This window comes from Eptesicus fuscus, chromosome 4 (assembly GCF_027574615.1).
Source record: "Eptesicus fuscus isolate TK198812 chromosome 4, DD_ASM_mEF_20220401, whole genome shotgun sequence".
In the NCBI taxonomy this organism is placed as follows: Eukaryota; Metazoa; Chordata; class Mammalia; order Chiroptera; family Vespertilionidae; genus Eptesicus; species Eptesicus fuscus.
Window position 1 is genome coordinate 8,126,829 of NC_072476.1, and position 144,179 is coordinate 8,271,007.

General features: G+C 44.5%; 2 protein-coding genes and 1 pseudogene across 7 annotated transcripts; 2 read left to right on the forward strand and 1 right to left on the reverse strand.

The window, feature by feature from the left end:
* Positions 1 to 17,371: 17,371 nt before the first annotated feature.
* Positions 17,372 to 27,692, reverse strand: LOC103296342 (elongation factor 1-alpha 1-like; annotated as a pseudogene).
* A 5,288-nt stretch (positions 27,693 to 32,980) lies between these two features.
* Positions 32,981 to 87,980, forward strand: LOC114229714 (acyl-coenzyme A synthetase ACSM1, mitochondrial-like). Of its 6 annotated transcripts, none has more exons than XM_054714201.1 (14): positions 32,981 to 33,067; positions 44,398 to 44,638; positions 53,254 to 53,464; positions 56,484 to 56,691; positions 59,338 to 59,478; positions 62,710 to 62,869; positions 63,852 to 63,931; positions 67,199 to 67,322; positions 69,467 to 69,547; positions 70,041 to 70,142; positions 72,913 to 73,040; positions 74,021 to 74,120; positions 75,881 to 76,000; positions 87,637 to 87,980. In XM_054714201.1, exons 2-14 carry the CDS (start codon positions 44,447 to 44,449, stop codon positions 87,730 to 87,732), a joined length of 1,743 nt encoding a protein of 580 aa, XP_054570176.1. In that variant the 5' UTR covers positions 32,981 to 33,067; positions 44,398 to 44,446; the 3' UTR covers positions 87,733 to 87,980. The 6 variants fall into 6 exon arrangements, with proteins under 6 accessions (XP_054570176.1, XP_054570180.1, XP_054570177.1 ...); XM_054714205.1 differs by having other exon boundaries at positions 62,713 to 62,869; XM_054714202.1 differs by having other exon boundaries at positions 44,401 to 44,638.
* A 32,758-nt stretch (positions 87,981 to 120,738) lies between these two features.
* LOC129148666 (acyl-coenzyme A synthetase ACSM1, mitochondrial-like) lies at positions 120,739 to 136,526 on the forward strand. Its single transcript, XM_054714142.1, has 8 exons — positions 120,739 to 120,970; positions 124,659 to 124,866; positions 128,310 to 128,450; positions 130,320 to 130,479; positions 131,163 to 131,242; positions 133,565 to 133,688; positions 135,810 to 135,890; positions 136,380 to 136,526. Exons 1-8 carry the CDS (start codon positions 120,739 to 120,741, stop codon positions 136,524 to 136,526), a joined length of 1,173 nt encoding a protein of 390 aa, XP_054570117.1.
* Positions 136,527 to 144,179: the final 7,653 nt, after the last annotated feature.

The window sequence follows — 144,179 nt, forward strand, 5'->3', positions numbered from 1 at the left end:
AATTTGAAAACAAGCAAGTCTGTAGACACAGACATCGAGCTTTTAGGGAAGCTTCGCAGAAACATATTAAGGATGTGAGCAAACATTTAACTATAATGGTTTACATGCTAGTAGTTTATAATTTCTTACATAACCCCTACCAAAGTTTATATATATATATCTATATATATATATATATATATATATATATATATATATATATATATATATATATATATATATCTGTTTGAATATTTAGTACTCTGGCCAACTCAGTGAGGTTAGGGTCATCTGTTTTGTTCACCTATGTATTGCCAGCACAATTGAGGGCCTATTATGCACCAGACACTGTACTGGTGGAGATGAAAAGTGGACTGACTATGTTATACCAATGAATACATGTAAAGCATTTCCACAGTGCCTGATACATAGTAAGTGCCCAACAAATACCACTTAGGGTCATCTGTTTTGTTCACCTATGTATTGAGGGAGAGTTGTGGGTATATGAGAACTCTGTTTTCTGCCTCAATTTTGGGGAGAACAAAAAAGTGTCTGGTGCATAATAGGCCCTCAATATTTTTGTATTCATTAGAAGAATCCCAGACTTCATTCAACACAAACTGTTTCTGCCCAAAACTTCATGCATCATTTTCACCCACCAAGCTTTCTTTTTTTACAGTGGTGTCTATCTCAATGGATGACTTGACCTTTTAGCCACTCTCAGCCCTATATCCTGTATTTTAGAGATTTATGCTAGCAGGGATTTCACAAAGTTTGCATTTGTAAAGATCTTAGGAGCCATTTCTCCTGCACCTCAAATATAGACCTTAGTTCCTCCACAGGAGATATTTGGGACTCAATAATGTGTTTTAATTTATCTCTTATGATGTTTCTACAACAAACCTGTTTTACTTGATTACTTTTTAAAAATATAGAATGTCTTTTATTTTATTTATAAAAATATGATTAAAAATTGATTTTAGAGAGATAGAGGCAGGGAGAGGGATAGATAGAAACATCGATGAGAGAGAAACATCGATTGGCTGCCTCCCACATGCCCCACACTGGGGATTGAGCCTGAAACCCAGGCATGTGCCCTGATCAGGAATCAAACCCGGGACCTCTTGGTTCATGGGTCAACACTCAACCACTGAGCCTTACTGGCCAGGCTTGATTAATTTTTAAAAAGTGTTTGGTTTTTCTTAGAATGTTGTCCACATGTCAGGGATAACTCTGTCTTCCCTTTCCCATCCAAATTCCTCAAAAAGAATTGTGGGTCCTCACTTCATTATTTCACCTCCCTCTTGGCAACAATGGCCTGATCCAGCACCTGGAAGTTATCCTTGACACCACCCTTCCCCTTTCCTGACATACTCAATCCATCACTAAGTGTCTGCAATATAAGAATAAGAGCAGTTCGCATTTGTTGGGCACTTACTATGTATCAGGCACTGTGGAAATGCTTTACATGTATTCATTGGTATAACATAGTCAGTCCACTTTTCATCTCCACCACATCCACCCTAGTCCAAGGTGCCTCCACTCTTGCCTGAACAACTGGAAAAGCTTCTTATTTTTAAAAATCCTGGATGCAGACTTGGAATTACTCATTTCTCACTATAGCACACTATCATCAGGGCTCTGCATGGCTTCTTTCCTCTTTTATGGCCTTTTATCTCTTTTCTCCACTCCTGCCACCTTTCCCAATGGTGTATGGGAGTGTCTTTGGAAAACAGGTGTGTAGTGTGAGTTTAGTGTGAGTATATTTTTAACTTACCTAAATGGTATTGTGCTATAAACCTCACTCTACTTCTTACTCTTTCCACTCAACACTATGCTTTTAAGACCTGTCCTTATTGCTATGTATATACTTAGTCTGTTACTTAGAGAACAACTGTGCAATATTTCATAGTGGACATCCACATTTTAGTTATTCAGACCCCAGGGTGAAGGACCTGCCACAGTGAACACCTCATGCATGCCCCTTGTGGCCTGTGTGGGTATTTGGGGGGATGTATATCCAGTAATAGGTCTGAATAATAGCCTCTTCAATTTTCTCTCCTCATCCATTCTGGCTAGGGAAATCTTAAAATGCGAGTGCGTTCATGTTCTGGCACCCTGTCTCCTGCTCCAACTCCTCCTCTTCCAATCCGTTTCAGCCTTCTCAGTCTTCTTCGGGTCTCACACCTGCCATGTGCCCCCTACATGGTCTCTGCAAAGGCTGCCTGGAGCACATTTCCCTCCCCTTTCCCTCCATATTTCCTTCTCATCTTCAGATCTCCCTGACTAGGCCAAACTCCTCTCTTATAGTCCCTCAGAGCAAGTGTGGATTTCCTGTAATTGTGATAATTATTTTACATTTGTGACATAATTTGATTCATGTCTGTTCAACCCCTCATCCCCTACATTACAAACTGCGTGAAGGCTAGGCTCATATCTGTCTATGCGCATCATTGTATCTTTAGTACTTAGCCTAGTGCCTGGCGAATAATATAAATATTTGTTAGATGGAAGAGTAAATGAGGAAGTAATCTCTGCCCAAGGAGGTCTATTGAGGGGGCAGCATCTTGGTCAGGTGACTGCCATAGAATTTGGTTTGCAGTTTGGCAGGACCAGAAATTCCATTTTGTCAGCAGTCTCTCAGGATGCAACTCACAAGAGACCAAGGTATAAACCAGGAGTCTGCTGCTGAGTCTTATGTGGAGAGTTTGAACTGTGGAGCTGACCAGAACTCCCTTCGCCTGGGCAGCACAGTTCCTTCCTGTGAGAGAGCCACAGCATAGCAAAGACATCTGGGACTTCCTGGTCTATTCTTTTCTTTTAAATCCTCATCAGAGTGGGAGGGGGAGAGACAGAGAGAGAGAAACATCGATGTGAGAGAGACACATCTATTGGTTGCCTCCTGCACATGCCCTGATCCGGGTGGGGGAGGAGCCTACAACCAAGGTACATGCCCTTGACCGGAATCCAACCTGGGACCCTTCAGTTTGCAGGCTGACACTCTATCCACTGATTCAAACCGGCCAGGGCTTCCTTGTTTATTCTTAAGTCTCATTGCTTCAGATCATCACATCTGAAATTCTTTTCCAAAGAGCCTTGAAAAATCACAGGGAGCATCACTGAAGGTCTCTTGAGGATAGGAGGAGGGGGTTACATTGCACAACTTCCTAATTATTCCTTTACAAGTCCCTCCCTTCACAGAGTTCCATTGCGGAGGGCAACCCTCACATCACTCCCTCCTCTTTGCTTTCTAGGCCTTCAGAATTGGCTTTTTGCATGGGGGCTTCATACACCTTACACGTAAAGCCAGCTAGCTATCTCTCAGCTTATCCCTGTTCATGCCCATCCATCATCCACTTGGGGAAAACAAAGACGGCTCTCTTTTAGGATCTGACCTCCCATGGAAGGCAGGTGGGGGAAATTGTAGCTATTTACATTTAATGGTATTTGTCCCCAACACATACAACAGAAGCCACATCAGAAGGTGGTATAGTATGCTTGGAATCCAGTGGCGGAAGGGGATGAAATAAATTAACTCTTAAAAATTGCCTTTCCCCACCATTTCTAAAATAGGTATACACTGCAAAAAAGTCAAACACCACAGAGATCTCAAATCTATAATGGAGAAAGTACAAGTTCTCTACAACCCCAGTCTAGGATATAACCAGTATTCTCCACTCTACAGATGTTTAGGGAGAGTTTAGTACACACCCCATTGCTCTCCCCTCCAGCTGTGTCCCACTCTCTCCCACCACCTACTCAACCCTCAAGGAGCTGGTCATCCCTGGCAAGAGATTAGTTGAATAGATTTTCCTCTTAGGAATGGAGTGATGTTTCAGACTGAATAAGCCACCAAGCATTACTCAAAGATCACCCTGATGGATCCCACGATCCTCCTGACATTCCGCAGGGTGCCACCTTTGAAGACCAGTCCTTCATAGGGGCCCCCAAGAGCAATTCACCACCCAGGTGTGGTCTACTGAAAGTCAACTAGAAGCCCTGACCGGTTTGGCTCAGTGGATAGAGCGTCGGCCTGCGGACTGAAGGGTCCCAGGTTCGATTCCGGTCAAGGGCATGTACCTTGGTTGCGGGCATATCCCCAGTGCGGGGTGTGCAGGAGGCAGCTGATCGATGTTTCTCTCTCATCGATGTTTCTAGCTCTCTATCTCTCTCTCCCTTCTTCTCTGTAAAAATTCAATAAAAAAAAAAAAAAGAAATAAAAGAAAGTAGAACACATGAAACCTTGGCATTTATATGGTCCAGGGTTGTCCAGGAAACCTTCATCAAAAATTAGTGAGAGAAAAGTGAAGGGATTAAGCAGAAAATAACACACACACACACACACACACACACACACACACACACACACACAAAACAGTTCATAGACACAGACAACAGTATGGTGATTACCAGAAGGAAGGAGGGGTGGGGACAGGTAGAAGAAGGTAAAGGGGGGATAAATGGTGTTGGAAGGAGACTTGACTTGGGGGTGGTGAACACACAATACAGTAAAAAAAAAAAAAAGATGTATTATAGAACTGTACACCTGAAACCTATGCTATTTTATCAACCAATATCACCCAATAAATTCAATAAAAATTAAAAAAAATTAGTGAGATATTGCCCACCCATTTTTTTTCCCCATACAGCAGAACATTAACAACCACTCTGTGTTTACTCCACTGAGCACATGCCAGACTGCCCAGCAGAGAAGGTGAGCGAGGCTGCTCCTGGTGAGCCTGCAAACACAGAAGTGACAGCATCGGCCATCACATGCCAGTAGCACGAGCTGGAGACAGATTTGAGACTTGAGGACATGAGACTCTTAATTGGTATGTGTGCTGAGCCATCTTGTACTGATCTATAGACCTAGAGAGACAGGTAATCCTATATAATAAAATCCTAATATGCAAATTGACCAAACAGCAGAATGACCAGTCGGCAGGGGCCAGGGCCTGCAAGCAGGCGGCGCCAGGCCAGCCAACGTGGGTGCCAGCGGGCAGAGGGAGGGGATGGCCATTGGGGGGCGGCGGTGACCTGCGGTGGCAGAGGGGCGATGGGGAGTGGGTCCAGCTGCTTATTGGCTGGCGCCATCCCCTGATTGGCCCACTAGTCACCTCCCGCAGAGGGAGGCCATCAGCGGTGGTAGCAGTGGGGTGATGGAGGCAGGGCTGGCCACTCACCGACCAGTGTCATCCCCCAATCAGCCCTCCAGTCACCTCCTTCAGAAGGAGGCCACTGGTGGCGGCTGGGCGATGGGTTGGGCTGGAGCTGCCCCCTGGTGGTCAGTGTGCTCCCACAGGGATGTCCACAGGGAGCAGGCCTAATCTGTCAGTTGGACATCCTCTAAGGGCTCCCAGACTACAAGAGGGCACAGGCTGGGCTGAGGGATCCCCCTGAGTGCACCAGGCCTCTAGTCTGCACTAATAAAAGAGAAACATGCAAATTGACCTTACCTTCACGACACCCACAGCCAATCAGGAGTGACTATGCAAATTAACCCAACAAAAATGGCAGGTTAATTTGCATATGCAGGCGCCGAGTGATGAAGCAGGCATTCTGCACTGCTCCAGCCGCTCTGGGCCTCTGGGCAGTGTGGGAAGGCAGAAAGGCGGCTCCTGGCTGAAGCAAAGGCGGTGCCGGCAGCCAGGGGAAGGAAGGCCCGTTCTTGCACAAATCTTCATGCATCAGGCCTTTAGTATTTTAATAATAGCACTGACCAGGGGGACAGGAGACTATGGCCCGAAATCTAGGACAAGAATTCCCTTGTCCTCCAACTATTTTGGTTAACTAAACGCATGATTCTTCCCCCCACTGTGGCCTTCCTGGAACACTGTTCTGTGACCTCCTGGTCTATCTGACTTCTGCTCATCCTTCCTAGGTCAGGTCACACATGACCTTTTCTGGGAGTTGCTCACAAGCCTGGATTAGGTGCACCTTGCAACTTAAAGATGCACTATCATCCACTAGCCTGTCAATGAGCCCTTGAGTACATGTACCATGTTCTGCTAACTTTTATATCCTAGCATCAAGCAAATGTCTGCCTTATGATTAGTGCCGTAAACATCAGTGGAGTGGAGACTGCTATCCTCTCTGGCCCTTATTTAATGGTCTGTGAAATGGGGTTGGGTTTGCTGATCTCTAGGGAGACTTCCAATAATAACATTTAGTATTCCAGATTCTTCTATTGTTTTATCTGGCCATCTATCTTCTTTAGCAACCGGGAGCAAGGTGTGCCACCTATATTATGCTGAAAACAATATATTGCTCGCAATGTATATTAGCTTAATAATTTTAGTATATGTGCTGCCGAAGCGAGCACAATATTAGCTTAATAATTTTAATGCAAAAATTAGTGTACATAATGTTCTGCAACTTGCTTTTTTTAATTCAACAATGTATCATGGACAACTTTCTCATCAGAGCTAGAGACATAGCTTATTCTTTATAATGGCTACAGAGAACTTCACAGAGGCTGCTTGACCAGTCACCTACGATGGACATGTAGGTTGTTTCATTTTTCTCAGTTACAACCGGTGGGGAGCATTTTGGTAGGATATTCCTGCAAGTAGAACCACAATATCAAGAGGTTATGTGCATTGAACCTTCTCATCAGTACTGCCAACTTGCCCATTGAGTGACCGCATTCATTTATGTTTAAGGTGATGATATCACACCGCCAAGAATAATTGCAAGTGCCCCTGCCAGCTTTGAGGACTTCCCTGGACTGGGGCTATAAGGTCATACAGACACATCTTGCTTTACCTCATTTAGGCTTCTTGAGTCCCCTAGTTCTACAGTCAACAATCCACCTTGATTACATATCCTGCCTTTGTGAAGGAAGCTCCTGATCCTTTGAACCAAAGACTTCCTCCCATCCCTCAGGCTATCCAGGTTTTTCGGACTTGGATGGTTTAACTCCTGGAGTTGGGCATATTTTGCTGTCTTTCTCACAGTTGTACTTGTTCAAGTTCCACCACTTCTAGGAAGTCTGCCCTGATGCTCCCCCCAACCCCCTCCACCCTTCCAACCTTTTGCTCCCTGCTGGGTTAGTTGCCCTCCTGTGTTTACTCCAGGCTAATCATACATAGTAGTAGATAGCATGGTTTTACCGCTCTTTATGCCGTTTCTCGGTCAATAGATGATTTCTAAAAATTTCATTGGTAAAAACAACACTATAAAGTTTTGCTCCCTTCCTTTATTATTACTTTGGGCTAAATTCCAATGAACAGAATTTGTGTATGTGTATCTATTGTTCTGTGTATAGTTATACAGATCTAAAGTATAACAATTTAGACTCTATTCAGTGTTACGTGTAATTGCCTGCTCCAACTGTAGTAACCAACTGTGATAACCAGTGATGGAGCTTTTTTTCTCAGTATCTTGTTTCACTCTGATGACAGTCCTGTGAAATAAGCAGTTGTCATCTTTGTTTTGCAGACGAAGGCACTGAGCTTAAGTAGCTCAATGACAATGAGTAAGGTAGCAGAGTCATAATTTGTGTTTTGATCTGTCTGCTGTCCAAGTACATGGGAGGCTGCTATATTTCCTGAGCTCCTAAAGCCAGAAGTTTCCCAAGCTCATCTGGTCCAAGGCTCAATATGGGGATTTACCTAAACTATGCCAGGCAGACGGATTAGATAGCTGGGTTTCAAACTCTGGGCTTCCCTTGGTTTCTAGTTCTTATTTTCACTCATCACTAGAGCAAGAGGGTCTCCACTTGACCAGCTCAGCTCTTCCATGCTGCTACTCAAGGCATCTCCTGTTGTGCAGCTCATTCTTCCTCTAGGTCATGGATGACAAAGGCCATGTCCTGCCCCCTGAGGCAGAAGGAGACTTGGGCATTAGGATCAAACCCATCAGTCCCATAGGCATCTTTTCTGGCTACATGGTAATGAATTTGTGCTCTTCCACCTCTGCCCCCTAGTGGGAATATGGGGCTCTGAGAGTGAGGAGGGAGGGTTCAAAAGTTATGAACTTCCCAAGAGGCATCAACAAGGAGTAATCAGTGTCTAAGAATGGGTGCTTTGCCAAGAAAAGAGTTGCCATTCACCCCTGCCATCCTTAGCCTATCACTAAGATCTCATCTGAAGAATTATCTTTATTTGGATAACCCTTTCCACCCATAAGAACTGTTTCATGGCAGAAAGCTTATTGCCCTGAACTATATGTGGTAACGTTCTCCCAAGGGTAGCCCTGGATCCAAGTATCATCTCCCTACTCTGTATAATTGATCCTCAGTAGAGCCATGTTAGACCCATCACACTGAGACTCCACCATATAGTCTCAGATGGACTCAACACCCACAGAGATATGCCAGCAGGGGCTGAATGGTGACCAGGAGAAAGAGTCAAGCTGGGGGTCAGGAGATCTCACTTCAGGTCTTGCATTCCTACCTTCTGACCTTAGAATGTTAGAAATAGATGATCCTTGAGTCCAACTGCCTTGCTTTAGAGGTGAGGATGTGAAACCAGAGATTACAAGACTCATGCAAGCCCACCACGATTGAAAAGGGCATGAACTTCCTCAAATATTAAATCAAATAATAAATTCAGTAGTAATAGTTGCTGTTATTTATTGTGTACTCACTACATGATATGAACTGTCCTAAAGCACTTTGCAGACATTAAAACTCACTTAATCTTCCCAATGACCTTATGAAATCCTTGGTGTCAAATTGCTTGAGTTCAAAACCCCACTCCACTATTTACTGTGTGAGCAAGTGACTCATCTTTCATGCCTCGGTTTCCTAACCAGTAAAATGTGTATTATAATATCTCACAGTATTACTATGGCTATCAAAAGGCATTAATATTTGTGGAACACTTAGAACAGTGCTATAAAAGTATAAGTATTTCTCTCTTTACCGCGACCAGCATGGCTAGAGAGTGGACAGGAGTTCTGAGTAGGGGCGACGGGGGATTGAGAAAATGAAAGAGACAGACACAAAGACAGTAGGAAAAGCTGGGACCAGGTGGGACAGCTGGCCCTCTGATGGAGAGACAGTGACCCAGAGCTGGTGCAGCACGTTTATTTTATACAGTATAATTCCAGGAAGTTTTACTAGAGTTTAAGACAAAGGAAATTATGTGAAATCATGGTTAAAGATCAAGCTGCAATTCTTCATTTTTGTGGCTTCTTTGTAGCTGTCACTCCTGGCTGAGCCCAGATAATTGCGTCCATTCCTTGCACCTGGCTGAACTTAAATAATGAAACCCACCCCCTGGCACCTGAGCTAAGGGTCAGGCTGACAACATACCTGCCTCTGGCATGGTATGTTTCCAGGACATGGCTCTGCCAACGCCACTGGACTCAGCTGACAATAATCAAAGAAATGCTCATGTGCCTTCCCAGGTGCTCTCTACATATAAGAGTGTGTAAAATAAAAGAATTGCCAGAGATCCAAATTATCACTCCCATTATACAGATGAGGAAAAGTGAGTCTCAAAGATGAGAGCATAGCCACTGTGCACTTCTCCAGGCATTTCTTGGGTGCTGTTCCACTCCATTTCACATTCCAGTGAGAACTAAGGCATGGAGTTCTCCCCATTTGACAGTCCAGGAAACAGATGGACTCAATGCCCACAGAGATATGCCAGCAGGGGCTGAAGGGTGACCAGGAGAAAGAGTCAAGCTAGGGGTCAGGAGATTTCACTTCAGGTCTTGTCTTTGCCATCTGTAATGGCTATTGGGCTTTGGACACGCCTCTTGATCTCTCTGATCTTCAATACCCTTATTTTTTAAATGAAGACGCTAGCCTATGAACTCCCTATGTTGCCTTCCAACCCAGTGACTGAATGTCCAATCCAGAGCCCACAATCCTACACTTGAACAAGATACAAAGATGCACTAACAAAGGGTGAACCCCAAGACTTCTCACTGTTCAAGAGCAAGTGCCTCAGCTGAACAGAGGGGTCCAGGTGGTATATTTCTAGAACTTTCAACTCTAACAAAGGGGGAAAATGTACCATAAACCTTGGTACCCTTAAATGGTGTCATGAAATGGAGCAGGAATTAGTTAGGCTGACACCTAAAGGGAAAGTGGGATCAGTCAGGGAAAATGCCCTAGAGCATGGGTACATGAGTGCATTGATATCACCTTTAGACTGGATCAGGGGAGTAGGGGAGAAACCCTGGGAGGAATAACTGAAACGAAAGGGACACCAGCTCCACTGGGGCTGGGGTTGACAGGTTTAGGGCATGCCTGCCATGCGTTGTTGTTTAAGTTGTAAAATGCACAACCTGCACGTCTGTTCATGGCAGCCCAGCCTGGGACAGAGGATTTAGGCATTGCAGGCACAACAACTGTCTTTCTGTGGTCACCAGGACAATCTTGAGAAGACAACAGCCAACATTTGAGAGGATTTTTGGCTCATGGGAGACCAGACAATCCAGGGTCAAGAAGGATATTTCCAGTTCATGGGGCGGCAGATGATATCATGAACTCCAGTGAGTGAGCTTGATTTCTGGGCTGAGAAGAGTAATCTGCATCTTTATTCTGACAGATTCTAGACTTTGGGGTTGGCCTAGAGGTTGTGTCCAGTCTTCTCTGACAGGTAGGTTCTTCTCCAAGTACCAGATTGGACCCATAGAGGTGGAGACTGCACTAATGGAGCACCCTGCTGTGGAGGAGATGGCTGTGCCAGCAGCCCAGACCCTATCCGAGGAGAGGTGATAAGGGAGCAGCAGCCTGGGGGTGTGCAGATTTGGGAAACGAGGGCATATAGTATGATGGTTAAGAGCATGGACAGCCTGGGTCAAAATATTGGCCATACTGCTTACTATCTGTGTGACTTTGGGCAAGTTACTTCGCCTCCCTCAGCCTCAGTTTCCCATCTGTGAGATGAGGGGTTGTTTGATGATTAAACGTGTTACTATTTATAAAGTGCTTGGAATAATATCTGTCACATAGCAAGTACCTCACAAGGTCTACTGTTATTGGCACTTGAATAAGAACTGATCCCTGACCAGGAGAACCTAGGAGGAATTTGAACCAAGAGATTAGAGCCCTTGAATCATGGGATTTACAGTGAGAATATGGGCAGAATATGGGCAAGATGAAAGACCCTTATAATAATGCCATGGTTATAGAAAAAGATCCAGATGGAGTCTATGGGAGCTTGGTGTATGTGTGGGGAAAGTTAAAGTGCAGAGGTGTGGGTCAATGTCCCGGTACATTTCTGCAGGTGCAAGTTGACACTGTCATATCTCTGGCAAGTATGAGACATATCACCATAGAAATCATAGCAGCCACTAGGCATGTGCCCCAAGAGATAGGGCTGGGATTGGACCCGAAACCCAGGTGGGTGCTCTTGACCAGAATCAAGCCCACAACCCTTTAGTCCGTGGGCCAATGCTCTAACCACGAAGCAAACTGGCTAGGGCTGCTCTCTCTCTCTCTCTCTCTCTCTCTCTCTCTCTCTCTCTCTCTCTCTCTCTCTTTTCAATCCTCACCTGAGGACATGCTTCTCATTGATTCTAGAGAGAGAGAAAGGAAGAGGGGGAGAGAAACATTGATCAGTTGCCTCCCTCACTCACCTTGACCAGGGGATAAACCTAGGTGTGTGCCCTGATTGGGACTTGAACCCTCTGCAATCCTTCGGTGCACAGGACGCCACCACAACCAACTGAGCCACACTGGCTAGGGCTTGCTTACTCTTTTTAATGAGCATTAATGGAAAGAAGGAACCAAAGAAAAGGTACAGAATCAAGGCAGCAACTTTTGATAGAGGGAGGGACTTGAACACATGTGGCAAACATTGTTTTTCTCCTACTGTTATGCACTGAATTGTACCACCCAAATTCAATATCCTGAAGCCCTAAGCCTAAGACCTCAAAATGTTTGGAGACAGGGCCTTAAAGAGGTGATTAAGTTAAAACGAGGCTATTACTGTAGGCTCTGAACCAATCTGACCAGTGTGTCCTTCCAAGAAGAGATTAGGTCATACAGAGAGAGAGAGACACCAGGGGTGCATGCACAGAGAGACGGACACGTGAAGAGGCAAGCAAAGAGGAAACTAGCCCTGCCAGCACCTTGACCTTGGACTTCCAGCTTTCAGAACTGTGAGAAAATAAGTTTGTGTTGTTTAAGCTGCCCAGTCATGGTGTTACGTTATAACGACCCTAGTAGACAAACACACCCACCCACTGATTTTGTTCAGAATCAGAGTGAGCTCATCACTAGGACATGAATCATGATGTGATTAAGCCAATCCTTTTCCATTTCTCTTCAATTAAGTCAATTAGAAAGTTTCAGTTTGTTACTTCTACATCTTCTATTCTTATCCTGGTAGAGAACATTTGTTACTCAGCAAATTTTCACACTCTACTCACCCGCCCGCCCCCTACCCTTCTCAAGGTAGGAACATAGTTCTTCACTCCATGAGGTCGAGCTTGGTCCTTTAATTTGCTTTGGCCAGTAGAATGTTAATAAGAATGGCACAAACAGGTTTTACAGGTGCCTATTTGTTTTGGCTTGATTTTTGGTGCTTCTGCCATTCATCACGAGAAGAATATGCTGTGGAGAATTGCTGGCCCCAGAATGAAAGGCTCAAAGAGTAAACATAACCTCAACCCATATCCTGAAGCTGAGCCTCCCAAACACCCTGCAGATGTGTGAGGAAGAAGTATGTGTTGGTTTAAGCCACTGAGGGGTGAAAATTGTTTGTTATGCAACATCATTATAACAAAAAGGAACTTACAAAAGCTCAATTCTCCTTTTTAACAAAAAGACCAAGACTAGCCTCAAATACTTGTCAGGCAACCATATCCAAATGAGATTTAAAAACGATGACAATTAGTGCTTTCATTGTATGCATTTTTAGTTTAGTTTTTTTTTTTCGGTTGTGGCAATTAAAATTAATTTTTAAATTATAGTAGTGGTGCAGTTTCATTTGGATGATTAATATTTTTTGTTTTTTAATTTAATATTTCAGGGAATCAATGTAAAGACAAATACTGAGTAAATAAGACTATAGGTAACAGTTAGTTATAGAAAAAAGAAAAGAAAAGAAAATGAAGGTGAGGCATAGATTACTGAAATTTGAGAAACACTGGAGTCAGAATGGGACAAAATTACAGAAGAGAAGGGAAGGGATGAGGCCAAAATGAAAACCCAAAGAAAAGGCAAGGAGTGTCATTTTTACCTAAAAGGAAATAGTCAAGGATGGAAGAGAAAGGAAGCTGACTTTTGGAGTTGAAGGCTATGAGTTTGAGTTCTAGTTCTGTTACTCCAGAAGAGTGCCCTTGTAATAGTGAGGAATTGTAATCCCACCACCATAATGTTGGCATTGTTTCTGTGCTGATTCTGACTGATATGGAGCTTGTAGATAGATGGCATGTTTGTATAAGAATCCTAGGAACTAACTTCAGAAGGTGCAGACTCCAACCCCTAGTCTTCCCAGTTCCAGGAGATTCACTGACCTTCCACCATAGAACCAGGATGATGTAGAACCAGGATGACAAAGACCAGGATGATACAGCAGACCATCACTTGACCAGTTTCAAGGTCCTTATCAGAATAGACTGTGCTGGCTAGAACATGGAGACCTTTTCAACCTTCTCCCCTTGATTTCTTTGTTCTGCTTTCCCTCTCCCTCCTTATAAAAACCTCTGCCTGCACTGAGGTAGGAAGATGGGCTTTGGATAAGAGTCCCCCACCTTCTCAGGTAGCCGACATTTGAATAAACCTCTTTCCTTTTTCACCAGCAGCTGTCTTAAGAGTTTGCTTTCATGGTGGCAGGCAGCCCAACCTTGGTTTTGGTTACACCCTGCTCACTCTGAGCCTGTTTCCTCATCTGGGAAATGAGTGTGATCCCACATCATCATTACTGAGACTTTGGGTTCTTGTCTCCTGATAGAAAAGAATTTAGACCAGAGACACTGATAAAAGCAAAGGCAGATTTATTGGGGCTTTGCAGAGGGCAAAACCACTCAGGTTATACACCCCAAATGTGGGGCTTAAGAGTTTTTATTCCTTGGGAATACAGAAGTTTCTGGAGTTAACCAGTCAGGGTGTAGGTTGGCTGGTTCCTTTTTTAGGAACACTTGGGTCCCACTGAAGTCCTGGTACCAGTTAGTAAAGCAAAACATTCTGAGATTGTGCAAGGCTTATTATGGGATGCAGAAAGGGACTTTCCCAACAGGTATTGAGTTTGTCTCTGGAGTTTTGGCTTGGCTTTTTTAAAAAAAATTTCTTTATTGATTAAGGTGTCACATATTTGTCCTCATCACCCCCATTCCCATCCCACACCCCTCCCCATGGATACCCCCACTGCCCTGTTGTCCTTAACCATTGGTTAGGCTCGTATGCATGCACACAAGTCCTTTGGTTGATCTCTCCCCCCTACCCCCACCCTCTCTTACCCTCCCTCTGAGGCCCGACAGTCCGATCGATGCCTCCTTGTTTCTGGGTCTGTTCTTGTTCATCAGTCTATGTTGTTCATCATTTCCCCTAGATGAGTGAGATCACGTGTTACTAGAAATATACTTTGTGTAGTTAAGTCTTGATTTTTGTTGGTGTCACTGGGAGGAATTGACCTCCAGGCCAATTGGCTGTGAGGACCCGCTGTATCCATAAAGGAAGAATTGCTGTGCAGGAGACACGTTTATGGGCTGGGACTTGTTCCAGTAGGGCTTTGGCGCTCACTGAGTCTGCCTCTTGAATGTGTCCCTTATGCGAGTGGTTGAAATCTGGTGTCATCTCACAATGACCACTAGATGCCCTCGTTTCTGGGTCTCCAATGGGGTGTAGGTCAGCTACTGTCTGAGGCCACTCAGCAGGAGTTACAGCAAAAACTGCAGTTTTCTCCTCTTTGCTTGAGTGGTTTTGGAGCAGTCTGACTGGAACTGCAGTTTATTTGGTTAAGCTGACACAGGGCAGGCCATTTATATGCAAAAGCTGCTGTTTGGAGTCTGGGCGGGTTTGTAGAATGTGTGGGGCGGGTCTCAGGGCGGGGCAGGGTCTCAGGGCGTCACTAGGCTAGGGCATGGCAAACAGCAATGGCTGCAAGCCTGCCTTTTCTGCCTTTCTGCGTTTCCAAGCTCCCCGCATCCCGTGCTCCAGCGCAGTAAACACTGATTGCTGGGCGCACCTCTGCAAGAAAGTCACTCTCACTTTCCGACATGATGGCCGAGAGTCCAGCTTCTCCCCGTAGGTGTCTGGGTCTCCCACGCATCCCCAGAAACTGGATTTCAGAGTGATCGGGAGCTTATCTCCCTTCAGGTTGGAAAAAAAGCCACGTGTCCCGTCGCCCGCCACCAGCCCGATTCAAGCGCCTCCGTACCTCAGCCCTTCCGCGTTTGTTCTTTCTTTTTCCTTCTTAGCTGTAAATCTACCACTCAGCCAGCTTTCCCGTGGTTCTGGGTGGTAGACGCTTTGTCTTTTAGTTGTATTTTTGAAATTGCTGTGTGTGGCACAGTTTATTTGTTTAACTTTGCTGCCATCTTGGTTCTCTCCTCATTTACAGTTTTCTTATCTCCTCTGGTTGATAGAGGAGGAAGGGCAAAAAGAGAGGAAGGACTTGCTAAACTTGGTAGGGTGGAGAAATTTACAGGGCCCTGCTCATGCCTGTGACACCATAGTCCCACACGGGTCAGCTGAGGCGGAACTAAGGCTTATGGGGTTAAGATTAGTATATTTTCTCATGGCTTGTGTAAGGTGAAAGAGAAAGCCTGCCAGATTTTTATGACTTTCCTGGGTGATCTCTGCTAACTTCTCATAATTAACTGCTTTGTGGGCTGCCTTTTTCACCCCTTCTAGCCAGCAGAAAATCATGTGGACCCGAGACCTGCAACCTGCCTGCCCTTCCGTATAAATTTATAGTGGGTCTCTGCCAGGGACAGCACCCGCTCTGACTAGAGGGGGTGGGGGGAGGTGCCAGTGGAGGGTATCTGCATGGCCCTGGGCATGAAGCCAGATTTGGCACCAGCAATCTCCCGAAGGGGACACTTTGGGGCTGGTGCCGAAGTAGGGGAGGAAGAGAGCCAAAAACTGTTCGAAAGTAGGTGTGAAATAGGGTAGTAGCAGTGGGATTCACTGGGTTGGGTGGTAGGCTCTCAGCCTGCTGAGATAGAGGAGCCCTGGGCTGGGGGACAGGGGGATGGTTAGAGAGATCAAAAATAGTAAAGAAGGAGGAGGATTTGGGATCCTCTGAGGGCTTAGAGTAAAGAAGGAAAAAGCTAAAAGGAAAAGCAGCTGTTACAGAGAGAAGAATACACCCTTAAGTGTAAAAAGCCTGGATATACAGGATCCCAGACCACTTGCCTTGCTTCCCCTACTAAGGACAGAGTAAATGGTTAATGCAGAAAGTTGGGGGGCATTGGCGGGGAGAGCAGGGAGAGATAAGTTTTTGTTGATGTTTGCTGGCTGGTTTCTTCAAGGCCACAAGCATTCTGCAAAGCACTATAAATCTTTCTCTGCCCCGTTTTATTCCCTTTAACCCTTCCAATACACATAGAGAAAATCTCATTGTCCAGCCAGATTAAAAGGTTCCTATCTCCGAGCCTGGCAGGGCGGGGTTACTGGGTGGGTGCTTCTTGGGCTGCGTGGGAATGTTCAGCAAAGAAACTTTAAAATATAATATTTTATTGGCCTTACTAGAAAAGAATTAATTCTATAGCCAAGACCAAATCTCAAGGTTATTAAGGTACATTTTCTTGAAAGCAAAGGTCTATTTGAAGTGTATTCATGAATATTAATGTAAGAAATGCTGACTGTTTACTTTTTGGTAATCATTGAAGAATTTAGGTTTCTAAGAATAAGGAATTCTAATACATTTTAAAGGAAAAAGAAAAATATTAAAATAAAGATACTTAATAGAAGACCTAAGGCATAGTTATGCATTTATGAAAAACATAGAAAGAGGGTTGGAAGGCTAATTTGAAAGTGTGAAGTTTATAAAGGTTATGTATGTAATAAGAAGGGACAAAGTAAGGTTTTAGTAGCAAGAAAAAAAAAAAAAGCAGTCAGGACAGGGGCAGGTGTGACTTGAAAAACAAAACAAAAATACACAACACTAAACTCCCAGGTGCCAAGTTGGGGAGAGACGGAGCTGAAGTCCGAAGCCGCCCTGGTGATTTAAAGCTGGTTGCTAGGCAGACCAAACTCAGCCACCGAGAGCCAGGTGGGAGAAGGTGGAGGGGCTAGATGCCTGAGTCACGATGGAAGCAGCAGGACAGCAGCAGGAGCAGCAGCGAGAAAGTGGGGGATGCCAGGCTGTGACCTGACACCCGAGCTGATGCCCAATGAATTATGAGTATTTTACAACACACAATAAAAAACTTAAACATTTGACTTACTGGTTAAAAATAAAAATGACACACAATGAGCCCTGTGAAAGTAGCCAGCAATAGAGCTAGGAAAAGTTTCCTGGTTGCAAATGTACTGAAAGGGTTAAGACTTCAGCAGCAGTTTCTGATACTGCAAGTAGTCGGGAGAAAAGACACTCCTTTGAGCTGGAGGACTCAGGACTTTAAGCTCTCCTGGGGAAGTGGAGAAAGTTAACCCCTTAGACCAAGGGGTGGGCAAGACACCTGGTTGGGGTGGGGGCTAGATGCCACATTCCTACAAGAGATCGCAGGAGAGGCCACAGTCGCTGCCAGGAAGAAGGACAGGCGGCATAGTAGGGCCTGAAGCCCAAGCCACCACGGCAGGGGCGCTTTGCAATGTACAAACTTGTCTCTCCCTGCAGCCCAGGCTGTTTTTAGCTTGCTGCTTGGAGCCAAGGGGATGGCAAGGCAGGAGAGGGTAAAGGAAAGGCACTCTCCATAGACCAGAGAGCCTTCAGGACTTTCAGACTCTCCTGGAGAGGAAAAGTGTGACTGAGGGACTGGCCGAAACCCCTCTGGGTTAGGAGGACCTGAGGCTACATGTTGAACTACCTAGACTGCAGTTTGCTGGGCAGAAGTGCAAGCCTGGAGGTAAGGGATTAAGGAAATTTGAGTTCACTTTTCTGTTTGTTCACAGTCAGGGCTTGTGTGCAGCAAACAACTTCCTCCCATGCCGGAATACATTTTAGGGAAATTGGACAGACTGTGTTTGCAGCTAGAGAGAAGAACTGACCGCCGCACACAATCCCTGACTGTGGCTTACAGAGAACTGTGCAAGGTGACTCCCCTGCTACACTCCCAGGTGCCGGTTGTAGCCAAGAGCATAGATCACCCTGCATGGCATTAGAGCAATGTCCTACATGATGGACTTGGCTGATGCCTTCTTCTCATGAACATGGCTCCATAGAGACAAGGACAATTTTGCTTTGTGTAAAAAGGTAAAAAATGGACTTTAGTCACCTCCCTGAAATGTTTATATAGCCCTGCCATGTGTCATGTTTGGTAGCAGAAAATTTGGCTGCCTAGAGAGGACACAGTGCCAATACTGTACTTCATTATGTCAACATGTTATATTAACCTTTGATTCTCTTACAGATCTGAATACAGCTGCCACCAATTACTATAGACCTATGTAGGTCTACAGGCTTTAGTAGTCTTTGGGAGTGGCTGGTAAATGTCCAGTTTCCCACACTAAGCGTCATTGTTATGGCCCTATGTTAGCTGTCCTGGAAGAGAGGTATATAGGATTGAATCTCAAAAGAAGCAAAGGGTACCTCGCTGCTAAAAGAGCAGGTGCCCAAATGGGCAAGGAAAATAAAAAGATCTTAAAGCAGGTCAGTATATTTTTCTCCTTATATAATTCCTCCAAAATTTAGCTATCCTACCTAATAAAAGAGTAATATGCAAATTGACCATACCTTCACTACACCCACAAGCCACACCCACCAGCCATGCCCACCAGCCTATCAGAGCAAGTATGCAAATAAACCCAACCAAGATGGCTACAGCCACAGAGAGCAAGGTTTCCCAGGCAACGGAGGAAACCAAGCTTTCCGCCTGCCCTTGCTGGCCTAAGCCTCCACTCAAGCTATAAAGTTTCGATTATAGAAGGTAAACAAATCCAAACAGAAATGACGGCAGCCACGGAGCTGGAGAGAGCAGGCCAGGGTTGCTCCCGGCAACGGAGGAAGCCAAGCTTTCCACCTGCCCTGGCCAGCCTAGGCCTCCACTCCAGGCTACAAAGTTTCAATTATAGAAGGTGAATTAACCCCAACAGAAATGGCTGCTGGCCATGGAGCAAGCAGGAGGCTTGGCTCTGCTCCAGGCTACAAAGTTTCAATTGTAGAAGGTAAATAAATTCCAGATACCAGGGCCTCTGCTTGGGTCACCAGGGGGCGTGGCTGGCCTGCATACCACCACAGGCCCCTCGCTCAGGCCGCCCCATGCCCCAAGGGAACCCCCATCCTGATCTGGGACACCCTTCAGGGCAAACCAGCTGGCCCCCACCCATGCACCAGGCCTCTATCCTATCTAATAAAAGAGAAATATGCAGATTGACCATCACTCCAACACACAATATGGTTGCCCCCACGTGGCCAAAGATCCTGCCCCCATGTGGACACAAGATGGCCACCACAAGATGGCCAGCAGGGGAGGGCAGTTGGGAGGCACCAGGCCTGCAAGGGAGGGCAGTTGAGAGGGACCAGGCCTGCAAAGGAGGGCAGTTGGAGGCGATCAACCCTGCAGGGGAGGGCAGTTAGGGGTGATCAGGCTGGCAGAGGAGGGAAGTTGGGGGCAAACAGGCTGGCAGGGGAGCAGTTAGGCATTAATCAGGTTGGCAGCAGAGTGGTTAGAGGGTGATCAGGCTGGCAGGCAGAAGCGGTTAGGGGCAATCAGGAAGGCAGGCAGGCGAGCATTTGGGAGCCAGCAGTCCTGGATTGTGAGAGGGATGTCCGACTGCCCGTTTAGGCCCGATCCTGGGCAGTCGGACATCCCTTGAGGGGTCCCAGATTGGAGAGGGTGCAGGCTGGGCTGAGGGACAGCCCCCCTCCGTGCACGAATTTTGTGCACCGGGCCTCTAGTACTTAATAAATAAATCATGGCAATACAGTTCTTTGCATAAATTAAATAAGACCGGTTTCGAATAGTGGTTTTATTGATTGAAAACTTTGACTGGAGTATCATGTTTTAAAGAGCCCTGTTTGAACTCTAAAGACTTGAAACCAATAAGAGTGCTACAGAAAAGGCATGGTATCCTGCTTGATAGCCTGCTGGGGTTCTTGTTCCAGCATTAAGAAGGGTTCAGCAATCTGGAGAAATGTTGTGTGTAGATTAAGTAAGAGTCCAAAGGTGGAGATATTTTGAAAGGCATTGGGGGTCAGAGGAGCTTTAGCTAAAGGAGCTAAGTTCTCCTTGTCTCAGGACCCCTTGCTTTTTATTAACACAAGTTGTCCTAAGGCAAGGTGGATATATACACTTCAAAGGCCAGGATTTCCTACAGAAGCATTATCAGATTGGGGAATAGCCTATGGCTGTTCAGGTGTTTGGCCAACAGGAAGCAATAACATGTAGATTAAGATGCCCAGAGCTGTCTGGCAGCAAACAATCATCTATTCCAATCTTTTTCAGGTTTGGGAAAATGCCTTTAGCCATTCCCAATAGGTGATAACATATGTGACTCAGCCCTTGTTGAGTCCCCAAGTTCCATCAACCTTTTGATGAAACTTGCAATTATGACATGCTGGAATTGGCTTCCAGCAATAGCCCTGAAAATAAGTGGTGCTGGAATGTCAGGCCCATACCCTACCATCACTGGCAGTTGGTCAGAGTAGAAGGGAAGCAATAAGGGCACCTCTGCATCTCTGTGGGACCCACACACACTCTAGACCGCAAGGAGTAGGAGGGCTACTGAAATGGGCCTTAAAGCCTAGGGCATGGGCCCTGGTAGAGCCACTGCAGGTGAGGAATTCACCTAACTCAGCAGATACTGCAGGCAGGCCTGATGGCAACTGGATGGCTTGGCTTCCTGGCCCTCCGGGGCACATTAAAATTCAATCATTTAATTCCGGCAAAAGTAGTCAGTTACCATTCTTATTGTGTTTATGAAAACAATCAGGCCAAATTAAATACAATAGATAAATCAGTCTTGATTTGGCCTTTTAAATAACAGAGGGATAATTTTAAGGAAAAAAATTATATTTCAATAAAAGTTATTAAAACTAAAATGTTTTCTTTCCCTCCTACCAGACCATTTGTTACAGTTTGTCTCCACCAGATCACAAGCCCACCTCCTTAGGTGCCCAGGCCTCATTGTCCCTCTGACAGACAGCAAGGATCTCTTGGCTCTGAAAGAAAACTCCGCCCCTCTTCAGCATTTAAGTAGCCAGAGGAACCCACCGATGTCCATTTTCCCTGAAAGAATTCAGAGCCAGGATCCTTAAGGTAATATATTAGGCAGTAAGACAGACATGAGCAGAGCAAGGCTGATGGGCCAACTGGCACTACCAAATGTAACCAAGTCTTTCCACCTCTACATATATGAGATAAGGGGCTTAGACTGAACCATCTGGTCTCAGGCACTCACCCTCGGGATGTCAGCACAAAAGGCCAAATTAATTGCCCTTACTCAGGCTCTCAGGTGGGCAAAAGACAAATCAGTAACAATTTACACTGATAGCAGGTACATGTTTGCAACAGCTCACGTACACAATGCTATTTACAAGGAACAGGGATTTTTTACTTCAGCTGGGAAGGACATTAAAAATAAAAAAGAGCCAAAACCGGTTTGGCTCAGTGGATGGAGCGTCGGCCTGTGGACTGGGGGGTCCCGGGTTCGATTCCGGTCAAGGGTATGTACATTAGTTGCGGGCACATCCCCGGTGGGGGGTGTGCAGGAGGCAGCTGGTCGATGTTTCTCTCTCATCGATGTTTCTAGCTCTCTATCCCTCTCCCTTCCTCTCTGTAAAAAAATCAATAATATATATATATATTTAAAAAAGAGATTTGGCTCTACTAGAAGCCATCTAGTTACCCAAAGTAGTGGCATTGGTCCACTGTAAGGGACACCAGAAAGGGGACTCCCCAGAAGCAAGAGGGAACCAAGCCATGAATAAAGTGGCCTGGGAGGCTGCCCTAAAAACCGGTAGGGCCTCTACAGATTCTAGTGACTCTTCCAGACCCTGACCTACCCAACTAAGACAGAAACAGCCACCATAGTATCTAAAAAGTTACTCCAGGAAATAGTCCCCAGATTAAAAAAAAAAAATCTAAAATCTATAATCAATCTTTACTCAAGTCCTTACAGGCTTTACAGTACACCCAAAGAGCAGTCCAGAAGCATGTCTGAGATGCTCTGCCTGTACTAGCTTCTGATCCGGTTCATCCCTTCCACCCTGGTGACTCTGGGTAAAAAAATTTACCACTCAAGGACTGACTCCTACCTGGAAGGGACCACACACTGTCATCCTGACCACTCCTACAGCAGTCAAGGTCAAAGGGATCCCAACATGGCTTCATCACAACCAGCTCAAGGCAGTACAGGCAAAATGGACAATCCTGGACCCTTTGGGTCCTCTAAAGATAAAACTTCCATGTGCTCGATGTTATTAATTATCTTTATAGGACTTGGTAAAGGAAACCTCAAAGCTGAATGGGTTAACAATGTTAACAACCCCCTCTCCCACAATAACCCACAAGAGTCAATGATTTGACTCATTTACATAAAACCAGTGGGGAATGAAGCATAGTAATGATCCCTTCTTTGGGAAAACGGCTGTTTGAAACTGCTGTTTTGAAGTTCTCTGCTATTTCTTGCTAGTCCCTTGTTCCATAAGTCAACTATGTTACTTTTAGATGGTCTCTTATTCTGTAAAAATAACTTTTTTTAAAACTTAAATAATAAAAAAGATAAACTTAACTGCCTGACCTTGCAAGTTAGCCATCTAAAGGGGCTGATATGCTGATTCTGATAATAATTCCCATATTCTCATGCCAAGTGTCTGTTCATTATGTATCCAAGGTTACAGGTGTCTGTATAGATCTGATATGTACTCAAGGTTACAAGTTGTCTGTATAGATATGACAAATGTTTGTTAGATATGATATATACTCAAGGTTACAAGCTGTCTACAAAAATAACTTACACAAAGACCTAGAAGGATATAAAAAGGGAATACTCCTTCCTGTGTTTGTTCAGAATTTGACATAGATATTCTGCTCTGACCCTGCATGCAGTAAACGACTCCTAATTAATTGGCTGGTTAAGGCATCTGGTATCTAGCTCACTGATTGATAATACAACACCTTCAGGGTCTCAGTACTCTAAAAAAAAAAAAAAAAAAAAAGAGGGTCCCGGCCAGACAGTGTGGCTCGGTGGTTGAGCTACCTATGAGCCATGAGGTCACGGTTCAATTCCCAGTTGGGGCACATGCCTGGGTTGAGGGCTCAATTCCTAGTATGGGTGTGCAGGAGGCAGCCAATCAATGATTCTCTCTCATCGTTGATGTTTATATCTCTTTTTCCCTCTCCCTTCCTCTACAAAATCAATAAAAATAATTTTTTTTAAAAAGAAAAAGAGGGTCCTAGGATAAGAGAAACAGAGACCCTCGGACTTGGAGCTGAATAAAGAGCCCACCCTGCAATTGGTTTTGGAGGTTCAGATTCCCCAGCAAGCTGCACAGATAATATGCAAGAATGTGATATCTGAAACCTGTAATGAAGAAAGGACCCTACAGAGGCCCTGAAACAACCTTTGTTTTTTCCTTTTATCATTTACATGTTATTTAGAGTTGCAAATGGATAATACCAAAGATGTCCCGAAAACTGTTAAAGGATATTCTCTAAACCCCCACCTCCCTGCAATCACAGTTCTCCTCCCTAGAGGTAAATAATGCCAACCCCCCCATCCTTTCAAAGAGACCTGGAGGGTATTTGAAGAGAGCCAATGGTAGAGAGCTTAGTTGGTTTTCTCCCTCCTTACCCAGGTTGTGTTAAAATTTGCACCCCATTGGAGCTCCCTCTGGCCGCCCCCTATATATAAAAGAACTCACTGTCCCTCAGGTCCTTTCTTCATCTTCCCAGTAGTGTGGGTGGAACAGGAAAAGCCTCGGGAAGCTCCATCACTGTGGTCCTGGCTTGGGCTAATAGGTCAGTACTTCAGTCAACATTATCCTGGACGCCAGGTACTATCCTGGTGTTCAGCATCTGGTCCTCGCACCTGGTCCCAGTCACTGGGGAGGTAAAAGCCCAGGGACACCAAGGTCCTGGACAGCAGGCTGGCTCTAGAACCAACCGAGGAATAGTGGAGGTACATGGCATGAAGCCAAATCTCAACTTGAACAATCTCAGAATTTTCTGAAAATGACATTTCCCCCAATGTTCTGGGTTGTGTAAGAAGTAGTGAGTTCCCTGTCTTGTTTGCATCAGATTATCTGATTTCCAAGTTCTCTCTTTCCTTCTAGAGATGGCACCAGCCAAAGAGCTTCTTGGGCCCAGCAAGATCTGATAAGTGATCCTCCCACCTCCCCCAAGATTCTGAGGCACAAGGAACCAAAAGGGATGCAAAGCTCAATTGCCTGTGGATAATAGCTGGTCTGTCTACCAGGTGGTGCCAAATTCTTGCATTCATTTATTCAACAACTAGAGGCCCGGTGCATGAAATTCGTATACAGGTAGGGTACCTAGGCCTGGCCAGGGATCAGGGCCGATCATGTTCCCCACCTCCCTGCCTTCCTGCCTCCTCCTTTCCTCTCTCCCTCAGCACCCTGCCACCACTGCTGGTCGCCTGCCATGTTCCGCGCCACCCCCAGTAGTCAGTGAACATCATAGCGAGCAATTGAACTCCCATTCTACTGGTCGAACTCCCGAGGGGACAATTAGTATATATATATATATATATATGCTAAGTGATGGAATATCACATTCCATCACATACCAGTGATGGAATCACCTAACTACTAATATATATATATATATATATATATATATATATATATATATATATATATATATATATATTAGTAGTTAGGTGATTCCTAGGACTGGTATTGTCTCATCCAATAACTTTGTTATTTTAATGGGTCTCAAAATTCTGTGACAGATTTTTGGTCATGTTGTTTCCATTGAAGAGTACTGATTAAAACTAATAACTTAAAAACTGCCACATACACACAAAAGAACCAAATGATCCATAAAACATTCTCCTTTCCTTCTGAAGGTTTTCCGATGCATTGTAATCATTAACCAGTCTTTTACTATTAAACTTAAATGGCCAATTGAGACAAACAGTTCTGAGACCGTTCTCCCACCACTGAGTAAGACAGGGTGGCAGGTGTTGGAAATAATATTCATTTAGCTTCTGAGCTTCCTGGGCAGACTTGGTGACTTTGCCAGCTCCAGCTGCCTTCTTGTCCACTGCTTTGATGACACCCACAGCAACTGTCTGTCTCATGTCACAAACACTGAAACGGCCCAGAGGAGGGTAGTTAGAGAAGCGCTAAACACACATGGGCTTGCCAGGAATCATATCAATGATGGAAGCATCACCAGATTTCAAAAATTTAGGGCCATCTTCCAGCTTTTTCCTAGAAGGACAATCAATCTTCTCCTTCAGCTCAGCAATTTTGCAAGCAACATGAGCTGTGTGACCATCCAGTACCGGTGCATAGCCAGCACTGATCTGGCCCTGTGAAGCCAGCTTGCTTCCATTGGTGTGTCACCAGCCACATTGCCTCGGCGAACATCGTTCTTGACGTTGAAGCCCACCTTGTCCCCAGGAAGAGCTTCACTCAAAGCTTCATGGTTCATTTCAACAGGCTTCACTTCACTTGTAACGTTGACTGGAGCAAAGGTGACTACCAGGCCGGGTTTGAGAACACCAGTCTCCACTCTGCCCACAGGGACAGTACCAATACCATCAGTTTTGTAGACATCCTGGAGGGGCAGACGCAGGGGCTTGTCAGTTGGACGAGTTGGTGGCAGGATGCCATCCCGAGCTCCAAGCAGCGTGGATCCACTGGCATTGCCATCTTTACGGGTGACCTTCCATCCCTTGAACCGAGGCATGTTAGCACTTGGCTCCAGCATGTGGTCACCATTACAACCAGAAATTGGCACAAATGCTATTGTGTCAGGGTTGTAGCCAATTTTCTTAATGTAGGTGCTGACTTCTTTAACAATTTCCTCATATATTTTCTGGCTGTAGGCTGGCTCAGTGGAATCCATTTTGTTAACACCAACAACCAGCTGTTTCACACCCAGTGTGTAGGCGAGGAGTACATGCTCACAGGTGTGTCATCAAAGCAGTGGACAAGAAGGCAGCTGGAGCTGGCAAAGTCACCAAGTCTGCCCAGAAAGCTCAGAAGCTAAATGAATATTATTTCCAACACCTGCCACCCCATCTTACTCAATGGTGGGAGAATGGTCTCAGAACTGTTTGTCCCAATTGGCCATTTAAGTTTAATAGTAAAAGATGCCTGCTTCAAATTTACCATCATCACCAGCAATAATCAGGACAACACAGTCAGCCTGCGATGTGCTTGTAATCATGTTTTGTTTTGTTTTTTTTAAATTTCTTTATTGAGCCGAAACCGGTTTGGCTCAGTGGATAGAGCGTCGGCCTGCGGACTCAAGGGTCCCGGGTTCGATTCCGGTCAAGGCATGTACCTTGGTTGCGGGCACATCCCCAGTAGGGGGTGTGCAAGAGGCAGCTGATTGATGTTTCTCTCTCATCGATGTTTCTGGCTCTCTATCCCTCTCTCTTCCTCTCTGTAAAAAAAATCAATAAAAAATATAAAAATAAAATAAAATTTCTTTATTGATTAAGGTGTCACATATTTGTCCTCATCCCCCCATTCCCATCCCACACCCCTCCCCACAGATGCCCCCATCCCCCTGTTGTCCTTAACCATTGGTTAGGCTCGTATGCATGTACACAAGTCCTTTGGTTGATCTCTCCCCCCTACTCCCACCCTCCCCTACCCTCCCTCTGAGGCCCGACAGTCCGATCTATGCCTCCTTGTTTCTGGGTCTGTTCTTGTTCATCAGTCTATGTTGTTCATCATTTCCCCTAGATGAGTGAGATCATGTGTTACTAGAAATATACTTATAAGAACTGAATGTGAGATGAACAATAATAGTTATGCTGACAGGCAAATGAATCAGTATGTAGTGAGTTTCTTTCTGGACCAACAGTTCTTTTAGACCCAATTTCAATGTCCACCAGTTCCTTATGTGTACATGTCAGCACTGACTTTTCAGCTCTGGATGGTGGACAAATGGTGGTAATGCAGGTTCGACTCCCTCTGGTTTGGTCTCGCCCGGACCCAGGGGCGTGGCCTCACCCGGACTCAGGGGCGCGCGGCCTCACCTGGACCTGGGACCCAGCATCACCTGGGTCCCGGGGTGCGTGGCCTCACCCGGACCCAGGGGCGCGTGGCCTCACCTGGACCCAGGGGCGCGCGGCCTCACCTGGATCTGGGGGCGTGCGGCCTCACCCGGGCCCGGGTCCCAGCCTCACCCGGACCCAGGGGCGCGTGGCCTCTCCCGGACCCAGGGGTGCGGCCTCACCCAGACCCAGGATAATCATGTTTTTGATGAAGTCTCTGTGTCCTGGGGCATCAATGATGGTCACATAATACTTGCTGGTCTCCAATTTCCACAGGGAGATATCAATGGTGACACCACGCTCACAGTCAGCTTTCAGTTTATCCAAGATCCAGGCATACTTGAAGGAGCCCTTCCCCATCTCAGCAGCCTCCTTCTCAAATTTGCTCGCTGGTTCTTTTGTCGATCCCACCACATTTGTAGATCAGACGGCCAGTAGTGGTAGACTTGCTGGAATCTACGTGTCCAATGACAACGATGTTGATGTGAGCTTCCTTTCCCATTTTGGGTTTGATTTAGTAGTGGTTTTCAGGACACCTGTGTTTTGGCAGCAAACCCATTGCAGAAAAGGGGAGAATACAACTTTAACAAAGAAAGTTTCCTCCCTCATGGGACTCACATTTTAGTTTCTTGTGGGAGGAGAAAGGGAGAAGCAGACAATAATTAATAAAAATATAGAATAGGATAGGTTGTGGCAAGTGGTATGGAAAATTCGGTAGGTAAGAATCAAAATGATTGCAATTCTTTCTATTTTTAGGAATAGAAAATATAGGGGGTGGAATAAGAACCATCTGCTTTTTTTGTTGTTGTTGTTAATCCTCACTTGGGGAAATTTTCCCATGGATTTTAGAGACTGTAGAAGGGAGAAATATGGATGTGAGAGAGACATATAGATTGGTTGCCTCTTGCACACACCCTGACTGTGGCTGGGATCGAGCCCGCAACCTAGGTATGTGCCCTTGCCCCGAATTGAACCCGAGACCTTACAGTCTTTGGACTGATGCTCTAACCACTGAGCAACTGGCTAGGGCAGAACCATATACTTTTTTAAAAAAAAATATTTTATTGATTTTTTACAGAGAGGAAGAGAGAGGGATAGAGAGTTAGAAACACCGATGAGAGAGAAACATCGATCAGCTGCCTCTTGCACACCCCCTACTGGGGATGTGCCTGCAACCAAGGTACATGCCCTTGACCGGAATCGAACCTGGGACCCTTCAGTCCGCAGGCCGATGCTCTATCCACTGAGCCAAACCGGTTTCAGCAGAACCATATACTTTTGATAGACTTTTTTGTTTCCAAAAGATATACAGTAAAATACCACCACCTTGGAGATTACCTCCTTGGAGACTGTTCAATAGGCCACTGGAATGTCATGTTGGATCATTGAGAGGCTCAGAAAAACACCAACTCCTTGTCCTGCCCACACTGATTTATGAAAAGGGGTGCTTTTGCTAGGCTTGCTATCTGGTTTCCTAGATTTAAAATAATTTTAAATTCTTTATTGTTTAAAGTATTACATATGTCGCCTTTTCCCCCCACTGACCTCTCCTCGACTGTTTCCACCCCACAGCACATGCCTTCACCCTCCTACTGTCTGTGTCCATGGGTTATCCTTATATGCATGCATACAAGTCCTTTGGTTACCACTCCCCACTTCCACCCCCCAAACGCCTTCCATCTGAGGTTGGATGGTCTGTTTGATGCTTCTCTGTCTCTGGATCTATTTTTGTTCATCAGTTTATGTTGTTCATTATATTCCACAAATGAGTGAGATCATGTGATATTTATCTTTCTCCAACTGGCTTATTTCGCTTAGTATAATGCTTTCCAGGTCCATCCATGCTGTTGCAAATGGTAAGAGTTCCTTCTTTTTTATAACAGTGTAGTATTCCATTGTGTAGACGTACCACCGTTTTTTAATCCACTCATCTGCTGATGGGCACTTAGGCTGTTTCCAAATCTTAGCTATTGTAATTGTGCTTCTATGAACATAAGGGTGCATACATCCTTTCTGATTTCTTGGGATATATTCCTAGGAGTGGGATTACTGGGTCAAATGGCAGTTCCACTTTTAGTTTTTTGAGGAAACTCCATACTGTTCTCCACAGTGGCTGTACCAGTCTGCATTCCCACCAGCAGTGCACGAGGGTTCATTTTTCTCTGCATCCTCGCCAGCTCTTGTCGTTTGTTGATGATAGATGTTCTGACAGGTGTGAGATGGTATCTCATTGTCATTTTGATTTGCATCTCTTGGATGATCAGTGATGTTGGGCAGGTTTTCATATGTCTGTTGGCCTTCTGTATGTCTTCTTTTGACAAGTGTCTGTTTAGGTCCTTTGCCCATTTTTTGATTGGGTTGTTTATCTTCCTTTTGTTAAGTTGTATGAGTTCCTGTAAATGTTGGAGATTAAACCCTTATTGGATATAACATTGGCAAATGTGTTCTCCCATGCAGTGGGCTCTCTTGTTGTTCTGTGGATGGTTCCTTTTGCTGTGCAGAAGCTTTTTATTTTGATGTAGTCCCATTTGTTTATTTTCTCCTTAGTTTCCATTGCCCTAGGAGCTGTATCGGTAAAGATATTGCTATGACAAATGTTTGATATTTTGCTGCTTATGAATTCTTCTAAGATTTTTTTTAACTTTTTTTCTTCTTCTAAGATTTTTATGGTTTCCCATCTTACATTTAGGTCCTTTATCCATTTTGAGTTTATTTTTGTGTATGGTGTAAGTTGGTGGTCTAGTTTCATTTTCTTGCATGAATTGTTCCAATGATCCCAACACCATTTATTGAAGGGACTATCTTGACTCTATTGTATGCTCTTGCCTCCTTTGGCAATTATTAATTGAGCATAGTGGTTTGGGTCAATTTCTGGGTTCTCTATTCAGTTCCATTGGACTATATGTCTGTTCTTGTGCCAGTACCAGGCAGTTTTAAAAACAGTGGCTTTGTAATACAGCTTGATATTTGGTATTGTGATCCCTCCAACTTTGTTCTTCTTCCTCAGGATTGCTGAGGCTATTTGGGCTCTTTTTTTTTTAAATTTATTCCATATGAATTTTTGGAGAGTTTGTTCAAGGCCTGTGAAATATTCCGTTGATATCTTAATGGGGATTGCATTGACTCTATAGATAGCTTTGGGTAGTATGGACAGTTTAATGATGTTGATTCTACCGATCCATGAAAATGGTATATTCTTCCACTTGTTTATATCTTCCTCTATCTCTCTCTTTTTTTTTTTCAACATCCTGTAGTTTGCCAAGTACAGGTCTTTTGCCTCCTTAGTTAAGTTTATTCCTAGTTATCTTAAATTTTTGTTGCAATGATAAATGGGATTTTTTTTTTAGTTACTCTTTCTGTAAGTTCAGTTTTTATCAGATATAACAATGTCATAGGTTTCTGGATGTTAATTTTGTATCCTGCTACATTGCTGAATTCATTTACTAGGTATAATAGTTTTTTGATGGAGTCTTTAGAGTTTTCTATGTACAATATCATGTCATCTGCTTTTACTTCTTCTTTCCAATTTGGATACCTTTTATTTCTTCTTGTCTGATTGCTATGGCTGGCACTTCCAATACTATGTTGAACAGGAATGTTGAAAGTGGGCATCCCTGTCATGTTCCTGGGAAATGATTTTAGTATTTGTCATTTGAGTTTGATGTTGGCTATAGCCATGGTCGGCAAACTGTGGCTCGCGAGCCACATGCGGCTCTTTGGCCCCTTGAGTGTGGCTGTTCCACAAAATACCACAGCCTGGGTGAGTCTATTTTGAAGAAGTGGCATTAGAAGAAGTTTAAGTTTAAAAAATTTGGCTCTCAAAAGAAATTTCAATCATTGTACTGTTGATATTTGGCTCTGTTGACTAATGAGTTTGCCGACCACTGGCCTATAGGTTTGTCACATAAGGCTTTTATTATGTTGAGGTATGATCCCTCTATTCCCACTTTGCTGAGAGTTTTTATCAATAAAGGGTGTTGTATTTTGTCAAATGCTTTTTCTGCATCAATTGATATGATTATGTGATTTTTGTCTTGCAATTTGTTTATGTGATGTATAATGTTTACTGATTTGCGGATATTGTACCATCCTTGTATCACCAGAATAAATCCCACTTGGTCAGGGTGTCTGATCTTTCTAATGTAATGCTGGATCCAATTTGCTAGAATTTTGTTGAGGATTTTAGCATCTATGTTCATCAGGGATATTAGCCTGTAATTCTCTTTCCTTGTGGTGTCTTTATCTGGTACTGACACGCGTGTCATAGGTTCGCCATCACTGTTCTAGGTGTTTCCAGCAATCTTTGGTGGTGACTTTGAGCAGTGGTATTTCTCTCCTTGTTCAATGGAGGTTGGGAGGTAAAATGTCATAGGAAAGTTGGGCCAGAATAGTGGAGATGCACTACTCCCCAACAACACCCCCAAATGGCTCTAGTAGAAAATTAACAGTTCAAGCCACTACCTGTGACAATACCACCCACATGTGCATGCCTAAGCCAGGTGCTTCCCAGGCATTACTTCATGCAGTCCTTTCAGAGAGCCCAGGGGACACATCTGAGCAGCAACCCCCACACCTCCCTTTTTCAGACCAGAAGACCAAGGTTAGAATAGCAAATGGCCTGCACCTGGGCCATCTTATAAGTGGCTGAGCCAGAATTTCAGCTCAAGAGTTTGAGATTCCAAAGACCCTGCATTTTGCTAGTACAACAACGTTATACTTTAAATCACAAACTAATACAAACAACCAACGTTAATTATGCCAAGCACTGTGCTATATGCTTCCACAAATTATTGCATCTAATCAGAACCACAACAAAACAACCATACCCTGGCTGGGTGGCTCAGTTGGTTACAGTGTCATCCAGATACACCAAGGTTGTGGGTTTGATTCCTGGTCTGGGCACATACAAGAAGCACTCAATAAATGCATAAATAAATGAAACAACAAATCTCTCTCTCTCTTTCTTTCTCATCAATACAAATACACATAGGAGATTAGGTGTCACTGTTGTCACCCCCACTTTATGAATAAGGAAACCAAAGCTTAGAGAAAGGAGATCAGTGAAGGTCAAAGAAATGATAAATGGCAGACCTGAGGCTTCAACTTAAACCTTTCTGCCTCCAGAGCACTGGCTTTAACTACTGAGCAACACTGCCTTTTGCGTCTCATTTAAATGTGAACATTGGCTGAAACCGGTTTGGCGCAATGGATAGAGCGTCGGTCTGCGGACTGAGGGGTCCCAGATTCGATTCCGGTCAAGGGCATGTACATTGGTTGTGGGCACATCCCCGGTGGGGGGTGTGCAGGAGGCAGCTGGTCGATGTTTCTCTCTCATCGATGTTTCTAGCTTTCTATTCCCTCTCCCTTCCTCTCTGTAAAAAATCAATAAAATATAAAAATAAATGTGAACATTGGAGGGACAGGGCTGGGAAAGGGGAGCCAGTGAGCCACAGAGAACAGTGAGAGAGCGGCATTTGACTTTGTTCATTCACGCTGCACGTCATCCCACAAGAATTGGAGGTGACTTCATATGGTTTGTTTTTCTTTTCTCTTTATTGTTGAAAGTATTACAGATGTCCCTCCCTTTCTGCCCATTGACCCCCTCCCCCCCGCTCCCACCTGTACGGTTTGTCTTTCTGACGATGTGTCTCCATGCAGGCCTAAGATTGCCCTCGGCCCTGTCCTACCTGGTAGCTTCATCCTTCTGAATCATCCAATACCTGCCAAGTTTTCCACCCCATGTGTGGCCAGGAGCTATTTGGTTATGTACACACCCCTGGAAACTGCTGACCAGAGAGGACTACATAGTCAAACTTCACTTTTCTGTGACAATCCGAGAGCTGACCCAACTGTCTCCTAGACAATCCCCAGTTCCAGGTAAGACGGAGGCAAATGAGAGGTGAATGGCAGCTTCTCCCTCCCTCCCTCTCTCTCTCTCTCTGTATGTGTGTGTCTGGGCCAGTAAGTATATACAGAGTCTGGAATTGAAAATCTGCAAGTCTGACTGTAGGTTGGCTGGTCTTTGGTAAGTGTCCTAACCTCTCTGATACTTCATTTCCTTAACTGTAAAATGAAGGTGGTGATATTGAGTAGGGGATCCATGGGGATATGCATAGGCTGTGCCTAGCACAGTGGCTGGCACATAGCAGGTGATCAATGTAATGTTAGACAGCTGTGCATGGGGTGGAGGGTGCAGAGTGGAATAAAAAAGACCCAGAAGGCGAATACTTGGAAAAGATTCCACTATGCAGTAGTGGGTTCACATTATATAAAGGGCATGGCTTTCATTTTCTAAAAAATGTTCATACCTAACAGGGGGTTGAGCTTTAGAAATTGCTGGGTGCTACAGGGCACCTCAATATTTATTGAGCCCTTACCCTTATTAGACACAGTGTCTATTGCACTCGGATTGTCACTGGCAAAGAGATTTTTGTAGATTATCTTACTAATCCTGTGGGCAGCTGGGTGGTAGGTATTGGTACTGTGCCTTCAAGTTCAGAGACACAAATAGTGGCCAAAATCACTCAGTTGGTAGGCAGTGGAACCAAACCTGGCTGTGTAACTCTAAGATCCCCTGGGACACACTAAGTCTGTTATCTGATAAAATAAATAGTTTTTTCAGGCTAAAGCCTGGTGAAATCAGAGCTCTGTTGCTGGATCTCAAGGCACTGTGGGCCTGAGCATAGTGCAGTGGGCCGAGCCACCTCTCAAAAGCCAGTGCCAAACTGAACTTAAAGTATTTCAAATGATTGTATTATATATTATATATTATATATTACACATTATATATTATATATTATACTAGAGGCCCGGTGCATGAATTTCATGCACGGAGGGGGGTTGTCCCTCAGCCCAGCCTGTAACCTCTCCAATCTGGGACCCCTCGAGAGATGTCCGACTGCCTGTTTAAACGGGCAGTCGGACATCCCTCTCACAATCCAGGACTGCTGGCTCCCAACTGCTTGCCTGCCTGCCTTCCTGATTGCCCCTAACCGCTTCTGCCTGCCAGCCTGATCACCCCCTAACCACTCTGCTGCCAGCCTGTTTGCCCCCAACTTCCCTCCTCTGCTGGCCTGGTCACCCCTAACTGCCCTCCCCTGCAGGGTTGATCACCTCCAACAGCCCTCCCTTGCAGGCCTGGTCCCTCTCAACTGCCCTCCCTTGCAGGCAGGGTGCCTCCCAACTGCCCTCTCCTGTTGGCCATCTTGTGGTGGCCATCTTGTGTCCACATGGGGGCAGGATTTTTGACCACATGAGGGCAGTTATATTGTGTGTTGCAGTGATGATCAATCTGCATATTACTCTTTTATTAGATAGGATAGAGGCCTGGTACAGGGGTGGGGGCCAGCTGGTTTGCCCTGAAGGGTGTCCCTGATCAGGATGGGGTTCCCTTGGGGCATGGGGCAGCCTGAGTGAGGGGCCTGTGGTGGTTTGCAGGCCAGCCACCCCCCCTGGCAACCCAAGTGGAGGCCCTGGTATCTGGAATTTATTTACCTTCTACAATTGAAACTTTGTAGCCTGGAGCGGAGTCAATCCTGGAGCTCCCTCCGCGGCTGGCAGCCATTTCTGTTGGGGTTATAATTGAAACTTTGTAGCCTTAAGCGGAGGCCTGGGCCTGGCCAGGGTGTGGGGAAAGCTTTGCTTCCCCTGTTGCCGGGGCAACCCTGGCCTGCTCTCTCAAGCTCCATTCTGCCGCCATTTTAAAAAAAATATATTTCTTTATTGATTTCAGAGAGGAAGGGAAAAGGAGAGATAGAAACATCAAGGATGAGAGAGAATCATTGATCGGCTACCTCCTGCATGCCCCTCTGCCGCCATTTCTGTTTGAATTTGTTTACCTTCTATAATTGAAACTTTGTAGCTTGAGTGGAGGCTTAGGCCTGGCAAGGGCAGGCAGAAAGCTTGGCTTCCTCTGTTACCTAGGAAACCTTGCTCTCTGTGGTTGTAGCCATCTTGGTTGGGTTAATTTGCATACTCGCTCTGATTGGATGGCGGGCGTGGCTTGTGGGTGTGTCGGAGGTATGGTCAATTTGCATATTTGTCTATTATTAGGTAGGATGTTATATGCTATATGTTATGTGTTATGTGTTATATATTATATATTATATATTATATATTTATATCATGTATTATGTATTAGGCATCACATATCATGTATCACATGTTACATATTATATATCATATGTTATATATCATATATTGTATATTGTATATCATATATCATATGTTATATATTATACTAGAGGCCCAGTGCATGAGATTCATGCACTGGGGGGAGCGTTCCTCAGCCTGGCCTGTGCCGTCTCGCAGTCCGGGGCTCTCACAAGTCCAGGACCGCTCGCTCCTTACCGCCCACCTGCATCGGAGGCGGTAAGGCTCCCGCCACCGCTGCTGCCCTCACCAGCCTGGCTTCTGACTGAGCACACTTCCCCTCTGGGAGTGCACTGACCACCAGGGGACAGCTGGAGGCCTGGTGCACGGATTCATGCACTGGTGGGGTCCCTCAACCTGGCCTGCAGAGATCTGGCTGAAACCGGCAGTCCAACATCCCCCAAGGGATGTAGTAGGAGATGACCCCTAGTGGTCAGTGAGCATCATAGTGACTGGTTGTTCTGCTGTTCAGTTGATTTGCATATTAGGCTTTTATTATATAGGATTAATTGATTTCAGAGATGAAGGGAGAGGGAGAGAGAGATAGAAACATCAATGATGAGAAAAAATCATTGATCGGCTGCCTACTGCACACCCCACACTGGGGAGCAAGCCCACAACCTGGGCATGTGCTCTGACCAGGAATTGAACCTCAACCTCCTGATCAACACTCAACCACTGAGCCATGTCAGTGGGACTCACACGATTGTTCTTTAAAACTATTTTGTAGGATGTGCTGAGATCAGTAATTTTCAATCATTTTTATCCCATGGCACACATAAACTAATTACTATAACTCTGTTGCCGGGGCTGACCAGCAGACCTTGATGAATGATTTCTCTGACACATGATTTGCTGTGAAAGAGAAGGCTAAGGGGCTGCCTGGCTAAAGGAACCACAGCCCCATTCGCCTGCCTCCTTAGGCTTTTATTGTAACAGCAGCTTGAACTAAAATTAACTATTAGATAGTATCAGCAGGGTAAATATCCTTGAGGAGACACATGCGTGTGTAGTGTCCTTTAAGTAAGGGCATCTAAAGAATAAACATAAAGATTCCAGCAAAACACCCTTGTTTGGAAAAGTCAAGGCAGAGTCTGCCGCCTTTGGCAAGGTCCCCCTAGAGGCCTCCAACCTTTCGGAGAATCCTCCTTACAGACTTTCCAACCAAGTCCTGTGCTTCCCCACACTCTGTGGCACACCAAAAAAATATGTTCTATTTTTTGCCACTCTGACCAAAAATAGATATTATTTTTATTCATCCACACTAGTTGGCTATTATTGTGTTGGCCGTTGTCATTTTTTAAAATTGACATTCTAAGGGAAAAGAGGTCAGTGCTCCTGACTAAATAGTCAGGTATTGCATGTTTTAAAAATTCTTGTGGTACACAGGTTGAAAATCACTGCCTTAGATGATAAAGCCCAGGAGGGTATGAACGCTTGCAGCCTAAATAATATCTGATGGTATCTAAAACCATATGTGGCACAGTAAATATTTGATGAATGAAAAATATATTTATCTGTAATTCAGACATTTTGTAGGCACACTGTATCTTCACTCCCCAATTTTCATCTTTTAGTTTTCCAAATTATGGCAACAGGGAAAATCATTGTTGCATTCCAATGTCAGGCATTGTGAGGAATATCTATATATATAAAAGCCTAAGTGACCGTTCATCCGTTCAACCAGTCGCTATGACATGCACTGACCATCTGGTGGCAGATGCTCAACGCAGGAGCTGCCCCCTATGGGACCACTGCTCCTCTGACTTATGGTCATCAGGCACTGGGCTCACAGCTGGTGAGTGCAGCTGCAGCAGCGCAAGCCTCTCCCATGGACACCCCTGGGTGCCCCTCCCCCATCCAGACCAGGATGGGATTGGGATGGGAACAGCATTGGGACTGACTGGGCGTGAGCCTGCAGCTGCTTCTCGTTCATGGGGCGCTGGTATTACCCTAGGCGGAGGGGGCCTAAGGAGAGGCAGTGGCAGCAGGTGCAGCAGGGCTGGGATGAGCGGGAGCGGGAGCGGCAGCGCCCCGCCGGGGCTCGGGCTCCTCCCCAGCTGCCTGCCACTTCGCGTACTACTACATCCCTTGGAGGATGTTGGACTGCCGGTTTCAGCCAGATCCCTACAGGCCAGGTCAAGGGACCCCACCAGTGCATGAATCTGTGCACCAGGCCTCCAGTGTATACATATACATATACATATACATATACATATACATATACATATACATAGTTATAGACACAGATATACATGTAGTTATAGATATCACTGTGGTAATATATAGTGAGATATATCAATATCAATATGGATATAGACATAAACACAGCTATTGATGTAGTTATAGGTATAGATATGATAAAGTTATAGCTACAGATAGTGACAGCATATGTTGGCATAATTATAGATATAGAAATTGACAGTTATAAAGACAGTTATACATGAAGATAGAGATAGACAGGTAAGTATAGATATCCCCATGTTTAGCCTTCTTAATGTATTAATGCTAAAGCTGGACGCTGTGGTTTCTGCTCAGCAGTGTACCCCTGATCCTTCTCATTAGACGTTAATTCCAAAGCTCAAGCAGCCATCTTTTTTGAAGCCTGATTGTTCAATGAGTTTCCCCAGAGAGAGTGTTTGTTAGCAGAAACCCCCAGACCTGGATTATTCATCTGTGCTGCGTCTGTGCTCACATGCTTCACACGGGATGTCATTCATTCACTACTCCAGGTGTTGCTAATATTTCCATATTTTGGAGGGAGGTTAAGAAAATTGTCCAAAGCTGTGTAGGTGAGGAGTGAGGGGCTGGCATTTGAACCTGTGTCACTTGGCTCCTAAGGTAAGGTGACCAGATTTTAACATTGGTAAAGTGGGACACCATTGACGGTGGTGGTGGTGGGGGGGTTCTTTCTTTCTTTTAAAATATATTTTATTGATTTTTTACAGAGAGGAAGAGAGAGGGATAGAGAGTTAGAAACATAGATGAGAGAGAAACATCGATCAGCTGCCTCTTGCACACACCCTACTGGGGATGTGCCCATAACCAAGGTACATGCCCTTGACCGGAATCGAACCTGGGACCCTTGAGTCCGCAGGCCAACGCTCTATCCACTGAGCCAAACAGGTTTCGGCCCGGGGCGGGGTGGGGTGGGGGGGGTGGTGGGGTGGTTCTTGATTAAAAATTTGGTCTATATTGTAATTGCTTTTGTTTTTTTTAATAAAAGGAAATTCACTTCTTAGATCATTGTTGAGTTTGCATCCTCTTTTCTTACTCATTATTTTAAAAATCTAAAAAAAATAATTTAAAATTATATTATAAATTATTATATACATATTGCTTAAAAACACAGTAAGTAGGTACATAATTACATGAACATATTTTATTGTTAGTTTATAAATTAAATTAATTTGATTGTTATAAAGTAACTATATTTTAAAAATTATTTTAATCCTATATTTCTTTCTAAATAATAACAATATTAACTTGTATTATTTTTCCTCTGAATTTGCCATAACGTAAGTCGTAAGTGTCACTTTCAAGGCTGGCGCTAGACTTTTTGCCGCCACTATAATACGAGTACTGTCTGCTAAATTCAAGAAAATTTATGTATTTATGAAATAAATAAATAAATAAATTACCTAAATTATCTGAATAGCTGGTTTGTAATGACATCACTTGTTTAACTAGCTTACTAGCACGCAGTACGATGTGTATCGTCTGAGAGACAGTTACAAAATGTTTTCATCGTTGCCAATCCCAAAAAATGCCATTGTTCATTAAGTCCAAACAATGGTGGTCGAATTCCAACAACTGATCAACAATGCGAACTTTGATAAGCAGTTCTCGATAATCAGTTCTCAACAATTATTTGTTATTATTAAAGTTTAACATTATAAAATTAACAAAAATAATATAAAACTCATATCCTGGCTAAATAGCCGCATGGCCCCCGAAAACCGTATATTCCCTTCCCGTTCCCTTCCCGTTCTCTGGCCGTTCCCTAGCTTGTCGTGCATTCTTTCCAAAAATCGGGACTTTTTAAAAACGCCGCGGGACTGGGACAAATTGTTAAAAATTGGGACTGTCCCGCCAAAAGCGGGACGTCTGGTCACCTTATCCTAAGAGCACGCTGTCAGCTCCCACAGTCCTCCCAGCTGGGTGCTTGTGACACTTGGCCCTCTCCCATGATGAAGATTAAACAGAATTTCAAACACATTTATAGGATAAGTAATGCCTACGTAAGTTCTTTGTTGTTTGATTAAGAGAGGTGTATTGGATAGCTAGGTCTGCTGTTACAAAGAACCACAGTCTGGGGGCGTAAACCTCAGGAATTTACCTCTCACAGCTCAGGAGGCAAGAAGTCTGAGATCAAGGTGTCAACAGGGGGTCTCTTCTTGGGCTTAGCTCTGGGCTCGAAGTTGTCCGTCTTCATGTTCACACCACATTCTCCCTCTATGTGTCTGAGTCCCGATCTCTTCTTAAAAGGACGTCAGTTATATTGGATTAGGGTCCACCTAGTGACTTCATTTTAACTTAATTATCTCTTTAAAGATTCTTCCTCCAGACCTGGCTGGTGTATTTTCAGTGGTTAGAGCATTGGCCTGCACATGGAAGGGTCCCGGGTTTAATTCCTGGTCAGGGCATGTACCTCGGTTGCAGGTTCCATCCTGTGCCCCAGGTGCATGCGGAAGGCAACCAATCCATGTGTGTCTCTCATATTAGTGTTTCTCTCTCTCTCTCTCTCTCTCTCTCTCTCCCCCCCCTGTCTCTCCCCTCCCCCTCCCCTCTTTCCACTCTCTTTGAAAAGCAATGGAAAAATATCCTCAGGTGAGGATTAACTAACTAAATAAATAACTAAATAGAAAAGGTCTCCTTAGGTGAGGACTAACAACAACAACAAAAGATTCTGCCCTAACCGGTTTGGCTCAGTGGATAAAGCCCCAGCTTGCGGACTGAAGGGTCCCAGGGTCCCTGGTTCGATTCCAGTCAAGGGCGTGTACCTTGGTTGCGGGCACATCTCTAGGAAGGGGTGTGCAGGAGGCAGCTGATCGATGTTTCTAACTATCCCTCTTCTTTCCTCTCTGTAAAAAAATCAATAATATATATATAAAGATTCTTCCTTCGAATATAGTCTGATTCTGAGGATTAATTAATTTCTTTGTTATTTCACTCCCTTTGGTTTAAGAGGTCTTTTTTGAGCTGTCCTTGGATAGTTTAAGGGATCTTCTGAGGTCCTGTGTATGAAAATAACAACGGAGTCTGATATTCTTGCTCTAAACCAGTTGGTGCTGGTGGAGGGAGGTACATGTTGGAAATAACAGCAGGGGAAATGGGCTTCTCGGACCAGCTCTGCTCCTAAACTTGCCTTGCAACCTGGAGAAATTCCTCTTGGGGTGTTGGCTTAGATCAGGGTTTTTAAGCTCAAATGTCCACAGAGGCTGAACAGTAAGTGGAAAAACAGGGGTGTGTGGCAAAATAAGGAGTGGTGGGAACCCTGCAAAGGTGGAGAACATCCCTAATCCATTTTCTCAGTGGTTAGAGCATCAGCTGTCAGACTGAAGGGTTGGTGGGAGCTAGGGGAGGGGGGGAAGGGAGAGGCAACCAATCAAGGTGTCTCTCACATCGATGTTTCTCTTTCCCTGTCTCTCTCCTTCCCTTCCTCTCTCTCTAAAAATCAATGGGAAAAATATCCTCAGGTGAGGATTAACAACAAACAAACAAACAAATGAAAACACCAACAAATGGAGCAGATAATTTTTTCTCCAAAGGAAATGTGTTTGAGGGCCAGGTCTGGATCAGCTGATACCTCAGGGCCTTTCTTCCAAAGGTGCTCCACAAAACAAAAGATGGTGCTGTTAGTTGTCAGGCACTAAAAAGGAAGGGGCTTATTGTAGTTCCTGTGGCCTAAGGACCATGCTGACAAGCAAACTCTAAGGGGTGAACTTCTCATATGTCTGTGCTCTTTTCTGCAGACAGTAATCCAATGACATATTTAGCTATGGTTTTCCTACTGGGAATGCAGAGCAGGGTTCTGGGGGCAGCATCAAAATTAATTGGGGTTAGGTTATTATGGGTCAAAAGGACCTGAGCCCAGCCAGCGTGGCTCAGTGGTTGAGCATCGACCTGTGAAGCAGGAGGTCACAGTTTCATTCCTGGGTTGTGGGCTGGATACCCAGTAGGGGGCGTGCAGGAGGTAGCCGATCAGTGATTCTCTCTCATCATTGATGTTTCTATCCCTCTCTCCCTCTCCCTTCCTCTCAGAAATCAATAAAACATTTTTTTTTTAAAAAGGACCTGAAAGTAAGCTGAGTCAAGTTTTATTGGTCTATTCTGGGGGTCTGTGGTCAAGCAGCAGCATCTAACTGCTGAAACCAGGTGAGGGGGCTTCCCTGTTTGCAGTGATGATGTGCTTGAACCTCCAAGCTATTTGTGAGGCCACCTTCCCTTAGTCAACATTCTCATGGAAAGATAATTCTAGCTTAAGCCACTTTTTACCCTCAAACTTCAAGAAGGAACCTAAGAAAACAGGGTTTTGATTCTGTAACTGGACAAACAATGGGTCCATGCTGCCTGTCACTACTCAAGCCAATTAAGCAGAGACAGGCTTGAATCACATATGAGCATTTATTCCAATACTAAAGGCCCGGTGCACAAAATCTGTGCACGAGTAGAATCCCTAGGCCTGGCTGGGGATGAGGGCCAATCAGGTTCCCTGCCTTCCCACCTCCCCACCTCCCTGCCTCCTCCTCCCCTTGCTCTCTCAGCGCCCTGCCACCTCCGATGCCACTGGTTGCCTGCCATGTTCAGCGCCGCCCCCTTGTAGCCAGCATACCTCATAGCAAGCGATTGAACTCCAGGTCTCCTGGTCAAACTCCCGAGGGAACACTTTGCATATTAGCCTTTTATATATATAGATTTCCGGCAATATGGGAGAGCAGCAGGTTGTCCACAAAAATCTGCTCTGCCCCCCACCATAAGCCAACTGTTTATATCAGTAGAAGTACAAAGGAAAGTAGGCAAAAGGGCAAATGGGCAGTTGACAGATATGCAAAAAGGCTGGGGATCTTCAAAGGGTTTAGTGAGGTGCAAGGGCTGGGATTATGGGGGAAATAGCCAAAGGGTGGGCCAAAAGTTCGTTAACAGGTAAGCAGGCTGGAGATTTGCAAAGGCCTGCAGGTATGCAAAAAGGCTGGCTGGCGCCTCTGGTTTCTGCAGCAAAGTTAATCTTTCCATGATAATAGGCAGCTCCAAATGGGGAGGGCAGGCTGCATTTCCAGGTGAGCTCCCAGGTCCTGAGTGCACTGCCAGCCAGGTCAGAATGTGCCTTCTTTAATCAGAATGAAACAATCACGGTTAACAGAGCAGGATTAATATTTCCTACAATACTAGCTGGTTTCCCAACATTCTATTTCTGCCCCTTTCACTCCCATTTTAAGGGCATTTGTTGGGACCTGGAGTGGCAAAGAAGTTTCATGGGTCAACTCTGATAATAGCTGCCCTGTCACTGTCCTGGGAGGGTCCTGAGGCTAGAACCCAGTCCAGGAGGGAAGGTGCTGTGGTATTAGCCTCATCAGTCCCGAGTATGGTTGTGTATATTTGTCAATATCCTCATAGTCTTGTTAATGTAAAAAACAACAACATTTAAACCTATAAAAAATTTTTGTGAGTTTATTTGAGCCATACTGTCCATATATGCCAGGAAACAGAACCTCAACGAATTGAGATAATGCTCCAGAGAATGGTGGGTTATATTTGTATTTATACATTGCCATCAAAGGAGGGACATAGGTGGGTTACATGAAATTAATTGGTGATAGATTCAGGAGATGGAATAAAGCAAAGTGGGGGAAACCCCTGGGTTTGGATAAAAAGTAAAATGATGGACACATACTTAGGTGGGTACAGGAACAATTAACATGATAATGAAGGAATTTGTGGTATCTGTCCTGGCACCCACCACATTTGGTTGTGCCCCAGGGACTCCAGAAAAAGGGAAGTTACAAGTTACCCAGACATTTCAAGGGTATGTTATCATAGATGCAAAAAGACAGATAAGCTCAGTGAAGATAAAGGTTGACCTTGTCAGTGAAGATACTGGCCTAAGACATAACTGCCCACCATAACTGCTTTTAGTTGAAGTTTAATTTCAGACCATCCTTTGTGGTGACTTTAGGTCTCCGAGTTTGCAAGACTGCCATGCAGGCCTCCCCTGAGCTTGGCAGGTCAGCATGTGGCCCCTTTCGTCCACAGTCTCAAGTGACTGAAACCTGATCTCAGGCAGGAAAACTGCTTGGCTTACAGAATCCAGGACAGGGTATTAACAAGAAAGGAGGGGAGATGCCGAGGGGACTGAGGAGCACTATGGACCAGCAACTGGAAGGTGTTCCAGGTCCTCTCAGCCCCTCAGTCCCGTCTCTGCACATGAGTTTTCTTCTCTCCTGCAGAACAGTCATCTCACATGACAGGAATCATAACCACCGACAGGTTCTCAGAGGCGCACTTTGTGGCCTCCCCCGGAGACAGAGTGCCTTTACACCCTTCGGTAACAAGCACACACACATATTTGAGAAAGGGATTGTGGGCAGCTCAGTCTGGATTAAAAAATCGCAAGGAATGATTGCTCAACCATGGACCAATGAACTTTGGACAGGGAATCATCTAAAAATATAACAGCTCCCATGAGAACAGCACAGTTGGGCTCGGCAGGAAGAGAGGAGTTAGAGCCAGGCTAGCATGGAGAACAGGACTTTCAAGTGGTGAGTTTCCCGCAAAGGGGCTGGTCCCATGGCTGCCAACCTGAGCTGAACTCCCAGGGGGTGAGAGAGAAGGAGAAGACCCTCAGGAAGGTGTACCAATCTCATCCAGTAGCTATAATCCCTCTCTGCCTGTGGTTCCTGAGCTGGGAAGAGAAATCCTAAATCTTAAGTCACTAAGTTGTGCCTCCAAATACTGGTCAGCTGAAACCAAACTCCAGCCATGAACCAGAAATGTGCCTCATCTTGTGGAGGAAAGTCCTGCTCCACGACTGACCTATTAGCCATCTCTTCCCGAAGCAGGTGGTGACTGAGAAGTCCGTGCCTGCTTCCTGAGGACTGCTCCGACATGCAGTGGCTGATGAGGCTCCGGGTCCTTTGGGGCACCCACAAATTCTGCCACGCCTTCCAGCCTGCCCCTTGGCACTTGCGCTCCCAGTCTGTATCAGCAACTGGCGCCCCGCGATGGAATGACCATGATACACCTGAGAAATTTAACTTTGCAAGTGATGTCCTGGACTACTGGACTCAAATGGAGAAGGTGAGGAGGCGCCTGTGATGGGGGTGAGGGTAGGCGTGATCTCTCTGGCTTATCTTGTTCCTCATAGGCTGAGGCACAGACCCGATAAAGCGTCTGCCTCAACTTACCAGTGTCATGGGAAAAGCTTATGTTTTAGGGATTAATTCTCATTTCTCATCATGGCCACTTCCGCACTTCTCTGAGCCTCGGTGGTTTTATCTGTGAAATGGGGACAATCTCCCTTAAGAAACATGACAGCAGGTAAAAGTATCTGGTACAGTCAGATAATAGTGACCAAATGCAAAGTTCTAACTACAAGGTCAGCAACTTGATGTTCATCTGAATTCTGACCTTCCAGTAAGGGGACTGTGAGCCTCACTGGAATTCATCTCATCAAACTTGGGCTCAACTTCAGGCTGCACAGAGGGAAGGGACAGGCCCCCTGCTGGTGCACCTGCGCACCTGACAGGTAGAGCTCAGTCAGCTGTCCTCCTGTGAGGAGAGGAAGGCCAGCTGCAGGCCTCGCTACCAAAGACGACTGGGGTCTGTCCAGAGAAACCAGTCCCTCAGCCTCTAGAGTTTACAGGTCTCTTCAGAAGACACCAAGTGCTGGAAACCGAAAGGGGAGCAGTGATGTGTACCCCAGGGGATGGGGTAGACAATGGGTGGTGTTCCAGCTACTAAGTCCCAGCTGATGATGATCACAGTGTGAAAAGTTACCCAACATTTTCTTTGTAGAAAGAGAGAATTCTCCAGCAATGTAGTCTGACAGTTGATGGAATTTTTAAGTTTCCCATGAATTTAACATATGCGTTCACATGCTAGTGTTCAAGGCCTATATGCCTTTCATGGGACTTCTTCCTCCTTTCTCTGAGTTTTCATAATAACTCCCAGGAAAATAGAGCTTTGGTTAGGAGAGCCCTTTTATGATCCACATTTCCCAGATGAGAAAACTGAGGATCTGAGTTTTTCATAACCTACAGAAATTACATGCCTAAGTGGAGGAGCAGAATTTGGGTCCAGGTTGTCGAGTTCTAAAATACATTTTTTAAACCTGTTCTCATGATCTGATGATGCCAAATCTTTTCCTTCAGACTATAACTTGACTTCCATTACTGCCCAGACCAAACATCTGACGAAGACCTTTGGGACTGTGAGATGGGCCGGAGAGGGTGGACCTAGAGAGGAGGGAAGGAGCCATCACTTTATTCTCGCATTTATCTTCATAAAATTCTTATTCATCAGTTCATGCATCCACCCAGGGAGATAACCACCAAGTAAATAGGGTTCCCCCATGAAATACCTGTTCTTGTTGGGTTTTATATCATTGTTATCAGTCACTGTCAAGTCATCCATATCTCCCAATGTCCCCCAGCACCCTCATTCCATTAATTTTCATCCTTACAACACTTCTGATCTGTTTCACTTTTCCAATTGCCTTAACCATGATCAGTGTCTCTCTAGTGATGTGTGAGGTCTTACACGTAGAAGTTTTTCAACAAACATTTGTGGAGTAAATTAATTTCGAAACCTGCCTTACAATCCATAGATCTAGGTGCTCCTCCTATTAAAGACTGCAGAGGGCACGCCACTGGGTCCACTCTGCTCCCTGAACCTCCCTTAAAACTTAACAGTCTTAAGTTAGAAATCCACCATTTTTATGTGCCCTCTCCTGATTGTGTGTGTGTGTGTGTGTGTGTGTGTGTGTGCTCGCGCGCGTGCAAAGAATTCATTATAAAACAAAAGAAAGTGCTTTGTAGCTGAGTTGGTTAGAGCATCGTCCCAACCCACCAAGGTTGTGGGTTTGATTTCTGCTCAGGGCCCATGCAAGAATCAACCAATGAATGCATAAATAAATGGAACAACAAATAAATGTTTTTCTCTCTCACTTCCTCTCTCTATAAAATGAATCAATAAATAAAAATTTTAAAAGAATATGAGGTAAATCTTTTCTACATGCAATAAACTCACATGTGTGGAGGTTTTGTTTGTTTTATTGAGACTTGAATGTATTTATTTATCCTCACCCAAGGATATTTTTCCTCATTGATATTTTGGAGAGAGGGGAAGGGAGTTAGAGGAAGAGGAGAGTGAGAGAAACATTGATGTGAGCGAGTCACATCCATTGGTTGACCTGACAGGGTCTGGGAATGAACCTACAACTGAGGTACGTGCCCTTGTCTGGAAATCTAACTCTAGACCAGTGATGGGCAACCTTTTGAGCTTGGTGTGTCAAACTTCGCCAAAAAACTGAGCGTAACTCAGGTAGTGTGTCACTTTGAGGAAAAAACATTATTTCGCAAATGTTTCATCCTCAGGAGCAGCAAATGTTTCATCCTCGGCATGCGGCCGCCTCAGTGGCCGCGTGTCATCAGAAATAGCTACGCGTGTCAGTGCTGACACGCGTGTCATAGGTTCGCCATCACTGCTCTAGACCCTTCAGTCCACAGGCCTACGTTCTAACAACTGAGCCAAACCTGTCAGGGCTTTATTTTTATTTTTTTTAAATTAAAAATTGTTTTCAATTGCAATTGACATACAATGTTATATTCATAAGTTAAATAAATGTCTAATCATTAGGTTGCACACCTGAAACTGAGCTCTAGACTATTCCTATCACCCCAAAAGCTTTCTTTTGTCCTTTCTCAGCCAACCCCCTCCCACCCCGACCCTGGGCCTCAGGCAACCACTGACCTGCTCTTGCACCCTTTTGTGTCTGGTTTCTTTTACTCAGCTAATGTTTGTGTGGATTGGTTGTTTGTGTCTTTTTTTCTTTTTTTGTTAATCCTCACCAGAGGATATTTTTCCATTGATTTTTTTTTTTTTTTTTTTTTATAGAGAGAGTGGAAGGGGGAGGGAGAAAGGAGAGGGAGAAAGAGAGAAAGAGAGAACATGGACATGTGAGAGACACAGCCATTAGTTGGTATCTGGCCGTGATCGAACCTGCAACCCTGGTTCTTGCCCTAAACCAGGAATCAAACACAGAACTCTTTGGTGCAAGGGCAGACACTCTAACCACACTGGCCAGGGCTGTTCATTTCTTTCTACTGCTGAGTTACTTACTCAGTGTTTTATCTTTTAAAACGATTTCTCAATATCCCTTGGTTTCAGATCTCACCCCTTAAAATTTTAAATTTCAAATCTAGTTTAAGGGTTGTATTTTATCTTCTCAAAAACAGCTTCATGTCAATATCACATTATCAAATGAATCCTTAGCACAGAAATACATAACTAGTAAAGTGATATCTTCTTCAAGGTGCAGGAGTTAGGAGCTAACACAGTCTGAATTCTGGGTAACAATTGTTTTCTACCTTAATATTGTTGTGGAGCGAAGGCGAGTGAACGACCACTGGAGTCCAGACAAAATTTAGGGAGCCTTTATTAGCTGCCGGCTGGCCAACCGGCAATGGCTCTGCCTTTCTCCGCACAGGGAGTCCAGAGAGCAGCAGTGACCCTTTGTGCAGGACCACTTTTAAGCCCATTAACCACATCCTGTTTTTGCAGAGCAAGCAACCCAAGACAAAACAGTTTTCCCCAAGCAACGTCAGAGTCATGGCATTGATGACCCTGTTATTCACAGGGTCATCCTGTTCTTCAGAAAGCTGACAGTGATCTATGAAAGAAGGCCTACATGCTGGGAAGGGGCCATGAGACCGTATCTCAAGGCCTGGCCTGGTGTCAGCACTGACAACTCTGTCTGGGGCATAGTCCACGGTCTCTCTGGAGTGCTCAAAAATTCCCACTCTCTAACAAATATACCAGCTTTTCCATCATTTTTAAAATCCTGCAGAAATCTTATGTACTGTACCAGGCACCCTATCTATAAGCAGTGCATAACTTGTCATCAATACTTGTTAATATTTTTTAACCTGTAGGGCAAGAATTTTTTTCACAGCACTGAATTTTTTAAAGCTGTATAGACACACATGTATATGCACATATATTAATCTTATTTCAGATGAGATACATTCTTTGGTTCCAATCATCTGAGTCAAAAAATCATGTTGGTGCATCTGTCAGGGGAAAATTGCTGGAAAAATATACACTAAACCATTTCAGTGCTAACATTCAGGGAGTAAGAATGTGATGAGAAATTTGAAGAAATCTTTTTGTTTATGAGAACCTTTTCTGCTCATAAGTTTCTGTATTGCCTGAACTTTTACTATGAACATATTTTGTTTTAAGAATAAAAAATCTTTTTAAAAAATCATGTTCATTATGGAAAACTTGGGGAAAATAAGACGGTTGAGTTAAACAAGAAAATTGGCCATAAATATTTAAACCATTTACATATGGGCACATATGTGTGCCTTGTTTACCGTGGTATCCTTTTGGTCTAAGAACAGAGCCTAAGAAGTAATAAGATCTAACTAATATTGAATGAATAAGTGAATAATTATTCTTAAATTTGAATTATAATGTAAATATGATTTTGCTTATATAAATTGATATATTGTTAGCATTTTATTGCAAAAATGGTTTTATTAATTCTATAATTTTGTAGACAGCATATAGTTAGATCCTGCCACCAATCGTTGTCTTTGGGAAACTTAGTTCTCTTACCTTTAAAGCAATTACTAATAGGGAAGGACTTACTACTGCCATCTTGTTAATTGTTTTCTTGATATCATAGCTTTTATTTTTGTCCATCATTTCCTCTTTTACAACTTTCTTTTGTGTTTGGTTGATTATTTTTGTAGTGATATGTTTTGATTCTCTTCTCATTTCCTTCTGTGTATATTCTGTAAATTGTGTATATTACATATAATGTCTTAAAGTTATAGACATCTATTTTAAACTAATAACAACTTAATTTCAATTGCTTATGAAACCCTATTTCTAGATGAATTTGAATAATAAGAATTATAAAGATATATAAAAAAGAAAAAAGACATATCTAAAATATACAAAGGACTCAAACTCAACAATAAAAAGAAACAACCCACTTAGAAAATTGGCAAAAGATTCAGAACAGCTATATCATTTGAGAGTCACACACACAGCAAACAAGCCTACAAAGATACTCAACATTTTTTTTTTAATAAATCTTTATTGTTCAGATTATTACAATTGTTTCTCCTTTTTTCCCCCCATATCTCCCCATCACCCGGTTCCCTCCCCCCCATTGTTCTTATCCATAGGTGTATGATTTTTGTCCAGTCTCTTCCCATACCCCCCACACAGACACCCCATTCCCCCTGAGAATTATCAATCCAGTCCCATTCTATGCCTCTGATTCTATTATGTTCACCAGTTTATTCTGTTCCTCAGATTTTGAATTCACTTGATTTTTAGAATCACTTGTTGATAGATATTTGTTGTTCATAATTTTTATCTTTACTTTTTTCTTCTTTTCCTCTTTTTAAAGAATACCTTTCAGCATTTCATATAATACTGGTTTGGTGGTGATGAACTCCTTTAGCTTTTTCTTATCTGTGAAGCTCTTTATCTGCCCTTCAATTCTGAATGATAACTTTGCTGGGTAGAGTAGTCTTGGTTGTAGGTTCTTGCTATTCATCACTTTGAATATTTCTTGCCATTCCCGTCTGGCCTGCATAGTTTCTGTTGAGAAATCAGCTGACAATCATATGGGTGCTCCCTTGTAGGTAACTAACTGTTTTTCTCTTGCTGCTTGTAAGATTCTCTCTTTGTCTTTTGCCCTTGGCATTTTAATTATGATGTGTCTTGGTGTGGTCCTCTTTGGATTCCTCTTGTTTGGGGTTCTGTGTGCTTCCTGAACTTGTAAGTCTATTTCTTTCACCAGGTGGGGGAAGTTTTCTGTCATTATTTCTTCAAATAGGTTTTCAGTATCTTGCTCTCTCTCTTCTGGCACCCCCAAAATTCAGATATTGGTACGCTTAAAGCCATCCCGGAGGCTCCTTATGCTATCCTCACACTTTTGGATTCTTCTTTCTTTCCGCCTCTCTGGTTGGGTGTTTTTTTCTTCCTTATATTCCAGATCTTTGGTTTGATTCTTCGGGTGCGGTGGTCTACTCTGTATATTCTTTATTTCAGACAGTGTATGCATAATTTCTGACTGGTCCTTTTCCATTTTTTTGGTATTCTCATTAAGGTCCTTGAAGGTCTCTTCAAGTTTCTCAGAAGTTTTTAGAAGATTCTTGAGTAACCTTATAAATATGGTTCTGAACACTGTGTCGTCCATTAGTTTGCTTTCATTATCTCTCCTACTTGTGACATACTTTGATGTCTCCACATTTTGGCTGCCTCCCTGTGTTGATGGAGTGGCTTTGTGTGGTCGGTGACCTATAGGGGCCGGTAGCTCAGCTTCCCCAATCACCCCAGGTACTCCCCTTTGTGGACTGAGTGGAAAGTCTTGGTGTAGTTAAAGGCCCTGATTGCTGTTGGTACACTGGGAGGAATTGACCTCTGGTCCAATTGGCTGTGGGGACCTGCTGTGTCTATAACGGAAGAATTGCTGTGCTGGAGACACAGTAGGGCTTTGGTGCTCACTGAGTCTGCCTCTTGAATGTGTCCCTTATGAGAGTGTTTGAAATCTGGTGTCCACACCGACAGAAAAGTCACTCTCACTCTCCGACTGGCCGAGAGTAATGTAGGCGTCTGGGTCCCCCACGTGTCCCCAGAAACTGGAGTTCAGAGTGGTTCGGATTGTTGGTATCACTGGCGGGAATTGAACTCCAAGCCAGTTGGCTGTGAGAATCAGCAGTGTCTCTGCTGGGAGAGCTTCTGTGCTCAGCTTGGATGGGGCGGAGTCTCAGGGTGGCGCAGACAAGCTTTGGTTTCTCGTCTGCTCCGCCCTAAGAGGGGCAGTTTCTCCGTGCCCGAATTAATGGCTGCGTGCCTCTGAGAGAAGGCAGCTTTCGAGCCTCTCCCGCTGCCTAACAGACCAGTTTCTCCCCAGCTGGGGCTGGATTTCAGTGCAGACCGGAGGTTTTGTTTTTCTCCCGAACAAGAAATCCAGTCACTGGGAGGGCTGTGCTCAGCTTGGATGGGGCAGAGTCTCAGAATGGCGCAGACAAACTAGGTTTCCGTCCGCGCCGCCCTAAGAGGGCTGGTTTCTCCGTGCCCTAATCAATGGCTGAGCGCCTCTGAGAGAAGGCAGCTTTCGAGGCTCGTCCGCTGCCAAACAGACCAGTTTCTCCCTGACTGCAGCTTGATTTCAGTGCAGTCGGGAGGTTTTGTTTTTCTCCCAAACGAGAAAGCTAGCCATGCAGCGTCTGCTGTCCTCCCTCTCCACGCGCTGGGAGCAAGCCTGCCGCATATTCAGCCGCCACCCTTTCCGCGCTCACAGATCTCCGCACCTCCACAGCTCCTGAGGCTCAGCGTCCCCCTCTCTTTTTTCTCTAGTTGTAGGTTTTCCACTCTGCCAGCTTTCTGGTGGTTCTGGACAGTGTGTGCTCTGTTTTCCAGTTGTAGTTTCAAAATTGTTGTGGTAGGCAACAGTTAGGTGTTTACCTTATGCCGCCATCTTGGTTTCCAAGATACTCAACATTACTTTTTATTAGGGAATTTATAAATAAATGAATAAATAAATAAATTCCTACATCTCACTCGCCACTGAATGTTGCCGACAAGTTTCACTCTTTTCCTTCTGTCCCAGAGAGGGGCTGGGAACCAAGCGACACCTCCTTCCAACCCTGGGACACCACATCAGAGAAGGGGGGTGCAAAAGTGAGCAGAACATCACAACATGCCCTACCGTTCTGAGTGTGGCGTTAGCTGTGTGGCCATTTGCTGGTTGCTGCAGATCCTTGACTGTTTTAAGAGCCCCAACAAAGCCATTTCAGTCTGTTTACTTGATGTTTCTCTGAAGGAATAGGGGCCTGAACCTTCCCAGTCTGCTTCTTACAAATTTCACTATTAGAGGTAACTTAATTTTAAAAATTAATTTCCCCAAATATTCAGAGCCTAAATTAGCCTCTTTTATTGTGTAGCAATTATGATAATAGTCATATTTATTGAGTATCTACTGTTATGTACGCTTTACTCATTAAATAACTCATTTAGACTTTATGACCTTCTAGGTAATATTGTATCCACTTCATAGATAAGAATGCTGGGGCACAAAGAGAATGCACTGTCTACATGAAACTGAGACACGTGGGGATGGAGCTTTAAGTCTTCAATTGGAGACATGAAGCTATTCATGGTTTTATATGACTTGAGAGGAGATGGCTACAGTAGACCAAAAGAAGTTGGCTGGATCACACCCGAACTTTACTTGGCTCTTTAAATGATTTAAAATGAGGTCTCGGGCCCTAACCGGTTTGGCTTAGTGCATAGAGTGTTGGCCTATGGACCAAAGGGTCCCAAGTTTGGGTCCAGTCAAGGGCATGTACCTTGATTGCAGGCTCTTCCCTGGCCTGGGCACTGGTCAGGGCCCATACAGGAGGCAACCAATGGATGTGTTTCTCTCACATCAATATTTTTCTCGGTCTTTCCCTTCCTCTTCCACTCTCTCTAAAAATCAATGGAAAAATATCCTTGAGTTAGGATAAAAATAAATAAATAAATAAATAAATAAATAAATAAATAAAATGGGGTCTTAATTCCTGAGCTATGCTCACACTGGAATGCGCCTATGACAGTGGATTGGGGAAATAAGTGCCCGTTTCCTCTGAAGCAGGGAGTAACACATGGTGTATGATCTTGACCAGGAAGGCAAAAGAGGCCCCAACCCAGCCCTGTGGTGGGTGAACAGCCAAGGAGACGAAGTGAAGTGGAGTTTCAGAGAGCTGACAGACTTCACCTGCCGCGCAGCCAACGTCTTCACGCAGACCTGTGGCCTGCAGCAGGGAGACCGTCTCGCCTTGATTCTGCCTCGAGTGCCTGAGTGGTGGCTGGTGACCATGGGCTGCATCCGAACAGGTCAGTGACTCAGAGAGACCCGTGGAGACCTTAGGGATGTCCTAGAGCCAACTGGTCCAGGAACACCAGGTGCTTTCTCTTCCCCCACATCCTGTCTTCTTCACAGTCTTTCTCTTTCTCAGACTCCATCACATATTTGTACCTCTTATCCCTCACTCTGTCCCTCACCCTCACATACGCTCAAATGCAATGTCACACACACACACACACACACACACACACACACACACACACACACTTTCTCTTGCACAATCTCAGACATTATTATTTTTTTGAAATTCATAAATTGTTAACCTTTTGCCATATTGGAGCCTCCCACTGAGTTACTAAAGAGTCAGTTTCAGACATTGTGACACCCATAAATACCATGTAAATACCCATAAACCCTGGATCCCAGACATTTCCTTCACATCACCACCGCAGGCTTACCAAACAAGAAGTCTGACATTGGTACAATATATGTTACCTGATAGCTATCCACAGTCCACATTCCCCAATTGCCTTAATAATGTCCTTGACAGCCACTTCTTTCTTTAAGTCCAAAATCCAATTGAGGATCATGCATTGCATTTAGTTGTCATGTCTTCTCCGTCTCCTTTAGCCTAGAAGGGTTCTCTAGCCTTTTCCGCGTGGCAATGACATTTTGAAGTGTCTAAGCCAGTTGCATTGCAGGCGGTGCACCCAAATGTGTATTTCTGACTCTTGCTTCATGATGATATTCATCTTAAAACATCTTAGCAGCAGTGCTGGGAGGACAGTGCTGTGTCTTTGTCGGTGCATCACATGAGGGGCCTATGCAGTTGTTTTGTCTTCCATCAGTGACACTGTTTATCTCGTTAGAAGGGTGGTAGTCAACTGTGTCAAGGCACCTTTTCTCTTCCTGACCAGTAAGAAGTCTGTGGGGCAACACTTATGAGTCTAGTGACTATCCTGCTCCCACTGACTTTCACCCCATGGTTTGAGTGTCCACTGGTGATTCTTGACTGAGTTGAATATTATTATGGTGGTTTTACATGAGGATTTTCTGTTTATATCACCCCCTCTACATTCATTAATTAGCATTTTCTGTAGAGATTTTCATTTCCCTTTTAAAAATAATATATTTTATTGATTTTTTACAGAGAGGAAGGGAGAGGGATAGAGAGTTAGAAACATCAATGGGAGAGAAACATCAATCAGCTGCCTCCTGCACACCTACTACTGGGGATGTGCCCACAACCAAGGTACATGCCCTTGACTGGAATTGAACCTGGGACCCTTCAGTTGCAGGCCGATGCTCTATCCACTGAGCCAAACTAGACAGGGCTTCATTTCCCTTTTAATTGCTTATCTATCTATCTATCTATCTATCTATCTATCTATCTATCTACTTACCTACCTACCTACCTACCTACCTATCTAGTTATCTAATTTAGAATCAGAATGGAACTCATAGATTTTTAAAAATCAGTTGAATCACATGTTCACACAACAGTCTGTTCATGCTTTTGCTTATATATTTTCTCTTAAAATAGTTGATCAACCCATCTAGTTCCTATGGAATCAAACGTTAATAGCAACAGCAGAGGGAGCATAAAGAAACCATGTGACCTGTAGAGCTAAGAGATGACCCATGAGAAACCCAAGACGTGAGCTGAGCCCTCTGGGAAAAGCATAACTAAAGAGGAGTAGAAGCAGAGAAAGGGAATTCCAAGAACAGGCTCGGCACATGCAAAGGCTTACAGTCAGGAGTTGCCTATGTGAATGGCCATTTTGAAATAGAGAATAGAGGTGGAAGCGAAAGGTGGAGCATGGGCAGCGACTTCAGTGTCAGAATGAGGAGCGTGGAGTTTTCTGGAGAGAGAACACAGGTGTTAGTGAAGAGAAGTGAAGGTGAACATGGTGGGCAGGCAGGCTAAATGGCCATCTCAGGAGTGATTAAAGAAAATTGAGTTTATTTAAGGAAAACGGGATGGGGGGTGGGATTCCCAAAGGGAAGGGCTGCACAGCGCCGAGCCAAGGGGATGATGGTGCGCCCAGGAGCAGGAGTTTCATCCTTCTATGCTGTCACAGTGGGAATCTATTGTCGTCAGTGGGTTTGGGGGCTGAGCTGCTGGGGATGGAATGGAGATGGAATGCAGGTGTGCCATCGGGTGTCTTCAGGACAATTTCACTCCCTTATGTGGTCTGATTCCTGGTGTCCAGCAAGCATTTCCTGGTCTTTGTTGTCCTGTGGCAGGAAGCTTACAAATGGCTGTCAAGGATTTTATTGCTTTCTAGTCCTAACAAGAGTAAATGTGGGGAGAAAACCAATGCTCTGTGGAATTTACACAGATTATAATATGAAAGTTCCTGGGTAAGGCATCTGGTGGGGAGATTAGAATCCAATAAGTGCACACAAATACTTGAACTAATTGTTGGTGACAGCTGATGGAAGGGAGGGAATTTAGGAAAGTTCCAGGGACAATGTGGTTAATTTGGGAAACAGCTATTCCTGATGTCAGAGACGCTGTCCAGGTCCCATGTAAACTCTTGCAAAGTAGGATCCACCTGTCTGCTGGCTGCACCCATCTAGAGTAGAAAGGTTTAGGGCAAGCCTTTCAAATGTTAATGTGCATGGGAATCACTTGGAGGTCCTGTTAAAAGGTGGGTTCTGGCCCTGCCGCCTTGGCTCAGTGGTTGAACATTGACCTATGAAGCAGGAGGTCATGGTTCAATTCCCAGTTGGGCACATGCCTGGGTTGCAGACTATGTCCCCAGCGTGGAGGTGTGCAGGAGGCAGCCAATCAATGATTCTCTCTCATCACTGATGTTTCTATCTCTCCCTCCCGCTCCCTTCCTCTCTGAAATAAATGAAAATGTATTTTAGACAAAATTTTAAAATGCAGGCTCTGATTCAGTAGGTTTGGGTGAGGCTTGGTGGTGCTGACACTGCGGGTCTTTGTGTAGCAAGAGGTTAAAGGATTTGTATGCAGATCAGCCAGGCCTGAAACTCATGGTTGTGAAAGAGGAAATGAAACAATTTCTTTCTCATCCCCAGGGATTATCTTCATGCCAGGGACAACCCAGATGAAGACCAAGGACATTCTCTACCGACTGAAGGAGTCTAACGCCAAGAGCATCGTGACCACAGATGCCCTTGCCCCGGAGGTGGACTCTGTGGCTTCTAAGTGTCCTGCTCTGAAAACCAAGCTCCTGGTGTCTGACCACAGCCGTGAGGGGTGGCTGGACTTCCGATCTCTGATTAAGTGAGTTTCGGGTGTGATGGAGGTGCTCTCTGAGGAACGGTGGGAGAAGGCCATGCACACCCAAGCGCTGTAGACAGACAGCGGGTGGTAGGAAGCTCACCAGGCCTGGCTCCAGAAATCACTTCTGAGCTATGTCCCTGACCTGCTGTGTGACCCTGGGCTACTTCCTTCCCTCTCTTAGCCAAGGTTGCTTCATCTGTAATATCAGGACATTGCACTTCTATGTTTCTCTCCCTAAAGTGTGATCACCCCTGGGATGTGAATGCAGGTGTACCATCAGAGGATTACTGTGTTTCAAGCTTCTTGTAGGTGGGAGTCTAAAACACTATTCACATATAAATAAATATATATATGTGAATAAGTTGAATGAGAGGTTAAAATGGATTTTTAAGGTGAAAGTTGAGACTGGAAGTAAAAATGAGGCTGTGACTGGCAGAGGGTTTTGGGGGCAAACATCTCCCAGAGTGTGGGTGCCCTTAGAAAGTTAGGGCAATGTCAGAGAGACCCTCCACCTCCAATCCTTTAATTCTGTGAGCCTTCAGGCGTTTTTTACACTGTCCACCTAAGAAACGCCCAGACCTGCAGGAAAGTTTGTTGAGTTTGTTTGAGCCAAACTGACAACATGTGCTGGGGAGCAAGACCTCAAATGCTCCGGAGGAAAAGAGTTTTGTAGCTTCTCTCATGCATTTGAAACTCAGGAGGGGACACAAGAAAGACTAAGGTGGGAGAAAGCCACCAGGTGGGGATGGGATCACAGGATAGTTAAGATTCTCTGCTCTCTTGAGGGGTCACACCCCCTTCAAGGGATATTACTTTCCGTATTTCAAGGGCGTGTTAACCTAGATGCACAAGTGCAATGGACAGGCTTGCTTAAGGCAAAGATAACCCTTTCACCAGAGAAGCTCTGTGTCAGGGGCCTGCCTCCCGCCATGCCCTGCCCAGGCAGGGATTTATGATCAGATCAGCTGGGAGCTTAGTTCACAGAGCCCCTGTTCCACCCGCAGCTCAAACCTTGCTGGGTGTCTTTTCTTTGTCTCTTTTATTTTTCTGAGGTAACACTGGTTTATAATCTATAAGTTGCACTGGGTTAGTTTTCTTGAAATAACCCCTCTGTTTTAAAAGTAAAATGTTATTCAACCCCCAAAGGCAAACACAGTGACATCACACCTTGTGGAGGACTCTAAAGTCCAGAGTTGGGGCTCGCCCTACAGGGAGCACGCCCTCACCTCACCCTGCGCTACCTTTGCTTCTCTCTCCTCAATGCCAAGGGCCCTTCTTCTGCTTGACCTTGTTTCCTGAACCAATGCAGGCCCGCTGGCTCACCTCTACTACCTCTGTGGCTTGTAGATAAACTTCCTTTTATAATTTGAATAAACAAGTAAAGTCAGAGAGTTAAACAACAAAAAATAAAAACTTAAATAAATAATACTGTTGCCCTCCTGGGTCAGTGGTTGAGCGTCGACCTATGAAGCAGGAGGTCGAGGTTCCATTCCTAGTCAGGGCACATGGCTAGGTTGCAGGCTCGATCCAAGGTAGGGGGCATGCAGGAGGCAGCCAATCAATGATTCTCTCTCATCATTGATGTTTCCACCTATCTCTACTTCTCCCTTCCTCTCAGAAATCAATAGAACATATTTAAAAAAATAGTACTGTTGAAAAATCCCTTAAATTGCCCAGAGTCAGGACTGTTCCATTTCTCAGCAAGAGCCAGTGTTCCCTCCAGCATTTGGATGATCTGCAGATTATTTGATCAACACAGGAAGCTCACAAACCCAATCATCGCAGGCCAGGCCCGGAGACTGAGTGTAGAAGCTCCCAGGAATCAAGGCCCACTGATTCTTCCTTCTTTCACTCTCACTCTCCCTCGATTTCTCTGCTCCTTCCCCCTCCCCCACTTATCACCAAGGTTATGGAGTGAAATTCCTGTAAAGTTAGTTTTTATGAAAGCAAGCTTAGCAGTGTGAGTAAGAGGACAGTCTATGCATCACATCGGGTTTGGACCCTGGCTCTGCAAATGGCTGTATGCCTTCAGGCAAGTTACCTAACCTCTCTGAGCCTCAGTTTCCTCATCCACAAAGGGAGCATGACAGGTTGGGCATAGTCACCTCTTAGGATTGCTCTGAAGATTGAATGAGTTCTTATTTGTAAGTCATTTACTAGTAGAGCATTTTCGGAAACAATAAGTTCTATTTCAAGGTTTGTTAAATTATAAAATTCTCCGCTGTGTTTTCCCTATTTTTTAAATGAAGAAATGTCAGTGCTCTTACTTAAGTCACCCATAAACTCTGTTTGATGCTTCAGACCTGGAGACCAGTGTTCCTTCCAGTGTTGCAAAACCCCAGTTTCTACACTGGCCAGGTAGCTCAGTTGGATAGAGTCCCAAGGTTGTGGGTTTGCTCCTTGGTCAGGGCACATACAAGAATCAACCAATGAATGCATAAATAAGCGGAACAGCAAATCCACGTTTCTCTCTCTCTCTCTCTCTCTCTCTCTCTCTCTCTCTCTCTCTCTCTCCCTTCCTCTCTCTAAAATCTATACAATTAAACCATGTTTCTGCCTTTGAGCCTCCTGTTGTTTCTTTGGCTTACCCTGAGGGTGGAGCCAGGAGACTTGACTTCTCTCCTTTTCTGTTCAATCCCTTTGTAGATCAGCATCCCCAGATCACACCTGCATTAAGTCAAAGACCACGGACCCAATGGTCATCTTCTTCACCAGTGGCACCACCGGCTTCCCCAAGATGGCAAAACACAGCCATGGACTTTCCTTGCGACACTCCTTCCCTTCATGGTAGGAAAGAGGGCACCAAATTAGAGGCTGGGTCACACTCTGGGGCAAGGTGTGTGTGTGTGTGTGTGTGTTGTGAAAGGTGTTCTAAGTAGAACCGAGTCCATCCTGCTTCTCCCTTCTGCTCTCTTTGGTTCAGACCACTGAGGGTCTCAGAGGCGAAGGTCTGGACTTCTAAGTGTGTGTTGACAGAAGCCTCTCAATGACAAGGGGGTCCTGCCTGAGCACCTTCACAGGTGTGGAGGGGACATGGGTGGAGGCAGCAGGCATTCTGCAAGCTGCACAAATGACAAGCCATGTGTCTTTGTCACTGGTTCCAGGTTTGTTGGGAGGAGGACAGAAAGTTCTAGCTATGTGGTCTGTACAGATATGGAGGTGGAGTTTCCCAATCATGAGCCATTAGGGGGAAGTAATACCTGGAACCAAGCAACTGCCTTTAACCTAAAATAAATAATTGTAGAGGCTGAAGACATAGCCTTGGGTTATCCATGTAATCAATTTTAAACCAAACATCTTTTCCCTCCTACTTCCTCCTCCCCAACTAGTAATATGCAGACCAGACCAAGTTCTGTGGGGAAGTAAGGAACTTGGTTGGAAAGTCTGTAAGGAGGATTTTCCAAAGGGTCAGTGGCCTCTGGGGGACCTTGCCAAAGGCGGAAGCCCCTACCTTGACTTTTCCAAACAAGTCTGATCCCCTCGGTGTTTTGCTGGACTATCTATGTTTAGTCTTTAAGACCCGACCTTGAAGAAGCATGTGCTTTCTCAGGATATTTACCCTGCTGATTGTATCTAGAGGTTAAATTTAGTTCAAATTTAGTTGTTACAATAAGAGGCTAACAGTTCAGGCATTCGGGGCTGTTTTGGTTCCTAAAGCCAAACAAGCCCCTTAGCCTTCTCTTTCACAGAAAAGTGTGTCAAAGAAATCTGTTCATCCATCTCTCAGGGTCTGCTGGTCCAGCCCCGGCAAAGTTCTATGTGTTTTGTACCTTATTAAGGAGACCAGGGGCAGAGAGGTGTCTTGTGGACACTGGGCATCTGTGCTAATGATATCACTTGATCAGCAAAACCCTGGAGGAATGGGGATGGAAAGAAGGGGAGAGTTTATGTGTAGTCAGAATAACACAAACAAAGGCACAAAGATATAAAAGGTAGCATTCATAGCCCAGCTGGTGTGGCTCAGTGATTGAGCATCGACCTATGAACTTGGCTCAATGCCAGGTCAGGGCACATGCCCAGCTTTCGGACTCCATCCTGGTGTGGGGCATGCAGGAGGCAGTCAATCAATGATTCTCTTCACCATTGATGTTTCTATCTCTCTTTCACTGTCCCTTCCTCTCTGAAATCAATAAAAAAATATTGTTAAAAAGTAGCACTCATAGAACTATAGAGATTTGAGTGGAGCTGCTGCTCAGGGTGTCGGGGAGGCACAGATGGGAGCAGCTGAGAAAGTGAATGGGGCCCAGAGCACACAGGGTCATGGGGACTTTGGTGTAGAGATTGAGCTTATTGGGAAAACAGTGGGCGTTATTGAAAGGTTGTGAACAAGGGAGAGACCTAATCAAACTTGTATTTTGAAAAGATCACTGTGGCTGCAGCATGGAGAATGGCTGGGAAAAAGAATAGATTTAGAAAGACCTGTTAGGGGGTCTTAGAATAATTTAGGTGCAAGATGGTGGTGGCTTGGACAAGGTGCTGGGGACATGGAGGAAGTTAAGAAGTCTGAGATTTTAGGAGATAGAATGGGAGGGTGTGCTGGCTAGATGTGGGAGGTCAGAAAGGCTGTAGAATTAAGGTGGACTCCCAGGTTTTAGAATGGAAGGGGGTGCTGGCTAGATGTGGGAGGTGGGCGGGGCTGGAGAGTCAAGGTGGACTCCCAGGTTTTGAGCTTGGACAGTAATGACATTCACTGAAACACAGAGAGCACTGGAGAAGAATTAGTCCAGGGAGGCACGAGAGATTAGGATGCTCTGGGTTTGAGATGCCCAGTGGGCAGTTGGGTCTGAAGCTCAGAACAGAGGTCCCTAACTTGTCATTTCCTGTGGGTGTGCCACAGCCCTAAGAGATGGGAAGAGGGAGTGTGAATAGTTCTCCAGGCCCCTCCCTACTAACAGAAGAGCTCTTCAAAGCCATAGCTTGGTAATGGGCGAGTTGAGTTTTTCTCAAGGAGTTCAGCACACAGAGGTCCCTCAGAAACAGTAAGAGTAGGTGGAGAAATGCTTCAGACCTAGCTGAGTAGCCACTGGATTCAATTTTCTGTCTCTCCATCTACCAGCTGTTTCTGTTGTGTGTGTGTGTGTGTTTTTAAAAATAAAATCTTTATTGTTCAAAGTATTACATATGGCCCCTTATTTCTCCATTCCCCCTTCTAACCCACCTCACCCCGTTTTGTTAAATTATTATTTTTTAGTTAATCTTCACATGAGGGTATTTGTTTTTCATTGATTTTTAGAGATTGTGGGAGGGGAAGAGACACAGAGAGAGAAACCTTGATGTAAGAGAGTCACATCAATTGGTTGCCTCCCACACACACCCCAATCAGGGCTGCCTGCAACTGAGGTAGATGCCCTTGACCAGAATCGAACTCGAGACCCTTCAGACTGTGGGCCAATGTTCTAACCACTGAGTCAAACCGGGTAGAGCTGTTTCTGTTATGTTTTTTAAAAATATATATATTTTATTGATTTTTTACAGAGAGGAAGGGAGAGGGAGAGAGAGTTAGAAACATCGATGAGGGAGAAACATCAATCAGCTGCCTCCTGCACACCCCCTACTGGGGATGTGCCTGCAACCAAAGTACGTGCCCTTGACCAGAATTGAACCTGCGACCCTTGAGTCCGCAGGCCAACACTATCCCCTGAGCTAAACCGGTTAGGGCTTTCTGTTATGTTTTGATGCTGTTCTCAGAAAGGCCCCTCCCTCATTATCCCTGATGGCTGCCAGCATTGCCCAAAACTCTACCAGTAACAGATCTGAATGCAGAAAAAGAGCAACAGACTTCATCGCAGTTTTCCCAGCCTTAAGGGTCATTATGATTGAACCAGTTGAAGTGGCATGTGACCAGGAAATCTGATTGGCGTGTCTTTGGGTCTGGGGTGGGAGTGAGTCTGGAGCCCCACACTAACCACATGAATTCAGAGTGAGAGGGGTGGCTCGCTGTCTCAGAACCAGATTCCCCAGCCCTTGGTCACATCCTCCTGTGGTTACAAATCTGAGGCCACTGTATTTTGGAGTTAGCAGGAAAGTACTGCAGCTGAAGACCTCTGATGTCCTCTGGTGCATGTCAGATCCAGGCTGGATTATGGCTGCAGTGGGGACCCTGTTTGAACCATGGACAGCAGGGTCTACAGTCTTCATCCATCATCTGCCCCAGTTTGACCCTAAGGTCATTGTAGAGGTAAGAGGACTAATGTGTCAGTGTCAACAAACTCCAGGAGAAACTCATGTTTCAGGCTCAAAAGCTGGTCCCTGCGGAGAACAGTGTATAGAACAAAGCAGCCCATTAGGGTGATGTAACCTGGGCTCTGGGTGTCTGAAAATGTGAGGCGCTGAATCAGTCAGTGAACCACCCAGAATACACATTTTGAGAAATTAAAGCAACCAGCACAATCTCAGGTCTCCTGGCTCCTCCAGGGCCAGGTGGCTGGTGTGTGTGTGTGAACTGATTGAAGTGTTTAAAAACAGAGCCCTTGGAATATGTTGGTTCCAGTTACTTTTCACACCTTTAAATTTGTTAGTGGTAACCTTACCTCTCTGAGCTCAGTCTCCTCACCGGTCAGATGGGACTTTTAATAATTTCAATCTCATAAGGTTGTTGGGAATATTGAGATGATAGAGGCAAAGTGTGTAAAGTGCTTAGCCCTCAGGCCTGCACCTGAAAACACTCAGGAACTGGCAGCAGTTGCTGTTATGGTTACGCGTACATCATGGTGATGATTGAAGTTGCCTCCATAAACCCTTTCAGATGACTTCCCTGCACCTGAACATGCTGTTTGTGTCTGCACTCACTGCACCCTGGCTTTCCTTCGCAGACCTGCCTCTCCACCTCTCAAGCCCAGGCCCCTCCCCTCACCACTGTGGGGCCTGTTCTTCTCCAGGCCCTCCCATTGGAGCCCCTCACTACTCATCTTTAATCCATTATACCCTTTCTTCTATATTATCAGTCTCTCACTTTTCATCAGCTCTACTCCCTCACTCCATAAACACATTCATGTTCAATATACAGATACTGAAAGAATTAACAAATGAATAAATGGGCTCTCTTAGAAGGGAGATCAGAAAAAAATGGTAATAATTGCCAGTATTTTGTTGTTGTTGTTGTTGGCCACTATTTTTCATCTTAACTATAAATATAAAATTTTTCTCTGTTCACCTTGTAGACACTCTTTAAATACCCCATCACCCAGTGCCTTACTGCACCCTCTGTATTTCGAATGATTCTGCAGGAGAATTTTAGCAGGTATGTAGAAGTGGCTTGTTGTAATCACAATCTTTGGGTAGGATTTTAAGGAGTCTGTTTCACTGGGGTCTTGGTGTCGGTGGGAAACAGGCTCTTCTACAGGGTTCGGAGGAAAGAATCCCAAGGATCCACGCACGGGAGATTGCGATGTGTTCAATGTGGTTTATTTGTTACGTAACATCAATGGATCTCCTCTGGGCTTCCCAATGCCCATCTCTCGGCCCTGCCCTGGAAAAAGTCCAATCTCGTCTTCAACAGGCCAACGCAGAGGCCAATGCCCCGAGTTTTTGCTTCATGAGCCTTCGGGCCTGGAAGTCACCCCCCAGGCCCAGGTGACTGTAGACCTGCATGGTCCTTTGCTCCTGGGCGGGAGGGACAGGAACAAATTGGGCCAGTGGGGTCCCAGGCAAGAGAGAGAGCCAGCATTACCCCCTGGGTCTCAACCAGGAGCTTTTTCAAAACAACCAGTTAACTTCCCAAGATTCCAGGGGCATGCATGGGTCCACCCCTAGTCAACGATCTTTTCCCAGGTTAGACTGACATCCTCTGTGGTCCAACACCTCCCCCTGTGCCATTTTGACTTTACTGGGCAGTTCCTGATCTCCCCCATGCCCACTCCTACACACAATCCTGGACCACAGGGGAGAGTGAGGTGTTAATTCCCTTGCGGGGGCTATGCTGCCATTTCTTGGGTGTGAAACTGGAGCTTCCTGGTGAAGCAAACAGGCCTCTGCTTCCCAGCTGACTGTGCTCAACATTGTCAGCCTCTCCCCTGGCTGTTTCTTTCAATAACCAGCCAAGGATGGTCATGGTCTGACTGTTTCAACCCTGGTTCTTTGAGGGCATTGAGAGATAGTGTGTGTGTGTGTGTGTGTGTGTGTGTGTGTGTGTGTGTGTGAAATGTTGGTAGTGATAATTACCAGCCAGGCGAATTTGTTTATTAAGCAGGACTAAGATCCAAATGAAACAGTGAACCTTGCATCATTGTGTTCTTTTTTCCTTTTTAAAACTTTTTTATTGTGAAATAACAAACACACAGAAAAATACATAAGACATAAATTTGTAGATTAAAAAAATTAAACCAGTATGTAACCACTCACTCAATTCACAATAAGAGAACATTGCCAGCCCCAGTGATCTACTCAGACCTCTCCAACTCCCCGAGAGGAACTCACTATCTTGACTTTTATGGTGTTCACTCATTTGTGTGTTTTTTTTTTCTATTTTCCCCCTTGTAGTTTTCCTCCTAAGGAAATATTCTGAAACCCATCAGTCTATTTTACTTGCTTGTGAGATTTGTAATCATATCATTCTGTAATGTCTGGCTTCTTTTTACTTAATCATATTTCTAAGATGTGCCCATGTTGCATCATATTGCTGTAGCTAACTTTTATTGCCATATAATATCCCATTTTATAAAAGTCCACATTTTTACATCTGTTCTACCACTAATGGACATTTGGGTGGTGTAATTTGAGGGCTATCGATGACTAGCACTGTTCTTGCACATTCACCCTGTGCACATAAGCACTCACTATGTGGGGTCTTTCAGGAGAAATTGCTGAGTCACACTGACACCGCATCCTAACCCCTATTTTCCAAAGTATCCAATCGCCATGTGCGCCCACTAGCAGGGAGGCAGGGTTCCCTTGTTCCACATCTTTGGCAACATTTTTTCTTGTCAGAGTCTTTAATTTTTACCGACCTGATGGATGTAGTGTATTTTGCTATAAGTTTATTTTTATATTTCCCCGTGTTTGTAGATTAATTTTGAGCTAATCTTGTCTTTGAACCTAAGGGCAGTTATATACATTTTCGAGACTTTAAAATGGAAATGGCTGCTTCAAAAATCAGACCAAATAACTTTTAGACACAGAGTTAAAATGTCAAGGAGTTGAACAACTATCTTATGAAGCTATCTCTGAAATACAACTTGCTTTTATTCATGAAGCCTCCATCCCAGCATGCCCTTGGAGTCTGTCTCTACCTGAATTTCAAAGCTCATATGACAGCCACTTTTTGCAACATTCCTCCAATGATGAAATTGATCCAAACCCAGTAAAAATCCAATCAGGGCATCACTAATGACTCCACTGGAGACTCTGCTAATTTTACCTACTTTGGGGAAAACTTCAGACAAATGAGGAAGACACCCGTAATTAAACCAGCCCCCTTGTCCACCACTCCTGACTCTGTGTACCAGGAGAGGTGACGGTTGGGGTGGGGTGGGTGGAATGGGAGCCAGAGGTCTGCCACTACCCTCATCTCCAAGAATTGGTTCGGCTCAGCCTGCTGATGATGCTCAGACCTCAGTCACTTCTCATTTCCATTAGGGAGTCCATTATGATTGTGTGATTGTTTTTGTATTATTTCTGGGAATTTTCCTGGGGGAAATGGAGGAGAAATAATGTACAGCAAATGGAGTGCCTAGTACAGGATATAACTGCTGCAGGCTCACAGCAGATTATCTGTTCTCTCCAAAATTCCTTCTTTTTTAAAAAAAATATTTTATTGATTTATTACAGTGAGGAAGAGAGAGGGATAGAAAGTTAGAAACATCAATGAGAGAGAAACATCGACCAGTTGCCTCCTGCACACCCCCTACTGGGGATGTGCCCGCAACCAAGGTACATGCCCTTGACCGGAATCGAACCTGGGACCTTTCAGTCCGCAGGCCGACGCTCTATCCACTGAGCCAAACCGGTTTCAGCCCAAAATTCCTTCTTAAAGGGCTGCTACCTGTGACCCCTGTCCTGTTTTCCAACACCCAGCCCAATCTTCCTTGATGACCAGAGCAATTCACTGACAACCCCTAACTTGCATTCTCCACTCGGGAACACAAAGCCCTTCAGTTCACATAACCCATCTCCCCCGAGGCAGGAAGTGCAGTCCGATAACCCCCAGCGTGTCTCCGGAGTCCTAGCCTTCACCCCGTCACGGTTTATAAAACATCGCTCTTTCCACATAGAAACTTCCCTCAGAGGAGGTTCCAATGTCCAAATTTAGTTGGATCCCTAACTGAACCCATTAGCCTCATCACCAACCCCCCAACCCCCCAATGAAGAACAATTTAAAGGGAGTGACACCCGGAAATAAATGACGTCCAACCGGAAGTGAATGAGGTCTAACCGGAAGTGAGTGACCTCCAACCGGAAAACAAGTAAGCAAGTGTGGAAGCAGAAAGGTGGATGGGCTCCTCACTCCTGGGCCTGAGTAGGAGGTCCAGGGCCTGCTCTGAAGCTCTGTGGACACCTTGTCTCCCCCAAGCCTCAGGTTCCCCACTCTGGAGCATTGCACTACCGGCGGGGAGGCCCTGCTGCCCGAGGAGCAAGAGAAGTGGAGAGAACAGACGGGCCTTGTGCTCCACCAGCTCTACGGGCAGTCGGAAACGGTAGGTGGATGGGCCCCGCAGGGCCACCCAGCCCAGCAGAGGAGCTGAATCTGCCAGAGCGTGTGCACAGGCCCCACTGTGTGCATAGGCCCCACTGTGTGCACAGCCAGCAGAGGGCGGCTCTGGAGTTCCATGCTGATTGGCCCCAAATCAGTTTGCAGAGAGAGAGAATTCACACACAGTCTTCGACTTGTCAAGACCCCAGTGTGCTGACGGCTATTGGACAAAACCTTCCATAGGGGTCTGAGGACAGGGCTACGTCCCTGGGATCATGGGAGCCGGGAGGCGCGATGGCAATGGAGTCACCTCCTACCTCACCTCACGGAGGCCCCGCCTGTGAGTGCTGCCCATGTCACCCTCCATCCCTAGAGCAGCAGCCACAGGGCCAGGTAGGAGCTGGCCCCAAAGCTCATCTCTGGGTGTGTATGAGGGCAGCATACACCTGTGATTGTGGGGCAAGAAGAGGAGCAGAGGAGAGAGCAGGGCCATCACACACACACACATACACACACACACACACATACACACACACACACACACAGTGTGACCCCCAAGGGTGTCAGTGAGCACGCAGTGGGCAGGCCGAGCAGCCTGCTGTGCTGTCTGGACCCTCAAGGGCTTCAGTGGTAGGAGGAGGGGCTGCCTCTCTCCAGAAGCATCCTCAACCCCCTGATGCTGACACAGCCACTCGCCCGCCTCCCACCATCCCGTCAGCTCACAGAGTCACCCCTCTCAGGACCTGTAGGGCGGGCTCTCTTGGTCCTAATTCACATGTTTGTCTGACGGTGTGTTGTTTTTGAGAAAAATGTTTTATTTTGGTCAGTGAAGTGGTCTGCTTCCAGGCCTGAGGAATGTGAGGGCTCTAGGCCTGACCTTGCTTGGCTCACAGCTCACTGTTGGACGAGGAGAAGCACCCGCTACACCCGTAACCCCGCCCCTTGGCGTCCAATGCTTGAGCCACAGATACTCCTCCTGGCCGCAGGGAGCCTCAATGCTCAAAGCTCTTGCAACCAGCTCCCTCCCCTGTGGGCATTGCCACGTCCTGAAGAGTGAGCAGCAGCTTGGAGAGGCAGACCTTCCTCTGCCAGGAGCTCCGGTCTCAGTTCCTCTCAGCATCGCCAATGGCAGCGTCAAGCCCATAGGCAGACCGTGGAACCTGCCAGAAGCTCGACCTCCCTGTCTCCAAAATGGGAATAGAATGCCGACCCTGCGGGAGGTGGCGAGGGGAGTGGAAGGGAGTGTGCAAGCCCTGACGATGCCCAGCCTGCACATCCCCCAGGGCCAGCCCGCTGTCCTCACTTATGTGGGGGGTCGTGTGCCAGGTGTCAGGGGTGCAGAGCCTAAGGGGCATCTCTAAGTTCAGACACTTGTTATCTACGGAGGGAAACACCCCCAAAAGTTAGTATAAGGCCTGTTGGCGACAACAGAAATGCGGGGGAAATGCCACCAGAGGATGATTGCCCAGGACTTCTCGTGGGGCCTGAGTCTGGGCTGGTTGCCCTAAGGAGCCTGGTGAGCTCACTGGTGGGAGCCTGTGCAGCTTCCCGCCCTGCTGGCTCTAAGAGGGGGTGCCCACCCGGCCCCTTTGACAGGTCAGACCCAGGGCATTAACTCATCTGTGTGACTGTGCAGGCTGAGCTTTAGGACAGATGTGAGCTTCAGAGAACCAGGAAGGAGGCGTAGTTCACCAGGAGGACAAATGGGGGTGGGAGTGGTGGCAGAGGCACAGCCTAAGTGATTCCAGCGCAGCCCCGAGGGCAGATGAGGCAGGGTTCCTGTCAGGATCAGTGTTGAGTAAGTGTTGGTCAAATGGACACATGCCTGGCACGCAGTGGGCACTCCCGACCCACCACACCCCACAGCCCGAGCTCAGCCCTGTGCTCCTTTCTTGGCCTCCCCCACGGGACCCTGTGGCCCCGGCAGCCGGCACTGGCCCAGCACATGTCCCATGTCGGGCGCAGTGAATGTCTGCTGAAGAGCTGGGTCAATGCCCTGAGCCCAGGACGCAGAGCTTCCAGCTCCCCCACAGGCTCTATGAGCAGCGCCCCATGGCCCTGGGAGCAGGGGTGCCGTGAACCATTCTTGCTGCTCTGTGATCCGCCTGGAGCCTTTGACAACTGGTCTTCTCTTCCTTTTGTGCACAGGGATTGACTTGCGGCACTGCCCGGGGGTCACAGGTCAAGCCCGGTTCCATGGGGAAAGCCATCCCACCCTTCGACATGCAGGTTTGGTCCTAAAGGCGTGGCCAGGGAGCACTGAGGGCTCAGCTGGGATCAGCCCCCTGTGACACCAGGCGGCAGAAGAGCCGCGCCCCCTGCCCGAGTTGGCCCTCCTCCTCTCCTAGGTCCCCTCTGGTTTCCTGGGAGGGTCAGTATTGCGGGCATCAGTGCAGCTCACCGTGCCCGCCGAGGCCGCGCACACAGCCGTGGCGCACAGGACCTGGAGGCGCGCCGGCAGCTCTGTCCACCCTCCGGGCTCTTAGCTTGTCCTGACCCTGTTTTCTAGCTTGAAGACACATGCGGTGTCCACACCAGGAAACAAACACGCCCATGACTTGCTGATTTCAAAGATGTGACAGCTTCATTCTGTTTTCTGACAGGGACCTCCCCATGGTCCCCTCTGGTGTCACACGCATAAGCCAGGCAGAGCTTTGGGGGAGAGGGGAGGGGCAGGAGGGCTGGGAGCCCTGCAGGGGGCCTCACAGACCTCTTGCTCCAGATCATCGACGACAAGGGCAACATCCTGCCGCCCAACACTGAAGGCAACCTTGGCATCAGGATCAAGCCCACCAAGCCCATCGGCCTCTTCATGTTGTATGAGGTGAGGGCACCCCGCCTGCAGCTCCCTGGCCCGAGCACCCCTGCATCGAAAAGCGAGGGGACTCTATTGTGCATCCTGAGACTCCTCCCATCTTCCGTTATGTGCTCCAGTTCAGTGAAGCCAGGTCTAGTTCACGCAAAGCTCACAGCCTTTCCTCTCCTGACCCATGTGGCACTGGGGCGGTAGAGAAGCCGGGCTTCGGAATCATTGGACTTGGGGCTGATGATTAAGAATGCAGGCTTCGGCTGGGTTCACATCCTACCTCCAGTTTACCAACGGGGTATGCGCAAACCTGGTAACTGTTCTGAGCCTCCTGAGACCTCTCTACCCCACTCCTCAGAGAAAAGCACCTGCAGACCATAGGGGTCATGTGTTTCCCCGTGTCACATACATGGCAGAGCTACAGTTCAAACCCATGTCTTTCAGCCCCAGAGCCTAATGGGAAATCCAGGGATCACAGAAACCTGTGATGGGCTCTAAGGAAACCTGCTGAGACTCCCGACCAGATAAAGCCTAGCCCTCCCAGGGTAGTAGAGGCCACTAAGAGGAAATTCTCAGCTTCCAAGATGGGCCATGGAAGGCTGGGCACACCTGAAATGGATCTCAGATTCCATCTCCTTTCTCCAAGAGAACAGCCATCAGAGGCTCTTTAGGTGTCACTGTTGTCATCACTCTGGCCACTAGGCGGCGCTGCTCTTCATGTGATACTATCTACCAACAGTAAAAACCGCTGGCTAAACCAGCTCTTGGTTTCACTGATTTTTTGTATTGATTTTTTAGTCTCTATGTCATTTATTTCTGTTCCAATCTTTATTATTTCCTTCCTTCTCCTTCTCTGTCCTTTTCTTGTTCTCTTTCTAGTTCTTTAAGTTGAAGGGTTAAATAGTTTATTGTTAATTTTTCTTGTTTTTGAGGTAGGTCTGTTGTGCTATGAACTTCCCTCTCAGGACTGCTTTTGCTGTATCTCCGAGATTTTGTGTTGTTGTGTGTTCATATTCATTTGTTTCCAGGAAGGTTTTTAAATTTTTTTCTTGAAGTCATTGGTAACCCATTTTTTGTTTAATAACATGCTACTTATCCTCCATGTGTTTGAATGTTTGGGGTGTTTTCACTGTAGTTGATTTCTAATTTCATTCCACTGTGATATGAAGAGTAGCTTGATAGGATTTTGATCTTCTTGAACTTGTAGAGACTTGTTTGGTGTCCTAACATGTGGTCTATCTTTGTGAATGATCCATGTGCACTTGAGAACAATGTACTATATTCTGCTGCTTTGGGGTGAAATTTCTATAAATGTCAATTACATCCATCTGATCCAGTGTGTTCTTTAGAGTCACTGTATCTTTGTCATGTTTTGTCTGGAAGATCTATCCAGTGAAGTCAGCAGGGTGTTAAAGTCCCCTGCTATGAATGTATTGTTGTCAATCTCTCCTCTAGCAGTTAAAGTCTAGCAGTTTTTAAAATATATTTAAGTGCTCCTGTATTGGGTGTATATATGTTTACCAGGGTTCTATCCCCTTTTTGGATCCATCCCTTTTGCATTATATACTGAAGTGATCTTTGTTGTCTTTTGTGATGGCCTTCACTTTGAAGTCTATTTTGTTGGATATGAGTATTGCTACTCCAGCTATTTTTTTTCCTTTCTATTTGCATGGAAAACTTTTTTTCCATTCCTTCACTCTGATCGTGTGCATGTCTTTTGTTCTGAGGAGGGTCTCTTATAGACAGCATATAGTTGGCTCATGTTTTTGTATCCATTCAGCTATCCTATGCCTTTAGATTGGACCATGTATTTCATTTACATTTAGGGTTATTATTGATAGGTACTTATTTATTGCCATTTTAATTCTGTATGTGTAGGTTTCTCTCTCTGTTTCTCCTTCTCATTACAGCAGTCCCTATAGCATTTCTGGTAATGCTGGCTTGGTGGTGATGTACTCCTTTGGCCTTTTTTTCTTGTCTGGGAAGCTCTTTATTTGACTGTCTATTTTGAATGATAGCCTTGCTGGATACAGTGATCTTGGTCTCAGATCCTTGCTTTCCATTACCTTGAGTACTCCATGCTATTTATTCCCTTCTGGCCTATAGAGTTTCTGATGAGAAATCAGGTGTCAGCCTAATGGGAGCTCCTTTGTAGGTAACAGTTTGCTTTCCTCTTGTTGCCTTTAAGATTCTCCCTTAATCTTTAATTTTTGGCATTTTCATGATGATGTGTCGGGGCATGGGCCTGTTTGGGTTCTTCTTGCTTGGAGTTCTCTGTGCCTTCTGAACTTGTGTGACTTTTTCCTCCACCAGGTTAGAGAAGTTTTCTGCCATTATTTCGTCAAACATTGACCAGCTGGCTCCTGCACGCCCCCTACTGGGGATTGAGCCTGCAACCTGGGCATGTGCCCTGACCAGGAAGTGAACTGGCGTGGGATGACACTCAACCAATTGAGCCACACTTGCCAGGGCCACAAGCTTTCTTTGAGGATAAGATGAGATAGTACTCGGGGAAGAAAATTTATTTAGCAAAAGTTTATTGTCACCTTCCATCTGTTCAGCCACTGTGTTATATTAATCTCAATTGTCAGTGTATTTTGTACATTAATTGACCAGTAGCATGCATTGAGTGTTTTCATGTAAAGCAGATAACCTTAGAGAGGTTAAAAAAGTTGCACAGGTGCCTGATGGAGTGAGAAGCAGGATTCAAACCCAGATCTGAGCCCCAGGTTGCAGCTCAACATCTCTAATCTCACTGCCTTCAAGAAGAGTGCCGTTCTCTCTGCAGAATGACCCCGTGAAGACAGCCAAAGTGGAGTGCGGGGACTTTTACAACACTGGGGACAAAGCAACTATTGACGAAGAGGGCTACATCTGGTTCCTGGGGAGGGACGATGACATCATCAACGCCTCTGGGTAGGTGTGGCTGACCTGGGCCTGGCAGGCTCTAGCTTGCTGCACCATTCCTCAGTGCATTGGGGATGGGACCCGCAGCCTGTTCCTGAATGCAGCCATTTCTACAGGGACCTGGCCTGGGGTATCTGTGCATCTCCCCCAAGATCAAAATAAAGTTCAAGAAGGCCTGGAATTGCAACCACAGGAGACATCGTGCAATTTAAAGGGGATATAGGATTGGGAAGGGAGACCTTGTTTGAGCCCCCATTTGTCCCCATTGGTTGGGGGAAATTATTCTCTGTGTTCCTCCAATGGGACACATGTCACAGAACAACAGCAATAGCAGCTAAGCTCATCGAGTACTTACTGTGTGAAAGTACACTCCTCCTTGCTTTGCTTCACCCAGTAGATGCCATTATTGTGCCTGTTTTACAGATGAGAACACTGAGTCACTGACCAGTGAACTAAGTTGCTGAAAGTTTCCAAGATAGTGCAGGGAGAGGCCCAGATTTGAACCGAGGTAGTGTGGCTCCCGATCTGCTGTCCCTACCGCTTAGGTGATGTAGGGAGAAAAAGTGACACAAGTAACAACTTCCCTTGGATGCATCAGGGAAATTAAGTTTGTTTTACTTTTTAAATTTCTACATGAGATGCTGATGTAGTGAGACAGAATTTCCCTAAAGGTTTAAGACAAAGTTTGAGGCTCCCAAGACTACAGTAAGAGTCCTGCTGGACAGTTCCTGCCCACAGCCCTGGAGGACAGCCTCCCACCCCACCGCTCACCAGAGGCAGTGAGGGGAGGCCCTGGGAGCATCTGAGCTTGCAATGCCCAGGTCTTCACATCCTGGTCCACACAGAGCCTTTTCACAGTCCTCTGGCTCCCGTGAAGGTTGCCCTCTGTACCCAGGGAAGTGTGACTCCCACACATGAGATTGAAGGGCCTGGGTCACTCCTTCCCTGGCATCTGCTCAGAAGCAGAGCAGGAACCATTGGTCCCGTAGGTACCGCATTGGGCCGGCAGAGGTGGAGAACGCCCTGGCAGAGCATCCTGCGGTGGCTGAGTCAGCTGTGGTGAGCAGCCCGGACCCGATCCGAGGGCAGGTGAGGAGGACAGGAGGTCATGGGATCTGCGTGTGAGCACTGGAAGGCTGGTGAAGGGGAATCTTCCAGAGTCGTTGGTATGTGTGTTGCACTTACACTATGTGGGCAGCAGGAGGCACTGTGGCACCATCTGTGACAACCCTGACTAGATACTGGGTGTGCTGGCTCATTTAACCCTCACAACAACCTAATGAGTTAGAGACTCTTACTTATTATACCCTTTTAATAGACAGAGAGACAGCATAAAGAAGTTAAATAACTTGCCCAGATTACACTGTGGTGGAGCCAGGATGGAAATCTGAGCACTCTGTTTCCAATGCATTCATTGGATTTTTTGAGCACCTACTAGGTACAAGGCCTGTGCAATTCAATGGGGACATAAATCCTATATAATAAAAGGCTAATGTGCAAATCAACCTAATGGCGGAACAATCAGTCGCCATGATGTGCACTGAGCACCAGAGGGCAGACGCTCAATGTTGGAGCTTCCCCCTGGTGGTCAGTCCTGGGCTCAAGGCAGGTGAGGGCAGTGGCAGTGGCAGGAATCTCTCCTGCCTCTGTGGAGAGCAGGCCTAAGCTGGCAGTTGGATATCCCCCAAGGGCTCTGGAACTGCCAGAGGGCACAGGTCAGGGTAAGGGACCGCCCCTCAAGTGCACGAATTTCGTGTTTTGGGCCTCTAGTAACAATATAAAAGCAATAAGTTCAGCCCAGCCAATCTGATTCATTGGTTGAGTGTGGACCCAGGAATGAGGTTTGATTCCCAGTCAGGGTGCATGCCAGGTTGTGGGCTAGATCTCCAGTAGGGGGTCTGCAGGAGGCATCAGAGTGATGATTCTGTCTCATCATTGATGTTTATATCTCTCCCCCACCTTTCCTCTCTGAAATCAATAAAAACTTATTTTTTAAAATAGAATCAACAACTACTTAAAATATAAAAACAGTAAGTTCAGTAAGTTACTAACAATTATTAAATGCCCACAGGTTCCAGGCACAGAACTGTACATAAATTAGTGGCAAAAATGGTGATGAAAATAATGATGCTGAGTGTGAGTGTTCCCCCCCACGTCCCGCGTGGTTCAGATTTCAGGTTCAGGGTTCGGGCTGTGGAGAAGGCCGCACGCAAATGAAAGAGACTAGAAAATATTAATTTGGAAATATTGGGGGCCAGGCAGGAGCCCAGCTTAAGAGGAAGAACTCCCCTTTGCTCGGGCCTTTAGATCCCTTTTATTCAGGTTTTGGGATACACCCATAGCCCTTAGGCTCGCAATTCCAATGATAGCCCATCAGTAAGGATTTACATAAGACTAAAGTGTGGAAGTTGCTTCAGCTCTCTTTGTCTCAACTAGACAGTGGGTGCTTGGCTCTGACCTTTCAGAGCTTCAAGGTTGACCAGCCTTCCAGGTTCCTTGTCCACACCTCTCTGCTAGGGAAGACAATGGGTGGCTTCCAACAGCTGAGGATAATAACAAAGTTAAACTAGGTGCATGTTTTGTGTGTACTGGCTCATGGATTCTGAACATAAGGCCACTCCATGGGATGAACCTGCACTCTGCGCATGTCACAGAGAAGGAATTTGAGGTTAAGTGATTTTGCAAGGGAAAGAGTAGAAATTGAAGTATTTGGATTTGAACCTGGTCTTGTCCGTTTCCAAAGGCTCGGTGTCAGCTTGGTTTGCCATTCATTGCACAAACACTTACTACTTAAACCAGGCAACTGGGTGGCACTGACCCTGAGCCCCCGCTCTGGTTCTGCGTTGCAGGTGGTGAAGGCCTTCATTGTCCTGACCCCACAGTTTCTGTCCCATGACCCAGACCAGCTCACCCAGGAGCTGCAGGAGCACGTGAAGTCAGTGACCGCCCCGTACAAGTACCCGAGGAAGGTGAGTGGGGCCCATGCTCGTGCCCTTCTGAGCTCCGCTGCCCCAAGTCTGGTCGGGTGGCCGGGAGAGGCTGGAACTGAACATAGAACGAGCATTTTTCTCTGCAGAAGAAGCAATTGGGCTTAGGGGTGGATGCAGCCAACTGAATGGGATGGAATCTTTGTTCTGGGTGGGAATCCCCAAAATGTGCTGCACATTACCCTGAGGGCAAAAAAATCAGACCAGTGCCCAAAGCTACCCAAGGAGGGTATTTCACATCTTTCAAAATTTGAAAAAGACATCCAAGTCAGCCACTTTCTAACTATTCTTAAGCGTGATTCATACTAAGAAATACATTCGATATTGCCCCTCAGTACTTATGTACACAACAAACGAATGTTAACAAAATTATATATATCCTTAAAATACATAGTTCATTCTTTTTTTAGATACAAAATAATTAGCCCTTTTTATGCAATAAACATTAATATTTCAAGAAAAACTATTTTAAATATAATGTTACATGTAATAAACAATATTTCAAGGAAAACAATCCTACCTAAAAAATAGTAATATGCAAATTGACCACACCTCCACTATGCCCAAACCACGCCCACCAGCCAATCAGGATGAGTATGCAAATCAACCCAACCAAGATGGCGGTTAATTTGCATACATAGGCGCCCTGAGCGGACCCTCTGCGATGGATCGCAGGGAGCTGGGTGTCTGCTCTGGCACCAGGCTGAAATCCTCTGCTGGAGGCTTTTGGCAGACCCCCTGCAATCGATCGCAGGGAGCTGGGGGTTGCTTCAGCCTGGTGCAGGAGTGGACCCTCTGCGATCGATCGCAGGGAGCTGGGTGTCTGCTCTGGCACCAGGCTGAAAGCCTCTGGCGGAGGCTTTTTGCCTGGTGCTGGAGCAGACCCCCTGCAATCAATCGCAGGGAGCTGGGGGTTGCTTCAGCCTGGTGCAAGAGTGGACCCCCTGCTATCAATCGCCTGGGCAGGGAGCTGGGGGTCTGCTTTTGGCCTGTGCAGGAGCGGACCCCCTGTGATTGATTGCAAGGAGCTGGGGGTCTGCTCCTGCCCAAGAGGCTTTCGGTCTGGGCAGGCCTGGGCAGGGGCTGAGCCGGTGATCAGAGGGAGCTGGAGGGGCCTGCCCAGGCCTAAAGCTTCGGCAAGAGACTTTAGTCCTGGGCAGGGCCCAGCCCTCGATTGGTGTGAACTATAGAGGAAACAACTTTTCTGACTGCGCATTGGCTAAGCTTCCTGTATGCTACTGGTAATATTCTTAGTAACGTGGGTAATAAGAATCCAAAAAGGTGATCTAGGATTTTTCCACCACACTTCTGGAGAAAAAAATGAAGGTCCGCTGCTGGAGGGCTAAGGAATGTCATATCCTGCCCTAGCCGGTTTGACTCAGTGGATAATGCCTCGGCCTGCAGACAGCAGGGTCTGGGTTCAATTCTGATCAAGGGTATGTACCTAGGTTGCAGGCTCCTCCCTGGCCGGGGCCCGGATCAGGGCTCATGGAGGAGGCAACCAATCAAAGTGTTCCTCTCACTTTGATGTTTCTCTCTGTCTTTCCCTTTCTCTTCCACATTCTCTAAAAGTCAATGGAAACATATCCTCAGGTGAGGATAAAAAATAAAGAAATGCATAGCCTATGAAAGATACATCTTGAAAATGCCTAAAGAAAGTTGTCATTTTTTCTTGGTGAAGGGACTGGAGTCCATGTTGATGAAAACACTTTGGTGGCTGTGGTGACTGGCAGTGACTGCAACAGTGGGGTGATGGGGCTGCTGCCTTCCCCTGATCAGCCCGGTTGCCTCCCACAAAGGGAGGCCAGACTGCAGCTTAGGCCCGCTCCCCGTGGGGCACGGGCCTAAGCCATCAGTAGGACATCCCCTGAGGGCTCCCAGTATGTGAGAGGGGGCAGGTTGGGCTGAAGGACCCCTGACCCCCAGTGCATGAATTTCATGCACCGGTTCTCTAGTTTTAAATATAATATATTACATGCAATAAACATTAATATTTCAAGAGAAAAATGATTTAAAATATAATAATACTAGAGGCCCGTTGCACGAAGAGATTCATGCAATAGGCCTTCCATCCCTTGGCTTCCAGCACCAGTTTTCCTCTGGCACTGGGACCCAGGCTTGCACTCCAGCTGGAGTCTGCGGCCTTTGCTGCACATTCTGGCCAGAATCTGCCTTCTTCATCTTTGCTACATGCTCCAGCCAGAGTCTGCTGCCTTCGTCTTCACTGCAGAATCCAGCTGGAGTCTGCCATCTTAGCTGCAGATTCAGGCTGTAGTCTGTAGTCTAAGTCTTCACTGTGGCCAGAATGTTGCTCCTGTAGATCCCTTCGCCCCCCGCCCTCCCTCTCATAACAGGCGTCCTGCCCCGCCCAGCCACTCTGCGCCTAGAACAGCTGAGCAGCCGCCATCTTTATCCTTCTAATTTGCGTATTCCCTCCTGATTGGCAGGTGAGCATAGCAGAGTGATGGTTAATTTGCATGTTTCTCTTTTATTAGTGTAGATTACCAAAACTGTACTAATATAGTATAATATCACAAAGCTTGTAGGAAATATTAAAAATCTGCAAATAACAGGATTACTACTATTATATTCTAAAAATTATTTTCCTCTAGCTCTATTTTTGTTCATCAGTTTATGTTGTTCATTATATTCCACAAATGAGTGAGTTCATGTGATATTTATCTTTCTCTGACTGGCTTATTTCCCTTAGCATAATACTCTCCAGGTCCATCTATGCTGTGGCAAATGATAAAAGTTCCTTATTTTTTATAGCAGGGTAGTATTCCATTGTGTAGATGTACCATCATTTTTTAATCCACTCATCTGCTGATGGGCACTTAGGCTGTTTCCAAATCTTAGCTATTGTAAATTGTGCTGCTATGAACATAGGGGTGCATACATCCTTTCTGACTGGTGTTTCTGATTTCTTAGGATATATTTCTAGATGTGGGATTACTGGGTCAAATGGGAGTTCCATTTTTAATTTTTTGAGGAAACTCCATAGTGGCTATACCAGTCTGCATCAGCAGACTGCACCAGGATTCCTTTTACTCCTGATCCTCGCCAGCATTTGCCATTTGTTGATTTGTTGATGATAGCCATTCTGACAGGTGTGAGATGGTACCACATTGTCGTTTTGATTTGCATCTCTTGGATGATTAGTGACTTTGAGCATGTTTTCATGTGTCTCTTGGCCTTCTGTATGTGCTCTTTTGAAATTGTCTATTTAGGTCCTTTGCCCACTTTTTGATTGGATTGTTTATCTTCCTTTTGTTAAGTTGTATGAGTTCCCTATAAATGTTGGAGATTAAACCCTTACCTGAGAAAGCATTGGCAAATGTGTTTTCTCATGCAGTGGGCTCTCTTGTTGTTTTGTTGATGGTTTCTTTTACTGTGCAAAGCTTTTTATTTTGATATAGTCCCATTTGTTTATTTTCTCCTCAGTTTCCATTACCTATTGGTAAAGATATTGCTACAGCATAGGTCTGATATTTTGCTTCCTATGGATTCTCTAAGATTTTTATGGTTTGCCTTCTTACATTTAAGTCCGTTATCCATTTTGAGTTTATTTTGTGTATGGTGTAAGTTGTTGGTTTAGTTTCATTTTTTGGATGAATTATTCCAATTATCCCAACACCATTTATTGAAGAGACTGTCTTGACTCCATTCTATGCTCTTCTTTCCGTTGTCATTATAGCTTGGGTTGATTTCTGGGTTCTTTGTTCAGTTCCATTGTACTATATGTCTGTTCTTGTGCCAGTACCAGGAAGTTTTGAGAACAGTGTCTTTGTAATATAGCTTGATATTTGGTATTGTGATCCCTCCAACTTTGTTCTTCTTCCTCAGGATTGCTGAGGCTTTCAGAGTCTTTTATTTTTTATCCGCTATGAATTTTTGGAGAATTTGTTCAAGACCTGTTAAATATTCCATTGGTATCTTAATGGGGATTGCATGGAATCTATAGATTGCTTTGGGTAGTATGGACTTTTAAAAAATATATATTTTATTTATTTTTTACAGAGAGGAAGGGAGAGGGATACAGAGTTAGAAACAGTGATGAGAAAGAAACATCGATCAGCTGCCTCCTGCACACTCCCTATTGGGGATGTGCCCACAACCAAGGTACATGCCCTTGACTGGAATCGAACCTGGGACCCTTCAGTCCGTAGGCCAACGCTCTATTCTCTGAGCCAAACCAGTTAGGGCAATGGATAATTTAATGATGTTGATTCTATCAATCCATGAACATGGTATATTTTTCCACTTGTTTATGTCTTCCTCTAGGTCTTTTTTCAATGTTCTGTAGTTTTCTGAGTACAGGTCTTTTACCTTGTTAGTTAAGTTTATTCCTAGGCATCTAAATTTTTTTTTATTGCAATGGTAAATGGGATTGTTTTTTTAGTTTCTCTTTCTGTGAGTTCATTATCCTATATAATAAAAAGGCTAATATGCAAATTGATCGAATGGCAGAACAACCAGTCACTATGATGTGCACTGATCACCAGGGGACAGACCTTCAATGCAGGAGCACTGCTCAGCCTGAAGCCAGGCTCATGGCTGGCAAGTGCAGCGGCCTCTTCCACCTCTGCAGTAGTGCTAAGGATGTCTTACTGCCAGCCTAGGCCTGTTCCCCATGGTGAGCGGGGCCTAACCCATCAGTTGGACATCCCCCAAGGGTTCCTGGACTGCAAGAGGGCACAGGCCAGGCTGAGGGACACCCTCAAGTGCATGAATTTTGTGCTCAGGCCTCTTGTTGGTGTATAAAAAAGCCATAGATTTCTGGGTGTTAACTTTGTATCCTGCTACATTGCCAAATTCATTTATTAAGTCATGTAGTTTTTTTGATGGCATCTTTAGGTTTTTCTATGTACAATATTATATCATCTGCAAATAATGACAGTTTTACTTCTTCTTTTCCAATTTGGATACCATTTATTTCTTCTTCTTGTCAGATCACTATGGCTAGCACTTCCAGTACTATGTCAAACAGGAGTGGTGCAAGTGGGCATCCCTGTCTTGTTCCTGTTCTTAGGGGAAATGGTTTTAATTTTTGCCCATCGAGTATGATGTTTGTTGTTTGTTTGTCATATATGCCTTTATCATGTTGAGATATGCTCCCTCTATTCCCACTTTGCTGAGAGTTTTTATAAAAAAATGGGCTTTGGATTTTGTCCAATGCTTTTTCTGCATCTATTGATACGATCATGTAATATTTGTTTTTCAATTTGTTTATATGATGTATCACATTTATTGATTTGCCAATATTATACCAGCCTTGTAACCCTGGAATAAATCCCACTTGATCCTGGTTTATGATCTTTTTAATATATTGCTGGATGCTATTTGCTAATATTTTGTTGAGGATTTTAGCATCCATGTTTATCAGGAAAGTTGGCCTGTAATTCTCTTTCTTTTAGTGTCTTTATCTGGTTTTGGAATTAGGATAATGGGCCTCATAAAAAGAGTTTGGAAGTGTTCCTTCCTCTTGGATTTTCTGAAATAGTTTGAGTAGTCTAAGTGTTAGGTGTTCTTTGAATGTTAGATAAAACTCCTCTGTAAAGCCATCCTGCCCCGGGCTTTTGTTTGTGGGAGTATTTTTATTATTGCTTCAATTTCATCAGTTGTTATTGGCCTATCTGGGTATTTTGAATCTTCCTGATTTAGCTTTGGGAGATTGTATTTTTCTAGGAATTTGTCTATTTCATCCACATTGTCCAGCTTGTTGGCATATAGTTTTTCATGGTATTTTCTTACAATCCTTTGTATTTCTGTGGTGTCAGTGGTTACTTCTCCACTTTCGTTTCTGATTTTATTTATTTGGGTTCTCTCTCCTTGTTTTTTGATGAGTCTGGCTAATAGTTTATCAATGTTGTTTATCCTTTCAAAGAACCAGCTCTTGGTTTCATTGATTTTTTGTATTTTTTATTTTTAGTCTCTATGTTATTTATTTTTGCTCTAATCCTTATTATTTCCTTCCTTCTACTTACTCTGGGCTTTTCTTGTTGTTCTCTTTCTAGTTCTTTAAGTTGAAGGTTTAAGTAGTTTATTGCTGATTTTTTCCTGTTTTTTTGAGGTATGCCTGTAGTGTTATGAACTTCCCTCTCAGGACTGCTTTTGCTGTCCCAGAGATTTGTGGTTGTTTGTGTTCATTTTCATTTGTTTCTAGGAAGTTGCTGATTTCTTTCTTGATCTCATTGGTAACCCATTCTTTGTTTAATAACATGGTATTTAGCCTCCATGTGTTTCAATGTTTTGGGGTGTTTTTATTGTAGTTGATTTTTAATTTCATTATACTGTGATATGAGAAGATGCTTGGTAGGATTTCAATCTTGTTGAACTTGTAGAAATTTGTTTTGTGTCCCAGCCTGTGGCCTATCTTTGTGAATGATCCATGTGCACTTGAGAAAAATGCACTATATTCTGCTGCTTTGGGGTGAAATGTTCTATAAATGTCAAATCCATCTGATCCAGTGTATTCTTTAGAATCTCTGTTACTTGTTAAGTTTTTGTCTGGAAGATCTATCCAGTTAAGCAGAGGGGTGTTAAACTCCACTGCTATGACTATATTGTTGTCAATCTCTCTGTTAAAGTCCTCTGGAATTATTTATAGAAGTAGATGTAGATGTAGATGTAGATGTAGATATAGCTATAGATATAGATATAGATATAGATATAGATATAGATATAGATATAGATATAGATATAGATATAGATATAGATATTTAGGTGTTCCTATATTGGGTGCATTGATGTTTACCAGCATTCTAATCTCTTGTTGGATCCATCTTTTAGTATTATGTAGTGATCTTTGCTGTCTCTTGTGATGACCTTCATTTTGAAGTCTATTTTGTCAGATATGAATATTGCTACTCCAGCTTTTTATTCTTTTCCACTTGCATGGAAAATTTTTTTTCCATCTCTTCACTCTCATCCTGTATGTGTCTTTTGTTTTGAGAAGGGTCTTTTGTAGACAGTATATAGTAGGGTCATGTTTTTGTATCCATTCAGCTACCCTATGCCTTTTTAAAAATAAATATATATTGATTGATTTCATAGAGGAAGGGAGAGGGAGAGATAGAAACATCAATGATGAGAGAGAATCATTGATTGGCTGCCTCCTGCACGATCCCTACTGGGGATTTACCTACAATTCCCGGGCATGTGCCCTGACTGGGAATCGAACCATGACCTCCTGGTTCATTGGTGAATGCTCAACCACTAAGCCATGCCAGCCAGGCCCCTACACCTTTTGATTGAAGCATTTTAATGCATTTTCATTTAGGGTTATTATTGATATGTACCTTTTTATTGCCAGTTTAATTCTGTATGGCTGGGTATCTCTTTTTCTTCTTCTCATTACAGCAATCCCTTTAGCATTTTTTGTAATGCTGGTTGGGTGATGATGTAGCCTTTAGCCTTTTTTTTTTTGGTCTGGGAATCTCTGTATTTGACCATGTATTTTGAATGATAGCCTTGCTGGATATAGTAATCTTGGTCTCAGATCCTTGCTTTCCATTACCTTGAGTACTTCATGCCATTCCCGTCTGGCCTGTGCAGTTTCTGATGAGAAATCAGGTGTCAGCCTTATGGAAACTCCTTTTTATGTAACAGTTTTCTTTTCTCTTGCTGCCTTTAAGATTCTCTCTTGGTCTTTAATTTTTGGCATTTTAATGATGATGTCTGGCCATGGGCCTGTTTGGGTTCTTCTTGTTTGGGGTTCTCTGTGCTTCCTGAACTTGTGTGACTTTTTCCTTTTCCAGGTTAGGGAAGTTTTCTGCCATTATTTTTTGAAACATGTTTTCTATGCCTTTCTCCCTTTCTGCCTCTTCTGGCACACCTGCTATTGTAATATTGTTATGTTTCAAGTTCTCCCATAGCTCCCTTAAGCTGTCCTCCTTTTTTTTTTTTTAATGGTTTTTCTTTTTGGTTCTGTGATTGAGTGATATTTTCAACTCTGTCTTCTAATTCATTGATTTGATCCTCAGCTTCCCCTAATCTTCTTTGTATTCCTTCCAATGTGTTCTTTATTTGTGTTATGTCATTCTTTATCTCAGACTGTTCTTTTTTCATAGTTACTATATCTTTTTTCATGCTGTTGAGCATTTTTACCATAATTACTCTGAACCCTGATTCAGATAAATTTCTTATCTCTGCTTCATTTATGTCTTGTGGAGAATTCTCTAATTTTTTTATTTGGGGGTTGTTTCTTTGTCTCCTCATTTTGACTGTCTGTTTGGATTTGTTATTATGTATTAGGTTGATTGTCTACACCTCTCAATCTCTAGTGCAGGACAGTGTTAAAGTCTGTTTCAGACTAATTAGATCAGCCTCCAGACTGATAGGATTCCAACTTGAATTGTCCCCAGGCAATTGTTGGCAGGTGTGGCAAGAGTTTTTTCACCTGGTGGGGTAGTTGCTTCTGCCTGGAGGCTAATTGGTACTTTTAATCTCTAAAGTGGCCTCAGGGCAAGGTATTTTCCAATAGGGTGTATCAACTGTCTCTCCCCAGGCAAGTCAAATGTCTATGTGGGGAAGATGTTCCCTTGAGGGAATGACTGAGACCAGGAAACTTGGGGTGTCTGCCTTCTGAGCTCTGTCCCCTGAGTTGCCAGTCCTGGTTTTGCTCTCACAGCTCCAGTCTACTTCACCCTCCCTCTGCCGGAGCACAAGGTGGGTGGCTCCACAGGGAATATAGTGTGTTGGCCCTTTAAGAGGGTGCCTTAATTTTCAGCTCTTACTCCCTGGTAGATAGCAGCCCACTGCTTTTCACAACCAGTTGTTATGTGGGTACCCTCCTCAGTTTAGGTGGGGAACTCAGCTTGGGGTTAGACCCCAGAGTTCTCAGTGGCACTCCCCACAGCTGAGATATCTCTCCAGGACTTCAGTTGCTGTCCTTGGGCGTCCAGCCAGCCCTTTCCCACCTCTGCCCCTCCTACAAGTCTCTATGCAGTCTCAACTTTTGGTACTCGGACATCAGCGTTCTCTCCTGCGAGTTTTCTGTTGATTATTCAGGAACTTCTTCTGTATTTTAGTTGTAATACCAGTTTGTTCCTGGGAGCATGTCTGTGCAGGATCCACTTCCTATGCCACCTTTTTATTGTTGTTGTTATTATTATTATTAATTTTTAAATGTATATTTCTTTATTGATTTCAGAGAGGAAGGGAGAAGGAGAGAGATCTAGAAACATTAATGATGAGAGAGAATCATTGATCGGCTGCCTCCTGCACACCCCCACTGGGGACTGAGCCCACAACCCAGGCATGTGACCCTGGCTGGAATCAAACCTGGGACCCTTCAGTCCGCAGGCTGACACCTCATCCACTAAGCCAAGCCAGTTAGGGCCTCTGCCGCCATTTTATATCTCATCTGTGGCAGTTCATTCTTATTCTTTATATTCTACTGCATTTGTTTTCTGTTTACATCTTTAGTTATTGTCAATCCTCACTTGAGGATATTTTTTCCATTGATTTTTAAAGAGAGTGTAAGGAAGGGAGGGACAGAGAGAGGGAGAGAGAGAGAGAGAAGCATTGATGTAGAGAGAAATATCAATTGGGTGCCTCATGAACACACTCCAACTGGGGCCTGGGATGGAAACTGCAATCCAGGTACGTGCCCTTGATCTGGAATCACACCCACGACAGTTTGCTTTGTGGGCCGACGCTCCAACCACTGAGAAAGACTGGCCAGAGCTGCATTTGTACATTAGAGAAATTATAAAATTATTTGTAAAATGTAATATTATCTTGTAATTTTTAATGATGTAGATTTTTATTTTTAATATAGAGGTACCACAATATATTATTAAGACAAAAAGCAGGCTATGAGAGAATATACATAATATTATTGTATTTGTTTACAAACAAAGTTTGAAAGGATACGTATGCCAACAAGTGAACATTTCCTACATTGTCTGAATGTTTATAGTCAGTGCATGTTGTAAAGCTGTGTAGCTAACAGTTACTGAATATTTACGTCACGTGCCAGGCCCTGGATTCGATGCTTCACGTGCATTCTTATTTCATTTAATCCTCTCCGCAGCCTGAGAGGGTCTAACCATGTATTTTACGGAGTTGAAATTGAGGCTCAGAGAATAGAGTTAATCCAGGCAGAGCTGGACCTCAACCCACGTGTCTCTAACAGCAGCAGCGTTCGTGCTTTAATGTTAGTCTCTGCTGCCTCCTGGAGAGTAGAATAGGGGATGCCTACCAGTTAGGACGTGCTAGATCAGTGGTTCCCAACCATTTTGGGCCATGCCCCATCTAAGCATCTCTAAAATCCCGAGGCCCCCCTTGTGACATATACTTTCAAAAAGTGAACTCCTATTCATGTGGAGGAAGCCTAAAAGGCCATTAACTTGCTCTAAACAAGCTTCCAAAGAACATGGCATCCATGACAGAGAAAAATAAAAGAATGAAAGGACAGTTGAAGTACTGAAGAAAAAATCACTAAGAAATTGTTAAAAAATAATGATAATATGAAGTGATATGAAAAAATAGTAAATAACGTTTTAAAACATATAATGGAGAATTGAAGTACATAATATGTCACAATATATATTTATACTAGATGCCAGGTGCATGAAAGTTCATGCACTGGAGGTGGGATCCCTCATCCTGGCCTGTCCCCTCTCACAGTCTGGGAGCCCTTAGGGGCAAGAGTCCACCCAGAAATCAGGGGAAGGTGATGCCCCCATCACACCTCTGCTGCTGCCAGCAGTGCAAGCCTTGGCCAGCCCTGGTTACCTGAGACTTGGCTGGCCCTGGATGTTTGGGTAGCCGCCATCTCAGGCTTGCCTGTGCCTCGGGCCGGCCATGGACACCATCATCTTTTGGCTGTGGATGCTGCCATCTTTAAGGGCGTGGCAGTCAATTAGCATGTTTCCTGCTTATTGGCTGTGGGTGCCACCATCTTTGAGGGCAGGGCAGTCAATTAGCATATTCCCTCCTATTGGCTGTGGGCGCCACCAACTTTGAGGGCGGGACAGTCAATTAGCATATGCCCTCCTTATTGGCTGTGGGCACCGCCATCTTTGTGATGGTGTGAGGGTCAGTTAGCATTTTCACCTTTATTAGATAGGATTCTGTATATGAGGCCCCTAGAACCATAAGAAATGGGAAAAATTCACTGTTGATAACTCATTCTCAAATTGCTCCCCTGAAAAATCAAATTGACCCCATGTGGGGTGTGTGCCCCATGTTGGACACCGCTTGGCTAGTTGTTATTGTAACAAACAACCCCACTGCCACATGGCTTATTGTAAGAAAGGCTCATGCCACATGCCCATCCTGGTCGCCTGGGACCAGGATAGAGAAGCAGCCACCACGTAGGTACCTGCCAGGTGCTATCAGAGATGGACAGAGAGGGTGGCCAGGCTCAGAGGTTCCGACTCTCCTGTGAGAGGTGGCATGCTTCCCTCCACCACATTTCATTGGTCAGAGCACGTCACAGGCTGCAGCAGCTTCAGGGGGTCAGGAAGAGGACCTGACGTACTTGGCCCCCACCATTGAGGCCACCACCTGCTGCAGCCTGTTTGGGGGACATGCAGGGTGAAGAGAGGAGTGGGGACGGGTAGGAAGTGACAGCAGGACTCAGGATGGTTTGCTTTCTCCTCACCCAGGTGGAGTTTGTCCCTGAGCTGCCCAAAACCGTCACTGGCAAGATCAAACGGAGTGAACTTCGGGAAAAGGAGTTCGGTCAGATGCAACCGCAGTAAATTCAGCATCCTTCTGAGTGTGACCTTGGGCACACGCCTGGCTGCCGTGGTGCCCCCACATGGCTGGGCGAGGTGGGGGTGCTGAGGGCTGATTGGGAAAGGCCCAGGACTGCCAGCATTCCCACATTTCTGTTCTTTTAAGTTCACATCAGTCACTACCCTGCCTCCAAGGCTCTTGTTCCTTTGGATTGCCCAGGCTGGTGCTCAAATTGGGGCTGAAGATAATAAAGTGCTGACATCGACATCAAGGGTGATCCTGCGTTGTGCATTCATCATGTACATGAACCTGTGGTACATGCGGTCCCTCTTGCCCTCCCCCCTCCCCTTAGAGAGAGCACAGGACCTGGTTCTCCCTCCTTTTGCCTCCCGCACACAACCCAGTTTTCCCATGTGGCCCTGCACGTCCAGTAGATGTCCAGGACTCAGAGTTCTGGGAGTGATGCTCTGAGCAGCCCAGGCACCTGCCTCAGCTAGGTCCCAGCCTAGGCCCGGTGTGGGCAAGTGAGTGACCTGTTCTCCAGGCACTGGAGTTCCACAGGACTCTCCCAGCCTTCTCCAGAGGTGTCCAGTTCCTCATTCCCAGGAGGGGCTAGGGGCCTAGGAGTCTTACCCCTCAGCTTTCCCCATGTGCACCCACCCACACATTCCTTCCCAGGGATCCAGGGTCTTCCTGCCCTTCTCCCAGGGCCCAGAGTTCTCCCTAAAAACTCTCACTCCACACTCTTTAAGTTCTTTCTGTCATCAGAGTCTTCTCCAACCCCTCCCCCAACCTGGGCATGGGGTTCTATGAACTGAACCTTCACTTCATCCATCCTTGGGATGGACCCCCAGGGGCTCATCACAGGCTGGGAGGAGCAGGGTCAGAAGAAGCTCAGCCTGGAGGTGGGGAAGAAGCACATATTGTCTCCTTCTCCCTCACTGCTGGGAGTCACTCTTAGGGAGATTGCCTCTAAAGCTGTTCGTCGGGGGTACAGACACACAAACACATGGGGAAATATACAGATACCTCTTGAGGGTGATGTACTCCTTTAGCCTTTTTTTTGGGGGGGGTCTGGGAAGCTCTTTATTTAACTGTAAATTTTGAATGATAGTCTTGCTGGATATAGTAATCTTGGTCTCAGATCCTTGCTTTTCATTACCTTGAGTACTTCATACCATTCCCGTCTGGACCTTGAAGTTTCTGATGAGAAATCAGGTGTCAGCCTTATGGGAACTCCTTTGTAAGTAACAGTTTTCTCTTGCTGCATTTAAGATTCTCTCTTGGTCTTTAATTTTTGGCATTTTCATTATGATGTGTCTTGTCATGGGCCTGTTTGGGTTCTTCTTGCTTGGGGTTCTCTGTGCCTCCTGGACTTGTGTGACTTTTTTCTTTTCCAGGCTAGGGAAGTTTTCTACAATTATTTCTTCAAACATGTTCTCTGTCCCTCCCTCCCTTTCTGCCTCTTCTGGCACACGTACTATGTGAATATTGTTATGTTTCATGTTGTCCCACTGTTCCCTTAAGCTGTTATCTTGTTTTTTAATGGTTTTTCTTTTGGTTCTCTGAATAAGTGATTTTTGCTTCAACTCCATTTCTTAATTTACTGATTCCATCCTCAGCTTCCCCTAATCTGCTGTGTATTCCTTCCAATGTGTTATTTATTTGTGCTATGTCATTCTGTTTTCAGAGTCAGAGTTACTATATCTTTTTTTTTTCATGCTGTTGAGCATCTTTACTTCATTACCCTGGACTATGGATCTGATAAATTTCTTATCTGTGCTTCATTTATCTCTTCTTTTGAAGAATTCTCTTGGTTTTTCATTTGGGGTTGTTTCTTTGTCTCCTATTTTGGCTGTGTGTTTGGATTTGTTACTGTGTATTAAGTAGTTCTGATACACCTCTAGATCTCTAGTGCAGAACAGCGTCAAACACTGTTTCTGACTAATTAGATCAGGCAAAGACTTAAAGCCTCCAGAGACTGCCTACAGACTGAAAGGATTCTGACTTGAGTTGCCCTCAGGCAATCGTCCTCAGGTGTGGCAAGGGTTTGTTTTTTCAACAGGGTGGGGTAGTTGCTTCTACCTGGAGGCTAACTGTTATTTTTGGTCTCTTAAGTGGCCTTAGGAAGTCAGCACTGTGGGGCAAGGTGTTTCCCAATAGGATGGGTAAACTGTCTGCCCCCCAGGCAAAGCCTGCTGCATAGCCAATGTCTGTGTGGGAAAGATGTCCTCTGCTGCATAGGGTACTGACTCAGCACAGGAAACCATGGTGTCTGCCTTCTGAGCTCTAACCCAGAGCCCCCGATCCTGGCTTCTGCTCCCACAGCTCTAGTCTGCTCTGCCTTCCCTCTACCTGAACACAAAGTGGGTGGCTCCAAGGGAATTTTGTGTGTTGGGAATTTGAGTGGATGCCTGAATTTTCAGCATCTCTCCCTGGCAAACAGCAACCCCACTACTTTTCACCCAGATGTTATGTGGTTACCCTTACCCTTCTCAGTTCTGTTACTCTTTACTGAGGGGCCCAGCTTGGGAATTAGACCCAGAATTCTCAGTGGAAAATCCCACAGTTGAGATACCTCTTCAGAACTTCAGTTGCTGTCTGTGGATGCCTGGCCAGCCCTTTCCCCCCTCGCCCCTCCTACCAGTCTCTATGAAGTCTCCACTTTTGGTCCTCCATTATCAGGGTTCTGTCTAGCGAGTCTTCCATTGATTATTAAGGCAGTTTTTCCATAATTTATTTCTACTAGGTGTACCAGTTAACAATAGCAGATTTGGTAATCAAAGAAAACATGATAATTTCAAGAGAAACATCAAAAGTGCTTTATTCAATGTAATGTCCATCGCTGCCTACACATTTCCCCCATGTTTCAGGTAATTTGTAGATATTGTCCTAATGGAACTTTTCTTGTTTTGAGGAAAACCATTCAGAGACCGAATTTTCCACTTATTTGTATGTTTTGAAGTGCTGCTCAGAAAGCGCATGTGCCATTGATCAGAACAAGTGGTAATCTGAAGGAGCAAGGTTTGGTGAATACAGTGGGTGGGTTAATACTTCCCAGGCAAGATCTTTTAACGTGTCTTTAACTGGTTTTGAAGTGTGTGATGGTGCATCATCAAGAAGCAAAATTACTTTGCTGTATCTTCTGTAACATTCTGGTCGTTTCACGATCAAAGCATGGTTCAAATTGATTATTTGTTGTTGGTAGCAATCATTATTAACAGTTTCACCTGGTTTTAGAAGCTCATAATACACCACACCTTCCTGATCCCACCCAACGCAGAGCATTGTCTTCTTTCAGAAGCAATTTGGCCTTGCATTCAATGTTGATGGTTGACCTGGATCAACCATGATTTTGTGCATTTGGGATTCTCAAAATAAATGCACTTTTCATTGCCGGTCACAATTTGATGCAAAAAAGACTTTCTTTCATGCCGTTGAAGCAACATTTTACTGCTGACTTTTCAGTTTTCCATTTGTCTTTCGTTCAGTTGATGTGGCACCCATTTTCATTCCTTTAAAATCTTTCCTATTGCTGTAAACAATCAGAAATTGTTTGCTGAGCAACGTTTAATCTTTCTGAAAGTTGTTTTTGAGTTTGACATGCATCTTCATCCAATAATGCTTGTAATTGTTGGTCTTCAAACTTTTTCGGCTGACCTGGACGTTCTTTGTCTTTCACATCGAAATCATCACTTTTAAAGCATTTAAAGCAGTGTTCAAATGTATCTTGAGAGGGAACATGTTCATCATAAGCTTCCCGAAGTATTCAGCAGCACTTTTCTTCAAAATAAAGTAATGAATTATAACTTCCCACAAATGCTCTTTTTTTTTTTGGCAAAAAATTGGACATTTTTAAGTGTAAAAATATCTATGATGTTAACACCTTCAGCAAATTTGACAAATGAAGTTCTGCAGCATGTTGTCAATATAACAAAATAGCATACATATCAAATTGCATATATATCACCATATATGTAACTCCATTTATTGAAAAAAATTTGCATTATTAACCTGCACACCTAGTGATATCAGTTTGTTACTGGGAGGGTGTCTGTGCAGCATCCACTTACTCCACCCCCATGTTTAATCTCCTATGTTTCAGTAATAGTATTTTCCACATAATATTTATATTATACTAGATGCCTGATGAATGAAATTCAAGCAAGGGGCTTGATCCTCGCAGCCCTGGCTGCCTCGGCCAGCCCTCATAGCCCCTCTCAGCCTCTGCCAGTCCTTGCAGCCCCTCCCAACCTCGGCAGCTTGCCTTGGCCCTTGCAGCCCCAGCTTCATCCGAATGTCATCCGGAAGGACGTCCTGAAGGTCGTTTGGCTGTCCAGTCTAATTAGCATACTACACTTTTATTATTATAGATGACATGTAAATGGATTGTTACAGTGCCAGTAACATAATCAATTTTAAATAAATGTGAGTCAATATTTTTAGTCATGTAAAATTTCTGAGTCTCAATTCATTTCTTTAATGAAAAGAAATACAAGGTACTAATCCTATATAATAAAAAGGTATTATGCTAATTAGACTGGATGACAGAACAATCTTCTGGAACAACCAGTGGGCGGGGCTGGGAGGCAGCCAGTGCTGTGGGGCTGAGGCAGCCAGGGCTGAGAGGCTGCAATTTGTGCCAAGCCCCTTGCACAAATTTCGTGTATCAGCCTTCTAGTATATGTATAAATGAGGTTATGTGTATGAGTTCCTTTAGGCAAGAGGTTTTAAAGGAGTAATTATATCTTCTCTCTTCCCACTGCCCTTCCTCTCTATCAGTACTACCACTACTACTACTACTATTACTATTATTCTTACTATGAGCTGGGCACTCTTCCAAGCAGTCTGCACGTATGATCTCCTTTAATTCTCATATCAATTCTATCAGGGAGGTACTGTTATTCTTATTTCCAGGTAAGGAAACTGGAGCATAGCATTGCAATAACTCTCTCAGGATCTGTGTGATGTAGTAACTGGTGGAACACGGTTTCAGCTTTGCCTATTTGGCACTGGACTCTCTGTTTTAAAAACAACAACAGCTGCCATTTGGAAAGCACTTTCCATATTCTCCATATGCTGGACACTTCTAGTGTCTTCCAAACATTATCTCACATGGCTCCATCTCTGGGACACAAGTCGATGCAATATTGGATCTGAAATGGTTGGGGAAGGTTTTGGTGAATTCCTATGGCTTGGCCAAACATAAAACCAACAGAGATGTTGTAGTGTCATAAATTCCAGAGTCAAATTTTTTTTTTCCTTACAGAGCAGATAGGGTTGTTCAGATAATGTAAAGAGAGTGGGAGTCCTACCCACCCAGTACCCAGTTTCTCAGTTGAACAGCTCATATCTATTGCTTTTGATGAAAGAAGCCAGAAATCAGAGATGGATATGTGTGGCAGGTAGTATAGAGGCAGAATATTGTCGGGAGACGTGAGCATGGCAGACCGCCTTAAAGAAAGGCAGGCCTCAAATTCTTGGCCATGTTAGACAATCTCCTTAGCGTGCTTCTATAGAGGTAAAACATGACCGACTACTACACGTGTCATTGCAGAAGCCAAAAGATGGAGAGTCACCTCAATCCCTCTTTTCTTCATTTCCTCTATCAAAACCATCAGTACTCGGAAGTCCTCCTGATGGTATCTTGAAATGCCAGCCCACACCCGCCGCTTCTCCGTGTTCATTGTGTCCAGCTTGCCCAAGCCACCACCAAAGCTTAGGCCATCCAGCATCCTCCTCACTTCCAAAGCCCTTCTCCCAGAACTGCCAGCGAGCTCTCTACAATACAAACCTGATCATTTCACTTCCGAATTACCTCTTTCCCATGCTATTTTATTTCAAAATTAAGTAACCAAGGACATTAGCCACTTAATTAAAAAGTGAGTCAGGTCTCTTTTTTCTTAAAATCTCCTCAAGACACCCCATCACACTTCACAGTATCCAAACTCTTTATGGCCAAAAAGTGTCTCCTTTGTGCTCTGTGTCCTGCCTGTGTCTCTGACCCCAGACTCATCTTCCTCACTCAGTAATCGGCCACACCAGCCTTGATCTATTCCTTGGAAAGCTCAGTCTCCAGCCTGTGTACATACTGCTCCTCCTGCCTTTTCCATGGTCTTCGCATGGCTGGCTCCTACTCCTCCTTCAGGTCTCAAAACGTCACTTCCTGAGAGGATATCCTTAGTCACACTCCCCTACCCTCCACCCAGTCACACTGTTATATTATCTTGTTCTGTTTTCTTCTGGACACCTATTACCATTTGGGATTCTCTTGTTAATTTAATTGATTTTTTGTTTGCAGTCTTCTGCTTCCCTCTCATGGGAATATAAACTTGACAGCAGTAACTTTGATTGACATGTCCAAAGCTATATCCATACCTGGAGGGTGCCCATTACATGTGTATTGCATGAACGAATGCTCCGTAGGTTTGTCCTAAGGTTAAGAAAGGCAATGGGTGTAATGTATTCAGTTTGACAGGAGAGGGCTACCCAGTTACTCAGAGAACTGGGCTGATAGAGTCTCTGCCATGTTTTGATGTTACCACCTTCATACGTGGTTTCCAGGACTAGTGAGTCAGGGAAGAGAGTGTTGAGACTGAGACCTTCCCTGAAATGCCCTAGACCAGTGAGTTATGTCACTTCCAACTGGGGTTCACAGACCAGAACTGGAATTCAGTGGCCTCATTCTAATTGCAAGAGAGTCTTGGCAATGAAAGAAACATGTGCACGCAGTCTTCAGAGAGTTCTACATCTCTACCATATTCCCATTGTCAAAGGTGAGAAAACCGAGGCACCAAGGTACAAGAAACCTTCTCAATGTCACAGAGCTGGAAACTGGCAACTGACTGAAGCCCAGGCTTCCTGGCCCCTGTGTTCTTGACCCCAACACTGATGTTACAGTCCCACACAGGAGATCCACTGAGATCCAGAGAGGATCCCATGGACTTTTCTTCTTGTCCCCATTCTCTTCTCAAAAGTAAGGAGTGAGTGCTTTTTCTGCTTGAATGACAGGGTTGTTTGTTTTGTAGTTTGATACTTTGGGTTTGGTGTTTAACCTTTACTAGCCCTGCCTTCTCACTCACTCCTTCCAAGGCTGTCTGAGCTGAAAGTTCATCATTAATGAATCACTCAGGAAGAACAAGACCCACACTCAGAACCAAGTCTCAGCCACGGCAGGGGTGTTCTAGGTGTTTCCAGCAATCTTTGGTGGTGACTTGAACAGGGGTATTTCTCTCCTGGTTCAATGGAGGTTGGGAGGTAAAATGTCATGGGAAAGTTGGGCCAGAATAATTGAGATGCGCTACCCCCAACAACACGCCCTACAACACCCCCAAAAGGCTCTAGTAGAGACTTAACAGTTCAAGCCACTACCTGTGACAATACCCACCCACATGTGCATGCCTGGGCCAGGTGCTTCCCAGGCATTACCTCATGCAGTCCTTTCAGAGAGCCCAGGGGACACATCTGAGCAGCAACCCCCATACCGCCATTTTTTCAGACCAGAAGACCAAGGTTAGAATAGCAAATGGCCTGCACATGGGCCATCTTATAAGTGGCTGAGCCAGAATTTCAGCTCAAGACTTTGGGATTCCAAAGAGCCTGAATTTTGCTAGTACAACAAGGTTATATTTCAAATCCCAAACTAATACAAACAACCAACATTGATTATGCCAAGCACTGTGCTATATGCTTCCACAAACTATTCCATCTAATCAGAACCACAACAAAACAACCATACCCTGGCTGGGTGGCTCAGTTGGTTACAGTGTCATCCAGATACACCAAGGTTGTGGATTCAATGCCCAGTCTGGGCACATAGAAGAAGCATTCAATAAATGCATACATAAATGGGACTACAAATCTCTCTCTCATCAATAAAAAAAAACACATAGGAGATTAGGTGCGCCCAGGGGACACATCTGAGCAGAAACCTCTCTGATACTCCATTTCCTTAAATATAAAATGAAGGTGGTGATATTGAGTAGGGGATCCATGGGGATATGCATAGGCTGTGCCTAACACAGTGGCTGGCACATAGCAGGTGATCAATGTAATGTTAGACAGCTGTGCATGGGGTGGAGGGTGCAGAGTGGAGTAAAAAAGATCCAGAAGGTGAATACCTGGAATAAGACTCCATTTTGCAGTAGTGGGTTCACATTATATAAAGGGCATGGCTTTCATTTTCTAAAAAATTTTCATACCTAACAGGGGGGTGGGCTTTAGAATTTGCTGGGTGCTACAGGGCACCTCAACATTTATTGAGCCCTTACCCTTATTAGACACAGTGTCTATTGCACTCGGATTGTCACTGGCAAAGAGAGTTTTGTAGATTATCTTTCTAATCCTGTGGGCAGCTGGGTGGTAGGTATTGGTACTGTGCCCTCAAGTTCAGAGACACAAATAGTGGCCAAAATCGCTCAGCTGGTAGGCAGTGGAACCAAACCTGACTGTGTAACTCTAAGATCCCCTGGGACACACTAAGTCTGTTATCTGATAAAATAAATAGTATTTTCAGGCTAAAGTCTCATGAAATCAGACCTTTGTTGCTGGAACTCAAGGCACTGTGGGCCTGAGCATAGAGTAGTGGGCCAAGTCACCTCTCAAAACCCAGTGCTACATTGAAATCCACCTTAAAGCATTTTAAAGTATTCATAGTAAATATATATATTTAATTTATTTCAGAGAGGAAGGGAGAGGGGAAGAGAGATAGAAACATTAATGATGAGAGAAAGTCATTGATTGGCTGCTCCTGCACGCCCCACACTGAGGATTCAGCCCGCAACCTGGGCATGTGCCCTGACCGGGAATCAAACCTCAGCCTCCTGGTTCATAGGTCAGCGCTCAACCACTGAGCCACGCCAGCCAGGTTCAAATGATTGTTCTTTAAAACTGTTTTGTAGGATATCCTTAGACCAGTGATTTTTCATCATTTTTATCCCATAGCACACATAAACTAACTATTGCAACTCAAGGGCGAGCCAATAAATATACCTATTTTTTTTTCCAATCTGACCAAAAATTGGTATAATTTTTATTCATCCACACTAGCTGTCTATTGTTGTGTTGGCTGTTGTCATTTTCTAAAATCGACACTCTAAGGGAAAAGAGGTCAGTGCCCCTGACTAAATAGTCAGGTATTGCATGTTTTAAAAATCCTTGTGGTACACAGGTTGAAAATCACTGCCTCAGATGATAAAGCCCAAGAGGATAGGAACTCTTGCAGCCTAAATAATCTCTGATGTTCTAAAACACATGTGGCACAGTAAATATTTAATGAGTGAAAAATATATTTATCTGTAATTCAGACATTTTTGTAGGCACACTATATGTTCTCCCCCAATTTGTTTCTTTTCGTTTTCCAAATTATGGCAGATAGGGAAAATCTAACATTTTATTGAGTTCTAATATCAAACATTGTGAGGAATATGTACACAAATACATATGCATATACATATGCCATATTTTTCCATGCATAAGATGCTCCCATGTATAAGATGCCACCCACTTTTCCAACCCAAAATTAAGAAATCAATATTTTAAACATAAAACAGAACACGTTTTTATTTAGTAATTACCGCAGGAAATGTTTACATACCAGTACTATGATACTATGCAGCATATCACTTTATTCAGCCTCTGTGTATCACTGCTCTCTTCTTCATTACTATTAGTTCCAGACATATCAATTTCTTCAACTTCTATTGTATTACTGCTGTCTTCTGAGTCACTGTCTATGTATGTGAGATAATCCTCATAAACTGGTGGCATTTTCTGAGCTAACTTTGTTCGTGTTCTCATGGCTAACCCTTCTCTCATAAAATTGAAGTACCATTTGCCTTTCCTGTAAAATCAACAATGTTCATTTTGCTTTAAGACATTCTTCCCTGACATTGAATAAGGTTGGTTGACACACATAAATCACTCCGGTGCTGCTCCATAATCCAGGTCTTAAGCCTCTGCTCCAAGTTTGTCCATTTTGCTGGTTTTCCTCTTAAGGCCTTTTCCTTTTTTGGCATCTTGAGGAGTTGTTCTTCCTGTTTTCTCCACTGTCTGATCCTACTCAGTGAGAGGAGGTCCAAATTGTCTCTCTGCAGCTCTATTTCCATGCTCTTTTGCATAGCTGATTACATTCCATTTTAATTTTGCAGAGTAAGACAATCGCTTACCGATATTTATCTTTTTTTTTTTTTTGACATCTTTATTGGCTTAGAATATTCTGGCCACTGTTGCTTCTCTGCACTCTCCACCTCCACTTCCAATTACGGCATCAGCTGACGTCAGTAACAATAAGGCTCGTGATTGGAGGAAGCCTATTTGACAAGGTGTGGGCAGCTATGCTCCCACGCAGCTCCTTCCTCAGCTGACTTCCGTGTATTTTCAGTCTAATGATTTTAGAAAAAAAATAGCATCTTATACACAAAAAAATACCATACAGAATTATAGACACAGTGTCTTGTCACAGCCCCTCTGCTAAGGGCTGGACCTCTGTGGACGCAGGAATCATAAAAAGACATGAGTAGCCGCAGGCATATAAGAGACTTTATTGCAGACAAAGTAGCCATTGCTAACACAGAAGCTATCAGACAAAGCAGTTCTTCAAAGTAGTCCCACAAAGTAGCCGCACACTGGCTGGTCAGCAACACATTCTCATACCAACTCAGACAAAAGAGGTCTCTTGCCAAACAGTGACATTAGTTACAGAAGATAATGGTGCACCTGCGCAGTGCGTACAAGTACAACTGCTGCCATTGCCTTTGCACAAACATGTAGCAAATTAGCCTTAAACACCAGGCGTAGTCTAGTCACGGACCCACTCACAGATACAAACGTAGTAATAAACATCACTATAGTAATTCATGGTGAGACATATCAATATCAACATGGATATAGATATACATACAGCTATCGATGTAGTTATAGGTATAGATATGATAAAGCTACAGATAGTGACTGCAGCTGTTGGCATAATTATAGATATAGATATTGACAGCTATAAAGACAGTTATACATGAAGATAGAGATGGACATGTAAGTATAGATATCTCCATGTTTAGCCTTTTTAACATACTAATGCAGGTGATGGACACTGTGGTGTCTGCTCAGCAACGTATCCCTGTTCCTTCTCATTAGACGCTAATTCTGTGCTGAGTCTATACTCACATGCTTCACACAGGATGTCATCCACTCACTACTCCAGGTGTTTTAATATTTCCATATTTTAGAGGGAGGTTAAGAAAATTGCCCAAAGCTGTGTAGGTGAGGAGTGAGGGGCTGGCATTGGAACCTGTGTCTCTTGGCTCCTAAGGACACGCTCTCAGCTCCCACAGTCCTCCCAGCTTGGTGCTTGCGGTGCTTGGCCCTCTCCCATGATGAAGATTAAATCAGAATTTCAAACACATTTACAGGATAAGGTAATGCCAACCTCAGTTCTTTGTTTGATTAAAGAGAGGTGTATTGGATAGCTATGTCTGCTGTTACAAAGAACCACAGCCTGAGGGGCTTAAACCTCGGGAATTTACTTCTCACAGCTCAGGAGGCAAGAAGTCTGAGATCAAGGTGTCAACAGGGGGTCTCTTCTTGGGCTTAGCTCTGGGCTTGAAGTTGTCCGTCTTCATGTTCATACCACATTCTCCCTCTATGTGTCTGAGTCCCGATCTCTTCTTATAAGGATGTCAGTTATATTGGATTAGGGTCCATCTAGTGACTTCATTTTAACTTAATTACCTTTTTAAAGATTCTTCCCTCAGCCCTGGCTGGTGTGCTCAGTGGTTAGAGTATTAGAGAGAGTGCCTGTACATTCTTCGGTAACAAACACACACACACACACACACATATGAGAAAGGGATTGTGGGCAGCTGAGTCTGGATTAAAAAATCGAAAGGAATGTTTGCTCAACCCTGGACCAATGAACTTTGGACAGCGGCTGGGATCATCTAAGAATATATCAGCTTCCATGAGAACGGCACAGTTGGGCTCGGCAGGAAGAGAGGTGTCAGAGCCAGTCTAGCATGGAGAACAGGACTTTCAAATGGTGAGTTTCCCACAAAGAGGATGGTCCCAAGGCTGCCAACCTGAGCTTAACTCCCAGGGGGTGAGAGAGAAGGAAAAGACACTCAAGAAGGTTTACCAACCTCATCTAGTAGCTATAATCCCTCCCCATCCTTCTCTGCCTGTGGTTCCTGAGCAGGGAAGAGAAATCCTAAATCCTAAGTCACTAAGTTGTACCTCCAAATACTGGTCAGCTGAAACCAAACTCCAGCCATGAACCAGAAATGTGCCTCGTCTTGTGGAGGAAAGTCCTGCTCCACGACTGACCTATTAGCCATCCCTTCCCGAAGCAGGTGGTGACTGAGAGGTCCGTGCCTGCTTCCTGAGGACTGCTCCGCCATGCAGTGGCTGATGAGGCTCCGGGTCCTTTGGGGCACCCACAAATCCTGCCACGCCTTCCAGCCTGCCCCTTGGCACTTGCGCTCCCAGTCTGTATCAGCAACTGGCGCCCCGCGATGGAATGACCATGATACACCTGAGAAATTTAACTTTGCAAGTGATGTCCTGGACTACTGGACTCAAATGGAGAAGGTGAGGAGGCGCCTGTGATGGGGGGTGGGAATAGGTGTGATCTCTCTGGCTTATCTTGTTCCTCATAGGCTGAGGCACAGACCCGATAAAGCGTCTGCCTCAACTTACCAGTGTCGTGGGAAAAATTTATGTTCTGGGGTTCAGTTCTCAATTCTCATTCTGGCCACTTCCGCACTTCTCTGAGCCTCGGTGGTTTTATCTGCGAAATGGGGACAATCTCCCTTAAGAAACATGACAGCAGGTAAAAGTATCTGGTACAGTCAGATAATAGTGACCAAATGCAAAGTTCTAACTACAAGGTCAGCAACTTGATGTTCATCTGAATTCTGACCTTCCACTGATGGGACTGTGAGCCTCACTGGAATTCATCTCATCAAACTTGGGCTCAACTTCAGGCTGCACAGAGGGAAGGGACAGGCCCCCTGCTGGTGCACCTGCGCACCTGACAGGTAGAGCTCAGTCAGCTGTCCTCCTGTGAGGAGAGGAAGGCCAGCTGCAGGCCTGGCTACCAAAGACGACTGGGGTGTGGCATTGGGGTCTGTCCAGAGAAACCAGTCCCTCAGCCTCTAGAGTTTACAGGTCTCTTCAGAAGACACCAAGTGCTGGAAACCGAAAGGGGAGCAGTGATGTGTACCCCAGGGGATGGGGTGGACAATGGGTGGTGTTCCAGCTACTAAGTCCCAGCTGATGATGATCACAGTGTGAAAAGTTACCCAACATTATCTTTGTAGAAAGAGAGAATTCACCGGCAATGCAGTCAGAGAGTTGATGGAATTTTTAAGTTTCCCATGGATTTAACATATGCGTTCACGTGCTAGTGTTCAAGGTCTATATGCCTTTCATGGGGCTTCTTCCTCCTTTCTCTGAGTTTTCATAATAATTCCCAGGAAAATAGAGCCTTGGTTATGAAGAGCATTTTTTATATGCCATATCAAGAAATTTGCCTTTAATGCTCAAATTAGATGGACACTTTTATGATCCCCATTTCCCAGATGAGAAAACAGAGGTTCCAAGAGTTTTAAATAACCTATGGAAATTAATTACCTAAGTAGAGGAGCAGAATTTTGGTCCAGGTGTTCTAATTCTAAAATCCATTTTTTATTTTTATTTTATTTTTTAAAATTTTATTTTTTAAGTTATTACAAATAGTAGTACATATGTCTCTCTTTTTTTCCCACTGACCTCCCCTCGGCCTCCCCTACCTCCTGGCACTTGCTCTCGTTCCTCTCCCCCCCGCCCCCAGTGTCTTGAGTCTATTGGTTGTGCTTATATGCATGCATACAAGTCCTTCGGTTGATCTCCTATCCCGCCCAACCCTCCCCTACTTCCCCCTGTAGTTTTACAGTCTGTTCAATGATTCTTTGCCTCTGTCTATTTTTGTTCAACAGTTTGTAATGTTCTTTATTATCCATAAATGAGTGAGATCATGTGGTATTTATCTTTCACTGACTGGCTTATTTCACTTATCATAATGCTCTCCAGATCCATCCATGCTGTTGCAAATGGTAAGAATTCCTTCATTTTTATGGCAGCACAGTATTCCATTGTGTAGATGTACCACAGTTTTCTAATCCATTCATCTGCTGATGGGCACTTAGGCTGTTTCGAAATCTTAGCAATTGTAATTGTGCTGCTATGAACATAAGGGTGCATACATCCTTTCTGATTGGTGTTTCTGATTTCTTGGGATATATTCCTAGAAGTGGTATTACTGGGTCAAATAGCAATTCCATTTTTTAACTTTTTGAGGAAACGCCATGCTGTTTTCCACAGTGGCTGCACCAGTCGGCATTCCCACCAGCAGTGAAGGAGGGTTCCTTTTTCTCCGCATATCCTCCAGCACTTGTCATTTCTTGATTTCTTCATGATAGCCGTTCTGACAGGTGTGAGATGGTACCTCATTGTCGTTTGATTTGCATCTCTCAGATGATTAGTGACTTTGAGCATGCTTTCATATGTCTCTTGGCTTTCTGAATGTCCTCTTACGAAAGTGTCTATTTAGGTCCTTTGGCCATTTTTTGATTAGATTGTTTATCTTCCTTTTGTTAATTGGATGAGTTCCCTATAAGTGTTGGAGATTACACCCTTATCAGATATAACATTGGCAAATATGTTCTCCCATGCAGTGGGCTTTCTTGTTGTTTTGTTGATTGTTTCTTTTGTTGTGCAGAAGCTTTTTATTTTGATGTAGTCCCATTTGTTTATTTTCTCTTTAGTTTCCATCGCCCAAGGAGCTGTATCGGTAAAGATATTGCTACCACATATGTCTGCTATTTTGTTGCCTATGGCTTCTTCTAAGATTTTTATGGTTTCCCGTCTTACATTTAAGTCCTTTATCCATTTGGAGTTTATTTTTGTGAATGGTGTAAGTTGGTGGTCTAGTTTCATTTTTTTTGCAAGTATCTGTCCAGTTTTTACAACACCGTTTATTGAAAAGACGGTCTTGTCTCCATTGTATGCTCTTGCCTCCTTTGTCAAATATTAATTGAGCATACTGGCTTGTGTTGATTTCTGGGTTCTCTGTTTTGTTCCACTGGTCTATGTGTCTGTTCTTGTGCTAGTACCAGGCAGTTTTGAGAACAGTGGCTTTGTAATATAGCTTGATATCTGGTATTGTGATCCCTCCTACTTTGTTCTTCTTTCTCAAGATTGCTGCAGCTATTTGGGGTCTTTTTTTAAAATTTAATTCCAAATGAATTTTGGTGAGTTTGTTCTAAGTCTTTGAAGTATGCCATTGGTTTTTTAATAGGGATTGCGTTGAATTCATAGATTGCTTTGGGTAGTATGGACATTTTAATGATGTTAATTCTACCAATCCATGAACATATTATATTCTTCCATTTGTTCATGTCTTCCTCTATCTCTATTTTCAGCATCCTGAAATTTTTTGAGTATAGGTCCTTTGTCTCCTTGGTTAAGTTGTTTCCTAGGTATCTTATTTTTTTTTGATGCAATGGTAAATGGGATTGCTTTTTAAATTTCTCTTTCTGTGAGTTCATTATTGGTGTATAGAAAAGCCATAGACTTCTGGGTGTTAATTTTGTGTCCTGCTACATTGCCGAATTCATTTGTTAAGTCTAGTAGTTTTTTGATGGAGTCTTTTGGCTTTTCTATTACAATATCATGCCATCTGTGAATAAGGACAGTTTTATTTCTTCTTTTCCAATTTGGATGCCTTTTATTTCTTCTTCTTGTTTGATTGCTATGGCTAGCACTTCCAGTACTATGTCAAACAGGAGAGGTGAGAGTGGGCATCCCTGTCTTGTTCCTGTTTTTAGGGGAAATGGTTTTAGTTTTTGTCCATTGAGAATGATGTTGGCTGTCGGTTTGTCATATATGGCTTTTATTATGTGTGGTATGATCCCTCGATTCCCACTTTGCTGAGAGTTTTTATCAAGAAATGGTGTTGGATTTTGTCAAATGTTTTTTCTGCATCAATGGATATGATTATGTGATTTTTATCTCTCAGTTTGTTTATGTGGTATATCACATTTATTGATTTGCAGATGTTGTACCATCCTTGCATCCCCGGGATAAATCCCACTTGTTCATGGTGTATGATCTTTCTAATGTAATGCTGTATTCTATTTGCTAGAATTTTGATGAGGATTTTGGCATCTATATTCATGAGGGATATTGGCCTGTAATTCTCTTTCATTGTGTCATCTTTATCTGGTTTTGGTATTAGGATGATGCTGGCTTCATAGAATGAGCTTGGAAGTGCTCCTTCCTCTTGAATATTTTTTGAATAGTATGAGGAAGATAGGTTTTATTTCTTTTTTGAATGTTTGATAAAACTCCCCTGTGAAGCCAGCTGGTCCAGGGCTTTTGTTTGTTGGAAGTTTTTTTTTTTATTATTACTGCTTCAATTTCCTCCATAGTTATCAGCTTATTCTGATTTTTTTATTCCTCCTGGTTGAGTTTTGGAAGGTTGTATTTTTTTAGGAATATGTCCATTTCTTCTAGGTTGACCAATTTGTTGGAGTAGAGTTACTCATAGTATTTATTTTTATTTTTTTATAATTCTTTGTATTTCTGTGGGGTCTGTTGTTATTTCACCTCTTTCATTTCTGATTTTGTTTATTTGGGTCCTCTATCTGCTTCTTGGTGAGCCTGGCTAGAGGTTCATCAATTTTGTTTATCTTTTCAAAGAACCAACTCTTGGTTTTATTGATCTTTTGTATTGTTTGTTTTTTGTGTGTCTTTCTGTCATTTCTTTCCACTCTGATCTTTATTATTTCCTTCCTTCTGATCACATTGGGCTTTTCCTGTTGCTCTCTTTTTAATTCTTCAAGTTGCAGAGTTAGATATTTTATTACCAGGTTTTTTTGTTTGTTTGTTTTTTGTTTTTTGTTTTTAGGTAGGCCTGTAATGCTATGAACTTTCCTCTCATGACTGCTTTCACTGTGTCCAAAAGATCTTGGATTGTTTTGTTTTCATTGTTCTTTGTATCCAGAATGTGTTTTATTTCTTCTTTGATCTCTTTGGTAACCCACTCATTGTTTAATAGTGTGCTATTCAGCCTCCAAGTTTTTGAATTTTTGTGATTGTTTTTACTGTGATTGATTTCTAATTTTATGCAATTGTGATCTGAGAAGATGCTTGATATGATTTCAATCCTCTTGAATTTGGAGAGACTTTGCCTGTGTTCCAATATTTGACCTATCTTTGAAAATGTCCCATGTATGCTTGAGAAGAATGTATATTCTGTAGTTTTTGGGTGGAATGATCTAAAGATGTCAATTAAGTCAATCTGATCTAGTGAATTGTTTAAGATTGATGTTTCTCTGCTAATTTTTTGTTTAGAGGATTTATCCAGTGATGTCAATGGGGTTTTAAAGTTTCCTACTATGATTATGCTGCTGTCATTCTCTCCCCTGATATCTTCCAGAAGTTGTTTTATGTATTTGGGTGCTCCAACATTGGGTGCATAAATGTTTACCACAGTTATATCCTCTTGTTGTATCTATCCCTTTAGAATCATGAAGTGGCCTTTATTGTCTCTTGTTATGATCTTCATTTTGACGTCAATTTTGTCAGATATAAGTATTGCTACCCAGCTTTTTTTTTTCATTTCCATTCCCCTGGTAGATATTCTTCCATCCCTTCACTTTCAGTCTGTGCGAGTCCCTTGTTCTGAGGTGGGTCTCCTGTAGACAGCATATATATGGGTCATGGTTTTTAATCCATTCACTCACTCGATGTCTTTTGATTAGAGCATTTAATCCATTTATGTTTAATGTTATTATTGATAGTTACCTGTTTGTAGCCATTTCTGTACTTTATGCCTGTATTTCTTTCTCCCCTTTCTATTTCTTTTTTTTTTTTTTACAGCATTCCCTTTAGCATTTCTTGCATTGCTAGCTTGGTAGTGATATACTCCCTTAGCCTTTTTTTTTTTTTTTGTCACATGGCTCCTTATTTCCCCTTCAATTTTGAATGATAGTCTTGCTGGATAGAGTATTCTTAGATTCAGTCCTTTGCTTTGCATCTGTATACCTCCTTCCATTCCCTTCTAGTTTGATGTGTTTCTATTGAGAAATCATTTGATAATCTGATGGGGGATCCTTTGTAGGTAACTCTCTGTCTCTCTCTTGCAGCCTTTAGATTCTCTCTTTGTCATTAACATTTGCCATTGTAATTATGATGTGTCTTGGTATGGGTCTCTTGGGACTCATCTTGCTTGGGACTGTCTGTACTTGTGTAACTTTTTTCTTGCCCATATCCGGGAAGTTTTCTGTCATTATTTCTTCAAATAGATTTCCTAATCCTTGCTGCTCTTCTTGTCCTTCTGGCAGCCCTATTATACATATGTTACTTTGTTTCATGTTGTTTCAAAGCTCCTGGCTCTCCTCCTGCTTTTTAATTTTTTTCTCTAGTTGCTGTTCAGATTGAGCTTGTTTTTCTACCTTATCTTCTAACTCACTAATTCAGTCCTCTTCTTCTTCTAGTCTACTGTTGAAACCTTCCATGGTGTTTTTGATTGTAGCTATATTACTTTTGATTTCTTCCTGATTTTTGCATAGGTTGTTGACTTTCTCATCCATCCGGTGTATGAACTGTGTGACCATTACTCTGAATTCTTTTTCTGTTATGTTGCATGCTTCAGTTTCACTAATTTCCTTTTTTGGTGACTCCTCATTTTCTTTCCTCTGAGGATGTGTCGCCTCCCCATTCTGACTATCACCAGAAGGTTCAAACGTCGAATTGCATGGGTCTGGGCCTTGTGCAGTGGGAGCTTCGCACCACCTGAGTGTCACTGAAGAGGTCCAACACCAAGACATGTGGCTGCCATGGGTTGGTGGGAGCCATGCTTGCCCAGGATCAGAGTCACCAACACTCAGTGTGGCCTCGGGGGTGCACCTAGAATCAGGGACCCCACCTGCGCAGCACTGAAACAGAGACCCCTCTGGCATGTGCAAAAAATCAAAGTCCCCTAGAGCATGCCAGGAGTCAGAGTTCCCCTGTGCCCGCACCAAAAATCGAGTATCAGAGTCTCTGTTGCTTGGTGCGACCTCGTGCTGAGAATCAGGGTCCCTGTGTGTGCATGTGCCAAGAATTGGAGTCACTGGCTCTTAGTGTAAATGCACTGGGAATCAGGGATCCCAGGTGCACTCTATGAGAAACAGAGTCAAGTCACTGTTGCTCAGTGCTGCCTCTCGCCCAGAAAATCAGGGTCCCGGTCAATTTGGGGGACCTTTTGCATAGTAGCACTGTGTTGGCAGGAGGTCCACTCCTGCGCTGCGGAAAACAGAATTCCGTGTGTGCTTGCCCAATATCGAAGTCAGGTGGCACTGCCACCCTGTGTGGGTGAGGGGTTTGGTTGCCCGATTGCATTGTGGGGAACAGATTCCCAGTGTCCACGCACTTCCAGGCTCAAATTCCTATAGGTGCGCTCAGGCTGAGGGGCAGGTCTAGCATTTCCTATGGCACTGCCATGCGAGCCTACAGGGAGGGGGATGGGCTCTGTGACTCACAGAAATCTGAGGCTGGGATGTCTGGATTCTTGGTGTCTGTGGTTGCAGGTCTCTGTCCCCAGTGGGTGAAAGGTCCCAGTTTGTGTCTGAGACCAGACTGGGTGGTGCTGAGGCCAGGATCCTAGTCTCAAGCAGCTCTGTTTTTCAAGATGGCGTGGTCTCTGTACCCGCGCTGGACACCACCGGAGTGTCCACGGTGGCAGCGGGGCTCTGCCATGTAAGACAACCCAGTTTGGCAACATCTTGGAAGACCTGCAGGATCTAACTCTCCCTAGCTCACACACACACACACACACACACACACATGCACACACTCCTCTATCACTCCCTCACTCTCTCACACTCTCTCCCTCCCTATCTTCCTGCCGGTTGCCATCTTCAGAATCCTCCAAAATCCATTTATTAACCTGTTCCCATGATTAGATGATGCCAAAACATCTCTTGACTTGATGAAGACCTTTTGGACCGTGAGATGGGCTTGAAAGGGAGGAGGTAGAGAGGAGTGAAGGAGCCATCACTTTATTCTCTCATTTATCTTCATAAAATTCTTATTCATCAGTTCATGCATCCACCCAGGGTGATAACCACCAAGTAAATAGGGTTCCCCCATGAAATACCTGTTCCTGTTGGGTTTTATATCATTGTTATCAGTCACTGTCAAGTCACCCATATCTCCCAATGACCTCCAAACACCCTCATTCCATTATTTTTCATTCTCACAACACTTCTGATCTGTTTCACTTTTCTAATTGCCTTAACCATGATCAGTGTCTTTCTAGTGATGTGGGATGTCTGACACATAGAAGTTTTTCAACAAACATTTGTGGCTTAAATTAATTTTGAAACCTGCCTTACAATCTGCAGATCTTGGTGCTGCTTCTATTTAAGACTGTGCAGAGGGCACGCAACTGGGGTCTACTCTGCTCCCTGAACCTCCCTTAAAACAAAACTTTCTTAAGTTAGAAATCCAACATTTTTATGTGTCCTCTTCTTTTTATTTTAAATAATAGAGGTCCAGTGCACAAAATTTGTGTGCTGGTAGGGTTCCTTGTGGCTGCTTCTGCCAGCCGGGGACTCCCTCCTTTCACACGACTGGCCCCACTTCCTGGTCGAACTCCTGGACGAACTCCCAGTTGAGGGGACAATTTGCATACTACGCTTTTAGTATATAATATGTTTTTATTGATTTCAGAGAGGAAGGGAGAGGTAAAGAGAGATAGAAACATCAATGATGAGGGAGAATCATTGATCATCTGCTTCCTGCACACCCCAAACTGTAACCTGGACATGTGTCCTGACTGGAAATCGAACCATGACCTCCTGGTTCATAGGTTGATTCTCAACCACTGAGCCACATGGGCTGAGCTAAGTGTCCTCTTGTGAGTGTGTGTGTGTGTGTGTGTGTGTGTGTGTGTGTGTGTGTGTTGGCAAAGAATTCATTATAAAACAAAAGGAAGTGCTTCATGGCACTGGCCGGGTAAGTCAGTTGGTGAGAGTGTTGTCCTGGCCTGCCAATGTTGTGGGTTTGATCCCTGGTCAGGTCACATACAAGAATCAACCAATGAATGCACAAATAAGGGAAACAACAAAGTTGATGTTTCTCTCTCTCTCTCTCTCTCTCTCTCTCTTCTCTCTCTCTCTCTCTCTCTTTTCCTCTCTCTAAACCAATCAATAAATAAACTTCTTAAAATATTGAAGCTAGCCTTTTCTACAAGCAATTAACTCATATGTGTGGGAGTTTTGTTTGTTTTATTGTGACTTGGATGCCTTTATTCATTTATTTATTTTTTAATCCTCACCCAAAGATTAAATTAATTTTTTAGAGAAAGGGGAAGGATGGAAAAGGTGGAGGGGGGTGGAGAGAGAGAGAGAGAGAGAGAGAGAGAGAGAGAGAGAGAGAGAGAGAAACATGGATGTGAGAGAGACACTTTGGTTGCTGGCATCCTGCAGGTACCCTGACAGGAGCCAGGTATGAACCTGCAATCGAGTTATGTGCCCTTGGCTAGGAATCGAACTTGCCACCCTTTGGTCTGAGGGCCAATGCTCTAATCACTGAGGAAAACCAGCCAGAGCTTTATTTATTCAATAATTTTTAAAATATTTCAATTACAATTTACATACAATGTTATATTCATCCTATCTAATAAAGAGGGAATTTGCAAATTGTCCATCATGCCATCACAAAGATGGTGGCACCCATAGCCACAAGATGGCAGCGCCCAGTCCCCTCAGCCCCGCTGGAGTCCCCCAGTTCTTTCAGCCTCACCACTGAGAGCGGACAATGGGGCATGGGGGCTTTGTCCCCGCAGTGGCAGTGAAGCAGCCAAGCCCCGCAGAGAGCAAAGAACCATGGGGAGTGGGCCTAAGCTATCAGTAAGACATCCCCTGACGGCTCCTGGATTGGAGAGGGTGCAGGTCGGACTGAGGGACCCCTCCCCCATACATGAATTTCATGCAATGAGCCTCTAGTAAGTTAAATAAATGTCTAATCATTAGTTGATACACCTGAAACTGAGCTCTAGACTATTTCTATCACCCCAAAAGCTTTCTTTTGTGCTTTCTCAGCCAATCCCCTCCAACCCTCACTATGGGCCCCAGGCAACCACTGACCTGCTCTTGCACCCTTTTGTGTCTGGTTTCTTTTACTCAGCTAATGTTTTGTGGATTGGTTGTTTGTGTTTTTTTTTTTTTTTCTTCTATTTCTTCTTTTGTTAGTCCTCACCAGAGGATATTTTTCATTGTGTGTGTGTGTGTGTGTGTGTGTGTGTGTGTGTGTGTGTGTGTGTTTAGAGAGGGAGAAAGGAGAGGGAGAAAGAGAGAGAAACATGGACATGTGAGAGACACAGCCATTAGTTGGTATCTGGCTGGGATCGAACCTGCAACCCTGGTTCTTGCCCTTAACCAGGAATCAAACCCAGAACTCTTTGGTGCAAAGGCAGACACTCTAACCACACTGGCCAGGGCTGTTAATTTCTTTCTACTGCTGAGTTACTTACTCAGTGTTTTATCTTTTAAAACGATTTCTCAATATCCCTTGGTTTCAGATCTCACCCCATAAAACTTTAAATTTCAAATCTAGTTTAAGGGTTGTATTTTATCTTCTCAAAAACAGCTTCATGTCAATATCACATTATCATATGAATCTTTCGAACAGAAATACATAACTACTAAAGTGATATCTTTTTTTAAATTTAATAAATATTTATTGTTCAGATTATTACAGTTGTTCCTCTTTCCCCCCCATAGCTCCCCTCCACCCGGTTCCTACCTCACCCTCTGCCCTTACCGCGCCCCCCCTTCCCCGTCCTCATCCATAGGTGTTTGCTTTTTGTTCAGTCTCTTCCCACACCCCCCACTCCCCTTTCCCCCCAAGAATTGTCAGTCCACTCCCTTTCTATGCCCCTGATTCTATTATATTCATCAGTTAATACTGTTCATCAGATTTTTTATTCTCTTGGTTTTTAGATTCACTTGTTGATTGATACGTATTTGTTGTTCATAATTTTTATCTTTATCTTTTTCTTCTTCTTCCTCTTCTTAAAGAATACCTTTTAGCATTTTATATAATTCTGGTTTGGTGGTGATGAACTTTAGCTTTTTCTTATCTGTGAAGCTCTTTATCTGACCTTCAATTCTGAATGATAGCTTTCCTGGGTAGAGTAATCTTGGTTGTAGGTTCTTGCTATTCATCACTTTGAATATTTCTTGCCATTCCCTTCTGGCCTGCATAGTTTCTGTTGAGAAATCAGCTGACAATCATATGGGTGCTCCCTTGTAGGTAACTAACTGTTTTTCTCTTGCTGCTTTTAATATTCTCTCTTTGTCTTTTGCTCTTGGCATTTTAATTATGATGTGTCTTGGTGTGGTCCTCTTTGGATTCCTTTTGTTTCGGGTTCTGTGTGCTTCCTGATTTGTAAGTCTATTTCTTTCACCAGGTGGGGGAAGTTTTCTGTCACTATTTCTTCAAATAGGTTTTCAGTATCTTGCTCTCTCTTTTCTTCTGGGACCCCCATAATTCTGATGTTGGTATGCTTGAAGTTGTCCCAGAGGCTTCTTACACGATCTTCAACTTTTTGGATTCTTTTTTCTTTTTGCTTTTCCGGAGGACTGTTGTTTTTTTTTTCATATATCTTACAATTTTATTTGTTGATGAGGGAGGAGTGTTTATTGCTCCATTGTATTCCAAATCTATGACTTGATTCTTGCGATCCTCTAGTCTGCTTTTAGGTTTCTGTATAATATTTTTTATTTCAGTCAGTGTATGCTTGCTTACTTTCTAGTTGATCCTTTTTCATATCCTCGAGGGTCTCATTAAATTTATTGGCCTTTTCTAGGAAATTCTTGAAAAACCTTATAGCCGTGGTTTTGAACTCTATTTCCAGTCTTTTGCTTTCCTCTATTTCCTTCATTTGTGGCCTCCTCTTTGTCTCCACATTTTAGCTGCTTCCCTGTGTTGATGGCTTTGTGTGCTAGGTGTCCTAACAGGGCCTAGTAGCTCAGCTTCCTCAGTTACCTGAGGTGGACACTCGTGGTGCACCCCTTTAGGGAGAAAGCGAGTTTCACCTGCTGCCAGACAGTCCAGTTTATCCCTGAGTGAGTCTGGGTACCCAAAGTCTCACCTGGAGCTGGATTTCAGTGCAGTCGAGAGGTTTTGTTTCCCTCCCGAACGAGAAAGCTAGTCGCGTGCTTGCTGCCCACCCTCTCCGTGCACCGTGAGCAAGCCAGCCGTGTATTCAGCCACCCGCCCTTTCCGCGTGCACAGGTCTCCGCACCTCCACAGCTCCTCTGAGTCTCAGTGTCCTTTTCTCTTTCCTTCTAGTTGTAGAATTTCCACTCAGCCAGCTTTCTGGTGGTTCTGGACAATGTCTGCTCTGTCTTCCAGTTGCAGTTTTGAAATTGTTGTGCGAGGCAGCAGTATAGGTATTTACCTATGCCACCATCTTGGTTTCTCCCTAAAGTGATATCTTCTTCAAGGTGCAGGAGTTAGGATCTAACACAGTCTGAATTCTTAGCAACAGTTGTTTTCTACCTTAATATACCAGCTTTTCCATAATTTTTAAAATCCTGCAGAAATCTTGTGTACTGTACTAGGCTCCCTATATATAAGCAGAGCATAACTTGTCATCAATACTTGTTAATATTCTTTATCCTGTTGGGCAAGAGCACTGTTTTTTTTTTTAAAGCTGTAGAGACACATACACATATGTATATGCACATATATTAATCTTATCTCGGATGAGATACATTCATTGGTTCCAATTATCTGAGTCAAAGGATCATATTTGTGCATCTATGGGGGGAAAATCGCTGGAAAAATATACACTAAACCATATTCAGTACTAACATTCAGGGAGTAAGAATGTGATGAGAAATTTGAAAAATTATTTTGTTTATAAGAACATTTTGCTTATAAGTTTCTGTATTGCCTAATTTTTACTCTGAACTTGTTTTCTTTGGGAAATAAAAAAAAATATATTTAAAAAAACCATGCTCATTATGGAAAACTTGGGGAAAATAAGATAGTTGAGCCAAAAAAGAAAATTGGCCATAAATATTTAAACCATTTACATATGGGCACATATGTGTGCCTTGTTTACAGTGGTATCCTTGTGGTCTAAGATCAGTGCCTAAGAAGTAATAAGATCTAACTAATTTTGAATGAATAAGTGAATAATTATTATTAAATTTGAATTATAATGTAAATATGGTTTTGATTATATAAATTGATATTATATTGTTAGCATTTTATTGTAAAAAATCTGAATTTTTAAATTGGTTTTATTAATTATATAATTTGTAGACAGCATATAGTTAGATCCTGACAATCTTTGTCCTTAGGAAATGTAGTTTGCTTACATTTAAAGTATTTACTTTAGTATAGGGAAGGGCTTTTTACTGCCATTTTGTTAATTGTTTTCTTAATATCATAGCTTTTATTTTTGTCCCTCATTTCTTCTTTTTTATTTTTAATATATTTTATTGATTTTTTACAGAGAGGAAGAGAGAGGGATAGAGAGTTAGAAACATCGATGAGAGAGAAACATCGACCAGCTGCCTCTTGCACAACCCCTACTGGGGATGTGCCCGCAACCAAGGTACATGCCCTCGACCGGAATCGAACCTGGGACCTTTCAGTCCGCAGGCCAATGCTCTATCCACTGAGCCAAACCGGTTTCGGCTCATTTCCTCTTTTATAGCTTTCTTTTGTGTTTGGTTGGGTGTTTGTTTGTTTGTTTGTTTGTTGTGATATGTTTGGATTCTCTTCTTATTTCCTTCTGTATATACTGTGAATTACGTATATTACAAATAATGTCTTAAAATTAATAACAATCTATTTTAAAGTAATAACAACTTTAATCGCTTATAAAAAAACCCAATTCATAGATAAATTTAAGAAATAATAAAGACATATAAAGAAAAGTAAAAAAGAAAAAAAATGACTTGTGTCCAAAACATATAAAGGTCTCAAACTCAACAATAAAAAAGAAACAACCCCAGTAGAAAATTGGGAAAAGATCTGAACAGTTTACTTCAGAGTCTCACAGATAGCAAATAAGTATACAAAAAGATACTCAACATTACTTGTTATTAGGGAATCTATAAATAAATAAATTCCTTTCCAGCTACATCTCACCCCCCACTGAATGTTGCCAACAAGTTTCACTCTTTTCCTTCTGTCCCAGAGAGGGGCTGGGGACCCAGCGACACCTCCTCCCAACCCTGGGCACCACATCAGAGAAGGGGGGTGCAAAAGTGAGCAGAGCATCACACCATGCCCCACCGTTCTGAGTGTGGCGTTAGCTGTGTGGCCATTTGCTGGTTGCTGCAGATCCTTGACTGTTTGAAAATGACCAACAAAGCCATTTCAGTCTGTTTACTTGATGTTTCTCTGAAGGAATAGGGCCTGGACCTTCCCAGTCTGCTTCTTATAAATTTCACCATTAGAGGTAACTTAATTTTAAAAATTAATTTCCCCAAATATTCAGAGCCTAAATTAGCCTCTTTTATTGTGTAGCAATTATGTTAATAGTCATATTTATTGAGTACCTACTGTGCCAGACACTGTTATGTAGACTTTTCTCATTAAATAACTTTAGGACTTTATGACCTGCTAGGTAATATTATTTTATTTTTATTTTTAAAAATAAATCTTTATTTTTCAGATTATTACAGTTGTTCCTCTTTTTTCCCCCATAGCTCCCCTCCACCTGGTTCCCACCCCATCCCCTGCCCTTAACCCCCCCCCACTGTCCTCATCCATAATTGTATAATTTTTATCCAGTCTCTTCCCGCACCCCCACACTCCCTTCCCCCTGAGAATTGTCAGTCCACTCCCTTTCTATGCCCTTGATTTTATTATATTCACCAGTTTATTCTGCTCATCAGACTTTTTATTCACTTGATTTTTAGATTCACTTGTTGATAGATATGTATTTGTCATCACTTTGCTGTTTATAATTTTTATCTTTACCTTTTTCTTCTTCCTTTTATTTATTTATTTATTTTTGTTAATACTCATCTGAGGATATTTTTCCACTGCTTTTATTTTTTTTTTAGGTTTCTTTATACTTTGCTTTTTCTTTTTTTTTGAATCTAAATAAATCTTTATTGTTCAGATTATTACAATTGTTTCTCCTTTCCCCCCCCCCCCCCATATCTCCCCATCACCCGGTTCCCTCCCCCGCATTGTCCTTATCCATAGGTGTATGATTTTTTTCCAGTTTCTTCCCATACCCCCCACACAGATACCCCTTTCCCCCTGAGAATTATCAATCCACTCCCATTCTATGCCTCTGATTCTATTATGTTCACCAGTTTATTCTGTTCCTCAGATTTTTAATTCACTTGATTTTTAGAATCACTTGTTGGTAGATATGTATCTGTTGTTCATAATTTTTATCTTTACTTTTTTCTTCTTTTTCCTCTTTTTAAAGAATACCTTTCAGCATTTCATATAATACTGGTTTGGTGGTGATGAACTCCCTTAGCTTTTTCTTATCTGTGAAGCTCTTTATCTGCCCTTCAATTCTGAATGATAACTTTTCTGGGTAGAGTAGTCTTGGTTGTAGGTTCTTGCTATTCATCACTTTGAATATTTCTTGCCACTCCCTTCTGGCCTGCATAGTTTCTGTTGAGAAATCAGCTGACAGTCGTATGGGTGCTCCCTTGTAGGTAACTAACTGTTTTTCTCTTGCTGCTTGTAAGATTCTCTCTTTGTCTTTTGCCCTTGGCATTTTAATTATGATGTGTCTTGGTGTGGTCCTCTTTGGATTCCTCTTGTTTGGGGTTCTGTGTGCTTCCTGAACTTGTAAGTCTATTTCTTTCACCAGGTGGAGGAAGTTTTCTGTCATTATTTCTTCAAATAGGTTTTCAGTATCTTGCTCTCTCTCTTCTGGCACCTCCAAAATTCGGATATTGGTACTCTTAAAGCCATCCTGGAGGCTCGTTATGCTATCCTCACACTTTTGGATTCTTCTTTCTTTCTGCCTCTCTAGTTGGGTGTTTTTTTCTTCCTCATATTCCAGATCTTTGGTTTGACTCTTTGGGTGCGGTGGTCTACTCTGTATATTCTTTATTTTAGACAGTGTATGCATAATTTCTGACTGGTCCTTTTCCATTTTTTTGGTATTCTCATTTAGGTCCTTGAAGGTCTCTTCAAGTTTCTTAGCAGTTTTTAGAAGATTCTTGAGTAACCTTATAAATATGGTTCTGAACACTGTGTCGTTCATTAGTTTGCTTTCATCTATCTCTCCTACTTGTGACATACTTTGATGTCTCCACATTTTGGCTGCCTCCCTGTGTTGATGGAGTGGCTTTGTGTGGTCAGTGACCTATAGGGGCCGGTAGCTCAGCTTCTCCAATCACCCTAGGTGGTCGCTCTTGGTACTCCCCTTTGTGGGCTGAGTGAAAAGTCTTGGTGTAGTAAAAAGCCCTGATTGCTGTTGGTACACTGGGAGGAATTGACCTCCAGGCCAATTGGCTGTGAGGACCTGCTGTGTCTGTAACGGAAGAATTGCTGTGCTGGAGACACAGTAGGGCTTTGGTGCTCACTGAGTCTGCCTCTTGAATGTGTCCCTTATGAGAGTGGTTGAAATCTGGTGTTGTCCACACCAACAGAAAAGTCACTCTCACTCTCCGACTGATGGCCAAGAGTCCCGTAGGCGTCTGGGTCCCCCGCGTGTCCCCAGAAACTGGAGTTCAGAGTGGTTGGGATTGTTGGTATCACTGGCGGGAGTTGATCTCCAAGCCATTTGGCTGTGAGGATCAGCAGTGTCTCCGCTGGGAGAGCTTCTGTGCTCAGCTTGGATGGGGTGGAGTCTCAGGGTGGCGCAGACAAGCTTTGGTTTCCCGTCTGCTCTGCCCTAAGAGGGGCGATTTCTCCGTGCCCGAATTAATGGCTGCGCGCCTCTGAGAGAAGGCAGCTTTTGAGCCTCTCCCACTGCCTAACAGACCAGTTTATCCCCAGCTGGGGCTGGATTTCAGTGCAGACCGGAGGTTTTGTTTTTCTCCCGAACAAGAAATCCAGTCACTGGGAGGGCTGTGCTCAGCTTGGATGGGGCAGAGTCTCAGAATGGCGCAGACAAACTTGGTTTCCGTCCATGCCGCCACAAGAAGGCCGGTTTCTCCGTGCCCTAATCAATGGCTGAGCGCCTCTGAGAGATGGCAGCTTTCAAGCCTCGCCCGCTGCCAAACAGACCAGTTTCTCCCCAACCGCAGCTGGATTTCACTGCAGACCAGAGGTTTTGTTTTTCTCCCAAACGAGAAAGCTAGCCACGCAGCGTCTGCTGCCCTCCCTCTCCGTGTGCTGGGAGCAAGCCTGCCGCGTATTCAGCCGCCGCCCTTTCCGCGCTCACGGATCTCCGCACCTCCACAGCTCCTGAGGCTCAGCGTCCCCCTCTCTTTTTTTTCTCTAGTTGTAGGTTTTCCACTCTGCCAGCTTTCCGGTGGTTCTGGATGGTGTGTGCTCTGTTTTCTAGTTGTAGTTTCAAAATTGTTGTGGTAGGCAACAATTAGGTGTTTACCTTATGCCGCCATCTTGGTTTCTCTTCTTCCTCTTCTTAAAGAATACCCTTCAGCATCCTATCTAATAAAAGAGTAATATGCAAATTGACCATCACTCCAACACACAAGATGGTTGCCCCCATGTGGTCAGAGATGGCTGGCCTCAGCTGGACACAAGATGGCTGCCACAAGATAGCCTGCAAGGGAGAGCAGTTGTGGGAGATCAGGCCAGCAGGGGAGGGCAGTTGGGGGTGGCCTGGCTGGCAGGCTGGCAACGTAGGGCAGTTAGGGGTGACCGGGCTGGCAGAGGAGGGCAGTTTGGGGAGACCAGGCCAGCAGGGGAAGACAGTTGCGGGGGACCCAGGACTGCAGGGGAGGACAGTTGGGGGGCACCCAGCCTCCAGGGGAGGGCAGTTTAGGGGGGCAGGCTTGCAGGGGGAGAGTAGTTAGGGATGACTGGGCCAGCAGGGGAAGCCAGTTAGAGGTGACCGGGCCAGCAGGGGAGGGCAGTTTGGTGGGACCAGGCCTTCAGCGGAGGGCAGTTAGGGGGAACCAGGCCTGTAGGGGAGGGAAGGTGGGGGGAATCAGGCCGGCAGGGGAGGGCACTTGGGGGCAACCAGGCCAGCAGGGGAGGGCAGTTAGGAGTGACCAGGCCGGCAGGGGAGGGCAGTTAGGGGTGACCAGGCTGGCAAGGGAGGGCAGTTAGGGGTTACCGGGCCAGTAGGTGAGGGCATTTGGGGATGACCAGACCTGCAGGGGAAGACAGTTAGGGGCAATGGGGCCAGCAGGGGAGCAGTTAGGCATCGATCAGGTTGGCAGGGGAGTGGTTAGGGGGTGATCAGGCTGGAAGGCAGAAGCAGTTAGGGGCAATCAGGCAGCTAGGCAGGTAAGTGGTTGGGAGCCAGAAGTCCTGGATTGTGAGAGGGATGTTCAACTGCCTATTTAAACCATCAGTCAGACATCCCTCGAGGGGTCCCAGATTGGAGAGGGTGCAGGCTGGGTTGAGGGACACACCCCCCCACCCCCATGCACGAATTTCGTGCACCAGGCCTCTAGTTTCTTATAATACTGGTTTGGCAGTGATGAACTCCTTTAGCTTTTTCTTATCTGTGAAGTTCTTTATTTGACCTTAAATTCTAAATGATAGCTTTGCTGGGTAGAGTAATCTTGGTTGTAGATTCTTGCTATTCATCACTTTGAATATTTTTTGCCACTCCCTTCTGTTGAGAAATCAGCTGACAGTCGTATGGGTACTCCCTTGTAGGTAACTAACTATTTTCTCATGCTGCTTTTAATATTCTCTCTTTGTCTTTTGCCCTTGGAATTTTAATTATGATGTGTCTTGGTGTGGTCCTCTTTAGATTCCTCTTGTTTGGGGTTCTGTGCACTTCCTGGACTTGTAAGTCTATTTCTTTCACCAGGTAATAATTTTTGTCATTATTTCTTCAAATAGGTTTTCAAGATCTTGCTCTCTCCCTTCTTCTGGCACCCCCATAATTCAGATGTTGGTTTGCTTGAAGTTGTCCCAGAGGCTCCTTTTTTCTTTTTGCGTTTCCGGTTGGGTGTTTTTTGCTTTTTCGTATTTCAAATCTTTGAGTTGATTCTTGGGATGCTCTTTTCTGCTGTTGGATCTCTGTATATTATTATTTATTTCAGTCAGTGTATGCTTAATTTCTGATGGGTCCTTTTTCATATTCTTGAGGGTTTCACTATATTTCTCAGATGTTTCTAGAATATTCTTGAGTAACCTTATAACTATAGTTTTGAACTCTATATCCAGTATTTGCTTTCCTCCATTTCTTTCATTTGTGACTTGTTTCTTTGTCTCCGCATTTTGGCTTCCCTGTGTCAATAGAGTGGCTTTGTGTGCTAGGTGTCCTATAAGGCCCAGTGGCTCAGCCTCCCTAATTACCTGAGGTGGACACGCTTGGTGCACCCCTTTGTGGGCTGTGTGCACAGTCGTGTTGTAGTTAAGCCTTGATTGCTGCTGGTATCACTGGGAGGAATTGACCTCCAGGCCAATTGGCTGTGAGGACCAGTTGTGTCTACAATGGGAGAACTTCTGTGCTAGAGACACCCTTATAAGGCAGAACTTGCTTCAGTGGGGCTTTGGCGCTCACTGAGTCTGCTCCATGAGTGTGTCTCTTTTGGATGTGAAGCGTTGTAATCTGGATGGTCTCACTCTGACCACTGGGTATACTGGGTATAGTAGCAAAGTCAGCCACTGCCTGAGGCCACCAAGCAGGAGCTATAGAGATATCTGCAGATTCCTCCTCTTTGTTTGGGGTTTGAAGGTGCCCAGATGAGGCCCAGGTGTGAAGCAATGCAAGCTACTGTGGAGCCTTGGGTCTTCTTTTGGAAGTTCTGGGGCTCTCTGACCAAGCTGCAGTTTGTTAGGTTTTAGATTGCAAATAGCCAGGCCATTTATATGCAAAAGCCTTTGTGCACAGCTTGGGTGGGGTTGTAAATTGGGTGGGGCATGGTCTCAGGGAATCACCAGGTGGGAGCAAACAGCAATGGCTGCCCATCAGCCCTGTCCCGAAGAGGCCCCTGGGTCTCTGTGTCCTGCAGCACCGTGCAGTAACAATGATCCCTGGAAGCACCTCTGAGAGAAAGCCGACCTCATGTTCCGGCCCAATGCCAGACAGTCCAGTTTCTCTCTGTATGAGTCTGGGTCCCCAGAGTCTCACCCGGAACTGGAGTTCAGAGCAGTTGGGAGGTTGTATCTCCTTCCCGATTGAGAAAGACAACACTTACGCAGTTGTCAGCCCCTTTTCGTGTGAGCCTCTGTACCTCCACACTTCCACACCTCCATAACTCCTACTGGACTTGATGCACTTTTCTCTTTCCTTCTAGTTGTAGAATTTCCACTCAGCCAACCTTCCTGTGGTTCTGGATAATATTCCCTTTGTCTTTTAGTTGTAGTTTTGATGTGGTTGTGCGCGGCAGCAAGTTCAGGTGTTTATCTATGCCAGGCGTCCTCAAACTATGGCCCGCGGGCCACATGCGGGTGTTTTTGCCTTTTTTTTTTTTTTTACTTCAAAATAAGACATGTGCAGTGTGCATAGGAATTTGTTCATAGTTTTTTTTAAACTATACTCCGGCCCTCCAATGGTCTGAGGGACAGTGAACTGCCCCCTGTTTTAAAAGTTTCAGGACCCCTGTTGTATGCTGCCATCTTTGTAATATTATTGTCCCCACTTTGTAGATGAGAATGCTGGGGCACTGTCTACATGGAACTAAGACACATGGGGATGGAGTTATTGGAGACATGAAGCTATTTGTGGTTTTATGTGACTTGGGAGGAGGTGGCTACAGCAGACCAGAAGAAGTTGGCTGGATCACAGCATGCCCCTAACTTTTCTTGACTCTTTAAATGATTTAAAATGGGGTCTTAGGGCCTGAGCTATGTGCCTATGACAGTGGATTGGGGAAATAAGTGCCCTTTTCCTCTGAAGCAGGAAGTAACACATGGTGTATGATCTTGACCAGGAAGGCAAAAGAGGCCCCAACCCAGCCCTGTGGTGGGTGAACAGCCAAGGAGACGAAGTGAAGTGGAGTTTCAGAGAGCTGACAGACTTCACCTGTCGTGCTGCCAACGTCTTCACGCAGACCTGTGGCCTGCAGCAGGGAGACCGTCTCGCCTTGATTCTGCCTCGAGTGCCTGAGTGGTGGCTGGTGACCATGGGCTGCATCCGAACAGGTCAGTGACTCAGAGAGACCCGTGGAGACCTTAGGGATGTCCTAGAGCCAACTGGTCCAGGAACACCAGGTGCTTTCTCTTCCCCCACATTCTGTCTTCTTCACAGTCTTTCTCTTTCTCAGACTCCCTCACAAATTTTTTCCCCTTTTCCCTCACTCTCTCCCTCACCCTCACATGCACTCAAACGCAATGTCTCTCTCTCTCTCTCTCTCACTCTCTCTCTCTCTCTCTCTCTCTCTCTCTCTCTCTCTCTCTCTCTTTCTCTTCTTCATTATTGATTAAGGTATTTTATATGTGTTCTTATCCTCCTCTTGCCCCTCTACAATCTTCCTGCTCATGCCTTCAACCCCTTGGTGTCTAAGTCCATTGGCTATGCTTATATGCATTCATAAAAGTTCTTTGGTTGATCTCTCCCCCTTACCCGCACCCTTCCATACCTTCCCTCTGAGGATTGATGGTCTGATGGATGCTTCTTTTGACAGGTGTGAGATGGTATCTCCTTGTCATTTTGATTAGCATCTCTCAGATGATTAGTGACTTTGAGCATGTTTTCATATGTCTCTTGGCCTTCTGTATGTCCTCTTTTGAAAAAGTGTCTATTTAGGTCCTTTGCCCATTCTTTTGATTGGATTGTTTATATTCCTTTTGTTAATTGGATGAGTTCCCTGTAAATTTTGGAGATTAAACCCTTATCTGATATAACATTGGCAAATATGTTCTCCCAAGCAGTGGGCTTTCTTGTTGTTTTGTTGATGGTTCCTTTTGCTGTGCAGAAGATTTTAATTTTGATGTAGTCCCATTTGTTTATTTTCTCCTTAGTTTCCATTGCCCTAGGAGCTGTATCGGTAAAGATATTGCTACTACATATGTCTGATATTTTGCTGACTGTGGATTCTTCTAAGATTTTTATGGTTTCCCATCTTACATTTAAGTTCTTTATCCATTTTGAGTTTATTTTTGTATATGGTGGAAGTTGGTGGTCTAGTTTCATTTTTTTGCATGTATCTGTCCAAGTATCCCAACCCCATTTATTGAAGAGACTGTCTTGATGCCACACACTTTCTCATGCAAAGTCTCAGTCATTATTGCTTTTTTGAAATTCATCAACTGTTAAACTTTTGCCATATTGCAGCCCCCACTGAGTTAGTAAGGAATCAGTTGCAGACATTGTGCCACCCCTAAATACCATGTAAATACCCATAAACCCTAGATCCCAGACATTTCCTTCACATCACCACAGCAGGCTTATCAAACAAGAAGTCTGACATTGGTACAATATATGTTACCTGATAGCTATCCACAGTCCACATTCCCCAATTGCCTTAATAATGTCCTTGACAGCCACTTCTTTCTTTAAGTCCAAAATCCAATTGAGGATCATGCATTGCATTTAGTTGTCATGTCTTCTCCGTCTCCTTTAGCCTAGAAGGGTTCTCTAGCCTTTTCTGTATGGCAATGACATTTTGAAGTGTCTAAGCCAGTTGCATTGCAGGCGGTGCACCCAAATGTGTATTTCTGACTCTTGCTTCATGATTATATTCATCTTAAAACATCTTAGCAGCAGTGCTGGGAGGACAGTGCTGTGTCTTTGTCGGTGCATCACATGAGGGGCCTATGCAGTTGTTTTGTCTTCCATCAGTGACACTGTTGATCTCGTTAGAAGGGTGGTAGTCAACTGTGTCAAGGCACCTTTTCTCTTCCTGACCAGTAAGAAGTCTGTGGGGCAACACTTATGAGTCTAGTGACTATCCTGCTCCCCCACTGTCTTTCACCCCATGGTTTGCGTGTCCACTGGTGATTCTTGACTGAGTTGAATATTATTATGTTGTTTTTACATGAGAATTTTCTGTTTATATCACCCCCTCTAGTTTCATTACTTAGCAGTATTCTGTAGAGACTTTCTTTTCACTTTTAATTGCTTATCTATCTATCTATCTATCTACCTATCTAATTTAGAATCATAATGGAACTCATGGATTTTTTAAAATCAATTGAATCACATGTTCACACAACAGTTTGTTCATGCTCTTACTTATATATTCTCTCTCTTTTTTCCTCATAAAATAGTTGATTAATCCATCTAGTTCCTGTGGAATCAAATGTTAATAGCAACAGCCGAAGGAGCATAAAGAAGCTATGTGACCTGTAGAGCTAAGAAATGGCCCATGAGAAATCCAAGACGTGAGCTGAGCCCTCTGGGAACAGCATAACTAAAGAGGAGTAGAAGCAGAGAAAGGGAATTCCAAGAACGGGCTTAGGACATGCAAAGGCTTACAGTCAGGAGTTGCCTATGTGAATTGCCATTTTGAAGTAGAGAATAGAGGTGTGGGAGAGAAAGGTGGAGCGTGGACAGCGTCTTCAGTGTCAGAAATGGGAGCGTGGAGTTTTCTGGAGAGAGGACATTGGTGTTAGCGAAGAGAAGTGAAGGTGAACGTGGTGGGCAGGCAGGCTAAATGGCCATCTCAGGAGTGATTAAAGAAAATTGAGTTTATTTAAGGAAAACGGGATGGGGGATGGGATACCCAAAGGGAAGGGCTGCACAGCGCCGAGCCAAGGGGATGATGGTGCGCCCAGGAGCAGGAGTTTCATCCTTCTATGCTGTCACGGTGGGAATCTATTGTCTTCAGTGGGTTTGGGGGCTGAGCTGGTGGGCCTGGAATGGGGATGCAATGCAGGTGTGCCATTGGGTGTCTTCAGGACAGTTTCACTTCCTTATATGGTCTGATTCCTGGTGTCCAGCAAGCATTTCCTTGTCTTTGTTGTCCTGTGGCAGGAAGCTTACAAATGGCTGTCAAGGATTTCATTGCCTTCTAGTCCTAACAACAGTAAATCGATGCTCTGTAGAATTTACACAGATTATAATATGGAAGTTCCATGGCAAGGCATATGGTGGGGAGATTAGAATCCAATAGGTGCACACAAATACTTGAACTAATTGTTGGTGACAGCTGATGGAAGGGATGGAATGTAGGAAAGTTCCAGGGACAATGTGGTTAATTTGACAGGAGGGATGAAGGAAAGTAGGGATTCCCAATGACACAGGGATGAGAGAAGGGGGTGGGAGGAGAAAAGTGGGGGCTGGGATGCAGCTATTCCTGATGTCAGAGACTGTCCTCCTTGCATCTGTGCTCCTAGGACTCATGTAAACTCTTGCAAGGTAGGATCCACCTGTCTACTGGCTGCACCCATCTAGAGTAGAAAGGTTTAGGGCAAGCGTTTCAAATTATAATGTGCATGGGAATCACTTGGAGGTCCTGCATTTTAGCAGGTTCTGGCCTTGCCGCCTTGGCTCAGTGGTTGAACATTGACCTATGAAGCAGGAGGTCATGGTTCAATTCCCAGTTGGGGCACATGCCCAAGTTGCAGACTAGATCCCCAGTGTGGGTGTGCAGGAGGCAACCAATCAATGATTCTCTCTTATCACTGATGTTTCTATCTCTCTCTCTCTCTCTCTCTCTCTCTCTCTCCTCTCTCTCTCCCTTCCTCTCTGAAATCAATGAAAATGTATTTTAGACAAAATTTTAAAATGCAGGTTCTGATTCAGTAGGTTTGGGTGAGGCTTGGTGGTGCTGACACTGCGGGTCTTTGTGTAGCAAGAGGTTAGGGGATTTGTATGCAGATCAGCCAGGCCTGAAGGCCATAGTTGTGAAAGAGGAAGTGAAACAAACAATTTCTTTCCCATTCCCAGGGATTATCTTCATGCCAGGGACAACCCAGATGAAGGCCAAGGACATTCTCTACCGACTGAAGGAGTCTAACGCCAAGAGCATCGTGACCACAGATGCCCTCGCCCCGGAGGTGGACTCTGTGGCTTCTAAGTGTCCCGCTCTGAAAACCAAGCTCCTGGTGTCTGACCACAGCCGTGAGGGGTGGCTGGACTTCCGATCTCTGATTAAGTGAGTTTCGGGTGTGATGGAGGTGCTCTCTGAGGAACGGTGGGAGAAGGCCATGCACACCCAAGCGCTGTAGACAGACAGCCGGTGGTAGGAAGCTCACCAGGCCTGGCTCCAGAAACCTCTTCCCAGCTATGTCCCTGACCTGCTGTGTGACCCTGGGCTACTTCCTTCCCCTCTCTTAGCCAAGGTTGCTTCATCTGTAATATCAGGACATTGCACTTCTATGCTTCTCTCCCTAAAGTTTGATCATCCCTGGGATGTGAAAGGAGGTGTACCATCAGAGAATTACTGTGTTCCAAGATTCTTGTAGGTGGGAATCTAAGACACTATCCTATGTAATAAAGAAGGAATATGCTAATTAATGATCTCACCCTCACAAAGTTGACTGTGCCCACAGCCTATAAGGAGGGAATATGCTAATTGACTGCCCTGCCCTCAAAGATGGCAGCACCCACAGCCCCAAGATGGCGGTGTGCAGTCCCCTCAGCACCGCCAGGTCGGCAGGTGTGCAGCACTGCTGGGCCCACCACCAAGTAGGTCCAGCAGCTCCACATGGCTGCGTCCAGAACCCCCAGTCCCCTCAGCCCCCCAGCCACCCAGGGCCGGCCCAAGGTGCAGGTAAGCCTCGGATGGCAGCCCCCCAGCCGACAAGGGCTCACCTGAGGTGCAGGCAAGCCTCAGATTTCGGATGTCCAGCCAACACCCAAGGTGCAGGCAATCTTCAGATGTTGGCTGCCTAGCTGCCTAGGGCTGGCCAGAGGTACAGGCAAGCATTGGATGATAGCTTCCTAGCCTCCCAGGGTGGCCCAAGGTGCAGGCAAGCCTCAGATGGCGGCTTCCCAGCTGCCCAGGGCCGGCCCGAGGTGCAGGTAAGTCTCTGATGGTGATTACCCAGCTGCCCAGGGCTGTCCGAGGCTCAGGTAACCAGGGATGGCCAAGGCTTGTGCTGCCGGCAATGGCAGCAGCAGAGGTGTGATGGAAGCTTAATCTTCCCCTGATCGCCCGGTTGCCTCCTGCCCCTGAGGGCTCCCAGACTGTGAGAGGGGGCAGGCCGGGCTGAAGGATCCCCCCTCCAGTGCATGAATTTTCATGCACCGGGCCTCTAGTTCATATATAAATATAAATACATATATGTGAATAACTTGAATGAGAGGTTAAAATGGATCCTTAAGGTGAAAGTTGAGACTGCAAGAAAAAATGAGGAAGTGACTGGCAGGGGCTTTTGGGGGCAAACATATCCCAGGGTGTGGGTGCCCTTAGAAAGTTAGGGAAATGCCAGGAGGTCAGAAGCCCTCCACCTCCAATCCTTTAATTCTGTGAGCCTTCAGGCGTTTTTTACACTGTCCACCTAAGAAACGCCCAGACCTGCAGGAAATTTTGTTGAGTTTGTTTGAGCCAAACTGACAACATGTACTGGGGAGCAAGACCTCAAATGCTCCGGAGGAAAAGAGTTTTGTAGCTTCTCTCATGCATTTGAAACTCAGGAGGGGACGCAAGAAAGACTAAGGTGAGAGAAAGCCAGGTGGGGATGGGATTACAGGATAGTTAAGATTCTCTGCTCTCTTGAGGGGTCACACCCCCTTCAAGGGATATTACTTTCCCCGTATTTCAAGGGCGTGTTAACCTAGATGCACAAGAGCAATGGACAGGCTTGCTTAAGGCAAAGATAAACCTTTCACCAGAGAAGCTCTGTGTCAGGGACCTGACTCCCGCCATGCCCTGCCCAGGCAGGGATTTATGATCAGATCAGCTGGGAGCTTAGTTCACAGAGCCCCTGTTCCACCTGCAGCTCAAACCTTGCTGGGTGTCTTTTCTTTGTCTCTTTTATTTTTCGGAGGTAACACTGGTTTATAATGTATAAGTTGCACTGGGATTGTTTTCTTGAAGGAACCCTTCTGTTCTTAAAGTAAAATGTTATTCAACCCCAAAAGGCAAACACAGTGACGTCACACCTTGTGGTGGACTCTAAGCTTGAGAGTTGGGGCTCTCCCTCCAGGGAGCACGCCCTCACCTCCCCCTGCGCTACCTTTGCCTCTCTCTCTCCTCAATGCCAAGGGCCCTTCTTCTGCCCGAACTAGTTTCCTGAGCCAATGCAGCCCCGCTGGCTCACCGCTACTAACTCTGTGGCTTCTAGATAAACTTCCTCTTATAATTTGAATAAACAAGTAAAGTCAGAGAGTTAAACAACAACAACAAAAAACTTAAATAAATAACACTGTTGCCCAGCCCTCGTGGCTCAGTTGTTGAGCTTAGACCTATGAACCAGGAGGTGGAGTTTCCATTCCTAGTCAGGGCACATGCCCAGTTTGCAGGCTAGATCCAAGGTGGGGGGCGGGGCGGGCATGCAGGAGGCAGCCAATCAATGATTATCTCTCATCACTGATGTTTCCACATCTCTTTACCTCTCCCTTCCTCTCAGAAATCAATAAAACATATTTTAAAAAATAGTACTGTTGAAAAATCCCTTAAATTGCACAGAGTCAGGACTGTACCATTTCTCAGCAAGAGCCAGTGTTCCCTCCACCATTTGGATGATCTGCAGATTATTTGATCAACACAGGAAGCTCACAAACACAATCATCACAGGCCAGGCCACGGAGACTGAGTGTAGAAGCTCCCAGGAATCAAGGCCCAGTGATTCTTCCTTCTTTCACTCTCACTCTCCCTCGCTTTCTCTGCTCCTTCCTCTTCCCCCACTTACCACCAAGGTTATGGAGTGAAATTCCTGTAAATTTAACTTGTATGAAAGCAAGCTTAGCAGTGTGAGTAAGAGGACAGTCTATGCATCACACTGGGTTTGAACCCAGGCTCTGCCAATTGCTGGCTGTATGTCTTCAGGCAAGTTACCTAACCTCTCTGAGCCTCAGTTTCCTCATCCACAAAGGGAGCATGACAGGTTGGGCATAGTCACCTCTTGGGATTGCTCTGAAGATTGAATGAGTTCTTCTTTGTAAGTCATTTACTAGTAGAGCATTTTTGGAAACAGTAAGTTCTATTTCAATGTTTGTTAAGTTATAAAATACTCGGCTGTGTTTTCCCCATTTTTTAAATGAAGAAATGTCAGTGCTCTTACCCAAGTCACCCATAAACTCTGTTTGATGCTTCAGACCTGGAGACCAGCTTTCCCTCCAGTGTTGCAAAACCCCAGTTTTCTGCACTGGCCAGGTAGCTCAGTTGGTTAGAGTGCCAAGGTTGTGGGTTTGATCCCTGGTCAGGGCACATACAAGAATTAACCAATGAATGCATAAGTAAGTGGAACATCAAATCCATCTCTCTCTCTCTCTCTCTCTCTCTCTCTCTCTCTCTCTCTCCCTTCCTCTCTCTAAAATCTATACAAGCAAACCAGGTTTCTGACTTTGAGCCTCCTGTTGTTTCTTTGGCTTACCCTGAGGGTGGAGCCAGGAGACTTGACTTCTCTCCTTTTCTGTTCAATCCCTTTGTAGGTCAGCATCCCCAGATCACACCTGCATTAAGTCAAAGACCACGGACCCAATGGTCATCTTCTTCACCAGTGGCACCACCGGCTTCCCCAAGATGGCAAAACACAGCCATGGACTTTCCTTGCGGCACTCCTTCCCTTCATGGTAGGAAAGAGGGCACCAACTTATAGGCTGGGTCACACTCTGGGGCAAGGGGTGTGTGTGTGTGTGTGTGTGTGTGTGTGTGTGTGTGTGTGTGTGTTGGGAAAGGTGCTCTAAGTAGAACCAAGTCCATCCTCCTTCTCCCTTCTGCTCTCTTTGGTTCAGACCACTGAGGGTCTCAGAGGCGAAGGTCTGGACTTCTAAGTGTGTGTTCACAGAAGCCTCTCAATGACAAGGGGGTCCTGCCTGAGCACCTTCACAGGTGTGGAGGGAACATGGGTGGAGGCAGCAGGCATTCTGCAAGCTGCACAAATGACAAGCCATGTGTCTTTGTCACTGGTTCCAGGTTTGGTGGGAGGAGGACAGAAAGTTCTAGCTATGTGGTCTGTACAGATACGGAGGTTGAGTTTCCCAATCATGAGCCATTAGGGGGAAGTAATACCTGGAACCAAGCAACTGCCATTAACCTAAAATAAATAATTGTAGAGGCTGAAGACATAGCCTTGGGTTAATTATTTAATCAATATTAAACCAATCTTCTCCCTCCTACTTCCTCCTCCCCAACTAGTAATATATATTTTGTACCTTATTAAGCAGACCAGGGAGTAGAGGAGGTGTCTTGTGGACACTGGGTATCTGTTCTAATGATAGCACTTTATAAGCAAAATCCTGAAGGAATTGGGGTGGAAAAAAGGGGGTCGGGGAGTCTGTGTAGTGAGAACAACACAAGCAAAGGCACAAAGATATTAAAGGTAGCATTACAGAGATTTGAGAGGAGCTGCTGCTCAGGGTGTCAGGGAGGCACAGATGGGAGCAGCTGAGAAAGTGAATGGGGCCCAGAGCACACAGGGTCATGGGGACTTTGGTGTAGAGATTGAGCTTATTGGGAAAACAGTGGGCGTTATTGAAAGGTTGTGAACAAGGGAGAGACCTAATCAAATTTGTATTTTGAAAAGATCACTGTGGCTGCAGTGTGGAGAATGGCTGGGGAAAATAATAGATTTAGAAAGACCTGTTAGGGGCTCTTAGAATAATTTCAATGCAAGATGGTGGTGGTTTGGACAAGGTGCTGGGGACATGAAGGAAGTCAAGGAGTCTGAGATTTTAGGAGATAGAATGGGAGCGTGTGCTGGCAAGATTTGGGAGGTGGGAGGGGCTGGAGAGTCAAGGTGGACTCCCAGGTTTTGAGCTTGGACAGTAATGACATTCACTGAAACACAGAGAGCACTGGAGAAGAATTAGTCCAGAGGAGCAGGAGAGATTAGGATGCTCTGGGTTTGAGATGCCCAAGAGTTATCCCAGAAGAGATGCCCAGTGGGCAGTTGGGTCTGAAGCTCAGAACAGAGGTCCCTAGCTTGTAATTTCCTGTGGGTGTGTCACAGCCCTAAGAGATGGGAAGAGGGAGTGTGAATGGCTCTCCAGGCCCCTCCCTACTAATAGAAGAGCTCTTCAAAGCCATCTCTCCTAATGGGAGAGTTGAGTTTTTCTCAAGGAGTAATGCACACAGAGTTCCTGCAGAAGCAGTAAGAGTAGGTGGAGAAATGCTTCAGTCCTAGCTGTGTAGCAACTGGATTCAATTTTCCATCTACCAGCTGTTTCTGTTATTTTTTATTTATTTTTGTTAATCCTCACCCAAGGATATTTTCCCCCATTGATTATTATTATTATTTATTATTTTTTTAAATGAGAGACAGTGCAGGACTCAAAGTTGCACTTTTTAAAATTATATTTAATTGGTTTCAAAGAAGAAGGGAGAAGGGAGAAGAGATAGAAACATCAGTGATTAGAGATTGTGCCCACAACCCAGGCATGTGCCTTGACCGAGAATGCAACTGTGGTTACAAAGCTGAGGCCACTGTATTTTGGAGTCAGCAGGAAATTACTGCAGCTGAAGGCCGCTGATGTCTTCTGGTGCATGTCAGATCCAGGCTGGATTGTGGCTATCATGGGGACCCTGTTTGAACCATGGACAGCAGGGTCTACAGTCTTCATCCATCATCTGCCTCAGTTTGACCCTAAGGTCATTGTAGAGGTAAGAGGACTAATGTGTCAGTGTCAACAAACTCCAGGAGAAACTCATGTTTCAGGCTCAAAAGCTGGCCCCTGCGGAGAATAGTGTATAGAACAAAGCAGCCCATTAGGGTGATATAACCTGGGCTCTGGGTGTCTGAAAATGTGAGGCGCTGAATCAGTCAGTGAACCACCCAGAATACACATTTTGAGAAATTAAAGCAACCAGAACAATCTCAGGTCTCCTGGCTCCTCCAGGGCCAGGTGGCTGGTGTGTGTGTGTGAACTGATTGAAGTGTTTAAAAACAGAGCCCTTGGAATATGTTGGTTCCAGTTCCTTTTCACACCTTTAACATTTGTTAGTGGTAACCTCACCTCTCTGAGCTCAGTCTCTTCACCTGTCAGATGGAGTTTTAATAGTTACAACCTCATAAGGTTGTTGGGAATATTGAGATGATACAGGCAAAGTGTGTAAAGTGCTTAGCCCTCAGGCCTGCACCTGAAAACACTCAGGAACTGGCAGCAGTTGCTGTTATTATGCGTACATCATGGATGAATGTGCTCTCCCAGAAGGGAGATCAGAATTAAAATGGTAATAATTTAAAGAATAAAGTTGCCACCACGAACAACAAAAGAATGGTAATAATTGGACAGTATTTTTCATCTTAACTATAAATATAAAATTTTTCTCTGTTCACCTTGTAGACACTCTTTAAATACCCCATCACCCAGTACTTTGCTGCACCCTCTGTATTTCGAATGATTCTGCAGGAGAATTTTAGCAGGTATGTAGAAGTGGCTTGTTGTAATCACAATCTTTGGGTAGGATTTTAAGGAGTCTGTTTCACTGGGGTCTTGGTGTCGGTGGAAAACAGGCTCTTCTACAGGTTTGGGAGGAAAGAATCCCAAGGATCCACGCACGGGAGATTGCGATGTGTTCAATGTGGTTTATTTGTTACGTAACATCAGTGGATCTCCTCTGGGCTTCCCAAGGCCCATCTCTCGGCCCTGCCCTGGAAAAAGTCCAATCTCATCTTCAACAGGCCAACGCAGAGGCCAATGCCCGGAGTTTCTGCTTCATGATCCTTCGGGCCTGGAAGTCTCCCCCAGGCCCAGGTGACTGTAGACCTGCATGGTCCTTTGCTCCTGGGCAGGAGGGACAGGAACAAATTGGGCCAGTGGGGTCCCAGGCAAGAGAGAGAGCCAGCATTACCCCCTGGGTCTCAACCAGGAGCTTTTTCAAAACAACCAGTTACCTTCCCAAGATTCCAGGGGCAGGAACTGGGTTCACCCCTAGTCAACGATCTTTTCCCAGGTTAGACTGACAGCCTCTGTGGTCCAACACCTTCCCCTGTGCCATTTTGACTTTACTGGGCAGCTCCTGATTTCTCCCAGTCCCCCTCCCACACACAATCCTGAACCAGAGGGGAGAGAGGGGTGTTAATTCCCTTGGGGGGACTATGCTGCCATTTCTTAGGGGTGAAACTGGAGCTTCCTGGTGAAGCAAACAGGCCTCTGCTTCCCAGCTGACTGTGCTCAACATTGTCAGCCTCTCCCCTGGCTGTTTCTTTCAATAACCAGCCAAGGATGGTAATGGTCTGACTGTTTCAACTCTGGTTCTTTGAGGGCATTGAGAGCTAGTGTGTACGTGTGCGTGTACGTGTGCGTGTGCGTGTGTGTGTGTGTGTGTGTGTGTGTGTGTGTGTGTGTGTGTGTAATGCTGGTAGCAATAATTATCAGCCAGTCAAATTCGTTTATTAAGCAGGACTAAGATCCAAATGAAACAGTGAGCCTTGCATCATTGTGGGTGTTTTTCTTTTTTAAACTTTTTTATTGTGAAATAACAAACACAGAAAAATATATAAGACATAAATTTGTAGATAAATAAATTTTTGAAAATTAAACCAATATGTAACCACTCATTCAAGTCACAATAAGAGAACATTGCCAGCCCCAGTGACCTACTCAGACCTCTCCAACTCCCCGAAAGGAACTCACTATCTTGACTTTTATGGTGTTCACTCATTTCTGTGTTTCTTTCTTCCTCCACGCCCCCCTCCCCTCGTAGTTTACCTCCTAAGGAAATATCAGTCTCTTTTCCTTGCTTGTGAGGTTTGTAATCATATAATTCTGTAATATGCAGCTTCTTTTCCAATGTTATATTTCTAAGGTGAGCCCATGTTGCATTATATTGCTGTAGCTAACTTTTATTGCCATATAATACCCATTTTATGAAAAGTCCACATTTTTCCATCTCTTCTACCACTAATGGACATTTGGGTGGTGTCATTTGAGGGCAATTGATGACTAGCACTGTTCTTGCACATTCACCCTGTGCACATAAGCACTCACTATGTGGGGTCTTTCAGGAGAAATTGCTGAGTCACACTGACACCGCATCCTGCCCCCTATTTTCCAAAGTATCCAATCGCTGTGTGCGCCCACTAGCAGGGAGGCGGCGTTCCCTTGTCCCGCATCTTTGGCAACATTTGTTCTTGTCAGAGTCTTTCATTTTTACCAATCTGATGGATGTAGTGTTATTTTGCTATAGTTTTATTTTGTATTTCCCCGTGTTTGTAGATTAATTTTGAGCTAAACTTCAATCTTATCTTTGAACCTAATGCACACTTATATATATTTCAGAGACTCTAAAATGGAAATGGCTGCTTCAAAAATCAGACCTAATAACATTTAGACACAGTTAAAATGTTGAGGACTTGAACAACTACCCTTACGAAGCTAACTCTGAAATATAACTTGCTTTTATTCACGAAGCCTCCATCCCAGCATGCCCTTGGAGTCTGCCTCTAACTGTATTTCAAAGCTCATATGACAGCCACTTTTTGCAACATTCCTCAGATGATGAACTTGGTCCAAACCCAGTAAAAATCCAATCAGGGCATCACTAATGACTCCCCTGGAGACTCTGCTAATTTTACCTACTTTGCAGAAAGCTCCAGACGAGTGAGGAAGACACCCCTAATGAAACCAGCCCCCTTGTCCACCACTCCTGACTCTGTGTACCAGGAGAGGTGTTGGGGGGAGAGGAGGAGGTAGGGGAGCCAGATGTCTGCTCTGAAGCTCTGTGGACACCTTTCTCCCCCAAGCCTCAGGTTCCCCACTCTGGAGCATTGCTCTGCTGCCGGAGAGGCTGTGCTGCCTGAGGAGCAAGAGAAGTGGAGAGAACGGACGGGCCTTCTGATCCACCAAATCTATGGACAGTCGGAAACGGTAGGTGGATGGGCCCCACAGGGTCACCCAGCCCAGCAGAGGAGCTGAATCTGCCAGAGTGTGTGCACAGGCCCCACTGTGTGCATAGACCCCACTGTGTGCACAGCCAGCAGAGGGCGGCTCTGGAGTTCCATGCTGATTGGCCCCAAATCAGTTTGCAAAGAGAGAATTCACACACAGTCTTCGACTTGTCAAGACCCCAGTGTGCTGACGGCTATTGGACAAAACCTTCCATGGGGGTCTGAGGACAGGGCTAAGTCCCTGGGACCAGGGAGCTGGGAGGCGCGTTGGCAATGGAGGCGCCTCCTGCCTCACGGAGGCCCCACCTGCGAGTGCTGCCCAGGTCACCCTCCCTCCCTAGATCAGCAGCCACAGGGCCAGGCAGGAGCTGGCCCCGAAGCTCATCTCTGGGTGTGTATGAGGGCAGCACACACGTGTGATTGTGGGGCACAAGCAGGAGCGGAGGAGGGAGCAGGGCCATCACACACACACACACACACACACACACACACACACACACACACACATGCAGTGTGACCCCCAAGGGTGTCAGTGAGCACGCAGTGGGCAGGCCGAGCAGCCTGCTGTGCTGTCTGGACCCTCAAGGGCTTCAGTGGTAGGAGGAGGGGCTGCCTCTCTCCAGAAGCATCCTCAACCCCCTGATGCTGACACAGCCACTCGCCCGCCTCCCACCATCCCGTCAGCTCACAGAGTCACCCCTCTCAGGACCTGTAGGGCGGGTTCTCTTGGTCCTAATTCACATGTTTGTCTGACGGTGTGTTGTTTTTGAGAAAAAAAGTTTTATTTTGGTCAGTGAAGTGGTCTGCTTCCAGGCCTGAGAAGTGTGAGGGCTCTAGGCCTGACCTTGCTTGGCTCACAGCTCACTGTTGGACGAGGAGAAGCACCCGCTACACCCGTAACCCCGCCCCTTGGCGTCCACTGCTTGAGCCACAGATACTCCTCCTGGCCACAGGGAGCCTCAATGCTCAAAGCTCTTGCAACCCGCTCCCTCCCCTGTGGGCGTTGCCGCGTCCTGAAGAGTGAGCAGCAGCTTGGAGAGGCAGACCTTCCTCTGCCAGGAGCTCCGGTCTCAGTTCCTCTCAGCATCGCCAATGGCAGCGTCAAGCCCATAGGCAGACCGTGGAACCTGCCAGAAGCTCGACCTCCCTGTCTCCAAAATGGGAATAGAATGCCGACCCTGCGGGAGGTGGCGAGGGGAGTGGAAGGGAGTGTGCAAGCCCCGGCGATGCCCAGCCTGCACATCCCCCAGGGCCAGCCCGCTGTCCTCACTGATGTGGGGGGTTGTGTGCCAGGTGTCAGTGGTGCAGAGCCTAAGAGGCATCTCTAAGCTCAGACACTTGTTATCAACGGAGGGAAACACCCCCAAAAGTCAGTATAAGTTCTGTTGGCGACAACAGAAATGCGGGGAAATGCCACCAGAGGAGGATCACCCGGGACTTCTCATGGGGCCTGAGTCTGGGCAGGTTGCCCTAAGGAGCCAGGTTAGCTCACTGGTGGGAGCCTGAGCAGCTTCCCGCCCCGCATGCTCTGAGAGGGGGTGCCCACCCGGCCCCTTTGACAGGTCAGACCCAGGGCATTAACTCATCTGTGTGACTGTGCAGGCTGAGCTTTAGGACAGATGTGAGCTTCAGAGAACCAGGAAGGAGGCGTAGTTCACCAGGAGGGCAAATGGGGGTGGGAGTGGTGGCAGAGGCACAGCCTAAGTGATTCCAGCGCAGCCCCGAGGGCAGATGAGGCAGGGTTCCTGTCAGGATCAGTGTTGAGTAAGTGTTGGTCAAATGGACACATGCCTGGCATGCAGTGGGCACTCCCCACCCACCCCACCCCACAGCCCGAGCTCAGCCCTGTGCCTCCCCCACGGGACCCTGTGGCCCCAGCAGCCGGCACTGGCCCAGCACATGTCCCATGTCGGGCGCAGTGAATGTCTGCTGAAGAGCTGGGCCAATGCCCTGAGCCCAGGACGCAGAGCTTCCAGCTCCCCCACAGGCTCTATGAGCAGCGCCCCATGGCCCTGGGAGCAGGGGTGACTTGAACCATTCTTGCTGCTCCTTATCCGCCTGGAGCCTTTGACAACTGGTCTTCTCTTCCTTTTGTGCACAGGGATTCACATGTGGCACTGCCCGGGGGTCACAGGTCAAGCCCGGTTCCATGGGGAAAGCCATCCCACCCTTCGACGTCCAGGTTTGGTCCTAAAGGCGTGGCCAGGGAGCACTGAGGGCTCAGCTGGGATCAGCCCCGTGTGACACCAGGCGGCAGAAGAGCCGCGCCCCCTGCCCGAGTTGTCCCTCCTCCTCTCCTAGGTCCCCTCTGTTTTCCTGGGAGGGTCAGTATTGTGGGCATCAGTGCAGCTCACTGTGCCCGCCGAGGCCGCGCACACAGCCGTGGCGCACAGGACCTGGAGGCCCGCCGGCAGCTCTGTCCACCCTCCGGGCTCTTAGCTTGTCCTGACCCTGTTTTCTAGCTTGAAGACACATGCGGTGTCCACACCCGGAAACAAACACGCCCATGACTTGCTGATTTCAAAGATGTGACAGCTTCATTCTGTTTTCTGACAGGGACCTCCCCATGGTCCCCACTGGTGTCACACGCATAAGCCAGGCAGAGCTTTGGTGGGGGAGGGGCAGGAGGGCTGGGAGCCCTGCAGGGGGCCTCACAGACCTCTTGCTCCAGATCATCGACGACAAGGGCAACATCCTGCCGCCCAACACTGAAGGCAACCTTGGCATCAGGATCAAGCCCACCAAGCCCATCGGCCTGTTCATGTTGTATGAGGTGAGGGCGCCCCGCCTGCAGCTCCTGGCCCATGCACCCCTGTAATGAAAAGGGAGGGGACTCTATTGTGCATCCTGAGACTCCTCCCATCTCCCATTAAGTGCTCCAGTTCAGTGAAGCCAGGTCTAGTTCACGCAAAGCTCACAGCCTTTCCTCTCCTGACCCATGTGGCACTGGTGCGGTAGAGAAGCCGGGCTTCGGAATCATCGGACTTGGGGCTGATGATTAAGAATGCAGGCTTCGGCTGGGTTCACATCCTACCTCCAATTTACCCACGGGGTGTGTGCAAACCTGGTAACTGTCCTGAGCCTCCTGAGGCCTCCCCTACCCCACTCCTCAGAGAAAACCACCTGCAGACCGTAGGGGTCATGTGTTTCCCCGTGTCACATACATGGCAGAACTACAGTTCAAACCCATGTCTTTCAGCCCCAGAGCCTAATGGGAAATTCAGGGATTACAGAAACCTGTGATGGGGTCTAAGGAAACCTGCTGAGACTCTCTACCAGATAAACCCTAGTCCTCCCCAGGTAGTAGAGGCCACTAAGAGGAAATTCTCAGCTTTCAAGATGGGCCATGGAAGGCTGGGCACACCTGAAATGGATCTCAGATTCCATCTCCTTTCTCCAAAAGAACAGCCATCAGAGACTCTTTAGTTGTCACTGTTGTCATCACTGTGGCCTCCAGGGTGTGCTGCTCCTCGTGTGATACTATCTACCCACAGTAAAAACTGCTGGCTAAACCATTCATCAATTTTGTTTATCTTTTCAAAGATCCAGCTCTTGGTTTCATTGGTTATTATTATTATTACTTTTAGTCTCTGTGTCATTTATTTCTGCTCTGATCTTCATTATTTCATTCCTTCTGCTTCTCTGGGCTTTTCTTGTTGTCCTCTTTTTAGTTCTTTCAGTTGAAGGGTTAAACAGTTTATTGTAAATTTTTCTTGTTTTTTAATTTTATTCTTTTTAATTTTAATTTTATTTTATTGCTTAAAGTATTACAAAGAGTAGTACATATGTCTCCTTTTTCCCCCCCATTGACTTTCCCCCAGTGTCCCCTACCCCCCGGTTTCTTATGTCCATTGGTTATGCTTATATGCATGCATACAAGTCCTTTGTTTGATCTCTTACCTCCCCTCCAAACTTCCCCAGCCTTCCTGCTGTATTTTGACGATCTGTTCGATGCTGCTCTGTCTCTGTATCTATTTTTGTTCATCAGTTTATAATGTTCTTTATTACCCATAAATGAGTGAGATCATGTGGTATTTTTCTTTCACTGACTGGCTTATTTCACTTAGCATAATGCTCTCCAGTTCCATCCATGCTGTTGCAAATGGTAAGAGTTCCTTCTTTTTTACAGCAGCATAGTATTCCATTGTGTAGATGTACCACAGTTTTCTAATCCACTCATCTGCTGATAGGCAGTTAAGCTGTTTCCAACTCTTGGCTATGGTAAATTGTGCTGCTATGAACATAGGGGCTCATACATCCTTTCTAATCGGTGTTTCTGGTTTCTTGGGATATAATCCTAGAAGTTGGATTACTGGGTCAAATGGGATTTCCATTTTTAACTTTTTGAGGAAACTCCATACTGTCTTCCACAGTGGCTGCACCAGTCTGCATTCCCACCAGCAGTGCACAAAGGTTCTCTTTTCTCTGCATCCTCACCAGCACTTGTCGTTTGTTGTTTTGTTGATGATAGCCATTCTGACAGGTGTGAGATGGTACCTCATTGTCGTTTTGATTTGCATCTCTCAGATGATTAGTGACTTTGAGCATGATTTCATATGTCTCTTGGCTTTCTGAATGTCCTCTTTCAAAAAGTGTCTATTTAGGTCCTTTGCCCATTTTTTGATTGGATTGTTTATCTTTGTTTTGTTAAGTTGTATGAGTTCCCTGTAAATGTTGGAGATTAAACCTTTATCGGAGATAACATTGGCAAATATGTTCTCCCATGCAGTGGGCTCTCTTGTTGTTTTGTTGATGGTTTCTTTTGCTGTGCAAAAGCTTTTTATTTTGATGTAGTCCCATTTGTTTATTTTCTCTTTAGTTTCCAAAGCCCAAATGAGCTGTATCAGTAAAGATATTGCTACGACAATGTCTGCTATTTTGCTGCGAATGGCTTCTTCTAAGATTTTTTATGGTTTCCCATCTTACATTTAAGTCCTTTATCCATTTGGAGTTTATTTTTGTGTATGGTGTAAGTTGTTGGTCTAGTTTCATTTTTTTGCAAGTATCTGTCCAGTTTTTACAACATCGTTTATTGAAACGACTGTCTTGTCTCCATTGTATGCTCTTGCCCCCTTTGTCAAATATTAATTGAGCATACTGGCTTGTGTTGATTTCTGGGTTCTCTGTTCTGTTCCACTGTCTATGTCAGTTCTTGTGCCAGTACCAGGCAGTTTTGAGAACAGTGGCTTTGTAGTGTAGCTTGATATCTGGTATTGTGATCCCTCCAACATTGTTCTTCTTTCTCAAGATTGCTGCAGCTACTCGGGGTCTTTTTTTTTTTTTTCCTGATGAATTTTGGAGAGTTTGTTCTAGGTTTTTGAAGTATGTCATTGGTTTCTTAATGGGAATTGCATTGAATTTATAGATTGCTTTAGGTAGTACGGACATTTTAATGATGTTGATTCTACCAATTCATGAACATGGTATATTCTTCCATTTGTTCATGTCTACCTCTATCCCTTTTTTCAATGTCCTGTATTTTTCATAGTACAGGTCTTTTACGTCCTTAGTTATGTTGATTCCTAGGTATCTTAATTTTTTTGGTGCAATGGTAAATGGGATTTTTTTTTGTTTTTTTTTTTGCTTCTCTTTCTGTGAGTTCATTACTACTGTATAAAAAGGCCATAGATTTCTGGGTGTTAATTTTGTAACCTGCTACTTTGCCAAATTCACTTATTAGGTCCAGTAGTTTTTTGATGGGGTCTTTGGGGTTTTCTATGTATTGTATCATGTCATTTGCAAATAAGGACAGATTTAATTTTTCTTTTCCAATTTGGATGCCTTTTATTTCTTCTTCTTGTCTGATCGCTATGGCTAGCACTTCTAGTACTATATTGAACAGGAGTGGTGAAAGTGGGCATCCCTGTCTTGTTCCCGTTCTTAGGGGAAATAAGTTCAGTTTTTGCCCATCGAGTATGATGTTGACTGTAGGTTTGTCGTATAAGGCTTTTATTATGTTGCAGTATGATCCCTCGATTGCCACTTTGCTGAGAGTTTTTATCAAGAAAAGGTGTTGGATTTTGTCAAATGTTTTTTCAGCATTGATTGATATGATAATGTGATTTTTGTCTCTCAGTTTGTTTATGTGATGTATCACATTTATTGATTTGCGGATATTGTATCATCCTTGCATCCCCAGAATAAACCCCACTAGGTCATCGTGTATGATCTTTCTAATGTAATGCTGAATTCTATTTGATAGAATTTTGTTGAGGATTTTGGCATCTATGTTTATTAAGGATATTGGCCTGTAGTTCTCTTTTTTTTATGGTGTCTTTATCTGGTTTTGGAATTAGGGTAATGCTGGCTTCATAGAAAGAGCTTGGAAGTGTGCCTTTCTCTTGAATTTTTTGAAATAGTCTGAGGGGGATAGGTTTTAGTTCTTCTTTGAATGCTTGGTAGAACTCCCCTGTAAAGCCGTCTGGACCATGGCTTTTGTTTGCTGGAAAATTTTTGATCACTGCTTCGATTTATTCAGTAGTTATAGGCCTATTCAGTTTTTTTTTTTATTCTTCTTGATTTAGTTTTGGGAGCTTGTATTTTTCTAAGAATATGTCCATTTTATCTAGGTTGTTCATTTTGTTGGAATAGAGTTGTTCATAGTATTTTTTCATAATCATTTGTATTTTTGTGGAATTGGTTGTTACTTGGCCTCTTTCATGTCTGATTTTGTTTATTTGGGTCCTCTCTCTTTGCTTCTTGGTGAGCCTGGCTAGAGGTTCATCAATCTTGTTTATCCTTTCAAAGACCCAGCTCTTGCTTTTGTTGATTTTTTGTATTGGTTTTTTGGTCTCTGTCATTTATCTCCACTCTGATCTTTATTATTTCCTTCCTTCTGCTTATCCTGAGCTTTTCTTGTTCTTTTTCTAACTCTTTGAGTTGTAAGGTTAGATAATTTATTACCATCTTTTCTTGTTTTGTGAGATAGGCCTGCAGAGCTATGAATTTTTCTCTCAAGACTGCTTTCTCTGAGTCCCATAGATTTTGGGTTGTTGTGTTTTCATTGTCATTTGTTGCCATGATGCTTTTTATTTCTTCTTTGATCTCTTTGGTAACCTAATCATTGTTTAATAGCATGCTATTTAGCCTCCAGGTATTTGATTTTTTAATTGTTTTTATTGTAGTTGATTTCTGGTTTTATGCCATTGTGATCTGAGAAAATGCTTGATATGATTTCTCTCTTCTTGAATTTGAAGAGACTTTGCCTGTGCCCCAATATGTGGTCTATCTTTGAAAATGACCCCTGTGCACTTGAGAAGAATATATATTCTGTGGTTTTGGGGTGAAATGTTCTGAAGATGTCAATTAATTCCATCTGATCTAGTGAGTCATTTAGGATTGCTGTTTGTTTGCTGATTTTTTGTTTAGAGGATTTTTCCAGTGGTGTTAGTGGGGTATTAAAGTCCCCTACTATGACTGTATTGCTGTCAATCTCTCCCTTGATATCCTTCAGAATTTTTTAAAACACATTATTTTGATATAAGAGAAGAAGGAAGAGGGAGAGAGAGAGAGATAGAAACATCAATGATGAGAGAGAATCATTGATCTGCTGCCTCCTGCAAGTCCCCCACTCTGGATCGAGCCCACAAGACAGGGCATGTGCCCTTAACCAGAATTGAACCCGAGACCTTTCAGTTCGCAGGCAGACGCTCTATTCACTGAGCCACACCAGCTAGGGCCAGAATTTTTTTTTTAAATGTATTTGGGTGCTCCTATATTGGGTGCATATATGTTTAACAGAGTTATATTTTCTTGTTGAATTGCTCCCTTTAGTATTATGAAGTGACCTTCCTTATCTCTTCTTATGGCCTTCACTTTGAGGTCGAATTTGTCAAATATAAGTATTGCTATCCCAGGCTCTTTTTTTTTTCATTTCCATTCGCCTGAAAAACCTTTTTCCATCCTTTCACCATCAGTCTTTGTGAGTCCTTTGTTCTAAGGTGAGTTTCCTGTCATCAGTAGATATAAGGGTCATGTTTTCTTATCCACTCAGCTACATTATGTCTTTTGATTGGGGTATTTAATTGATTTACATTTAAAGTTATTATTGATAGGTACTTGTTTGCCACCATTTTTATTCATTATGCCTGTGTTCCTTCTTCCCTTCCTATTTCTTCTTTTTATAGCAGACCCTTTAGCATTTCTTGCATTGCTGGTTTGGTGGTAATAAACTCCCTTAGTTCTTTTTTGTCTGTGAAGCTCCTGATTTCACCCCCCAATTTTTATTGATAGCCTTGCTGGGTACAGTATTCTTGGATTCAGACCCTTGCTTTGCATGACTTTGTATATTTCATTCCATTCCCTTCTAGCCTGATGTGTTTCTGTTGAGAAATCAGTTGATATTCTGATGGGAGATCCTTTGTAGGTAACTTTCTGTCTCTCTCTGGCAGCCTTTAAGATTCTTACTTTGTCGTTGGTGTTTGCCAACTTAATTATAATGTGTATAGGTGTCAATCTTTTGGGGCTCATGTTGTTTGGTACTCTGTGAGCTTCTTAGATATGTGTGAGTTTTTTCTTCCCAATATCAGGGAAGTTTTCTGTCATTATTACTTCAATCAAGTTTTCTATTCCTTGCTGTTTCCTGTCCTTCTGGCACCCCTATTATGCAGATGATGTTTCGTTCTCTGTTGTCCCAAAGTTCCCTTAGGCTCTCCTCCTGTTTTTTAAGTTTTTTTTTTCTAGATGCTCTGTTTGGGTATTTTTTCCTACCTTGTCTTCTAGCTCACTGATGAGGTCCTCTGCTTCATCTAGTCTACTGTTGATGCTTTCCATTGAGTTCTTTATTGCAGCAATGTCATTTTTCATTTCTTCTTGCTTCTTCTTCATTTCCTCTTGGTTCTTACACATATTGTTGAATTTGTCTTCCATCCTTTTCAGCAACCTTATGACCATTGCTCTGAATTCTTTCTCTGTCATATTGCTTGCTTCCATTTCATTTACTTCCTTTTCTTGTGATTCCTCCTTTTCTTTCGTATGTGGGCTGTTTCTTTGTCTCCCCATGATCACTCCTCTCAGGATTTCTGGTTATGTAGCTCTCTCTCTCCTGCATTGATTTAAAGGCACAAAATACAACACAACAAGACACAATGCACAGGGCACCAAACACAAATGTATTCACAATACTAATACCCCTAAATAAAGGTGACCACCAGAGAAAAGAGAATTAGGGAATAAAGATGATTGCAAAACTGATATTGAGAAAAGGGAAAAATGTAAGAGAGAAAAGAGAGAGAAGAAAAAAAATGAAGGGGAAAAATACATATATGGGAAGAAAGCTCCAATAAAACAACAACTAATCCAAAAAATGAAAACAAAAAAAACCTTCAAATCACAAACACCCGGATGAATCTGAGGAGGTAGAGCTTATTTCCAGGAGGTAAGGTCAAGGAATTGAATGACTGGGGAAATAGCCACAATTGAGTATAGAGGAGGTAGAAAGAGAATGGGTGTATAAGAAGAAAAGTAAAAAACTAAATACAAAAAAAGAAATATAAATATATATATATACATACACACACACACACACACACATATAATATATATATGTATATACATATACATATATGTATATATACATATACATATGTATATGTATATACACATATACATATATATATGAAAAAATATATATATATATAATTTTCCTCCTTCTTTAATCTATCTATGTATTTTTTTACTATTGGAAAAGGAGGATAGAGAGAGATAAGCCTGAGTTGGTGATTGGAATTAGTTAAGCTATTAGTAGAAGAAGAGAACAATCGAGGAGAGGAAAAATAGAAGCAAACAAACAAACAAAAAATGAACCAATAATCAAACAAACAACAAGACAGACAGAAAGAAAAGACAAAAAAGGAAAAATAATTTTGATAGTGAAGAAAGCAAAGAGAGAGATGTGTATGGGTTTGGAGCAGGGGAGAGGAAATTAGATGTATGAGTAAGATCAATTTTTAACAGGGAGTAAAAAGAAAGGGTAGAGAAAAACTAAAGCAGGAACAGGGTAAGAGAAAAAGGACAAAAAAGTGAAAAAGTGGTGAAGAGAGTGTTGGCATAAAGGAAAAATTGAGATAGAGTAAAATAATGCTAAAGGGAAAATCAAAATAGAATGTATAACACCAATCCCAAAATAAAATAAAATTAAGAAAAAATAACATAAAATAAAACTTTTAAAAAAGGGTACAATAATAGTATTAATACTAACAGTTAAAAATAAAAATATAATAAAAAATAAGGTAAAATCGAGTGAGAGAAAAAAATTAGTTTCTTAAGTAAAAGATAAAAAATAAAAATGTGAAGTAGTGGAGGTCGTTCACTTCTTCCACTGTTCTGCTTGGCACGTCTTTTTTCTTGCGGGTAGTTAGCACAGGATTGAAGTTCCCTGGTGTCGTAAGCCACAACCCTATTTTCAAGCAGGCGGGATCTCTCTGCTCTCTGGTTCTCAGTCTGTTTTTAGTTGTATTTGCACACAAGAGTC

Coding starts and splice junctions, on each gene's coding strand:
- LOC129148666 (XM_054714142.1), top strand. CDS start 120,739: ATGGTGTATGATCTTGACCAGGAAGGCAAAAGAGGCCCCAACCCAGCC. Junction 131,243..133,564: donor CTGCAGGAGAATTTTAGCAG/GTATGTAGAAGT, acceptor TTCTCCCCCAAG/CCTCAGGTTCCCCACTCTGG. Junction 133,689..135,809: donor TCTATGGACAGTCGGAAACG/GTAGGTGGATGG, acceptor TTTTGTGCACAG/GGATTCACATGTGGCACTGC.
- LOC114229714 (XM_054714201.1), top strand. CDS start 44,447: ATGCAGTGGCTGATGAGGCTCCGGGTCCTTTGGGGCACCCACAAATTC. Junction 74,121..75,880: donor CGGACCCGATCCGAGGGCAG/GTGAGGAGGACA, acceptor TCTGCGTTGCAG/GTGGTGAAGGCCTTCATTGT. Junction 76,001..87,636: donor CGTACAAGTACCCGAGGAAG/GTGAGTGGGGCC, acceptor CTCCTCACCCAG/GTGGAGTTTGTCCCTGAGCT.